Source organism: Spinacia oleracea, chromosome 1, assembly GCF_020520425.1.
Source record: "Spinacia oleracea cultivar Varoflay chromosome 1, BTI_SOV_V1, whole genome shotgun sequence".
Taxonomy (NCBI): domain Eukaryota; kingdom Viridiplantae; phylum Streptophyta; class Magnoliopsida; order Caryophyllales; family Amaranthaceae; genus Spinacia; species Spinacia oleracea.
In genome coordinates this window covers 113,702,546-113,842,245 of record NC_079487.1, presented here as the reverse complement: position 1 = coordinate 113,842,245, position 139,700 = coordinate 113,702,546, and the positions used below count along the sequence as shown (strand labels likewise).

The following is a 139,700-nucleotide window of genomic DNA, read 5'->3' as shown; positions in this document are numbered from 1 at the left end:
GTCCTACAATGTTTTTTAGGCTCCATTTGGTAGGACACAAAATATTTTTTGAGAAAATAATTTTCCTCTATTTTCAAATTTACATTGTTTGGTTTGCGAAGGAGTGTAAAATCATTTCTCCTAGGAGTAAAATTATTCTCCCAATGATGGAAAACCATTGCACACTCTTTCCACTACTTGCTTACTTTCCATTTTATTTTCCTTTTGTTTTTTCATTTTTCTTACATGGAACCAAACAACGGAAAAACTAATTGAAATTGTGTTTTCCATGAAAATCATTTTACACCCAAACAAACAGAGTCTTAGTGTTTCGCGCATTTCGAATATCCGTCCTTGGGTTGCTTTTCATAATTTGAGTTTTTGACAGCATAATTTTGGGAACTGCAGAAAAGTTTCACAGGAAAGAAAGCAAATAATCGGCAATTGGGGCCTATTGGTATATTATTGCTGCAAAAAGGCAAGTATTATCTTGAGCCATGTCAGGGATAAACCAATAACTCCAATCAATATCTTCATTTATAACCTTCGTGGTCATATTTCAATCACAAAGTTCTTTCCTTTTTTCCTAAAAAATGTTTCTCCCACGTTCAATGTATGATTATGTTTGGCCAATGTACCCAGCTGATAAATATAAACATCAAATGGCCAACTTAGTTTAGATGGGAAAGCTAAATTTGCCATAAACTTAGGGCATTATTTGGTTCAATTGGCACTTTGCCAGCCCCGCCAACCGCGTTTTACACATAATCTATACCACAACTTCCAAATGTTCTACAACAATTCACTACTAGAATAATCGGAGTAATTCCGTTGTATGGTGAAAAATCAAAAAAAAAAAAAAAAGGAAATGGTTTTGTTCCTGTAGAAAACTTCAATTCAGAATGCCAAAACATCAGATGATATAATAATATATGAAGAAGGATAAGCATTTGTAACTCGTTCAACATTTTCTGATATAGGACTAGACCTGGTTATTGGGCGGGGCGGGTCAGGGTCGGTGCGGGTCAAAAGAGGGTCGGGTATTGAAAGGGTCATTTTTAGCGGGTCGGTAATGGGTGGGTCTAAAGCGGGTCGCGGGTCAATAGCGAGTCATTAGTAGGCGGGTCAATAAACGAGCAATGAAAAATGAAAAATGAAAAACAAAAGAGCCATGTGCAAGTACAAGTAAATACGAAGCTATACACGTAATTTTTTGTATAATTACGATTTTAATTTTCAAAATAATTGTAGTATAAGTTTGACCCTATAATGACCCTGTCCAATAAAGGTCTTGTCCAATAAGAGCCCTACCCAATAAAAGCCCTATTAACTTGACCCTAATCCTATATCCATTGGACTACCCTGTCCAATAACCAGGTCTATATAGGACCCAACTATCTGGGCACTAGACACGGAGATTGTCTATGATTTGCATGTTAATAAATAAAAACTAACAACCGAGAAAACAATTGTTCATGATAATGATCATCCTTTCACGACAACCCATGATCAAATAACAAACAACGTTAAAAGGGGACTAAAGAAAGGAGGTTTGTTCAATGACTTACATAGTTTATGTGCAAGTTACAACATCAGTTAGCCTAAATAAATTTGTTTAAATCCATGTGCTTGTTGAGCAGGAACCACAAAGGTAACAACCTGCCAGGAACAAAAGAATTTTCAGTTTTCAACCTTTCAGGATCATATAACCTCAAAAATACATTTTAAAATGACAAACTAAACGCATACATCTGCTCTCAAGGAAGTATTACAAACATGTAGATGACATTCATCGAATACAAAAATCAAGTTGTTTTATACAATTCAATTAAGAGAACCAGCACACCGCAACTTTGTTTTAAATAACAATACCATACGAGGAATACTACCATACTAAGTAAAAGCACAAAGTGGCAACTCATATCAGGTGGATAAAGCCGCTAACAGCCAGTTAGTCCATGATCATCTCTCCAAAAGATAAACCACCATAAAAGTTGGTGTGCAACACACAACAATCAAAAATAATTTGAAGTCCTGTATCTTAGCTGATCTTCAATTTCTACCGACTTTGACAAACGTTTCCTGGTTTATTCAATGGCCACTGATCTGAAAGTCAATGCTAATGTTAAAATAATAGGAAGTATAATTATTGAAACTCCATTATTGACATAGCTGGTGTCCTATATTCCAAGACCGTCCAACAAATTACACCAGCGATGTCAAAAAATAAAAAACATTACTCACACATTACTCTAGATGCCTAATTATCTAACGACTTGTATGACAGAAGCACCTTCTCACAAGTTTAAGCTTAAAATTAGACTACCGCTATAATTTAATATCATGATATCCTGCTAAGATGATCACAAGCAAAGGCATGTTAAACTTCAGACTTATTAGTATTAGCTATAAACTAGAATTGTATCAAATTTTCATACATTTGATCAATTGGAAGCTTACCAGCAAAAAGGATCAACTAATCTCTTCACGGGGCTTTATTTTCCTACCGCCGACGCAAATCCCTCTGTAAAGGTAGAAAAGTACAGAACATTAGAAAACTACAGTTTTTCACTCAAGGAGAATACCAAGTTCCATTCCAATCTAACTTTAAAAACATCAGCACTTAGGAAACAAGCCTACTATTACATAGTAATTCATAAGTAGACTGTGTCCATAGAGGCATAGACATTTTCATTTATTAATCGATGTATGATATAACTTAGATACAATGAGTACATGTAGAAATGCCACCCAACAATGGTGGTAATAATTCACAAGTAGAAGAACGAAGTGCAAGATTATGAAATGTCATATTTCTAGAACATGTCTAGTGAGTGGTGGATGTGTTTAGAACATCCGAAAGAGTCTAAGCTCAACAGTTTAAACACCTGCATGCTGCGGAGTATTCCAACTACTCGACATATTGTTAAATCTTAGCCTCTCAGGTAAAATCCAATGCTAGAAAAGGCAGATATGCAGGCAAGACATTAATAAAACTGGTTTCACACATCACCACGGGGAGGAAGGAATAGGCAAAATTTTCAGCAAGGAAATCAATAAAACCCGATGACAGATTAACAGCTATTCATCAACAGTCACTTTTATATTAGATGCTGAAGCCTAAAACAAATTCCAGGACGAGCTTGAAAGCATATTCTCAAGAGCCTCCGACTCATTTGGCAATAACTATTCTACACTTGTAGCGTGATACTTACTCTCGGCCCACGATCAGTGGCTTGTGGTCGGCTAGTGGACATCTGAACTGGTTGTTGAATCATCTCTGGACTGTCGTGCTTATAGAATGACTGGAGTGTTCTCACAACAAATGGGCGCACTATATTCACCTCCATTGCAGAAAGATTTTTGAGCTGGCACCAGGGATCACAGGCAAAATACATAAATTAGATTAGAATAAGAAATAGATATCCCTTGTGCTTTCAATTCATCAAAGATTACAATTCTATCAAGCAGATCCACAAATCCATGAGGGCACAATGAAATTTCATAACCAATCTATCAAACATGATATCATAAGAGTCCCTACTTAAAAGTAGCATCCCGGGTATATCCTGAGAAAAGGGCAGCATAACAAACAAACATTGGTGTTGCCTGATTTTGTTACCAAGTACTTCTCAATATATAACAGCAACCAGAAGATTGAGAAGTAACAAGATTACACAACCATATTTCCTGTTAGTCGAGTAGTAAAGCAAGGAGTTCAAAAGAATTTTACACCGACAAGCGGACACCAACATTTGGACCTAAAATCACCACCAATATCGATAAAATCCTAAACTTTTTTATAGATCTAAGTATACCCAGAGAAATACTGAAAACACACCTTTAAAGTTTAAACACAATAACTCATATTGTTTGACTAGCAACATCTTAGAATATAACTAAAAGAGATAGTATTTTTTACTAACACAGTCAAAGTAAACAAAAAATGCTACATAATTGTGGAGGAGCAGATTTACGTGCGATTTGATCTTATAGTTACCACTCAGATCCAAAGTACAAATATCCAACATGTTTGCCCATCAGTTAAAACGATAAGCCATTTATTAAGATTCTACCAAAAAATTCAAAGTCCATCAAATAAGCTTTCGTAGGTTGAAAATAAAGAGCATACTTATTTGCTAAGGATCTGAAAGTAACTTAAAGCAATCAAACCATATGTAACTGGAAGATGTCATTAAACTAATTACTCAATAGTCATGCAACAATGTGCCTCAAATTTTGATATTACATTTTTGTGTTTTAACTATATGGAAGTAATCTAATTAAGCTACAGAAAATACTTAACAAGAACAGCAGAACATAATGATCTCTATATCATCATGTTCTGTTGCCAAGCACAAATATACACGAAGTACTATGTGAAAATGACTTTGTTCCTTGTTCTGGAGACAACTATATTGGCATACACCACAACCATGTCATTTTCCCTTTCCGGCAAGATAGATTATCCCTTCTTTACTCCCACTTTCTGGTAAATAAATAAATGTTTCAAGCTCATAGGTGCCTACTTCTGTCAAGTGAAGTGAAGTCAAGTCATAAAAGGTTTCAACGTTATTCACATAGAATGATCTCTGAAATTATCATAATGGTGTTTTAAAGTCCCTAGCTATAACAAACATCTAATCCTCAGAACTGCCTCACGCCATTTCACCCCCTTCCCCGCACACACCTAGTCCAAATTGGGAAGAATTCTTTTCAGCTAATCACTATCACTAACATGCTAGGACACAGCTAAGAAACTAAAGAAATAAGGCATTTGCTTGGTCTGAAATTTAAGCAATAAGGGGAAAATATTAGGCATCTGCTTGGTCTAAAATTAAAGCAAACTAAGAGCATCTCCAATGGTTGTAGCTAGGGACTAGCTTGAAATTTATAAAAGTTTCAAGCTAATAGCTAGACCATTGGAGTGAAACTAATAAATTAGCTTGGCCAAGCAAATTAGCTTGTTAGCTTAAACAAGCTAATTTGCTTGACAACTAGCTCTCAAAATTGTCAAATAATTAATTGACAAATGGACAAGTGGGACAAATTTAATTAACAAGCTAGTTGCTAGCCATTGGAGCACAAATTAGCTAAACAATAAAATAGCTTGAAATCTTATGTGGCATAACAAGCTAATTATCAAATTAGCTTACTATTGGAGATGCTCTAAGGGAGGGAAAACAACCAACAGATTCAAATATTCATGGACGGCACAGATAAGAAAAGCACTCATGAGGTACAGAGTATTTGTTATAAAAAAAAGCTTAGTCGGAAGGAATAAACAATACCTTCACCGCATGTGTTCGTGCCGATATGGTTTCTAAGCCAGACTCGACTTTATGGAATCTCACATCCCTAATGTCTTCAATGAGAGACCTCACCTACACAACACGAGTGGACTAAAGTCTCAGCAAGTGTTCAATCTTTATATTCATCAAAAAAATATGGTCTTGAAAAACTTCAGAACTGACCATGTATATATCTGGTATGTCATCCCTGGCACTGGCATAAAACAAATATGATTTTCAGTTTAACCGCTAGAAAGCCAGCACAAGTAGAACTCTGTTGATAAGAACTTACTGGTCAAAAAGAAGCCGGGAAATTTCCACATAATGGAAAGGTAATGGCTGAAATTCCTTTGGAGAATCTCGCTCAGATTCCAAAACTTGTGTTAAACTTTCTGGTACTCACAAAAGCATAAGATTGTCAACTCAATTTCACACCCATTGAAATCATGTCAAGACATCAATGCACTAAAATTAAAAAACACAAATAGATATTGGCTATTTCCCATAACTTCAAATTCTTAATCCATTATAACTTAATCTTTACTCCATTTGGAAAGTAAGATCAACGGCAAAAACTTATACTGGTGCATTGTCTAAAACAAGTCAACTTCGCGAATGGTGACTTTTATGTGATTTGAGGTATCCAAGTCCGCCACATACCATAAACCCATTGTACGCTACACGGGCTGATGTTCAATACACAACAAAACTCAAAGAAAAAGAACTCACCAATGGACATCCACTCCGGTGGTCGAATCGTGCACTTCCCTCTTTTCTTCAATGCCACAGCAAGCCACAAGGGTACTTGTGCTGCTATTTGAGGGCGAAAGGGGCCATAATCACCCTAACAAAAAAGACAAAACACCAAATTCAACCTTCTAATAAAACGAATTTGCAGTTAAATTAGATTTTTGACAAAAATAAAATAAAATAAAAACCAACAGCTTAAATTACCGAAATCAAATTGAGAGGCTCCATTCTCATATTGGGTACAACTTCAATTATTTCATCTTCAGCCAAGAATTCCATCTACAAAATCCCCAAAAAAATGGCAAATATTGCAGAATATAACATAAATCGATGAAGATGATATGAGGGTTACCTCGGCTGCTGAGAAAACTGACGACTGAGGATCTGATTGACCCGCCATTTTCTATAATTTGAAAGAATTATTAGTTTCACTGCTTGAATTTAAAGTTCGCCGGCTGAAATTTGCGTATTTAGGCTGATATTGGGGATAATTTGGTTCAGTCAAATTGCAAACCCTAATCCATGATGGCGGGAAATGGCTGAGCTAACTAGTGTCAGTGAGAAATCAACCTTTTGAATTCTTTATCTTAAGACCATTGTCTTTTCCTTTTTTGGTTGCAAAAGAGCCAAGGTGTCCGTACGGAGTATCACTACGAATAAATGCAAGGAGGGATTTTTTTTTTTTTTATTTTTTTTTTTGGTGTGAATGAGTCATAAGCTCACAACTTACAAAGTATACTCTAAGATGGAAATTGAATCTATGAACAAAGGAATATAAGGCTCAATTATGTTTAACTTATTTCAAACAAGATATGTTCAGAAAAATAGGTTTTTTTTATATATTTTCACACATAAATAAGTTTATTTCAGATAAAATAAGGCACCGTGCAATTTAATTATTTTAGTTTAACTTATGCAAAGTATTATCTAGCGAAAAATGGGTGGGTTTTTCTGTATTCACCCATGATTTCCTTTAAACAATATTTTTTTCAAAGAATTACTCATCCACTCTTCAAAAGTTTATCTTCTCTCTGTGGATACTATGGAAAGAAATAAATAATACGGAATATTATTTTTAATAATGCTTCTTTCAAAACCCATAGAGTTAGTCTTCTTCAAAGCTAATTCAACTTTCTATGAATGGCTGTGTCGTCTTCGTATTGACTCTCATCAGCTTAATATATTAAGGCTCCTCTATCACTTCATACACCCCAACCACTCCACACCCTCCTTCTTCGTCGGTCATGGGTGCACTGGTACGGTGGTACCGACCTCCGACGTGTTTTAATAAGCTCAATTTTGATGGCTCTTGCAAGATCTCCTCGGCAACAACATGAATTATATATCACCCGTGACGACAATGGAAAAGTAATTTCAGTCTACACTTGTAACTTTGGTACTACTCAAGCATTCATGGCAGAAGTTTATGCTCTCTTTAAAGGTCTCCATGAAGCCCGACCCACAAGCTCAACATTAAAAGCTTCTGAGTGAAGGAGACAATTAATTTGCTCATCATCAACACTATTACAGGAAGGTGGGCTAGACCGTGGAAGCTTCACAACAAAGTCAATGACAACAAATGTCTTCTTCAACCTTTTGATGATGGATATCAAGCATATTTACGGAGAGGCAAATAGAACAACTGATTGGACCGTGAACATAGGACATTTAATCAATTCTAATATGTGAAAGGGATACAAATAATAGTCCATAGTTAATTTTTATTCTTGACGGTGATTTTTTTGGAGAAACTCTCATGCGAATGGCCTCCTAATAATTTTCACATTGTAAATTAGGTATTGAAATTGTCATAATAAACAAAAAGGGATAAAAATCAAAGTTTAGTTGTTACTTAACAAGTGATGTGTGAATTTTTAAATAGAGACTAGTTACTTTTGTCTGACATTCCTCGCATCATTAACATCGAAAATGACATTGGCAAATATGATACAATTGTCCATGGGTTGAATTAAACTTTTGGCCATAATCAAGTCATTTAGACTATAGACTTAAGGGCTTGGGCCAAAAGACTTTTGGGACATGCAACTCTATCACTATTACTTCGTATTAGCTAGCTTCATTGCGAGGGGGACAAAGTTTTACGTGGATAATATGGCAGACTTCACATGCTGGTCGAATCAAAAGTACGTGATCAACTCTACGCCAATAATTTTACGGATTTTTCATGAAATGCCCCCGAGGTTTGCCTTAATGCACCAAATACCCCTAAACTTTCCAGAATGCACCAAATACCCCCGAGGTTTAAAACAATAACACAAAATGCCCTTAATGAGCATTTTCCGTCCATTCTGTTAAGTCTCCGTTAGCATAAAATTACTTTTTTGCCCTTACTCAACTAATTTCTCTACTAATTCTAATATTAACACTTAATTATATTAATTAAACCCAAAAATTTAATTAACTACTGTTATTTAAAAAAAAAATGTTATCAAAAAAAAAAAAAAAACCCAATTTTTTTTCTGGGCTCTTCTTCTTCACGCAATTTCTGGGCATTCTTCTTCCTTCACGCCATCAATCATCATTGTCATCATCTTCTTCTTTTTCTTCTTATTCCACCATCATCATCCCTAACTAAAACCCTATCTCATTAACTTGCCCTTGGTCGGTCTTTTCTCTCTCCTCACCATCACTTTCCTTCATCCCTCCTAAAAAGATCCACCATTTTCTCTCTCCTCAAGCTACAACAATGGTGAATTTACAACCCATTTTATTGCCGAATAACAGCAACATCAGCAACAACACTTCATTAATCTGTGTTTTCAGTGCCACCACCACCAAACCACCACCCCCCCCCCGCACTTCCCCCACCGAATTCCTCAGTTCTCTCCACTGCCGCCACCACCAAACCCCCAAACCCCCACCACCAAACCCCCACCTTCCCCCGCACTTCCCCCACGTTACTCACCCCACCGCCGCCGCCACAAACCCCGCTCCACCTTCCTCATCGTCGGGGTTTCCCTCATTGCTGATATGAGGATCAATTTTGCGACGTTTTCCTCGATTTGCGGCGTTTCCCCTCGATTATTGCAACGAGGATTGCTGATTATTTGAATCCACCATTGCTGATTTGGGGATCAATTTTTTTGTAAGGGTTTGTGTTGTAGATCTGAATTTTAGGAGAGAGGAAAATGGAATTTGTTTGTTTGAGTTTGAGTTGAATCTTTGAAGGGGGGATAGCAGAAAACTTGTCTGTTCAGGTGAAATAATGGGGTTTGGTGGTGGTTGTTGGTGAAGTTCATGAAAAAGGAAAGAGAAAGAGACAGAGAAAAGATAAAAGATAAAAGATAAAAGGAATAAAAAGAGGGAAAAAAATAATTAATGTTAACGGGGAACTTAACGGAGTTAACGGAAAATAGTCATTTTGGACATTTTGTGTATTTATACTAAACCTCAGGGGTATTTGGTGCATTCTGGAAAGTTTAAGGGTATTTGGTGCATTAAGACAAACCTCAGGGGCATTTCATGAAAAATCCGATAATTTTATGTGAAGAAACCAAGGGGCCGTTTGGTTGGGGGTTTTCAAGAAAGGGAAAGGGAATGAACAGGATTCATTCCCTTTGTTGTTGTTTGTAACACCATTTCAATCATTCCTTTTAGTCTTTTACCCTCTTCATTCCCCCAAAGTCCTCTACATTGATTTCCCATCCCCCCCAAGGGTTTTGTATTCCCTTTCCCAGTTTACCTAATACACCACCTTGTCTAACCCAACCAACCAACCAGCCCGTGGTTGCCGCCTTTAAATACATTAATTTAAGTCGAAGATTAATATAATCACTTTGTTAGTGTACAAGTATCCTAGATATCACCGTCAAAAAAAAAAGTGTCCTAGATATTAACCTAAAGTGGAAATGATGCATACTCTCTCCGTTTTTTTACTTGTATTACTTGAACTAACACACTTGCTAATGTATCATTTGACCATTAAGTATCTTTAATTTTATATTCGTAAACATTATAAGAAGTTATGAAAATATGTATTATGACTAATCCAACAACATTTTACATAATAATATTTGATTATTATATATTGGTAAAAAAAGTTAAAGTCAAATTTAATACAAAGTACTACCTCCGTTCCTGAAAGTACGTTCTTTACGCTTTCCGTTTTAGTCCATTCCTGAAAGTTCTTTATACTCTACTTTATTCTATTTGTAACAATTTTACATTTATACCCTCATTTGACCCACTACCGCATGTAGTTTGTAATACTTTAGTATATTCATTCACGTTGTTGGACAATTTATAGCCACACATTTTCCCATTTGTTACTCCACCATCATATGTTTACCAAAGTTTAGTATATGAATAGTGCGAAAGTCCCAAGTGATGCAAATAAAAAAACGAAGAGAGTACCCCTTTACAAAATTTAAACAATTGGTATTCCCCCTCCTTTCTATAAAAATCAATCAAGCAAATTTCTTGTCATCTTTCATCGTTAATCAACAATCATGGTTAGTTCATCTTTGGCTTTTTTACATGAATTATATTAAGAAAGTCCTTTGTTAGGGTATTTGCCACCTCTCTTAGGTTTGCGGTCATGGTTGTTCGTGGTAAAGACTCCTTGCCGTTGGTGGGTCCGTTGTCTCACCCGGTCCTCTTGTTTTAACGATCTTCTCTTCATTGGTGTTATTGACCCCTTATCGGTGTGAAGTGTAGATCTGGACCCAAGTCGATGGTCCATTGTCGCCGTCTCCAATGCCGCTGCATGTGTTCTTGTCCTTAGTGTTCTCCTCTTTTTTTCGCTTGGTTGGTGGTTTGCATTGGTGTCGGTTTTGTTTGCCGACATCGACTGTGAGTTGGCTTCTTTTAGAAGCTTTTGGTTTCCTTGAGAAGCGTGTAATTTTTTTAAGATGGTTTGGACATGTAAGCAGAAAATCAAATGATGCCCCGGTTAAAAGGATAGAATGGTGGCAAAGGGATAGAATTGCAAGGGGTAAGGGAAGACCTAAGAAAACTTGGAGGAAGGTGATTGAGCACGATATGAGCTTTCTTGGGATTGAGGGAAATATGGCGTTGGATAGGACAGAGTGGAGGGAGAGAATGTACATTGATGACTTCATTTGACTTATACAACTTCAATGTTTCTGATTCTATTTATTTTTATTTTTACTTTTATTTTATTTTTAAAATTCTTTCAAATTTTTTTTTTTTTTTATAATTTCACATGCTATTTTGAAATGTACTTATTTTACTTATTCATTTATTTTAAATTTACTTATTTTTTATTATCTCTTACAATATTTCTTCTATAATATATATATATATACGTTTTTTCTCTTATCCTACTTTCATTAATTTCACTTTCTATTCCTTGTTTTTTTTCTTTTTACTTCCTGCTCCTTTCTGGTTTGATCGGTGACAATGACGATCTCCTATGACGATTCATGTTAGCCGACCCCAAATCATTTTGGGACTAAGGCTTTGTTGTTGTTGTTGTTGTTGTTGTTGTTGTTGTTGTTGTATACGTTCCCTTATCTATCGGTTAACCCATGAGAAAGTAAAACCATAGATTACGTGTACCTTTCCCTTATAAAAAAATAAAAAATTGTAAATGCCAACTTGTTTCAGTCCAAAAGAACATAGTCTCGATGATACATTGAAGAGTTATCGACTTCACTATATTTATTTGTATTGATAGTACACCCAGTTCATTGGAGCATAGCTCTAACTATATCTGAATTCAACCCGAATTACACACCTTGCTTATAATGTGTGGATCTCCCAACTAAAATTTTTGAGGACGGTGAAACTAGAACCTGTAACCTTACTTAAGCAACATCAAGCCGTTTATGAGGAAACCAATAAGTTTGGCTTTGGCATGCTACGGCGCTGTAAACAAAGTCAAGTCAACAACCGGGATGCCAATGGAGAAGAATTTACTACTTTTTTATGTTAAGTAGTTTATTTGTAATTTGTTATGTAAGTTAGTTATTGTAATTTGTAAACTTGTTTCTTTTATGCAAAATTAAGCTTATGTCAAAAAAAATAAAAAAAAATAAATTCTAGCCGATTTTGTTTTAGATCATCAAAATGGTATCGTTACCACCGAGGCATAGTAAGTCAACCATGTGCTTGCGACAAGGCGCACACCGTTTCGCTAATCACTCGTCATTAGTCAGGCCAAACTCAAAATTCACAGTCATCCACACACCTCGCTTGTGAAAAATCGAACTTACCCCCGACAAAACGCAAGAACAGCGACTCCCCTGTTCAAAAGCATCAAGGATGTAAACGTAATTCCGCGTTTAAGAAGGTACTAGAATACGGAGTATCCAAATATTCGCCCCCGCCTAAAGCCACACATAAATAAACTAACTATCCACTCACACTTATTTACATCTTGTTCGCACTCACAAAAATCTCAAAACCTAACCACAGAAAGAAAATCCAAATCTCAGAACTTTTCCGTCGATCTTCTTCGAAAATGGGCCGTAAATTCTTCGTCGGTGGCAACTGGAAATGCGTCAGTTTCTATCCTCGTCTTAATTTTTGTATTGATCTGTTGCTTTTGTGGTCGATCTATTGAAATGGAACATTTGATCTAAACTTTTGCATATTCTTATTGTTTATTTGTTGATTTTGATTAGAATTTGTTGATTTTGATTAGAATTTGTTGATAGAGAGTAAATCTGGTATTGAATTTGTGAAATCATCGTTAAATGTGAGTTCTAATTTGTTAATCGGAACTGTTGATGTTGATCAAATATAGACGATGATGCCATACTGAGATTGATGCCGTCCGTAAAACTATGATTGAAGCATTTCAAGAATTTTTACGCGCATTTAGGATTAATTGATGCTTTAGTTGTTCGATATATTGATTCAAAATGCGGTAGTTGTATGTTGATCATTTAGATGAACAGTCCAATCAGCAAGTAAAATATCGTACTTGTAAGATATAATGATCTTATTTTACGAGCATTTGATAAATTTGTAGTTAAAAGTTAGGTTTGATTTGATTTTAATTAATGCTTTCACCTCGATAGAGTATTTTTCCTTATACATCTGGATGTGTTGTACATCCAAGGTTACCGCTTATTTGATCATTAGGGATGGTTGCAAATAAGCAAGTGACCAAAAGCTCTGTGCAGATGTACATCTGGATGTATAATGGATTTCATGCCTGGATATTGGATCATCATGTGTATCCATTATCGTTCCTGTATAATGGATTTCATGCCTGGATAGAGGCTGAATGGCGTAGTTTTTAGTTTTTTGGCATTGCATTTTCAAAAAAGACCTTAATATCGAATGTAAGATGTTGACCTTAGTATTATTTGATTTATGTGGGTCAAAAAGAAGCTGCGTATATAAATGCTGAATTGAGTATTGATATTTGGATGACATTTTTCATTGTTATAGAATGGAACTACCGGTGAGGTGAAGAAGATAGTAGATACTCTCAATGCAGGGGCGATTCCATCAACCGATGTTGTGGGTGAGTGAATGCGAATCATACAAGTAATTGATGAATTTCTTATTAGCGTTATGGTAGATAAAGGGATTTAAGTTGTGTTGTTTGGTTATTATCAGAGGTTGTGGTCAGTCCTCCATATGTTTTCCTCCCTGTGGCAAAAAGCTCATTGAGGCCTGAAATCCAAGTCGCTGCACAGAACTGTTGGGTTAAGAAAGGTGGCGCATTCACCGGCGAGGTTAGGTATGTTGAAATTTTCTCTTGTTATTATCGGTTGCTTTTGTTTCTTTTTCTTCCAGGTTTTTTTTGCGCTTTTCCTGATGAAGAGATTCATAGTTTTATATCTCTTTATGAGATTTGGCAATTTTTTTGTTTTTTTTTGTGGATTTTGTTAAATTATCTGACCTTTCCAACCAAAGAATCTCAGTTTGCTTCTTCATTTTTTATCATTTTCAAGACAAAGTATGGATATATGTTTTTTTTTAATATGTGGATCTATTTGTTGGGTTACTTGTATTGAGATTCATTCTCCATGACATTGTTTTTTCTGTAAGCATAGTTAATGCCTTTTTAGCAGTAGGAGATGGCTTTGAGAATTGAGACTCATATGTTCATTATTCTGCCCGTTGGTTCTATCCATTCTGGGTCATCTGTGCATATTTCAGCACACATCACTTTGGATATTTTGTTTATGAAGAGTAGGAAGTCTATGAACCATGCAGACTTTAGGCTTCTTTCTTGCACGCACGATGTACGTGCTTGCTCTAAATTTATTTTCATATGTTGGATTAGGTTCCTTTCTTTATTTGTGCGCTTTGATTGGGTATGATACATTAGGTTGCATGATATCTGTGTTGAGCTTAGTGGAGCTTGCTAAATAGCAGTAGTCTAATAATGACTATTTTTTTGGTCATTGATGAATGATGATTGTGCTTGTTTATATGAAACAGTCATCTGAGAGAGGTTCCGTGTATGGTGTACTAATTAGGAATTCTGTTGAACGATGCTGTTATTTTGATTACTAGTCTAGTTTATGTTTCTAGCGAACTGTTAAGGTTTTAAAAACTGTTACTTCGGGTTATCAGATATGCAGATGTATGTTTGAACAGTATTCTGTTTATTTTACTTTATTGATAATTCTTTTACTTGTAGCGCTGAGATGCTTGCTGATCTGGATATCCCATGGGTCATCCTCGGTCACTCTGAAAGGAGGGCTTTGCTAAATGAGTCCAATGAGGTACGGATTTGCATTCTCGGTTGAGCTATACTTATTATGGCTGTATTGCACTGTATCTTCTTGCCTTAATACTCTATAATGTTTTGAAATTTCTTGAATTCCGAATCTAATCTCTGCCATTTCTTTATCTCTGTGCATTTTTCTTCTTGAAGTTTGTTGGGGACAAAGTTGCATACGCTCTCTCAAAAGGTTTGAAGGTCATAGCTTGTGTTGGAGAAACCCTTGAACAACGGGAAGCTGGCACCACTATGGATGTTGTTGCTGCACAAACCAAAGCAATTGCAGGTACAAGTTGTTAATTGATATAATTGAAGATGGCGTGCACTTATCATATAGACATTACACTGAGCTTGAATATGACTACCCCAGTTTAAGACTAGATGGGAGGTTTAATTACTTTTATTACTATTACTATTTTAGTACTTCAGATGTATAAACTAATAAATTCTGTCCATAAAGTATCTATATGTTAAATTAGTGAACTGGTCTCGGTAAAAGAAGAATAGTTATGTCACTTAAGTGTGTAGGTTCTTTTAGCAGAATTTAGTGTTTAGTTTCTGACATCTTATATTCTCATGTTTTTCCCTGAGATAAAGTGTGTGATTGCTTCTTAGTATTAGGAAGTCCTATGTCACTATATGGAATTTATCTTCAGTAGTAAATATGTCACTATATGGAATTTATCCTCAGTAGTATATTCTCATTTTTGCATAGTTTTACTTTTTGAGCATGATGCATGGTAACTATAAAGTTTACTTCCTGTACTTTCTGATAGTTGATCCATTATGTCTGCTTTTCCAACAGACCGAGTAACTGATTGGACAAACGTAGTTGTTGCTTACGAGCCAGTCTGGGCTATTGGAACCGGAAAGGTTGCATCTCCAGAGCAGGCTCAGGAGGTATATATAAACTATATATTTGTCAATATTGGGTTGAAGTTGATCTTGTATCTGAAATGTGAAGCTGAAATATCTATATGCCAGATTGCCAGTATCCTAAAGCTACTCTTGCACAACCAGACATGAAATAAGATTAGTTTGGATTCTGGTTCTCAACGCTAATGATGATAAATGTTGTGTGCTTAAGTACTGGTCAGGTTTTGGTTTCACCACAAAAACATGGCATATCATTGTATTTCTCTTACCAACTACGAAGTATGTAGCATAACTACATATGTAGCTGGTTTTACCATTGTTTTCTAGTCTTCTAGAAGCTCATGTTGCTGCGAAAGGGTCGTCTGCCTTGGGGTTTTGTTGTTCCTTTTACAATGAGTGCCTGATCTTGTGCACAATTTATTTACTACAACAGGTACATTGTGAATTGAGGAAATGGCTTGCAGCCAATGTCAGTTCTGAAGTTGCTTCCAGCACCAGAATTATCTATGGAGGTACTTTCCCCCTTTTTCTAGCTTCATTTTTGTCTATTGACCTTTTCTCCCGTCATATTGTTGTAAAGCCCATTTAATATTGAATGCCTGACATACTGCCAACTTATGTTTCCTACTCCTATTCTGTTGTTGATTCTTGATCCCGGAGTTGAGTTTTTAAACTTGGAAGTATTAATACATTCCATCCTCCCTGTTTCTCAGTCGGACTGCTTATTTCCCTTTTTTTTACTTGCTCCAAATTCCATTTCTGTTGATGATTCTTGATCTTGACTTGAGTTTGTCGAGGCCTTGAGAGTTTAGGGGTATTGCAATTTTCCAGCTTAAACTTTTAAAATAGTATAATATAATACATTCCGTTTCTATTTCCTCCCTCTGGACTCAGCTCATCTGCTTTGTTCCCTTCTGTTTCTTGGTCCTAAACTGATAGTCTCTGAGTTTTGCTGCATCAGTTCTTGGCTACTTTGTTCAGAGTTTGGTCTGATTCTTTAAGATTCTCCTTCAGCTATTCCTTCCTCATGTTGCCCATGTGAGGAACATTCTATCGAACTTAGCTGGCCTCTTCAAGTCAGCTTAAAAGTAATCTAAATGTGTTCTGAAACCTTAGGGTGTCATTTTCATCACTTTCTCATCTTTGTTCCATGTGCACACATGAAAGAAGGTAACCAATTAACTTGCTGTTAGTCTGAGTTCTGAAGCTCTGGGTGTCATTTTGATCAGCATCTTTCATAGGTGTTGTGTGCATAAATGCAACTATGCAAGAAACCTTAACACCCCCCCCCCCCCTCCCTCTCTCTCTGATACTTGTAAACCTACCATCTCCACTTTTAAGAAATCTTTGTTTTTAAAAGACGGTGGTTCGTCCATTTACGTCAACTTATGTTACATTTTGCTCTTTCTGAATTGACCACTCAACTGATTATGATGGTTGTTTCTGCAGGCTCAGTTAGTGGTGCAAATTGCAAGGAGCTGGCTGCTAAGCCTGATGTTGATGGCTTCTTGGTGGGGGGAGCCTCTCTAAAGGTATGTTTTATCTGTCTTCTTCTTTGCTATTCGCTTCCATAATTTTTTAAAATTTCTTTTTATTGTTCCTAGTCCTAACCTTCAAGTTTTCCCTTTTTGTTGTCCAGCCGGAATTCATTGACATTATCAATTCCGCAACTGTGAAGAGTGCTTAAATCTGGAAGTGGTGTATGAAAAAGCTGCTGCCAGGAGCTACATACAACCGCGAATGTTTTTTTTGAAGCTGCTTTAGAGAAAATAAATTAGAATCTGAAATCTCTGTATTTTGGCTTGCCAGTAGCTTTTGGCTTTCAGCTTTCAGCTTATCATGTAGTGGAAATAATGATTTGTTGTTGAACTATTTCACTGGATGAGATTTACCCAGTTTCATTATTTGAAAATATGATTTCCGTCACTTTGAAGAGTTGACTTAGCTTCTTACATGCTGCAGAATCATTGATGTTAGAATCAGTTAGAGAAGTTCGATCTGGATTACTTACATAAATAACAGGTATTCAATGTGTCTGGAAATAATTGTGCAAGCGTAATTTGAATCCAGTAATGTGAGGTACTCTGTATGTGATAACAAAACCTGGTTGAAGGTAGTTGCAGCGAATTTAAAGAAGAGAGTAGTCTTTGTCAATTGTCATGGCCTAGGCACAGAAATGGTCATGGAGCCTGGTTTCTCTTATGGTTCAATGGTGTTAAACGAGGACCTGTTAAATAAACGCGCATTGCACAGCACAGGTGAAGATGCTTACATTTTTGTCAAACATGTGGGGTCAATTAGAATTGAAACCTACTTGTAATGTTTCAGATAGGGCTGTGCAAAAAATCTGGAAAATCGAAACCGAATCCGAAAATCGAAAAAACTGAACCGAAAAAGCGGGTAACCGAACCCAATAATAGGCTTAGGGTCGGATTTTTTGCTTTTAAAAAATACCCTAACCGAACATGCGGATAACTGACCCGAAAAGCGGGTAACCGTACCGACCGAAATTATAAAATTTTATTTAAAAAAAGTAAATAAAATTTCTTTTATCCATTTTTTCCAACCAGTTTTTGTTTACTGTATTGAAAAAAATAAGTTACTCAAACTGATGTATGCATTCTGCTGACTCTTGCAGTCTTGCTAACCTGGTGATGATGTTAAATGTTGGGTATTCTTGTTCTTTCAAAAACTGTTGGGTATTCTTATGTTATTGAATTTGTGAAAATAGAAATTGCTACTCTGCTAAGATTTGCTAAGCTGATGTATGGCAAGTTGTATGCAAATGATTTGCTAAGCTAATGATGATGTTTAACGTTGAATTTTCTTATGTGATTGAATTAGTTATTGTATGCCACGTAAGTCAGATATTTTGAACTATTACCCGACGAAACTAACGGTTACCCGAACTAAATTCATAACGGGTAACAGAACCTGCATTTGCACACCCCTAGTTTCAGATCGTGCTACTTTTCTCTATCCTAATTGAAGTCCAGGAAAATATCTCGTCCAATACAGTGGCGGACCTTGAACGGTTTTACGAGGGGGACCGGTAGAAAAAAATTAAGCAATATACTATGTAATTATGCAATTATACACAAATTTTAGGGGGGGCCGTAACTAAAAATACACTACAAAATTTTGCGGCCGGGGGGCCAGACCCACCCCAGCCACAACAAAGATCCGCCATTGGTCCAATATATATGCTTTCTCTGTTCTGTAAATAATACCATTTGGATTTTAAACTATTCTCACTATGAGTTTGACCATTTTTTTGATTCATATGTAAGAAAAATTGTAGTAATGTGAGATCATTTAGATTTGTATCGATATATATTTTCTAACTATCAAAATTTTGAGATTTTTACTTATATATAATTTGAGATATTAAAAGTCACAATATGTGTTGAATGAGTAAAAGTCAAGAAAAAGATCGATAATAATGGGATGTGCGTCTGTGTGGTGGTGGTGATCAACATCAATAATTTCATTTGGGTTATCCATCTTGTATTGTTCTATTTAACTGAGAATTATTCAGGTTCAATAATTCATGCAAGTTGTATAAGAAAAACAAAATAAAGTCTCTTTGGATTTATGGTCTGATGTTAGATGTCAACGTTTCCTTTTAGACCATTTCATACGAAAATGTCAATTCGAAATTGGTATTATTAGTAACTAAGATCATCATGGATAAGAGAGATTTGATTTTTGTCCTGTCCTCGATCAAGAATTTTTCCGTATGAAATTAAGCTTACGTAAAAACTTCAAGATATCTCTTAATTTTTAATTAAATTAAGAATAATAATAAAACTTAAGAATAAAAAAAATTGTTTACAAAAGAGCTCTAAAAGATAAATAATGATCCTGGTAAGGTGATTCCACATTGGCAAGGTGATTCCGGTAATAAAGGATCAACAAGCAAAGTCTTCTATTTTAATTGTTTTGTAATATCTAGTGTAGCTCGTTTTAGTGACTACGGCCATGTAAGGGTTGTAACTTGTAAGTGCATGTCGTAGTTTATATTATGTTAGTAGGATCTTGTACCTTTAGTTTGTAATTTGTACGTATGTCAAAATGTAAATAAAAAATCATCCTTGTATAACACTAGTATTTGATTCGCAAGAATACGTTTGCCTAACTTTTTCCCTTTTAGAAAAAAAAAAGAAGAAAATCTACATAATGGAGCAATTACATATTTACATTACATGGGTTTTAGTCTATTTTCATGGTTACTTGTAGAGTGATAAGTGAGGTTTTCTTGTTCCTCTTATTGAACTTGTTGAAGTTGAAAGAAAAATGTCTTGCTAGAAATCTGATCCCTACGTTTTTCTTTTTTTAAATACTCCCTCCGAACCTAAATGTTATTCCCGTTTGTAATTTTACGCGGTTATTAAGGAAAAAAAAACATTATAAGATTAGCTATTATTAATGTAGTTTTATGGGGAATTGTTGCTTTTTTATTCCATTTTCACAAGAAAACAAAATAGTTGAACAAATAGAATTTAAGGAATAAAAATGCTAACTCATTAATCCATCCAAACTTAAACCAACCAATGAGATTACAAGGTTTTTTATTGATAAACCAATAGAATTACAAAGTTAAAATTACAAGGAAGAGATTAAAAAGGAAATAAAAGAAATGAAAAGATTATTTTGGGACACTAAAAAAAGAAACGGGAATAACATTTAGATTCGGAGGGAGTATATCACTTTGGCATTTTATCTTATAATAAGGGTGTACTTAAAGTAGTTTTATGAGTCTATCTCGAAGTAATAAAAAAAAGTTTGTTAATTTGCTTAAATTAACCGTTACCCATGAGCCCATGACATCACTACATTTCATCTAGCTTTTGATTAATCTTCATTCAAACATAAAAATTAGTTGGTTAAGAATAGAATTATTCAGTAATATTTTAGGGGGGGAGGTTAGGAATTGGAATTTGACTAAAATCATTCTATGAGTATTAATTTGTCAGGCCTTCTAGGTTTCTATCATAAACAATAATATTCACTAATAGACCTCGTCCACCACTTTGAATTTCCTAATACTATGAACTTACTCATCTTTCTAAATGATTCTTTTAACTTTTTAAGTTTGAATATTATTGTTCACTAGCTTACTTTTTCTTCAAGATATTAGGATTTAGGAACGAACAATCACATAAATTATTACGTCGTATGAAAGTTACTTCGTATATATAGTACTTCCTCCGTCTTTTAATACTCGCAACGTTTGGACTTTTGCCACTATTCATATAATCTACTTTGACTATTCGTAGTGTTTTTTATATAAGATAAAACATAGTCATGTGGGATCTTGTTAGATTCGTCTCAATGTGTATTTTCAAAATATCAACTTTTTATAATTTTTGCATAAAGAGAATTTAAGATATAAATGATCAAAGTTGTGCATCGGCATGCGTGAAACTAGCAAACGTTGCGAGTATTAAAAGACGGAGGAAGTATCATATACGTAGTAGTTTAGTACGTATTTGTATCTTAAGTCGTCATGTTTTTAACATGCATGCATTTTAAAATGACGAGAGCTGCATGTGACTATACTTAAATTTACATGTTTGGTTAAAAAAATGATCGATATACATATGGATCTAAGGGTGTGCAAGAATTGATCCGGATCGAAAAAATGGACCGGACCGAAGGCACGCAATCGGTCCGGTCTCTGGGTCGAGAAATATCAAATTTCTGTCTTTGGTCCGGTTTGGTCTGGTCCGGTCCATTCCAAAATCCGGTTTTGGACTGGACCGATTTTTCCTTAATAAAATGTAACTATTTAAAAATTTATTCTCTTCTTTAGTACTCCGTATGTTGTAAATATTACCATATTGTGATATGATTTATTTTAATTTTCAAAAAAGGCCACAAACAATTGGGTTTTATTCGGAGTATATATATATATATATATATTTTCCTTTTTACCATAATTTTTTAGAAAAAAAATATATATAGAAATAGGCATACAACCGATTTTCATACAGGTCCATACAGGTCCGGTCCTGGTTTGGACCGATTTTTCCGATCCGGTCCGGGCCCGGTCCAAGCAAAATGGCCGGTCTTCGGGTCTTGAATTATCAAAATTTCGGTTTTCGGTCCGATCCGGGTTTGGACCGATGAACACCCCTATACGCATCCATTCGACTTATTTTGACTGAACTTAAATTATCCGAGTTTATCTAAACTTATTTGATCTAAAATAAACTTATTTTGTGTGAAATAAACTTACTCCGTATTTGTGCGTGAATATGTCTGAAAAAAAACGTTATTTTTTCTAAACTTATATTATTTGAACTTATCTGAATTTATTTTGTCTGAAATAAGTCAAAACAAGGCGAACAGAACAGAGCCGTAATACATACTCCGTATAAAATCCGTTAAACGTATCCATAACCTATACATCAACTTTACCCCCCTTTACACCTAATACATACATTTAAGGTGCACCCTTTTACATTATCCCCTTACCACTTAATTACATGTGCATATCAAATTATCAATAATTACTCTATGTCTCTATATATATATTCGCGGCAACGGGGGTTGCATGAACTGATCTAAGTTATCCAAATGCAAGTACGTACTCCTGGACTTGGTTACGTTATTGATTGTTGCCAACTTGCCATGCAGTCCTTTTTCCTTTTTAGAATGCTTACTTATTCATCATGCTCTTAATTTAGTGGGGGTAAAAACAAAAATAATGAAGGCCATCATGTTTGATTAATTGCTGACTTTATTATTTATATTGGAAATCATTATTGGAGTTGCTTTGACTTGATGCCATACTCGGTCTGGAAATGTGTTTCCCAAATTGTGGAAAGAAAAACCCTAATAGTTATTACTAGACGTGAGGCCATGCTTTGATGTTTTTAAAGAAAGAAATATATTGACCTTCATTGGTCTTTGTCTTTGCCTCTTACTACCTCCGTTTCAACATAATCTTTACGGTTACGTACGATTGTACAAATATTAAGACAAAGTAGGAAAAATATGTAAAAAAGTGAGTGGTTATAATAAAATGCGGATAAAGTATGGTAGATCGGTAAAAAGGTGGACGAGTGTAAGAAAAAAATGAATAAAGTAAGAGAAAGTGAGTGGAAAGTTGTAAATGTTGTTGGTTAAGATGGTAAAATCTCATGTCCAAAAATAGAATAACACAAAATGTAAAGAACATTATGAAACGGACTAAAACAAAAAGTGTAAAATCATTTTTGAAACGGATGTAGTAATTGCTAGATACGTAGTACTATGAATTTGGATAATCAATTACTTTTAGATTAAACAATATTTTCTTCAATTCGTAGTTTCTCAATCTTGAATCAATAAGCTAAGGTGTTTATTCAACGTGTATATATCCCTTTTTGATAGTATACTTGAAACATACTACTCATAAACGAAGATTTTTCAATGAAAATGTTTGTTGGGATGAATCTATCTTTTTGGGTAGGTTATTGGTCGAGATAACTAAATATATTATGAATGTTCATAACACATTCTCGATCAATATAGAAATAAGAAGTTGATATTCAACAAGTTATTAATTTCCAAATTAAAGGGCTGAATCATGCCATCATGGTTGTGTATATATGGTTTATATGATGCATTACTTAGCTTGCAAGTCCACCTCTCATCAATTCCTCATCAATATAACCAACCTCAAAATCATGGTCGTCTCAATCAATATAGAGACCCTGTTCAAAATTTTAATCTGGTCCCATAAACAACAAACAAAAAATAATATAAAAGTGGAAAGGGGGAAGCCAAAAGTTTATGTATGAATTTTGTTTATTCTAGGAGTCGAACCCTGAACCTTAAAAGTGAGTCTGCTTATTTCAATGGTCAAACAACGAATATTCTAACTTTAAACACAGAATGGGCCCCTAACATTTGAAGGCCATGTTCTCCAGCTCCGCTTAGACCTGATAAATTAAATCCGGGCCTGCTCAAAATGAAACAACTGATCACCAACCTAGCAATTAAAATGGATAATATTACTTACGAGTTACAAGGACATGTATGAACAAATGACGAATATGAACCCAAATTCATACGTTTAATCCTACCTGAAGTACTTGGTATTGACATTCAACATAGACAACACTAAACATACCACATTACCATATAAAGTACGGAGTAATTCTTTCCAAATTACTATGGTTAGCGGAAAACACTCCTTATGTAATGATGGACAATGACACAATTTGCAAGTCTTTGTCAATGTGAATAATAAAACACAAATTCCATTTCCAGGAGTATAATTAAAATTAAAACCAAATCTACCTCCCATAACTCCAATTTGGCCATAATTATGAGTTAAATTAGCACAACATGTAACAATAAACTATTCAGTCAACTCAAAAAGTCTACTTCTGCTTTTATTTTAGATTTATAAATCTCCTTTTTTTCTACTGCGTGCCAGGCTGCTGACACAAAACGTTGAAAATTCTTTTGTTTTCATATCCAAATTGTGCTCCCACTTCCCACCTTCCCCTGTCATTTCAATTATACTATTAAAATCTCTACTACTTTTACAAATTATTGCTTCAATTTCTTGGTATTTTCCTTCTTCAGTTCCTATTTTTTTCATTCAAATAAATATTATTCATCCCATTTTACCAGAATTCTGTTCATTTTTGCAGTGATTCCACCACACCCCTCAAAAAGGAGCTTCAAGCTCAAGCTCAAACTCAAACTAAAAGGGGAAGTTTCTAGAGTTTTTGAGGTTTAGTTTTGATGGGGTGTTGTTTTAGTATTAAGATTAAGGCTGACGAGAGTCCTCTTCATCATGCTAGTAGTAAGTACTTTCACCAATTTAGTGTTTGATTTATGATTATTATTAATGTTATCATAGTAATTGATGTTGTTGGATACTTGGATTATGTTGGTTGGTCACTGAATTTCATGTTAGATATATTGAGGATAGAATATGTGATAGAATTTATGTGATACTAGATGTGTAGTAGAAGTGTAAACAAGGATAATTGACTTATTGATATGGGAAATGGGTAATTAGCTAAAATTAGAAATACCCAAATGAAACTTTTCCTTTGTTTTGTTGTTTTGGTGGGTTATTGATTTCTATGATTGTTCTTCACTTGAATGAATCATGATGTTGCATAATCTACATGGTAGCAGACTAGCAGGAATTGATTTTGTTTATCTTTAAAAGGGTAGATATACAGAGGAAAAAAGATTGGAACTTGGAACATTCAACTTTGGATTTTTATTACATATCTATTGTATTCCAGAATTTGGTTAAGAAACAATGTAATTAGGAATCTAGGATGGATTTTGTTGAACTTCTGATCATCCATGATGTGCTAACTAAGTTTGACTAGTTAAGTGTAGAACATATTATGTACTGTGTCTATTTCTATTTGTATTTGTATTTCTAAGTTATTGTTGTGTTGTTTTGAAGGTAGTGACAGTGACCTTGTTAAATCTGAAAGACTGAACCTAAGATCAGATGGGGAGATATTACAATCATCTAATTTGAAGAACTTTTCGTACAATGATCTTAGTACAGCAACTCGGAATTTCCGGCCTGATAGTGTCCTTGGAGAAGGTGGATTTGGTTGTGTGTATAAGGGGTGGATTGATGAACACACCTTTGCACCTGCTAAACCGCGTTCTGGAATGGTCATTGCCGTAAAAAGGCTTAATCATGAAGGATTTCAGGGTCACAAAGAATGGGTGGTAAGCATTTTCTGTTTACACATTTTAATCATATTGCTTCATTTTCATTCATCATACTAATTTGCAGTAACATACTTTAGGCTAGTTTTGATTCCTGTGCTCTTTTCTGCACTAATTACAGACTGAAATCAATTACTTGGGGCAATTACGACATCCTAATCTTGTAAACCTGATTGGATACTGCTTAGAGGATGAACACCGCCTCTTGGTGTATGAGTTCATGCCGCGTGGTAGCTTGGAGAATCATTTGTTTAGGAGTGAGTTCTATAATCTTTCATCTTCTGTGAAGTGAAGATCTAATAGTTTGTTTGCTTCTGTGTTCTAAAATGTGGAAATCTGTTGTTGTTTTTTGAATAGGATCATCATCTTATGTTGAACCTCTATCATGGAAACTCCGAATGAAGATTGTTCTAGGCGCAGCAAAAGGGCTTGCTTTCCTCCACAGCCCGAAGATTAAAGTCATTTATCGAGATTATAAGCCTTCCAACATACTCCTTGATTCAGTATGTCAATCCCCTGTGCATTACTTTAGCAAATTAAACACTTTTAAATCCTTTCTTGCATTGCTTAACAGTCTTAATATATATGTAATACAGGATTTTGATGCAAAGCTTTCTGATTTCGGTTTGGCTAAAGATGGACCATGTGATGATCAAGGTTATGTATCCACAAGAGTCATGGGTACTCAGGGGTATGCAGCTCCTGAATATGTTGCTACTGGTAAGAGAAGACTTCCTCAGCTCCTCTCACTAGTTTCTCTTGTTGATTACTTGTGGTTTCTGACTTTCTGGTTGAGTATAAAAGTAATCTTGGGATTTTAACCATCAGCTTAAGCTTTTGGTTGAGTTGGTCTTCTGACACGGTATTAGAGTCCGCGTGACACAAAGGTCGCGGATTAAAATCTCATCCACCCCTCATTTTAAAGTGGAATATTTAGCGCTGGGTATGGGTAGACCCATGCTGCAACCACACTTTTAGGCAGGACTTTCATGTGAGGGGGCGTGATAGAGTATAAAACAAATCTTTGGGTTTCAGCCATCAGCTTAAGCTTTTGGTTGGGTTGGTTCTTTGACAGTTTCAAAGTGCATAATAGTTAAATGTCTCGATAGCAAATGTATATGTAGAGGTTGGATGTGTAATCTATATACTGACATTGTGTTTCTTTGGAATTTCTGTAGGTCACCTGACTCCAAAGAACGACATCTACAGTTTTGGGGTCGTTCTGCTAGAAGTATTGACAGGAAGACGAGTGTTAGATGAGAATGAAAGTGTCAAGGAAAGGGACTTAGTTAAATGGGCGATGCCTTATCTTAGGAAAGAAAAAGTTAGCAGAATCATGGACACTAAAATTCAAGGGCAGTACTCTTCAAGGTCAGCAAAGATCATAGGCAACCTTGTGATCCAGTGCCTGTCAATAGACCCAAGGTTTAGGCCGAATATGGATGAGGTCGTCTCAACACTAGAGGACCTCCAAGATTGTAAACCAACTGGTGGTGATTTATACCCTGTCAACCGTGATTTATACCCCATCAAAGCCGAAGTGAAACAGAATTCTAATCGTCAAAACCAAGGACCTAAAACCCGGAGGAGAAGCACCATTGCTAACGAAATTTGCAATGGTGGTATTACTATTTCACCTGATACTACATCATCTATTACACCTGTTTCTAGCTGACAAGATCATCTTTCGGTTAAATAGTATGATTTCGGGGCATCTGTTATGTAATGGGAGGAGATATATAGGTAGGTAGGTTGTATTAGCATATGGTTTATTTGTTTCAATGTAAATTGAAGAAATAAGGAAATGGGTGTGTAATGAAGCCCTTGCTTTGGGTGATGATTGTACAGTTTGTTTTTATTGTTGTAACTAATTACTTTCAAGTAATTATTTTACCTAGCTTTCGAACTTTGCCTTTGTTTGGTTTATAATATTTTCCAGAGGTATTGTAGTATCAGAGTAGCCTGCCCCTCTAAGCTCAGTATTCTGTATTCTGTATGATATCCCTCAGTTTTAAGGGGATGTCCCAAAGCATCAAAGAGCGGTGATGCTAACGAGGTTTGATCCGGGGTTATGTCACACTTATATGTACTAGTGTACCATCCTTTACCAAAATTTCACCAACTTAGCTTCTTATATTTGAAACCTTAACCATTTGTCATGAATATCGTGATAAAGTTAACTAATATCTTTTGAAACCTTAACCTAACGTAGAATGTAACTAGTATCTTTATCATAATTGACTAGAGTCCAATTCGAATTTTGCACTCTAATTTGTCAATTACTTTAGTATTTATGTATTTCCAATAAAATTTAAGTAGGAAATTGAATGTGCAAAACAATGGCAACAATATACGGAGTAAGTAAAAAAAGAAACTATGAGTACCATTATGTTTTAGTTTTGTTTGGTCTCCCCGACTTCTGTTTTTAGCAAGGAAAAGTCATTTTATGATACGAACAAATCCGATCCAATTTAGACTGATTAACACGCATTTCGACCCTTTAAAAGTCATCCTTAGAAAAAAAAAAAAGTTTCACTACATTTCTCCCAAGCTATAACCTATCCGATCCTGTCTTGCACTATTGAACACCCCTCTGGAGTCTCGACTACGACTACGACTACCCCTAGTTGGGAAGGGGTCTTGGATTAAACAGAAAAGAGAAAGAAATCGTTATCATCTCTCACAAGTCACAAACATACAGTGGGGAAATACTTCTTCTGAGGTTTTGGGGTTTTCTTTTGCTGAATCTTCTTCTCTTCTCCATCTTCCCAACAATGGCGCTACTACATCAAGTGTGCTTTTTCCCACTTGCCCGCGCCTCAATCCGCACACGCGCTTTAGCCCTCACAATTTCCTCTCGTTCATTTACGGTTGCTGCTACTGCTACTGCTACTGCTACTGCTACTCCTACTCGTACTACGACTACTGGTGTCAAAACGTCGCCGTCTAAACTCTCACAACCACGGCCAGCTCGTGCACCACTTTCTGACCCCCTTGTTCTTCTCGGCATGTCTGAGCCAGAGCTTCAACAACTCGTTATTGATTTTGGCCAGGTAAAGATTTTTTTTATAAAATCTTGTTTAAACCCATAATTTTTTTTCCATTTATATTTCTGAAATTTTGTATGTATTAATCGTATTTGTTCTGGAAATTTGTGGGAATTAGCAAAGTTATAGAGGGAAGCAGCTTTATCATCTAATTTACAAGAGGAAGGTCAAGGAAATTGATGAACTCATTCAATGTATGCCCCCTTAATTTTGCTTTCATTTATTTGAATGTTAAAATTATTTGAATGGGTTTTTTAAAATGTTAGAAAGTTATCTGATAAAGTAAAAGGATTGAGGATACAGGATTAACATATTGCATTTTTGTTTTGGGTAAATTAGTTGTATTTATTAGTTACTGATTTGGGGGTGTGATTATTTGTGGGGATAGTACCACAGGCATTCAGGAATCAGCTGCAAGAAGCAGGATGGAAAATGGGCCGTTCACCGATTCATCATATGGTTACTTCTACTGATGGGACAATTAAGGTTTAACCCCCTTTATATATAATACCCATTTGGGATATTTGCTGAAATTGTTGGTCTATTGGTGTTATATTGTTTTGTAAGAGTGCTGTGCTGAACCCTCTTGGATTGCTCTATGTTGTTGGATTAATTATGATTTGATTTGTTGTGGTGTATTGCGAATTTTACTACAAAAGGCTAGGTTTGATAGGATTTGAGACGTCATTACAGTTTCTAGGTTGATGAGGATGGTAATTATCATCGAGAGGGTATATTCTGTAAGACATTGCTTTTTCATTGTAAACTCAATGTTGCTATAGATATTGGGAAAACCTGATTAAGTGCAGAAAAATGAAAATTGTTTTAGATGTTGCGATATATTGATGTCCTGTTCTGTTTGTTGGTTTTGATCCATGAGTGTGAGTAATGCAGTTCTTCAACAAGTTGCAATGAGACTGATGAGCAAATCATTAATAAACAAACTTACATCTTTTGTGGTCATCTTCAATTGCCAGGGCACTTGTTGTGATGTGTTTCTAATTGCCTACTGCTGGCCTATGCTTTTGTAAAATACATGGCTATGCATAATTATTCTTTTATTTGGTCTGATTTGGCCTGAAAGCATCTTTATATTATTCCTGCAGTTATTGTTAAAGCTGGAGGATGGCAGATTGGTTGAAACAGTTGGAATACCAGTGACAGACGAGAGTGGTTCAGTAAGGCTTACTGCGTGTGTTTCATCACAGGTCAGTTTCTGAGACAGGCCTTTTATTACGGAAGGATCCTCTGCTTTACTTCAAATCTCTTTTTCGTATTTTGTTCAATGTTAAAATTATGTTTTGTTTGTCCATCTTATCTTTCTGATTATTGATACTATCAAACTAAGGTTTTGCACCTTTCTTGATGGTGGAGTAGGTTGGTTGCCCACTACGCTGCACGTTTTGTGCTACTGGAAAGGGAGGTTTCTCGAGAAACCTTCAGAAGCATGAAATTGTTGAACAGGTTTGTTTATTCTCTATCCTGTCTATTGAAAGGCCTTACTTGTCAGTAGTGTAAAAGCATGGAGTGTATTATGTAGATTCAAATTTCAACTGATTGAGCTAAGTTCAGGTATGAGTGAGTGAATCTATATCACGAAGTAATTACATAATGCATGTAGAGGATTTTAGTCACGAGGTTATGCTTATGAAATAAAGGCAGCAAGAGGCAAGTGCTTCGCGTAAAATCCTCTTTATCATGTTATTTTTTCTTTTTTCTTCCTAGTCGTTTATTCCTCTTTGCACAGAGTATTACCTGAAAACAGGAAAATCTGAAGATGAATTTAAATATTTGAAGATGCAATGAGCTTACCTTTCTTTTCAAATTTTATGACAATTTTTTTTATAAATATCTTTCAGGTCTTGGCTATAGAAGACGTGTTTAAGCATCGCGTCACGAACGTTGTTTTCATGGGAATGGGGGAGCCAATGATGAACTTGAAATCAGTTGTTGGAGCGCACCGATGTCTAAACAAGGTAATGCACGCCATTTCTCCATTAAAAGTCTGTAAGCACCTTTTTCCTTTCTATTTACATTAGCAACGGACCTTCCCCAGACCCTGCGCTAAATAATAGGTACAGCCTTTATTTACATTAGCAAGGGGCCTCAACTAGCCAGCTCTGTAGGTTATAGAACTACAAAACAGTTTTTGTATCTCCAGGGACTGAACCTGGGGTCAGTAGATGACCTGCACAGCTGCATTTAGCCAGCTATGTCTTACTGATCGTGGTTAGTGTTTTGTTTTTGTGTGACATCACTGGTGAGGCTAATCAATTTACTTCAACTAGTTGCTTTTTAAGCTTTGAGAAGCCAAGAGCATCAAGATTTCAGTCTCAAATTCTCAATTGACATTCTGATATCTCTGCGCATTAATCTTGGACAGGAGGAATTGGTGATGAAACATCCCAAGTTTTTAGTCTGTTGGCTGTTGCCATGTGCAATGAACCGAGTGTAAGGGAAGGGCATAATAGGTAGTAAGTAACATTAGGGAGAAGACAAATTAGAGGTAGGCACATTAGGTTATGAGAGGGATGTTGAGAAATTAGTAAGCTTAGAGCAACAATAAGGGGGAGCTCTTAGGTGACTCTTAAGGAGAGAGAAAAAATAAGAGCTAGCTCTTAAGTGTGTAATGGGAGTCTCTTATTTGGAGATTGTAAGAGAAATTTCTGAAATAAGAGCTAGCTCTTACATATAAGAGCTAGTGCCATGTCATTGTTTTTGTATAAAAATATAATAAAAAAAGAGGGTAAGAGAGAATAAGAGTTGGTATTAAGAGTTAGTCCATTTCCACAAATTTTAGGAGGGGACTCTTATTTGAAGTTGGAGCTTATGTGGCATAGGAGAGAGACTAAGAGACACCAAAATAAGAGTCCCTCCCTTATTGTTGCTCTTAGGCTTTGGACGACCTCAAGTCACTAACCCTTGGAGATTGGTAGCCTCAAGTCACTACCCTTGTATCCCATTTTGTGTTTTCATCTATCAATCAAATTATTATATTTCTGCCATTAATATCAGTTCTTTACACCATGGTCCTCTTAAGATGCAAGTTCAATGGGAGAAGTTGCCTTCTTTAGGAACAGATCATAGAAATGTGTTTTTCCCCCTTGCATGCCTTTTTTTTGTCATGTTATTATGTCCTGTATGACTTGGTTGTCTCAGTATGCTAGTTTTGGATTTTACACTCATTTAAAGTGGCCATGTCTTGAATTTTCAGGACATACAAATTGGGCAAAGAATGATCACGATATCAACTGTGGGGGTTCCTAACACAATCAAGAAACTGGCTTCCTACAAGCTTCAATCCACATTAGCTGTCAGGTGCATCACCCTGACAATGTCTACTACTCTGTAGAAATTATCTCTGTGAATCATTATTTTTGTGTGATATTAAGTGGCACAAATCTCATGGCTTACATGACTGTGTAACCCCCCCCCCCCCCCCCCCCCCTTTTTTTAATGTGTACTAGAAGTCGAAGCAGTCCCATTTTCTTCATGCATTGCCCTTTTCCTGACAGAGCTGTTTTATGATGCTAATATCAAGTCATCAACAACAATAACCACTTATTATAGATCTCGTTATGGTGATTCATGATGCTAACTAAGTATATTCACAGGTATATATAGTTTGATGTACTCCCAATTTGGGGTTTTGGGTGGAAATTAAGAAATTGCGCAATTTAGAAGGTGGACTATGGTGCACATAGAACATGGTGCACCTTAAAAACATTAGGATATAATTAAAAGAACATCTGGTTACGTAAAAGGAACATGGACATATATTTTTTTATATTTTTAATAATTTGTGATTTTTTATAACAAAAAAGGAAAACATTATATTGCATGTTCTTTTGTCGTAGTGTCATGTTCTTTTGTTTATGCACATGTGTTCTTTTGGTACACATGGTGCACCATGCTCTATGTGCACCATGGTCCATAGTCCACGGATTGAAGAAATTGGAATCTTGTAATGATCGAGTGTAAGAGTAATGACTGGGTGTAAGAGAAAGTAATAAAGAAATGAAGTAAAGAGAAGATATTTTTATTAAAGTAATAAAAAATCATAAAAGTGGGGTTGGGTGGGTGAATGGGGAAATGTGAATGAATTAAATAAGAGATGGTGGGGAAATTTATGGTAGAATATGTAAAGATTCTTAGGTACTTTTGGTAACTATAATGATAAAGAAGGGTATTTGGGTAAAAAATTATGTCCAAAAATAAAAACAAGAAGATCAAATAAGAACGTTATTTATGGAAACAGGAAGATCATTTAGGAGCGGAGGGAGTAGTACGTGTGGTGACCTCAATTTGGGCTTTCTTCCTGTCTTGGGTGCTTGTTCAATTTTTGTTAGAACGTGGAGATCTTTCAAGGTGCTATTGATATGGACCCCAACCAGCCTCGAGAGACTCCTTAGGAGGCCCAAAGACTCCACTCTGCTTCATTTTATGATGTATGGTGATATATTCTAACGTCAATCTGTCAATTATGCAATTGTGCGTTCCGTGAGACTTCATGAAAGTTGTTGTTGACATTTTCTGCCGTGCCTTAGGAAGGTCTCGCAATTGTGATTTATAGCATTAGGCCCTTTATGTCGGATTTGCTAGGTCATTTTTATATACGGAGTAGATGTCATATTTGCTTCATATGGCTAATTTAGACTCCTATTCATCTTGAGAAGCTTTTTTGGAGCCTGAAAAATGTCACCAGCATCTGAAGCAAATCCTGGATATGTAATTGAGTACCTCGTCTTTTTTATATGCATCACTGTATAATAGTTCCATTTAATGCTTGGAGACATACAGAAAAACCTATTCTGTTTTGTAAAAGATATGGGGCGACATGACTAGTGACTACTTTTTTAGAAAGCGGGAGTAAAAAAAATCTCAATCTTTTCCTCCCACCATTATTATTTGTAGTTTTTTGTCACTGCTTTGGAAGTAGTTCTATTACTGCTCTTACTTGTATGTTGTACTTCTTGACTCTATCCCAGAATCCTAGAATGTGTTTGTTATGGGTTTTTTCGGGTAGTTCTGATTGATTAGGATTTAGGAGTAAGGTTTGACATATTTAGATATCCTAACATCCATCAGTAGAAGAAGTATCCACTGGTGATGGTGTTTAACGGTTAACTAAATTCATCTGCTTTGATTCTCGTGCTTCAGCTTACATGCACCAAATCAGAAGCTTAGAGAACAGATCGTCCCAAGTGCAAAAGCTTACCCCCTGGAAGCACTGATGAAAGATTGCAGGGATTACTTACTTGAAACTAACCGACGAGTGTCTTTTGAGTACACTCTTTTAGGTACTACGGTTCAACTGAATTTTCCATTAGCGTTTGGGTAGAGGGCAAAATTTTAACTAGCCATTGTCTATCTTTCAGCTGGAGTAAATGATTCAGTAGAGCATGCAAAAGAACTTGCTGAGCTACTACAGCAATGGGGACGAGGTCATCATGTGAACCTGATACCGTTCAATCCAATCGAGGGCTCTGAGTATCGACGGCCCTACAGGAAGGCGGTATATTTTTACTTTCTCTAGTAAATTTGAAATGCTAGGTTCTCCACACCTTTCTTTTCTTCCTCTTAAAAAGTTCAACAAAGCACCAAGTCTGGAATTCAGAGCTGATTATTAGCTCATTCAAATACCGATATTGACTAGAATGTATTAGTACAGGTGATTGCCTTTGCTTCTGTTCTAGAGTCCCGCAAGATAACGACAAGTGTACGCCAGACAAGGGGTCTCGATGCAAGTGCAGCTTGCGGACAACTGCGAAATGAGTTCCAGAAGACACCGTTGGTTAAAGATGCCGTGTCTGAGATTAAAGACGCTGAGACTAAGATTAAAGACGCTGAGCCTGAGATTATGGATGCTGATACTGAGATTATAGATGGTGCCTCTGAGATTAAAAAAGATGCTGACACTGAAATTCAACAATCTCAAGATGTTGCTCTTGCTTGTTGAATTATTGATGGCACCACTGGATTCCATATTTGATATTTCACTTTTGCTAATTAGGATATGGAGGAAACTTGCATAAGCTAATGCTGGTGAAATGAGAATGGGGCTGAGGCAAGGATCTGTAACTGATATTGACAAGAAGAAACTATTCCTCGTCGCTGCCTGGTTACAAGTTACAACTGCCTACTGCCTACTGCCTACTGCTTATGGATATGGCTCTGATGCTCGACAAAGATGAGATTTTTGAACATGTGTACAGTTGTGTAATATCAACCAAAATTATACTTCTTTAGCATAAAAGGAACCTTGTTACATTTACAATGGTAGATGATTTTGATAAACCTATGTTTTTTTTTTTTTTTTAATCACATAGCATACTGAAATTTCATACGGAGTAGTATAATTTGTCTAAAAAGTTTGCTGTGATTTGCTGTATGATACAAAATGTACACCTATACTACCCGCTTAGTCGCTTACTTAAGGTGAGTAGCTATTTCAAGAAAAATAAATAAATAAATAAATAAATAAATGTACTCATATGCGAGAAGATGAGGCTCCTGAGCAAAAACATCAACAAAGTTCTTGGTAGAGCGATATTACACCAAGGATCACTTCCATCTTATTCCCGATACACTAGAGACACAAACTTTTCAGAAAGGCCGATCTACGATAATTTATTGTGTGGCGGCTATAAGAGAAAGGTTATCCACATTTATTCCGTTCGTAAAGTTACCCTTATTGATTTTATTAGTTTCCTTTATTGTAGTTATAAGTTCCCTTAGCTCAAATGGTAGAGCAACATACAATATTGTACAGATGTGATTCAAGCCCCACAAGCCTACTACCTATATTACACTTGTGTATTGGTGTATTACCATTGTTGGTGTTGTATTGGTCATAGCTATAACTTGTAACAAGCATATCACTCTTGATTATGGTTACTTCATTATTTATTGTTAGGGTCACTTTTAATTGGTTAGGGTCACATTTATCATTGAGTAAGGTAACTTTAGTCCTTGAATAAGGTCACTTATATTTTCGATCGGGATCACTTTTATGTTTGGTCTAGGTCACTTTTTACCTTGAACGAGTTATATTTTTCATTTTTTATGCGCTAAGTTGGATGTACAATAAAATACTGTAGATCGGGGGCACACAATTTTTTTTTTACTAGAGATAGATGTATTAGAAGGCTTTTTTTGCTCATTTGGAGCAAAATTGATACGATAAGGAAAAAAAACAAGATATATTTTGCAGATGAGACATTATAACCACTCTTTTTAAATGAACAAAAACAAAAGACATTAGAGCTTGGGTTGAGGTGGAAACTTAGATAAAGTGCTCTTCCACATCTAACCCAACATCAAAGTTCGATTCCAACTAACCCCTCTGCAAGGCAACCTAAGATTCTAATAAAAATGACAAGAAAGAAGAAAGTAGTCGAACGCACAATAGATAAACCTATTAAGTTAACGATTAATTGTTAGGTAAACATCCAAACATTTTCCTAATAGTTTCAACCCTTAATTTTCACAGAGAATTTGACTGCGACTAAGATTATTGTTGTTATGTGTGCCTCGAATCTTCCTTGAAGGATGTTAGGGTTTTATAGTGGAAGGTTTGGCTTCAAATGGACATATCTCATGATCTACTCATTAGACTGAGTTGATTCAAGTTGGAGATGAAAGCTTGGCTCAATAGCTTTCCAACGCCTGGTCATAAGCTCATTTTGGATGAGAAATGAGGGAGTTATGACTGTTTTACGAGAAGCTGCCATGAAGCAGAGAAGTTCGGCCGAACCTGCTGGAGGTTCGGCCGAACCTGCTGGAGGTTCGGCCGAACCTGTTGGAAGTTCAGCCTAACTCTTAGATGGTTCGACCGAACCTGAAGAGAGTCAGGAACTTTGGGGTTTTGGAGGTTCGCCCGAACTTTGGGTAAGTTCGGCCGAACCTTCTGGATGTTCGGCCGAACTCTCAGATGGTTCGACCGAACATGAAGAGAATCAAGAACTTTGAGATTTTGGAGGTTCGGCCGGACTTTGGGTAAGTTCGGCCGAACCTGACCTTGGTCCGGCCGAACCCTGCGGGTAAACTGTTTTCTTCTCCGCAAGCTAGGTTCAATCGACGTGGTCTTTTCTTATCCCTTAGATTGGTTTGATGTCTAACACTATAAATACCAAATGTAATGAAATTTTCAGAATGAAGAGAGAGAAACACAAGTGAGGTTGAAACCCTAGATCCAAGCATACATAGAATTCTCTCTTCTTCACCTTTGAGAATTCCTCTTTGTAATCCTTTCTCCATTGAAGTTTAATACAAGCTCCAAACCCTCTCTCATGGTGGATGTAGCTCATTGAAGAGTGAACCACCTTAAATTTTTGTGTGTTTTTAATTTGTTCATTTATTTCTTCTCATTATTCCAACATTAAATTTGTCATACAAATCAACATTCAAACCCAAAAGGGTCCTTAATTCATAACAATTGTCCATGGTGTAATTGACACAAAAGAACTCTCGGGTACACCATATTGTTAATGGGATCATTATCTGCTTTAATGGACACAAAAGAACTCTCTAGCACAACATGTTGTTATTCGGATCATTTATCTCTTTTAGATTACACCATTGCTTGTAAAGATGGTCGTGGGTCGGGTCGGGTCGGGACGAGGGCCTAAACGGGATGGGCCCACGCCAGACCCACTTTTCAATCGTGCCAGACTGGACTAAAAGTTCAAAATAGGGACCAGGCCCACGAGCTGTCGTGCGGTGCCGGGCCGTCGTGCCTAAGCATATTTTTACTAAATTTAGCGTGCTTAGCTGTGCCTTGTCGTGTTTTTTTACGGCCTACGGCTTCGTGCTTATGTCATATCGTGCTTTTTTGGTGCCCGTGCCGGACTGAATTTTTTCATGTTGGGTCGGGCCTTTGGCCAGCCCGGCCCAACGGCCATCTACTGAGTACATGAATTTCTATCGCTCTTCTCATTAGACTAGTTTTCTTACAAAAAAGAGTGAAGGGAGTTTGGGCGGTCCGGTCCTCATAAAAAAGGACAGAAACCGAACCGGCCCTCGTCGGTTCACCCTGGTTTACCGCAAAGGCGCAAATAAGTTTCCGAGTCGTCATTTAAAAGAAAGTTCCAGGCTTTGGGGTTCGCTGTGTTCTCTCTCTCCTTCGGCAGCTCGTGTTTCGATTTTCTCTCTCCTTCCTCACATCAGGTTTCACTGTTGAATCGGGTTTCTGGTACGTTTCGAATCCTCAATTGTTTTTTTTCTTAAAAATTTTCAATTATATGACATAATTCGTTCTTTAATTTCGATTTGATTCGTCGCCGACAAAACCCTAATTTGCAATTTTTGTTTGTTATTGTTATAATTTCATTAATTCAATTGTTGTGAAAATGTATGTTTTTCTTTGCCCTAGGTGAAAATCTTTACTCGAGAAAAAATATTTCTTTGTTGATTTTGTTAATTTTTGAAGAATTTCATCTGCTAGAAATTAGGGTTGATAGCTTGCTATACATAAATGGAATGATTTCATTACTGTCAAATGTTAGAGGTGGTTTAAGATATTCCTTACTTTCTAGTTATATATCAAATTGCTGATGCCTTTGATTTATACAGAAAAGATTAGAACTTCACTTTCAAATTACTCGTTCAGTTTACCTGCTTCTTTATAAATTGCATGTCGCCGCTGCAAAAGATTGCTTTGTTTGTTTAATGTACCAATCTACTGTTAAAGGATTACCTGTCGTGTTAGGGCGGAAAATTTGGCTCAGTGATATGTTTTCTCTGAGGCGTAATGACCACTTTGCTCTTGTTTACATGTTGAAGTAATATCATTAAAGACTTTGTTTCTTTGTATTGGTATTCATAGCTCATTGTTTACAGTCTGTTATTGACGTGTTATCCTGTATTTGAAATTAACTGATTGATTTATTATAGATTAGCCCACATCATGAGGAGGTACAGCCCTGGTTATTACAGTCCCCCAAGAAGGGGGTATAGTAGCCGAGGAAGAAGCCCTCCTCCGAGAGGTGGATATAGCCCTCCAAGACGGGGCTATAGTCCTCCAAGAAGAGGACATGGTGGTGGTGGTGGTGGCGGTGGTGGTTTTGGAAGACGCAAGGAGCCCAATCACGGAAGCTTGTTAGTTCGGAACATTCCTCTAGACTGCAGGTAACCTTGAATATATATATTTACTGGTTATCAGACTTATCACTGTTGTATCATTGCTATTTATTTTATTGGAATAAGTTCCTTCAGTGCTGCAATTACTGACTAAAGTTGTGTTTCTGTTGTAGACCTGATGAACTTCGAGTTCCTTTTGAAAGGTTTGGGCTTGTCCGTGATGTCTATATCCCAAAGGATTATTATACAGGGTGAGATATTGTTTGCTTTCTTACTTCCTATTTCTCATACTTGTGGTTAAGGTCCTAACATGTATGTCATATTCTCACTCTTCTTCAACCAACATCATGTGCCCTTTTATGGTGATTAATTAATTTAGTTGGATTGTAATTTTGTGATGCATCCCACCCTTCTCTGGCCCTATAGTCCCTGCCTGTTATGTGGGTAGCATAGCCTCCGTTTGCAGTACAACTGATGATAGGTGTTACTTGTAGCGTTACTATTCTTAGCATTGTGTTGTCAACAAACAACATTATCTGGGATTAGGGTAGCAGCAGTATGTGTTCTATCATGGTCAAGTTTGTTTGATTGATGCTTGCGAAATTACGTTGGATAGTGGTGTATGTAAAGTGATATTCTTCAAAATTTGCGAAGCATTTTTTCTTTGATTGTCAATAAGATGTTTTCTGAACTGGTTTGTCAGGGGGTATATTGGTTTGAAGTTAAACAAGCCCAAGCCCCACTTTTGATGAAGATCTACTGTATATGATTGATTAACATATTGCCTGCCAAGATTTTAGAAGTAGTGTTATAAAGAAGAATCTACCTATATGAAGAAAAAGTATGTGATGATTCTATCAATAGAAGCTTGAGATGAGGAAGATGATTGATTCTTGATGAAATGAAGACAAGATGGCAAGATTTTTAGTTTCACCCAGGGTTGAAGAATTTCATTAATATACAAGTTCTTCATTTAAATACGAGCATATGAAGAATTTCAAGTTCCATCCTTTTGAAGTTGCCATTCACATTTTTTGAGTGCAAATGGAAAGGTCAGTTCCTTAGTTGTGGACTATTGCATTCTGTGTGAGGCTGGTCTGGGATTTTTTGTTAAGGAGCATCCTTTTTAGATCGAAAAAGAGGTATATGTATTGACATTATGGTGGTGCATCATTCACTGTATGTTTGCACAGCTTTGATCTTTAAGCATTTGCAGTGGATGTTTTTCTTGACTCCGTTTATGAAATCTTACACAGGGAGCCTCGTGGATTCGCCTTTGTGCAATTTGTGGACTCTTATGATGCTTCAGAGGCCCAATATCACATGAATGGGCAGATTTTCGCTGGACGAGAAATCAGCGTAGTTGTTGCGTCAGAGTCACGAAAAAGGCCCGAGGACATGCGCCGGAAGACCAGGCAAAGGTAGGCTGTGTGACCGGAATTTCTTGTGATGGATGCTTAATAGGACACTTGATGATGGTTCTTCTCTTTATTGTCTTCTGCAGTAGTGGTGGTCCGAGATATGGTGGACGGAGATCAGCCGGTTACAGTAGTAAGTATTGATCTGTGCCTATGTTTTGTCCTTGATGTCGTCAATGGTGTTAAAATCTCCTTTCTGTTCATTTCTATACTTTTGATTGCATTTTTTTCTTCAATTGTCTGTTTAGTTTAAGTTCCTGGAGAATTGTTGTAGTTGTTTATTTGAATTCTCTGCCTCACTTGAAACTTTTTTGAGAGCTTCAATTTGAGTTCTCTGCTACTTGCAGTCAATATATTGTTGCGTGGAGGTTCAGTATTTTTTCGGCATTGTGCATATTAAGTGTTATACTACGATATCGACATATAAACCGTGCATGTTCATCTGTTTCTGGACTGTTAGGGAATGAGCTGCTCAAATTAGGTGTTGAGTATGTGACCCAATTGGCCGACTTGGCCTTCTCACTTGACTGGTCCATTCTTTTAGACCTCGGCTTATCTTTTAAGGCTTATTTGGTCAACCTTTTATTAGGGAGGTTTTTGGGCTACTGGTGCCCTTGTCCATTCAAGAGCTGGTTTGCTTGACGAATTACTTTTGTCAATTAGTGTACCTAACTTCTTTCAAGTAGTAGCTTGTCATGACAAAGGCTTTTAAATATTTTTGTGGAATCTATGGTCATTGATATGTTACACATAATGCGGATGAGAATGCTTCTTTCTGCATATTTTGATAGACGTGAACCTTCGAGGCACCTGACAAGTATTGTTCCGACTTTCTGCTTGATAGATGTGATATTTGATGAGTTGATTTTGTTGGACCCTCGACACAGTTTTATATACACCTGAAAGGCTAATATATCGTGTTGTAATAATTGTTGACTAAGGTGTTTATGTTTTGTTGTCAGGACGCTCTCGCTCGCGTTCAGTTTCCCGTTCACGCTCACCTCGCTATCGTTCTGGTTCTAAAGGGGGTCATCGCTCAAGGTACATTTTTTATGTTTTTCACATCTGTACAAATTGTGTACAGTAATGTAATAAAGAGGGTTCATTAAAAAGTCAATGTCATTTTCAGGTCCTATTCTGCTTCTCCTAAAAGACGCGATGAGCTTTCAGCTTCTCCCAGTAGAAGGCCTGTTGATCGCTCGAGATCACCAAGGGAGGATTCTCCGCCACGTGGTGGAGATGGCCGTAGATCATATTCCCCTGATCATGAAGTTCGAAAAGAAACTGCAGTTGGGTATGACAATAAATCGTTTCTGTTTCCATTTTTTTTTTTTTGATTGCTTGTATTGGACTGAAAATTTGTGTTGAATATGGTAATTGATTACTCAAGGTGCCTTGAATCTTTTACAGGAAAGCCAAATATGAAGGTGAGGAAGAACGAGGTCGCAGAGATTCTCCGAGGCGTGTTTCAAGATCACCATCTGGCTCTAGATCCCGATCTGTAGATGCATCACCAGCCCCTAGTAGATGATTGGCGAGATTCATGCTTTGCTTAGTTTTGAATCAGCTTGGTGATTGATCTGCAGAAACTCTGTTCTATTAGTTTGAATGTCTTATGTAACCTGTTTCTTCTATGACTATGCAGACTCATTCTGATTCTCTGATCTGAATCTAGTACTTTTGTCCTTGTAAGATAGTTAAGTCTTTTATTATGGATACTTTTTCCATTCGTATGGACAATACATCATATTATTGTCGTATGCTTGTCATTTGGTGGTTCAAAAATCAGTTTTATGTAACCATCTAAATGAGGATCTTCTTGTGTAATGGGACTAGTTTATTGATCAAGGGTTATGATGTGTGTTTTGTACTTTATGTATTCATTAGAGAAGTTTTAGTTATGTAGTATCTGGGTTTTGTTTTTGTTCTCCAAGTTGAGATTTCCTTTTGGTAATATGAGAACAACAAAGAAATTTTAAGGTTGTTAATATGATTGTTTACTTCATTTAATTTTATCTTTGATGCCAGGTGCACTTTACAATTTTACAAATCAAAACAAGTACGAGCATTGCTTAGTAAAGTGAAAAGCAGGTGAATAGAGTGCATACTTATTGGTGTCAATTAGCTTACACGTGCTTAATCATTTTTCATACATTTGAATAATTCAACAACAACAAATTTGCTCCAAAACAAAGAATGTTCAATACTTCTATTTTGTTTATTCCATAATTGTATGAACAATACAGATTTGACAAGAGTTGTTAGTGACTTAATGGTCAAAGTATTGCTAGTTTGACATTTTTCCTAAAGCCGCCATAGAATCAATTCAATTAATTTCATCTGAAATTTTTGGTTAAATGGTCTTTAATATTATCGTACTATGAAGGACGCGGCGTGTTCCTTTGAATTCTGCTCCATCAACAAAGTCCAAAGGGCTAGAATTCATCCCCCGCACCTTTTGGCTACAGAGGCTTCGAGGTCTTTGACTTCCTTTTCTAATTAAAAATAAAAAAAATAAAAATTAAATTATTGTATAGTTTTCGAAGGTACCTTGAACTTTGACTTTATAGGCTTCTAGAGTTCTAGCCTTCAACTCTTTCAAGGGACCTTGAACTTTAGCATATCCTCAATTTAGAAATAACCAATGTCAAGATTTACAGACCTATCTAGTTATAGACTATCATTATTATCCATTAAGAAACAATAACAAAAACACAGTATTTAAATATGAATATTCCCCCTTGTTGGAGAACTGAGATAATATTGTTACGTAGTACTCCGTACATAGTAACATTTTTCTTACATCTTAATAAACCCAACATTTACCAATTGAGGTTGGTATGAGTGGTTAAGGGCGTCTTGCTCCTTTACCAAGGTCTCGGGTTCGAGCTTTGGGAATGGAAAAAACCCCAACTGTGAGGGATGTTGCTCATCGAGGTACCAATGCAAACTCCCACGGGAAATTAGTCCATTCGCCGAAAGCAGTGGAAACTCCTCGTAGTAGAACCAAAAAAAAAAACCAACCTTTAACAATAATGAGCTTTTAGCCCTTGCAATCGGATTATATAAATATAATGATGTATGTTGATATAGAAGTCGAAGGGAAAATTGTTCTATCACGGAGTTAGGAAACAAAATTATAAGTAAAATAAGGATTTTAAGTAGCTCATGAGTTGAAATTAATTGGGAGAGAATGACATACGTTTTAATAGAAGTAAGATGATTATGTTCTACTCCGTATTGTCTCCGTATGTAATTTTAGGAAAGCAATTTAAATAACAAAAGGGAAAAAAATGAAAACCAAGGAGATAACACATGTCACGTGAAACATCTTGTGTTAAAATATTACTCCTTCATTTCTTGAATGTTAGTTCATTTTAAAATTTTAGACAATTTAATAAAAAATATTGGTCACATAAATCTCAATAGAATCTAATATGAGAGATAATAACTAAGGAGTTTAACGGAGATAAAAAATTTACTTGAGATTAAACATGTAGGCCATCATGATATTCATAAGGGCATAAGAGGATAAATGTTGGACATATAAAGAAAGATTCTAAAAGAGACTAATTAAAAAAAACAACTCAATAAGGAAAAAGACTAACATTCAATAACAGAGGGAGTAATATATAGATTGTGTGACTTCATTAAATAATATGAGTAGTTCAATTGTTTCAAATATAGTGGCATCCATTGACTTTCACTTCAGCCAACACATAACTTTGACCATCGAAACTTATAATTATGTATTAATAACATTGTAAAAAGTTGATATATTTAAAATATACATAAGACAAACCCAATAATATTACTTTTATTTATTAGTAAAATTACAATCAAAGTATAAATAAATATTACCAAGAGTCCAAGTGGTGCAACTATTTAAAAACGGGTAGTATAATTAATTATGAACTATTATGTAAAGAACGGTTAGTTTTGAATATGGAGAGTGTGTATCAACCGTCATGCACGAGACAAGTACGGAGTACTTCATTAATTAAGTAGTAGGATTAATAAGGTAGAGAGTAGTTTTATATACATACAGTCATACAGGGTACTTGTTTATGACGATCTTTAGATCGGTTTATAAATAATTCAAATGACCATGAGATTTAGATATGGCTTTATAGTTATAGAAAAATAACCTATCGTATAAAAATACTGTACAATGTGAACTAAAATTATAACAAGTTGTAGCCCTTATCAGTAAAACATACACCCTAGAGTAAAATGAAATTATCCCCTAAAAAATAGACTTATCTTGTTATCGCAATAAATTATCATTAACAATAAAGCCGCCATAACCTTCAATCATGACCTATTCATCATTACATGTTAGCACATTTAGTAAAGATTTAAGAGTAATTAGAAGTTGACATATGTTAAATAATACAATTTGTCTTTAAATTATTGTGAAATTGCCAATTAGATCCAAGTTTGACCAATTCTTCTCAGTCAAACTTATAACCAAACGTACGTGTAACGACTCTTCCTCAATCCTCATTCATTCCACCATATATATATACAAGAATCCTTCAAAAAAAACTATCAAAACTCAAACTCAAAACTTGCAGAAAAAACTATAAATCCTTCAAAAACAAATTTTCGAAAAATTAAAGTAGAAATTAGTGGAGAGAAAATATGAGTAGAGGATTATTGGAGGTTGTTGTGGTAGCAGCTAGTGGTCTTCCCAACGTTGATTTTCTTAGTATGTCGTCTAATTTTTCTTTAAATTTTCCCTTAATTACTCTGTTTTCCCTCTAATTACATTTTACGCCCGCTTTAATCTCATTGATTAAGCAACATTTCATGTGTATCTGACTTGTTTTTCATGCATGCTTAATGTGATTTGATTAAACTCTTGTGAATTGAGCTTTAATTTCTTTCTGGTTGAAACGATAGTCTTACTAGAAATTTGACTTTGAAAAGTAGATAGATCGAGTTTAAAGAACAAAAAAGAACAGATGGAACGAGTTTTACTAAATTAATTAAATAGCAGATTCAGTAGCGGATCCAGAAATTTGAGATAGTGGGGTCACTATTTAAAAATTGATGAAACTTTCACTAAAATTATTTTTTTTAAAAAAAAAAATTGAAATTTTAACTATAAAAAAAAAAAATCAAGTGGGGTCAAGGACCCCACTGAGGGCACCGTGGCTCCGCCACTGAGCAGATTAGACATTTTCAATCAAGAAATCAGATTGATCAAGCATTGACAGAATTTGTCTAGAGAAGAATATTTTCTAATAATGTTTCAATGTTCGAAAATGACAAACGTCGCAACATGCGACCTTTAAGCCGTGTCACAATGATGACATGACATGCTTATGTGTTATGATTTAAATTGGAAACTAAAATATTTAACTTATATAATCTATTATACATGTTTCAAAAAAGGTAGAAAAATCTTAATATTCTAATTTGTTGCCTTCTTTATATCGACTAACTTATTTATATATTTTCATAGTAAAAATATTGAATTTATAGTAAAAATATTCTTATGACACATAGCCTACGTGCGCCTATATGTACCACTTAAATTGTGACACGTAAAATTGTGACAACTAAATGTTGTCGCAACTTGCGACCTTTATCATCACCCATGTCATCAATGTTTCATATGCTAGTATTTGGTTTTTCTTAGATTAATTCGTTGATACTCTTTTCGACTGGTTTTTTGTGTCAATTTACGTTAAAAATCAATATTCAAAATTCTATGAACGCTCGTGAGCTTGCTGCTGATATGCCCAGAAAAAATAATATTCGTTTCCAATTTCAAATTCAAAAAAGTGTACGTTAGACAGTTAGAGTTGATTGTCGTTTTATGGTTTAATAATCCTGGATACTCGTCTGTTGCTAGCTTCTTACGTGCAGTACATTGTACAGTTTGCAGTACTTGAGAATTGAGATGATTCAAATTGTATGTGGTGATAAAAAATTGAGTCGAGTCGAGTCGAGTTTGAGTTTATATGTACTGCGCTAAGCTAATTTAAAACAAAGTAGAATTTAAACAACTTAATTTCGAGTTTTGTTCTTGTTTTATTTCCTATAATAATTGCGAAGTGGTTGTATTAAACATTTATTTCCATCTGTTAGCAGATAAAATAGATCCCTATGTCGTGGTTCAATACAAAGGCCAAGAGCGAAAGACCAGTATTGCAAGAGGTACGTTTGTACATTTGTTAGAATATTTCCATTTTTAGAAACAGGTCAAGTATTAAGGGACGGCCCAATAAGGAAAACAAGTCAAGTATTCCGGGACGGAGGGAGTACTTAAATTTATTATACATACCATATACGAAGTATTTATCTGAACTTATTTTGTCTGAAGCAAGTCAAAATAAGTCGAATAGAACCTTACTCCCATCGCTAGTTCAAAAGTTCACTGGATATTAAATTGTCGATCATCAAACAGTGTCGGGGCTACAATGGCTTTATGATTACGGGCCCTGTGCAGGTTCTCTAAATGAAGCCCTCATTTAATTAAAAACAAAAAGAAAGAGAATAAAAAAAAAAAATTGTTAATAATTGAACCCATGACCTTGGGTATTACACTATAAAGCCTTAACCACTACTCCAACTTTTTTATATTTACATTTATCAAACTAATTATATTTATTCTGAACATTTGGGGCTCTATACCGTCGCTCATCTTGCACACCCTCAAAACCCCCTTTGTCATCAAATCCCCTTTTTGTTATGAGATCGGTTATTTTTTGAATATGAATAAAACATAATCATAGTATTAATTGTGGAATGCAGGACAAGGTGGTAATCCAGAATGGCACCAGAAATTGACATTCAGGGCAGAGTACCCAGGTTCAGGCAGTGACTACCACATCAATCTCAAGCTAATGGACCATGATACCTTCTCTTCTGATGATTTCATTGGTCAAACTATGTAAGTTTTTGTTTTTTTTAAAAAAATAAAATAAAATAAATATATTATGATTAGTAATACTATAATACCCCTTAATTTCAATAAATAGTGCAACAATAACGTACCACTGGCTTTGGTGTTTGTCATTGTTTGTACATTGTTTTGGAAAAAAAATCATTCGGTCGGATCTGAACTAGTAACGTGACAACTAAATTTGAACCAAGATATTATGCTAAAAGAAATGTATACTTAATAGCGTATTAAAAAAAAATAAACACCCCTTTGATTTCACTAATCACATTACAATTTGGCTGTAAAATAGCATAAAGTTTGGTGATTAATTAAGTTTGTTTGGTTGGCTAACAAAAAATGATGGTTTTCTTAATCAGGATTAATGTGGAGGATCTACTGGGTTTAGGAGTGGAGAATGGTTCATATGAGATGAATCCTACAAAGTTCAGAGTGATTGGAAATGATAAAAGTTATCATGGTGAGATCAAAGTTGGTGTCAAATTCACCAAGGTACTATTTCTGTCTCACTTTTCTATTTCTAGTTTCGAGAAAACTATTCTTTTAATTAGTTTCCATTGTTTTGCATGAATATGTTGTTGAATGTGCAATGCATTATACCTTCCAATAATGTGTTTATTTAACTTAATTAAGTACGGCCCTCTCACTAACTGTAAACCACATGTTATGTCACTACCTTCTAATTGACACGAGAATTTCCATCTCAATACCATTTTAGGACATAATGAACAACTAACTCTTGAAATAACTTATCGAATTAGAATGTTATATTTATATATCCTGGTGAAATTAAGCATTTTCTTCCATAGCTAGATTAAAATTAAAACTAAATTGGATTTTCAATATTGTTGGATTTTGCAGACATCGGATTACAATGGTGACGAAGAGGAGTTTGGAGGATGGAAGAATAGCTATGGTGACGAATCTGATGATTAGCTTCCTTAATCATCAGTCATTAATGATCAATCAATTGTAAATATTTTTAGTTTGAGTGCATTAGAATAATCTAATTGTAATTTAGTTCCAAAATTAAGAATCTATTCAATTTATGTCTTAATTAAGCTTGAATTCTTCATTTTTTAACATAATGTATCATGTATGGTTTAACATTCAAAAAAAAAAAAAAAAATCTTGTATGTAGGGAACTAGGGATCCAGTTGTATAAGCTACTTCTTCCACATTGCTTTTATTTAATTTATTTATTTTAATATTTTTTAAAAAGTTTAAGCATTCTTCTTTATTAATGAGATTTTTTTGTTTCGTGATCAAATCACACAACAAAGATAACTTTGTCGTCAACTTTAACATTTTCTCCACAACTTTATCCGTTTTTTTTTTTGGTTTTTTTTTTTGTGTGTGTAATTTTGTGAATTGGGGGAGGTTTTTGGTCACAACATACTTTGTTTGATTTTGATAGAATACATAATATTGTAATTAATGTAATTTAATTATTTTGTAATTACTAGAATAGCCTTAGATCACTACAAGAAAAAAATATTGGGCCACAAAACAGTTCGTCGTCCATACGTCAAAAAAGTGTTGCCTAAACTAAGGGCGACAATTAAAAAAGTGACACAAGAAGTGTCGCCCTCCAGCCGTCGCCCATAGTCTGGGCGGCACTTTTTATTTTTTTACCGCACAAAGTTTTGACTTTTGGCGTCAATCTTAAATTTCGTAGCCCATATCTTGTGCAACACTTTTACACATGTGACGTCTATGTGAATAATTTGTGCAACACTTCTTCTATTTTGTCGCCAATTTTGAGCGTCAACTTAGTATCTTGGTCGGCCAAACGACAACCTACATTATCCAAATCTAGCGTCGAGGCCGAGTGTAGGGGCGTGGCTAACGTTGTTTCTGAGTCTTGTTGGACCGGAAATTTATTACTTGAGTTACATTGTCCAATTACTAAAGCCACGTTGGTTTATTGTGATAATGTGAGTGCAATTTATCTCTCTGGAAATCTTGTTTAACACCAATGCACTAAACATATTGAGATGGATATTCACTTTGTTCGTGAAAAAGTGAAACGTGGTAAAGTACGTGTTTTACATGTTTTGTCCCGCTACCAGATTGCAGAAACTTTCACAAAAAGGCTTCCACGTATACTCTTTGGTGAGTTTTTGGAGAGTCTAGAATACACAATGATGTGTTTAATGTAATTTAATTATTTTATAATTACTAGAATAGCCTTAGATAAACCCTAATCTAGCTATATATATATATTCTGTGAAAATGAATGAGAAATCACGGCAAATATTCCTCACGGATTTCATCACAATACACTATTCCGTACTACAGTACTAGTCTACTACATTCAATTTTTAGCAACAACCGATTAAAAAATGTCATGGTAACTAGTACCAAATTGAAACATCAAAGTAGAGGGTTTATTTTCTTGGTCATTTTAGGCCGAAAATAGTATAATTTCTGAATTCCGACCTTTTTTCGTCTTTCCATTCAGTTATTGTCTCAAAAATTCAATTATTTTTCACTACATGGCCGTAGTTCGTCCTTGTTTGTTATTATCCCTATGGTGGAGTTAGTTCTAGTATGTTTTGTTTGTCGTTCACTCGAGGTGGATTTATGTAGAATTAGTTTGTTGATAAAGTTTTATGCGGAATCGTAACAAATATCAATTATTCGATTACATCCAGATGAATCAAATGGAAATCATCCTCGCGGCTACAACAAATTGTTAGACCCTCTCTCTGAAAAGGCTGCATGTTCCAGCGTTATATACGAGAGACGTTCTACAATGCAAGATCTATTCAACGACCGTAGTTTTGATGAAGGAAACCTTTATTTGATTCAATTTGTCATGTATTTGTTAGATCTATAGTTCTCTTATAGATGTCGTATGACTCTTTATTAATACTCCTTCCGTCCCAGAATACTTGCAACGGTTTGACTGAACACGCTTGTAAATGCATAACTTTGACCATCTTCAATTATATATTATAAAAACTTATAAAATATTTATATTTTGAAAATATATATTAAGATGAAACCAAAAATATATTATATGCTAACATTTATTTTCATATACTATAAATAAAGTAGGGTCAAAGTGAATTATGTGAATAGTGCAAAAAGTCAAACCGTTGCGAGTATTCCGGGACGAAGGGAGTTATTAAGTTTCCTTTAAAAAAAACATCAAAGTACCGACCATGAACACATGTCAAACGGATACTCTTATATCTAAAAAAAATACAACTTCTCTCTAGGAAATATCTAGAGTTCTCTCACGAAAAGTGAGTTTCCCTTAGGGTTTCATATCAGCACTGTTCATCAATATTTTCAACAAATATCTTCATCGGATCATCTCTCGAAGATCGGCGCCGCTAGTTTCCTCCAATCAGGATTAGATACCTGTTAATTTTATCTATCGCTCAAAGCTACAACTAATCGTTTCTGGCGCCACATGTTCATCAGGGATTGTTGCAATTTCAATACTCATCTATCCTAGTCTACTCCCAAGATTCTAAAATCCTTTCTAATTAAGGATTCGTTTCACTATATAAATTATAAACTCCTAACTCTGCTGGTATTTACCAGGAAATCAAACAAAATTCTATATTGTCTGTAGCTGTCTTCTATACAATAAATATGCAAAACTATCAAGAAGGTGAGTGGAGAAATTATAGGATGGGAGTTCTAGTGGATCCCCCGGTAGCGCAACGATTAGGGACACCTATTAACTGGGAATCTTCAGTGATAGGTGCTTTCTATGGTCCTAACCCACCTCCTCTTCATGTCATCCAGATGTTAGTCGATTCTCGTTGGACAAAAAGAGGGCCAATTGTGGTTAAAAAAATAGGTCACTTCTTTGCCTTCCTATGCTCTAATCAAGGTGATGTTTCTGCGTTGCTGGAACAGAACACTACAGTCATGGATGGAAGAATTATTGTGTTTAGAAGGGGATACGATGAATTAATCCTAAAGGATCTCAACTTTAGGATGGCAAAAATCTGGGTTCGTATCTCGGGTCTTCCCCTCAGCCATCTCCATGTTGAGTGGGCAATTCAAGCTTTTCGTCACATCGGTTACATTGAGCACATTGAGGATAACAACGACGAGATTCCACCGGAACCGGAAATCAGAGCACTGATGATGATAGACCTGTCTAGACCCCTGATTCCAGGATGCTATCTACCCATTTCTTCAGAACAATCGGTATGGGTTTTTTTCCGTTATGAAGGAGTCTTTAAATTCTGCAAAAAATGTGGTTGTGTAGGTCACTATACAAGTCACTGTCGCATTACTAATTACTCTGCTAGTAGGATGATTGGTGTTTGTTTTGATCGGTTTGAAGCACTGGGTTTGAAAATCAATTATGGCCATAATACCCAACCCTTTTATACAAATTCTATAGAAGGCTCCCCTGATCTTTATTGCTGCCGTAATCATCGAGTTAATTTGTTAGCTTTTAATGTTAATGATGATTATGATCCAAGTGATGTTCACATGTATGATGGGGGGGAGGGGGTAATGACGATGGTAATGGGGGTAATGGGGGGGAAGTTTTCAATGGGGGTGTTAATGAAGGTGGGGTAAATATCAATCAGGGGGAAGGGAATGGGTCTCAGGGTAATAATAGTGAGGGTAACAGTTCTGGAAGTGTAAGAGGGGGCACCGAAGGAGTGGAAATTAATGGGGTGGACTCGAGTTCAGATAGTGAGTACCATCCTGCTTCAGATTTTCTAGAGGAGGAGGAGGTTCAACAGATAGCAGGTGTTAGTATGGGGATGAGTTCATATCAACAAGCAACAGGGCAGAACTACATTTCTTTATCAACAGGTACAAGGTTCGGTCTCTTTGATGATCCATATGCGCCTTACCACCGAAGAAATTTCCAAGAAAATTTTCAGCAAAATCAGGGATACAACAGGGGTTCCTTTCGAATGCATGTCTGGGAAGATCATGTTCCAGGAACAATCACTCAGCATGGTCTGGCGTACAATCCAAGGAAAACTAATTCCACCTTTGAAGTTGGTGAAGCATCTTCAAACCCTAACCCTAATTCTAGGGTTTTGAACGTGATTAGTAACAACGACAACCATATAGAGACTGAATTTGCCCGTCAACAGCCTTTTAGCTACTCTCCGCCGCTGCGACATGAACCTTGTAATCAAGGGTGGGTGGAAGGTCGTCCACAAATTTTCTTCGATGGGGTTTTTACTTCTATACCGAGAAGGGATCCATATGCCATAAGAAGGGGAAGTTCTGATGTTTCTCATGCTGTTCAGGCACCGCCAATTCAGGCGCCTTTATTGGCTTCTCCAACCCATAATGTCGATCAAAGGCTGCCAATCTCGCCTGAATACTCGCCTGAAAGTGATGATTTAGAGTCCAAGGAAACAGACCCAATCTCGCCGGAAATGGATTCCTTCTCACAAAGCCCATCTCAGAACCATAGTAATCAACATGGGCAATCACCCGAATCGGATTCTCCACCGTGGTTGAGGAAGAGACAGCGGCCAACAGGGATTGGCACAGAACGCGCGTGTTCTGATAATGATACTGTGAATGTTCGATTTTGTTCGACTGATTGGAAACAGAAGCGTCGATGTTTGAAGGTGGCTCGCTGGGAATCTAAAGGAGGGTTTAATTTGTGGAAAGATAAAAAAGGAGAGGCAGAGATGAGGCCTAAGTGTATTACTGATGTCCCTCTAGCTAGGGATTTTGGAGTTGAAGTAGGAGATGAGATTAAATCTCATCTTGGGCCGGTTTTAGGGGAGCCGAGTGCAGCAAAAGCCGGAACCAACAACAAGAAAAACAAGAAAATACAGTTGGGGTCTACCAGTTGCAAGAAAATGAAATCTCTTTCTATGGAAAATGGAAGTTCTAATAGTTCAGATGAGTCTGGGAGCAGTGTCATGGACCTGCAATTTTCTTCATTCCTCTCACTGGGCGGTACCAATGCGAGGGAAGGTCCCTCTTCTCGTCAATGAAGCTAATTTCATGGAATTGTAGGGGTTTGAATGATGCTAATTCGCCTAAGCTAGCTTATATTTTTTGGCTTTTGAAAATGCATTCCCCTATGTTTTTGTTTTTGATGGAAACTAAATCTCTAGTTAGTGATGTAATTAAAATGTTTAGTTGGTGTAACCCCTCTTTTTGTTGTGGAGTTGATGCAGAAGGCTTAAGTGGGGGGCTAGTAGTTCTTAGTTGGGGTCATTTTGATGTTTCCTGTAAGTTTAAATCCCCAAACTTTGTTCTTTGTAATGTTCTAGATAAGAGTGATGAATGGAACCTTTTATTTTGCTACGGTGCTCCCCAGTTAGAAAATAGATTAGAAGTATGGAATCAAAGTCTAAATTTAATCAAATCACACCCAAAATGCCTTATTTTAGGTGACTTTAATCAAGTCGAAAATAATATAGACAAATTGGGGGGATCTCCGATTATTAGAGGTTGGGAAAATTTCAGTCAATGGCGTTTATTGTCGAACATGATGGATATAAGTTTCACCGGGCCTAGGTTTACGTGGACTAATAAGCGAGATGGAAATGCGCTCCTATTAGAGAGGCTAGATCGAGGGTATATGTCAAGTGAATGGTTTTCTTCTTTCCCAGATAGCAGAATTATTAACCAACCTATTTTAGCTTCTGATCACGCGGCTATCATTTTCGATAATAATCCTTCTGAGTCTAGGAAAAATAGACCTTACCAAATCGAGGAATGGTGTTTGAAATTTGATGAAATTAGGGTGTTAGTAGAAGAGGTTTGGTTTGATAATCATCTTGGTTCTTCGATGTTTTCTCGCAAATTGGTTACTTTGCGAGGCAAAATTCGCAAATGGTGTCTAAAAAATAAGAAGCTTTGGGGGATTAACTGGAAAGTTATGTCCGATACCTTATCAGAAGAAGGGTTGAGAGTGATCAATTTAGAACATGGGAGGGCATACATGGGGAAAGTAGAGGAAGCTTTTTCATTTGCTTCGATGAAGACGGTCTACTGGAGACAGAGGGCGAAAGAAAGATGGGTTTCGATGGGTGATGTTCCAACACCTTTGCTATATTCTAGGGTTAAGGTGAGGCAGAAAAGAAATCAACTCCTTTCTTTAAAAAACCATGAAGGAATTTGGAAGGAAGGGCAACAGCAGGTGCAGTCGTTGGTGGTAGATTCGTGGAAAAAGGTCTTTAAATTTGATATCGATCCTCATCAAAACATCGATGTAGATTATGTATTAAGGGAAATGGACCTTCCTCAACTTTCTGATGAAAATGTTAACATGCTTAGCCGACCTTTCACGGACGATGAGATTAAATTGAGCATGTTTTCAATGGCTAGTGCTAAATCTCCGGGCCCAGACGGGTACTCAGTTGCCTTCTTCAAAGAACATTGGTCAACTGTGGGTTCGTCGGTTTGTAAGGCAGTTTTGAGCTTTCTTTCTACGGGATATCTTCTAAAAGAATGGAATCATTCTCTCTTGGTCATGATCCCAAAGCGGGATGTGCCAGAGGAAGTTGGTCACTTAAGGCCAATTAGTCTCTGCAATTCTTGTTAGGTTATGATTCATATGACAGTTCATAAATCATGCGGAAAAAACCATAAAGCCAGGAAACATATTATTTACACATAATCATTTAGCATAGTTTAGATGCATACTCTTTGTTGCGTGCCTTCCCTAGCTGCGCCCGAACCGAACAAGAACAAGTCTTTAGGACTCCAAGTGTCGTCCCTCCGTAGATAGTCCACAGCACGTCCGGATCCGCCTTAAGATTGACCAACTAGAATCGCCCTTAAGGTTCTAATATTTTCGGTTAGGTAGGCAAGAATATTGGCTGATTTTTCTGCTTAAAAATCTTAGTTTTGAATACTTAAAACTTGTTGTATAAATAATGACCCCTAGGCCTTTATTTATAGAGTTATGGAAAAGGAATCGTAATCCTAGTAGGATACGAATTAATTGAAATTAGAATCCTACATGAATTCTATTTAATTAATTTATCCAATTAGGAATAGAAATTTAATCATACACTGACTCTTGTAGATTTAGGAATCACGCATGAGCACAAACTCACACACACACGGCAGCCACAAGGGCTGCCCATGCGCGTGCGAGCAGCAGCCCACGCAGCGCGGCCCACGCATCCGTGGCCTTGGCGCGCGCTGGGCCTGCCTTGCGGTAGGCCTGGGCGCTGCTTTGGCTGCGCGCGTGCTTGCTGGGCGATGGCCCGGCTTCGTGCTGGGCCTTCGTCCGGCAGGCCTCGTCCGATGCTAATTCGTACGATATGCTTCCGATTAAATTTCCAGTTCCGGAATTTATTTCCGATACGAACAATATTTAATATTTCCGATTCCGGAATTAATTTCCGTTTCGAACAAATATTTAATATTTCCGTTTCCGGAATTATTTTCCGATTCCGGTAATATTTCCGATTCTGACAATATTTCCGTTTCCGGCAATATTTCCGATTCTGGTAATATTTCCATTTCCAATAATATTTTCCGATACGTACCATGTTTCCGTTTCCGGCAACATCTACGACTTGGATAATATTCATATTTCCGATACGATCCATATTTCCGTTTCCGGCAATATCATCGTTTCCGGAGTATTCATTTCTTGCCCGTGACGATCTTAGCTCCCACTGAAACCAAGATCCGTCGGTTCCGAATATTCATAGATGGAGTATTTAATGTCATTAAATACTTGATCCGTTTACGTACTATTTGTGTGACCCTACGGGTTCAGTCAAGAGTAAGCTGTGGATTAATATCATTAATTCCACTTGAACTGAAGCGGCCTCTAGCTAGGCATTCAGCTCACTTGATCTCACTGAATTATTAACTTGTTAATTAATACTGAACCGCATTTATTAGACTTAACACAGAATGCATACTTGGACCAAGGGCATTATTTCCTTCAATTCTATCTACAAATGTGCTTCGAAGTGTATTGCTCAAAGGTTGAAGCAGGTGCTGCCGTCCATTATTCATCCGTCTCAACATGCTTTCATTTCTGGTAGATACATGACTGACAACATTCTGTTGAGCCATGAACTGATCGACAAAGTTAACAAAAGATCGACGGGCAAAGGGTATTTGGGAGCTATCAAGATTGACATGAGCAAAGCCTATGATAGAGTCCACTGGGATTTTCTCATTAGGGTTCTTAGAGCTTATGGATTTCCAGCTCATTGGTTACAACTTATTTTTCAATGCATCTCAACAGTCTCGTATAAGGTCCTCATCAATGGTGAAACGACAGAGCAATTTCGGCCAAAATGTGGAATCAGACAAGGAGATCCTTTATCCCCATATCTTTTCCTTTTCTGTATGGATATTCTTTCTAGAATGCTGCAATTAGGAACAGAGTTACGTCAGTTTCAGGGGATCTCTATAGCAAGGAGGAGTCCAAAGATTTCTCATTTGTTTTTTGCGGATGATGCTCTTCTCTTTTTCAAAGCTTCAGAAACGGGGTGCACTAATATCAAAGCTATCATCTCGAGGTTCTGTGAGATTTCAGGGCAACAAATCAATCTAGCTAAATCACATTTCAAGGTTAGCCCGAACACACCTGATTCTGATCGGCAATCTATTCGTAATATTCTCAACATGCCTCAGGTGGACACCCTTGGTATGCACCTTGGAGTTCCGATAGATTTACAGGGAAAGAAGCAAACCCATTTCCAATTCCTGCTCGATAAGATTGCAGGGAAAATCAATGCTTGGAATGCTATCAACCTATCGCAAGCGCAAAAGTTGATTCTCATCAACACGGTCTTAATTGCCACTACATCTCATGTTCTTAGCTGTATGGAAATTCCGCTGGCAATATGCTCAAAAATTGACTCCCTAGTCACTCGGTTTTTCTGGGCAAGGAAGGAGAATAACGGGATGCATTGGGTTAAGAGGGATTCAGTGCAACTTCCTAAAGGAATGGGGGGGTTAGGAATAAGAAACATGGCAAATTTGAATAGAGCTCTCCTCATGAAACAGGCCTGGCGACTAGTGAATAACCCTCAACTGGTCCTCTCAAAAATTTGTGACAACAAATTACCCTTTGCGCTTCTCAACGGAAATCCTACTACAATTTTAGGGAGGGGCCTTTCATGGGGGATGAGAGGACTGGCCAGAGCCGGTAACCTCATTTTAGATGGGTGTGATTGGAAGATTGGCAGTGGTGACAAAGTCTTCGCAGGAAAAGCCAGATGGGTACACGGCAGGATTCCAGAATTCAAGTCCCACATTACTCAACAGCAGGCAGAAGAGTGGAAGGTTAAGGACTTTATACTGCCCTTTGGAGCAACTTGGAATCATCACAAGATAAATTCCTGTTTCAGATTCTATGATGCTCAGAGTATTGTTTCTTTGGAGCTACCGGAGGAGGAAAATCAAGATTTCCTTTATTGGAGGCATCACAAGTCAGGGAAACTAACAGTCAAAACAGCATATGCTATGCTCTCCTCCAACGAGGTTCCCTCAAATCAGAGAACTCGGATGCCAGATGTGTTTAAACTCTTGTGGTCCCTTAAGATTCTTCCTAAATGGAAGCTCTTCATGTGGAAAATTTTCAGAGGGGGTCTGGCTACGAAGGTAGGTCTTAATAGGAGAGGTATACATGTTTCTCTGCTTTGTGACTTCTGCAAATACAGGGATGAAGATACCCAACACATTTTTAGGTTTTGTGACATAGCAAAGGAAACTTGGAGGGGTGGGAACTTAGGTATCCACTCAGAAATCAATGGGGATCTTCCTTTTTTGGATTGGCTCCTCTATTATATCCGGCAGTTTATCGGCCAGGATGGTAGGGAAAGTGAAAGGTGTACGTACTTCATAGGGACGTTGTGGGGTTTATGGGTATCCAGGAACAACCATGTCTTTAGAGGAAGTGCGTGGAATATGGTAACGGTGAAGGCGGTCATTTCCGAAGCTTGTAGTCAACAAGGTTTGTTGCAAAGTAGTGTTTCAACAAACATGCGTCAGCTGCATCCTCCAGATGGAGATCCTTTGTACCCCCCTGGGTTCTTTCATGCAACTCTAGCAAAAGAGGGGCAAGGGGGAGATCAGAGGGTTCTCTTAATCGATGGTGGATGGAACAAGAACACGATGAGAGCAGGAATGGGGTGGTACCTTGAAACGATCAACGATCTAGAAGTAATAGGGGGTGCGACCTTTGGGGTGGCTAGTTCAGCTCTGCACGCAGAAGCTCTGGCTTGTCTTCTTGGCTTGAGATGGGCTGCTCACTCTGCTATCGACTCCGTAGCTGTTTTTACTGACTCTCATAATCTGGTTGCTATGTTACAGGATAAGTCACAGGTGGATATTCAGATTAGTTGGACTATCAAGGAAATCCAGCGGATTGGAAGAGTGTTCAAATGGTGCACAATTCACAAAGTGGACCGGCAGATGATACAACAGGCACATCTGCTAGCTACCAAATCAGCTGCTACCCTTTTAAGTTTTTCTAATGGTTTGTAACCTTCTTTACGCATATGTCAAAAAAAAAAAAAAAAAAAAAAAAGAACACATGTCAAACATATATACGATTTTCATTATTGTGCACCAAAGAACACAATTCATGTCCTTTAAAAAACATGTGAAATGTTATGAGGAAGTCTTAATCTATACTGGGTATACCATTGAAATGGTACACTAATATTCTGCATTTTTATTTAGTACCAAAACACATAGTTTAGTATAAAAAAAGTAATTGTATTTTCTCATGTAATACCAGACAACATAGTTTGGTAACATGGTTTCATTTTTATTTGGTTCCAAACAACATAGTTTGGTACTCACAAGTCAAATATAAATATTATTTATCGTGGGGCCAGACTCAATTTATTACATGAACTTACCATTTAGCCCTTAATATACCAACTGAAGTTACTATTTTACCCTTAGTATACCATTTTAATGGTATACCTAGTATAGATTCAGAAAACCTCGAAATGTTATTGTTATTTATAACTATTGCTCATTTAAAGAACATACGGAGTATTCAAGTTCATTAATTAATATAATTGTCGGGTTCTATTTTATGTATACTTCGTACGATGTACTTCCTCCATCCTTTATTGTTTGCCATATATCCTAAAAATGCTTCATTAAGAATTTAGTTGGGTGAAATTGAGAAAAAACAAAAATAATGGGACAATTTTTTGGAGACGTATCAAAATAGCAAATTAAGCAAACAAAAAGAGACGGAGGGAGTATTCTGTAAGTATTATGTATAATAAATCAGTATCTTAGTGAGTGCGGCAACTTTTGTGTAAGATCGCCTTACCGGAAAGACCACTTTGATTGCTTAACTAATTAGTTATAGTGCTTTACTAATTAGTTTTATTGTTTAACTAATTGGTTCCAGTGCTTAACTAATTAATTTATGTCTTTAACTAATTGATTTAATTGCTTAATTTATATGACACCAAAGTGGTCTTTCGTGTAAGACCGCCTTATGTAAAAGTTTGTATAGTGAGTGTGGTGTATATACATTTCAGGTCTGAGGCTATTCAAATGAATAAAGTTTCCCTTCACGTGGTTCATCCGTGCTTTACAAGACACCCAAAATGAGATACTCCGTACTAATGGAAAAAAATGAGAATCGAAGTTCCACAAATATTCATAAAATATATTGGAGGTGTAAGTTAACACGTAGCCTTCTTAGCTCAGTGGTAGAGCGCGTGGCTTTTAACCACGTGGTCGTGGGTTCGATCCCCACAGACGGCGGTTTTAAACATTTTTTTTTTAGCATATTAAGAATTTAAATCTTTTAAACATCATTTCCTGGTGAAATATTTTCCCGCCAAACACTATTTCCTAAAAAGACATATCTATTTTTTTTCTCTCTCCTTTTGTATAAATGTTTATATGTGGAAGGAAAATATGATTATGGAATATACCATTATTAGAAAATTTTGGTAATATTTTAGTCAAACTGTCATATCAATAATAGAAAATATTCTTACTCAATATTTTGGTCAAATTAGCATATTGAATATATCAAATATTTTAGTCAGATCTTCATGTTAAACATATAAAATATATAATACGTAGTAGGTTAAAATTGTATATTACATGATAAAATGAGTACATTCAAGATTATTGATTACGCAATAGATTTAAGGGACAAATAATTCAATTAAAAATTTTATTAAAAAAAATGGTCAAATAATAATTTTCAATTATCCGTACATGCACGGGACCTAATCTAGTATTCTACTATACTAGTGTATATGCGTTGGCAAGGAAATATACGTGATACTCGATACCACCAACAAATGCATGATGTAAAATCATACCACCTTAGTTCCCGTTCGGTATCGTTTTTTGTTTCTAGTTTTCTGTTATTTATAAAATTAAAAACCAAAATAAAAAAAAAAACCACAAAAAATAGTTTCTAATTTTTTGTTGTCAGTTTTCAAAATTAACATGATTACTATAAGTATGTCTATCTTTTAGTACATGATTCATATAAATCATATGACTTTTAACCAAAAACTAAAAACTGGAAACTGACAATGATACCGAACGAGCCCTTAGCTATCTTTTAATTGTGTTTTCAAACCCAACTCAAATAAATGTAACTTAGCTTGGAAGATAATACTTCTTCTATTTCAAAAAAACATGCAACAAAGAGTGGGAGATAGCTCAGTTGGTTAGAGCTTCTCTCACAATTTCAGGTGATCCTGAGATTGATTCTCATCCTTGCCATTGTGACCCATTTACACCCAAAAAAAGAAAAAATATTTACAACACTTTACTATTCATATATCAACTTTGACCATATAATTTTACCAATTATTAAAAGCAAATGTTATCAAATAACATGTCAATGAATTGATTTCATCATATAAGAAGTACTTTCATAATATTACATTTTAAGAGTTTTTAGAAAGAAATAATTAGAAATAATTATGGTCAAAGTTGAATTTTGATAAACATGTTAGTCAAAGTGTTGCAATTTTTTTTGAAACAGAAAATATATTTATTTTGTGCTTTTGACTAAGTTATTTTATTGTTTGCTTTTTTTTTTTTTTTTTTTTTTGCATAATGTCGTGTAAATTCTGGAACTCAAATAATAAGCAAATGTGATATTAATTAAGAGTAACAATTAAAAAAAAAAATCAAAGTAAAAACTCAAGGCGTCCGGACCACATATTTGTCAAAAGTAAGGATGGTTGTGGGTCGGGGAGACCCGATACAAAAAAGCCCTATCCGGCTCAGGCAAGAAAAAAGCACAGCCCGACACGAGCACGAAGTCATGGACCGTGAGCCACATGTTTTTGGAAAAAGAACGACAAGACACGACACGACAAGTTGTCATAAATCTTGCTTTTATCATCACTTCTTCCCTAGACATGTCAAACGGGTTGGTCTGGTCGGGTTGTAAAATTTATTTTTGGGTTAATTCGGGTTCTTCACTTTCGGGTTCGTGTTTACAAATGTTTGTTCAAGACCCAGAACTTTCTGTTTGGGGTTCGGGTCGACCCAACATGTTGAGAGATTTTAAAATGCGTATTTTATTTTCATTAATTTAGGTAATAAATATACTCCGTACAAAATATGAACACAAATTAACAAATTTTCTTAACAAGTTTATACTTAATCAAATTCAACCATAAAATAGCGTATAATTCAAATTAGAAAATTTGGTATTTAATACCTTAAAAATACACCACCTTTGTATTCGTTACCTTATAATTTTTTTATTTTAGTTTACTATCTAAATTATGTTTTTGTTTGGAATCATTACCACTTTACAGTTTTTTTATTTTAAAATTAATATACTCCTTTAAACGGAGTATGTCTTTTGTTTCTTAATCTTTTAAAGTGATTCAAAGATCATTATTTTTCTTTTTTCTATAGGGATTTAATTGCGATCGACATTGTAAAACAATTCGTTTTCACAAATATTTTAAAATTATTTTTATTTGATTCGTTTTACCTTTTAGAAATTCTAAATCTTTATGAAATCTTTACACATAAATGAGAAAAAATAAAAATTTCATGAGGTAGTAAATACAAAAGTGGTGTATTTTTAAATACCAAAAATCTTTCAAATCAAAATCATATTACACCCAACAATATTGACAACAACGTGTTTACTATGCTTAAAATTTCTCATAATCTCATTTATTACAATAAATACAATTTGTAATCTATCGGGTAAAAAACGAATTCGGTCGGATTTTGACCCATTACGTTTCGGGTTGCTCGAGTTCAGATAAAATCGGGTTAAGGGTCATAAAATCTTGTTAAAGACTTATTATTTTCTGGTAGGATTCGCATCGGTTTTCGGCTTCGATCAATTTTTGGCAGGTCTACTTCTTCATCTCTTTCAAGCTAGGTCCACTTCCTCATGCCAGGCGCTTTAAAAAACTAAAATAAATATAGTATGATTACAATCAACAAAGCCTTCTTAGCTCAGTGGTAGAGCGCGTGGCTTTTAACCACGTGGTCGTGGGTTCGATCCCCACAGACGGCGTTTTGAAGATTTTTACTTGGGCCGTGAAGCAATGTTTGAAAAAAATTAAAACCTTATTAAGATTCAACAAAGCCTTCTTAGCTCAGTGGTAGAGCGCGTGGCTTTTAACCACGTGGTCGTGGGTTCGATCCCCACAGACGGCGATGAGTTTTATGGATAATATTTTATCGCTTCCTCTGTTTTTTGGGCAAAGAGAAGACCCATTTATACGAGGGGGGGTATTAAGGGAAAATCCTTCCTATAATATATTTGGTGATATTCGACTCCTGAAAGTTAGAGAGCTAATCAACTACTCTATCATTCTATCTCATCTCGTTTGCTCGTTATACGATTAAAGAAAAGTCATACCGATTATTTATCAATACTCCATAAAAATAGTCACTTCCAAATGGGGCTAGTGGAACTAAACAATATAAGAGAAGTAGGTTCAACTCCTACAAGTGATTGACCTTATAATTTCACTTTTAATTTTTCCCCACTTAATTTCTTAAGATATTCGTTGACTAAAATATGCAAGAGTTTTTTTTTTTATATAAAATATTTACAACAAATCAACAATAGCGGCATGCCAAGATGCCACACTAATAATAATCGAAGATGAGAATTCTAGTTTAATGGGGGAAAATGGTTAATCCCATCAACTATTATATCATGGTAGTTGAAGCATCACTACCCAAGATGAATAAGTTACCGTGTTTTCACCCCACAAACAACGCTTTGGCATTTAAGATGTTAATTAGTCAGTTTTTTTTTTTTTCAAACGGTTTTTTTATAACACATGAAACACAGTAATTATACACTGTATTTTGTTGACACTTAGGTCTCTTAAAAAAACATTGTGCTGAATTAAGTAGTCATACTTTTAATTAGGAAAATTTCGTATTTACTACCTTTTAAATACCCGGCTTTTGTAATTACTACCTTATGAAATTTTTATTTTATTTTACTACCTTAAACTTCCTATAATTTTTTGTTTACTACCTCTTAACAGTTTCCATCCAAAATTCCGTCACGTAGGGCCCCCTAACGTCTTTAATTCTAATTTCCCTCTTTGTTTTGAACTTCCTTTCACGATTTCTCTCTCTTCTCCTTCAATGTTTAATGTATCTTCAACCTCTCAATTTTCTCTCTTCTTCACTTCCTCTCAACCACCTGTTGGTACTTCATCATTAATATTTTCGTTCAAATCAACTCATCAAATTTCCCCCAAATTTTTTGCTTCGAATTTTTTTTCTCGAATTGAGTCAAAATTTGACGAAATAGGATTTTAATTCACCCTAATATCTCATAATTTCGCTCACAAATCTTCTTTCCAACCTTGAATCTTTCCAATTTTGATTCTTGAGTTTTCCCCCAATTTCTAGGGTTCATACCTTTTATTCGCAAAATTGAGCGATTTGCCCCAATTCAATTTTGCTAGGTTTTTCGATTGTTTTGGTAATTCTTTTGCAATTTCAGTGTTCCTCAAATATGGATTTCTTGAATTTTTTTGGGCAATTTCATATTTGCAAGAATCTGAAAATTGGTGATAGATTCTCGAAGGTTTTGGGCAATCTGAAAATTGGTGATAATTATTTTTGGGCAATTTCACATTTCTTGAAGGTTTTGGCGGAAAAGCCAAGGTTTAATTCCCAATTTCATCTGTTCAATTGAATTTCTTGCTGTTGGTGGTCTTGTGTAAGAATTGAAGTGAGTTTTGGTTGAGATCGTTTCGATTTTTTGATGGATTCGCAAAATTTGATCTCATCTTCTTCGACGAATGTCTACGAGCAGTGGTATAGCTCCTTCTTCAATACATTTGTGCCCTGGTCTGCTGGTCTGTACAATGGTCATGTGATGATCTTTCCTCTGGGCCTCTTATTTGGTGCTGAACTATTTCTCCGCAATATCTGGCTTTGTCCAATTGCTCTGCTTGTGTAGCTTTGTCGCCCTCAATCACAAAACACACATTGAATCAGCTGGTTGAACAGATTTCTCGCCCATTTGTTGTTCATGAGAACAGTACTACAAGCAACTGCAAGCAAGTATTGAAGTTCAACCTTGCCAGACCTCTCTGTTGCTGCTCCTTTTCTTGCTTAATGGAAATCCAACAATCCAGCATCATCAACTGAGGCGACAGTCTGCTATTATTAATTGGGCTTAGCACCTGTTACTAGGTGTTAGACTCCAATTATTCCAGCCTCAAGTCGTCCCAGCTGCATACACAAGAATGGGGTGTGATGTGTTTTTTTGGTTTATCTCTCACGTTTGCAGACTGTAGTGAACTGTGGACGCTCGACGATGCTGTGAAATGGGCCTTCCTACTCTTGCGGCGGGATATCAATAACATAATCATGTTTTTGATAACATGATTATGTTATCAATTCGAAAAATTGTAAGCTAAATTTGACAATTCATTTGAAGAAGAAAAAACCCCCAAATTGGATTTAAACCCTAAATTGAAGAACAAAAACATAAAATTATTACCTTTAACGAGAAGATTTATCCTTGGTATGAGCACAAAACGGATGATTGACAAAATGAAATAAAACCCCTAACCTAATTGCAGAATTGGAAGTGATTTGAAAAGTTGAGAAAAAATTGGGAGAAATTTGAGCAAACTCGTGGTTGAATGAAAGAATATAAGGAGGGAAATCCTAAACTAGCCGTTAGTGGGCCCCACGTGACGGAATTTTGGATGGAAACTGTTAAGAGGTAGTAAACAAAAAATTATAGGAAGTTTAAGGTAGTAAAATAAAATAAAAATTTCATAAGGTAGTAATTACAAAACTTGGGTATTTAAAAGGTAGTAAATACGAAATTTTCCTTTTAATTAACGTACTAGTACTGAAATGCTTAGAGAATGTACATTTTAATCATGATAAGTTGATTGAGACCCCTTAGATAATATACTCCGTTAATCCTTAGCAATTAGTCTTTTTGCACATTAGAGACAATAGTTATGGGGCTAATTTGCTACATTTGCCAATTCTTTACTCCCTCCATTCCTAAATAATCTTCCTATTTGGAGTTTGGGGTGGAAAATAAGAAAATTGAATCTTGTAATGATTGGGTGTAAAAGTAATGATTAGGTGTAAGAGAAAGTAATAAAAAAATGAAGGAAAGTAATAAAGAAATAAAGAAATGAAGGAGAGAGAAGATATTTTGTTTAAAGTAATAAAAAATCATAAAAATGGGATTGGGTGGGTGAATGGGGAAATGTGAATGAATTAAATAAGAAATAATGAAAAAAATTATGGTAAAAAGTCATGTCCAAAAATAGAAACAGGAAAATCATTAAGGAACGACATTTATAAAAACAGGAAGATCAAAAAGGAATGGAGGGAGTAGTAATGAGTCTTTGATAATCCCTTTTTGTTTTGACAAGTAATTGATATGGCGTAATATATTAACACCTATACATTAAAATAATAATCAGAGGTGTTGACATATCATTGCTGATGTTGAAGTCTTAACACATTTTCACATCTTAATTAAATTAAATACTCGATTAAGCCAAGATCAAAGACTAGTTAAATTTAATAAAAACATTTTATTTATTTACAAATAAATTTTTGTTAAGAAATTCAGAGCCCCAGAATCCTGACAATTTCTTAATCTGTTGTGCCACCTGTTTCAAAGATTAGTAGCATAGAACATGTACTCTTTTTTTGGAAAGCATAAAACAATGTCATGCGCTTCACGTCCTTCACCTCCCCCATAGGCATAAATATAAATGAACACAGATAACTTCATGTGATTCTACTCTTTTTATCTTATGAACCCTTACTTTGACCAGTTTTACAACTTTCCCCACCATCACCTCACTAACCTCTCCACCGCAACTCAACCTGCTCGTTATTCATTCCTTTCCTAACCTCTTTGTCTTCAAAACATCCAAGCTTTATAAACTCGGCTAACATCATGGTCAGTTATCAGTAAACTTGTATAGTCGTATACTCATACGTGTGATATTCCTTGCAAGAAGAATGAAGTTCGAAGACTTCTTGATGCCATCAAACGAAAAGCAACGCAGAAGGATTGCTCTTGAGGAGGAGGTAACATCTTCTGAACATGATTAGTCAGTCAATGGTGATGATAGAAGAAACTCCCAACTTACAGATGTTAAAAACTTTGATGACCTGAATTTATGTCCCAACAGGTTGAGGAGCTGCAAGAGAGACTAACTGGGGAGCTGCAGATGAACGGTGTGCTGCGAAATGCATTAAAAGGACCTCTTCTTTCTTGTTCTTGCGTTTCTTCACTGGTTCCCCTTGAGGTAGGTTTCGCTTTCTGATACTACTGGTTGCCAAGATGTTATAACTTATAAACCTCAAAAACAGACAATTTAGCTGGTAAATATAAGGTCGCATAAAATAGAACAGTAATAGAATATCTGCATAAACCAATTTTACAAGAAACATCCACCATACAACAATGCATAATTGCTCTCATTATCACTCCCTCCATCAGAAATTAAGCCATACTACGTATATACTATGAACGCCAGCACAAAGTGGTTTTTTATTGGCTTTCTAAATATGCTCTTAAATTAAGTGATGGACATTTAAAAAGTGATTTTGTAAATTTGTATCATATTCTTCATTTTTAAAGGTTGGGATTATGTAACAAAAAAGTCCAAACAGGGAGCATTTATTGTTACCTAAAAGACTAGTATATAAGAGTAGTACTGACAAATATACTCCTGCGAAAAATAAATGTTCTGCTGCAGATGCAGGTGCTTCTAGCAGAATTAGCAACGGTAGAAAAAGAAATTATTTGGCTAGAAACAAAGGTTGAGAAGCTGAAAAAGAACCTGTACAAAGAGAAGAAGCTCAAAAAAGATAGACAGATGGAGCCGCCAAGAAAGTATCTTGAGAGACGATTACCCTACAAACAGCAAAATGAAGGAGAGCTTAAAGATTTAAAATGGATTACAATAACACGAAGCCATAACAGGCAAAGAAGTATAGAAGAGGGAAGGTTTTCTTTGAGCTCTATTTCAGACATGCAAAGCGCTTCCGCAAAAGGTTGGTAAAATTTTCTTTAAAAAAATCTGAATTCTACTATATATATTTCGGAAACTCCTTTCCAAAGAATAGATCCAGCAGATAAAGATAGCAAATGTAAAATGATGATAATCAAAGAAATAATTCTTGGTCACTTACATTCTCATTATACCATGGATGAAAGCAGAAGAAACTGCCAAGAGATACCTGAGAATTATCAGAAATAAACCAAACAGCATCATAGATGCCGAAGCCAGCAGTGAGGAACCAAATAGACTCTCTGAAGAGCTGCTCCAATGCTTAATAAGCATATTTGTAAAGCTAAACCAGACATTGTCAGAAAAAGAATCAACCTCTGCTACTTCCAAGCATAACCTAAACTGCATCAATTCAAAAAACTTTTCACCCAAAAGTACATTCAGCTGTAAAGCAAGATCATCTATCACCAATGATGATGGAGTATCACAAGGTTCTGATAGCACAGAAATCGGTTTTGGGCCTTACAAGAACTTCAACCAAATCACAAGAAATTCACTCAAGACAGCTCGGCTTTCGGATTCTTGTCCTGCAACCAAAAAACTGAGGTACCTAACAAATTCCCCAGTCAGAAACAAATTGCTATATGTAGAAAAACTGACATGTTATTGGACTCCCTGTCAGGGTTTTGCTGCAGAAGTTATGCTATGTGGACCTGTCATTCTTGAGCAACAAACAAAAGCTAGCTTTCTGGATCAACATCTACAATGCCTCTATAATGCATGTACTGTAAGACATCTTCAACCACGCCAAATCCTATAAACTACCAAAACCAAGGCACTGACACTCTTTTTTATGTTCTGGAACCAGGCTTACTTACAATATGGGCTGCCAAATACACAGGAGGGAATGTTAACACTACTAAACAAGGTGGGTAACCACGTTACCTATATTCATCCTTTGCAGGATTAAGCAACAGCACGGTTACGGTACTTTGGTAACATAGATAAAGTTAAACAAGAAGGCAAATTTAGAAAATTAAATCCATATGATGAGGAAGAACTAAATGTGCACTTTTGTACCAGGCTGCGCTAAATGTTGGCGGGATAGTGCTGAATGCTCTGGCAATTGAGCATTACCTTCTTCGGCATCCAAGTGATCCAAAACTTGTAAGTAGTCACAGAATCTTCCTATCTTCTATCTCTTGGAGCCATAAATATTCTCAGTGAAACTAGACAATGCATAAGAACATTTATCCATGCAGCAATCCCTAAGCAGACCACTTCCCTAATCCTATGTCTGATTCTTCTCCAACTGCTCAGCCAACTCCAATAGAAACTACTTCTTAGCAAGTTTGGAAAAAGAAAGAAGAAAATAAAAAGCTCATGAAAAGCCTCAGAATATAAGGTCAATCTTTTCATACTGCATGTAGACATGTCAAAGCTGCATTCATCTGGTCATCCGGGGAATCAGTCTATCAACAATATTCAAAATATATGCATCTTACCAACAAAATGGAGTTTTTCATTCATTAATCCAGCACAATAATCTATCTTCACCTTACTCATCAATTTCACTGCATAGGATCTCATAAACGAGAAGGAAATGCTACTGCGTCGGGCTTATGGACTACGGTATCCAGAACCCAACATAACTTTTGCACTATGCCGAGGCAATTGGTCTTCACCAGCCGTGAGTATAATTTCCTTGATTATGTACACTAATCACTATTATCATGTGGTGTTACTGTAAAACTTAAGGTAACAAGTAATTCCTATGTGCAGTTGTGGATTTTTACTCCAGAAGAAGTGGTGAATCAATTAGGTAGAGCAAAAGTGGAATACTTGGAAGCTTCCATACGAGTGACGAGCAAGAGGAAGGTCCTGGTTCCCAAACTCCTTCAATGGCACATGCATGATTTTGCAGATGACATGGAATCATTAATAGAGTGGATATATAGCCAATTACCACCAAACGGGATACTAAAAAAAGCAATAATGGAGTGCCTATATGAAGACAGAAAATTTCCAACAGGAAAAATGATAGAAATTGTGCCCTACCAATACGAGTTCCAGTACTTGCTGCCACATTAGAGGAACAATAAGGAAGAAGAAGCGACTAACAGATCTGTTTCAACAGGCATACGAATGACAACTGCAATTGAAACAATGGAAAACATCCATCACAAACCTGTAAATAGCTGTATAACATCATTCATAAAGGGGTCGATTTATCATCTGTTCCTATCTCGATCCTCAAAACAGTATAAATTGGAAGAAAAAAAGAAGAAGAAGTGCACCTTACTAACATATGATGCTAGAAGGTCTATGTAGGCCTGTAAGGGTGCAATCCATAATCAATTGACCAATTACAACCAACACTTAATCTGTGGATTATTCAATTTAAGATGCAAACTTACAGTTACCACTTACCAGCATTATGATATGTCCACATCCAAGAACATAAAACAAGAAGGTGCATGAGTAGTCTTAAAAGAATTTGTAACTTGCAAAGCACAAACCAAGAAAAAAAATAGGGTACTTAAACAGATGAATACTAATTTTGAAATAGATGGCTTATATCAAGATCAATCAGTCTTCCAACTAATAAACATCACAAGTTACAAGACTTACAAGTTACAACCACCGATGTAGAACGCTTCTCTCTTCCTTTTATTCCCCCTCTTTTTTGCTTCACGAAGAGAGAGCCCTCGTCTTTGGTACAATACCTGGATACTTACCAGCTAATCTAACCGACTTCAATTTTTACTTTTCTTCTTCACACAACAATACCGGCAAAAGAGTGACCGACTGAGTTGGTTTTACCAATACATGAAGACCATAAATTTACATTGTTCTTTCGAAGCTGCAACAAGAACTCTACCTAGTGTACATCTAGCCACTAGAAGTGTCATGGGTGGTAAACATGTACATAACTTCACCATGGTAAGCAATTGACAGCAATGTCATGTTTAGAAAGAACAATTCACACCTTGATTTCACTGATAAAATTTTGCTTCTCAAGCAGTTTTACATATGTCACCAGATACACAGCCTACAGGCATGTCTAGAACTTCTCTTGATAATAAATAGACAGAAAATGGAAGTAGATGGGGGAGAGGGGGGTATGCAGAAAATTTTGTTTGTAGTATAAAGATATAAGAAAACTCGGTAGCACAAGAAAAAAACCTCCTCAGTTTTTCACTGAGAACAACTAGGCGAGGGTTCAGTTAAAAAATTTACAACCCTGTTCAACAGATTCAAGCCAAAAACAGTTTCTTCACAGTTGATCTTCACGGATATATTCAGTGGTTCTGAGCAAGTACCTTCAACGGTAATGGTAATCAAGCAAGGAACAGAACTGCTTAGTATCTCAGCACTGAACCTTAAGCACAAACCTGATGCATCATCAAGTTTAGAGGCCAGTGGCAAATCCACAGATACGAGAAAGAGGTTTGCATTACTTAGCATTTTTATTGCTATATTTTCACAGATTATAAGATATGCATCTTTTGTCAAACAAGTGTTACTTTTGTCCATGCTCAGCTCTACGAGGTGGTCAGCAAAGGTGCACCTGAGACACAAGTGGAAACAATTAGGTAACAAATTAAAGATAGATAGCACTATATCCTAGTTAAAAATTGATAAAGACTTGCAACACGTACTACTGAGTGATCCATCCAATCAATGATATTACAGCGCTTAATTGCCAATGACGTGGATTTTTTTTTTTATGATATTCCCGTCCATACATTCACTTTGATTGACTTTGCTACTTACCAACGACGGAAAGAAGTTGCTCCACCAGTCCATTACTGACTAAACCTAGGAAGTTATTAACTTTATTACAACATCATACAAAACCTTCATCTTAATAATTTCTTTCTTTCTTCTTATTGAGAGAGAATACCTTTTTTCTACTTCTATTGCATAATAATGGCATGATGACTAGAGATCCTTGAACTTCAAAATATGACATGATTGGAACTTGTTTCTCAGTCAATTAGTTGCTACGACTTATCATGGTTCTAAATAGTCTCATACTTAATGCAAATCAATCTAAATATAAAGTGAATGAAAGCTCCAATCAGTGAGACTGATCATGACAGTGACGTATTCCATCTGTACTCTGATTAAACAAGCTTTTAGTATACTAAATGATTAAGGGCGAGAAAGACCGGAGTTATTCCATGAAAAATAGTTCAAATGATAACACGCAGTTCTATGTAATCAGGTGGCAATTGGGTAACCTTCACAGTATTACAAAAAACAAGAGTCAGAACAAAATCAATCAAGTACCATACCTTCTCACATACTCAAACATCCCGGGAAGCTGCAATTCCTTATTTCTAAAAGCTAGAACATCCATTTTTAGGGGCTTTATAAAGTATCCAATATCAGGCCGCAACTTGACAGGGTACTTCTGGCCATTGCACTGTAACGACAACTTTAAGGGTAGCAGATGATGATGAAACCGGACCTGCAGAACTCGTTTTATCATTTGACTAGGTCCAAGAGAATTGATTCCTTCCATCGGCACCAAAGTTGGAATGTCCTCATGAGCTGTAGATGATCTGAGACATCAAATCCTCCAATAAATTTCTGCTTTTAAAAAACTATTATGGAAGCTCTGTAGAAATCACAATGGCAACAAAACAAAGACGGAGTAAAAGATTACACAAAATGAAAAATTTCACATGGAAACAAATGACTTCATGATAATATCACAACATGAAAATGTGACAGCTCGTGTGTCTGGAAACTTCTTTCATTATTTCATGATGTAAATAAAGTTCACACAAATGCTATCTCAAAAGAGTCCACCAAAACAGCAGTGTGAGACATGCATATCAAAAACATTACTCCCTCTGTCACAATTTACTTGCTCCATGAGCAAATGGCACAGTTTTTAATAAGGATGATAAACTAGAGAGGGGAAATCAGAATGGTGAGTTTGGGACCAAATTTTTCAAAGAAAAAATAGAGAGGATAAATTTACCATAAAGGAATTGAGCAAGTAAATTGAGACATCCAAACTAGGAAAATGGGACAATCAATCTGAGATGGAGGGAGTAATCATCATGGTATAGAGTAATAAAAAAGAAACATTGCACGGCTTAATGCCCCTAGAAACAAAACAAGACCTAGGTTGGCCACTAATCAGAAAGAAAAGAAGTAAAGGATAGTCAGTCAGTGATACTTTTACAGTTTTACTCCATCTAGAACTGAACCCCTTCCTCTATATCACCACATCAAGAAAACACCAGTACATCTCATCATAAGCTTTCCCGAAATCACCTAAAGTTACACTTTTCACAGTGTTCCTCCAAGGATACAATCATTATTCACAATTCATTGACAACATGACCTTAGGCGCAGGTCCAGCAGAGATGTTCACTTTAACTCCTTAAATGGAAAGGCATAGGCCAGTAAATTACATCACAAGTAAGAAGCAAGGCACCGCATACAGATATATTTGATGTAACCTAATATTCCGAAGCTGAAATATTGGCAGTAGAAACTCTTTCAGTGCATGTTAAATGGACACAGAGGAAATTCATTGATTGTTGTCACTAAACTAAGAGTAAGCATACCAGATAGGACTCAAAAATTCTCAGGGAACATGATAGCAGCAGTTCTGGGCACAATGTTAGAGGATTTACGCAGCGAAGAAAGCGAAAAATAATTAGATTACAGTATGGCTTTAAATTAGACATGCTTGATAGCTTTAAACTTGACTGCTAATGTAATGTTAGCAACAGATTAAATTCCCAGGTTACAATGACTAAAATACTTTACAAGAAAAGGGTAAAAAAAATACAGTATGTCTCCTGCGGTAGCATAGAAAAAAAAATTAGTAAATTAAAGAATTAAAAAAAAGAAAAAAAAACAAGCAAACACTTGTATAAATTTTTTATCAGTTACCATAAAAAATTAACTGAAAAAGGATGTTCTAGTAAATCAAAGTATAGTCAAAGTATTTTCAGTTAATAATACCTCTCTGCTGTCACCAATCCTTGTTCTGTCACATCTGGACCTTTGTTGGGGCCCTCATCAACCAACACCACTTCTAAGAAAGGCTCATTTGAGAAATTATGAAAAGTAACCTCCACACAGACAAGCAAAGGTGAGATATCTGATATCTGAGAGGAAAACGAATAATCCACCTTCAACCCCTGGCCACTAACAGTATCTAGTAGTGTATATGATTTAGGCTTGACCCGACTGCCAAGATCATCAATGGAAATTCTGGCAGATCTCTGAATGGCATCACCTCCAGATGATTTCAGGTCTGACAGAACAGGCTGCTCGCCCAACCATGATTCTAAAGCCCTCTTAGATAAAATTTCCTCCACTCCACCAGATCCATATGGATCAAGACTAGTCTCAGCACTATTCTTCCCCTTAAAAGCATTGTCCACGTCTGAAATCTGGATGAGTGAACCTACGTTTTTATCAGCTTCATTTACAAGTTGACTTTCCTCACTGCCATCACTATAACTCGAGCCACTATCTGAATGCTGAGAACTATAGCCAGATGCACTTTCTTCTTCAAAAGAACCAGATATTGTCTCAGAATCATCTGTTATATAGAAGTCCTGAGATTTCTCCGTTCCTTGGACTACATCTGAGTCTTGGCCAACATCAGCAAGAAGCAAACTACAAGGTTTAGGGAGAGGCTCATAACCTGGAGCAGCATGAAGAACTATCTGTGAAAGCGATCCAGGAAGATAGAAACGGGAAATTATGGGTTCAGACAACGGTAATCCTTTAGGGGGGGCAAACAATTTTTTTGCAATGAGATGGGCTGCACCCTTTTTTGGCGAAGCATAGGCTACATCATTATCATGAGTATTCAGAAAAGTAGACAATATCTTTGATAAAACACGAGCTCTGTCACGGACATCATATTTCATGTCGCTCTTTGCCAGTTCAAGCACATAACTAACAAGTTTTTTAATTGTCAACTGATCTTCCCCTTTGCCACCCAACAAGATCTGAGTCCAAGTGAAGAGAACAATTAGCTATGTATTAGTGCATTACACAATTATTAACAACACCAAGAATTTAGATACCAAGCTTATCAGCCACCAAGAACATACAACAGCAATCCTGAATTAAAAATGTCAGTATTTACATCTCTTAAAGTCTTAAAGTGCCAGAACACTTTTTTGACGTACTCCCAGGTACGCCATTCACAAGTCATATAATCTGCAAAACAGATTCACAACTACTTGCTCTGAAGGAACTCCGACACCATGCTCCTGCTTCAAGGAACCGTATTTTCCATTGATCTAATCAACCTTCAAACTTGAAAGTGATCAGACACGTGAAGCATGATGCAAGGCATGAGCCTATGACACTTTGTCGCATGTCTGCCAAGAAATTATGACCAACCACAAATTCACGAGCTATAGGAAGAAATTTGAGATCCAGGGTTTAAATTGAAGAATTCTAGGCTTACTAATTGAAAAGTCAGCAGATGATGTTTCATGATATTACATCCGGGATTTTGTTCTCCGTAGAAATACAACCCAAATGGTGAACTATCTGCTCCATGTTGGTTCATTTTACTTTTCACTTACAAAATAGGTCATCACTTTGTGCCACTAAATTTCTCCCTTCTTTCCCCAAGGTATTGTTGGATATTTCTGATCTATAAACAAAAATTAAAGAAGCCTAAGCAGGAGCCATGCATGCAGTCATGCAAAGTGTGTCAAATAACTTTCCCATGATCTTCCTACTATACCAATACAAAGTTGTTTATCACAAAGAGATATAAATAGGGGGATAGACACAGCAAACACAGGGTTACATATCCAGGCTCTGTTTGTTTCAACTTATTTTAACTGAAATTTATTTTCTCTGAAATAAGTCAAAGTAAAGTAAAAAAAGTTGAACCAAAGAGACACAAAACCCTAAAAGTTTTTTTTTGTTTTGGTAAGTCAAAAGAAAGTTAAAATAAGTTGAAACAAACAGACCCCGAGGGGAAACAAACTATTGTCAATCATGAAATATTTCCCTGTACGAAGTTGGAATCCGTATTTGAGGGAGTATTCTAGGTTACAAAAATAAGATGAACACAATACCAATTTCAGGAAAAAAATAAAATAGAAAAGGAACAAATTGATTAAATATCTCGCACCATAGTCCCTGTGTCCTTCAAACAAAGTACCCATCTCCTGTTACTTTTTTCATAGTCATGAACTCATGATCTGAAAGCCGGTGTATGCACCCCTATCCAATGCATATCACTAGGAAGGTGCATCATTTAGCGATCACTAAAGGATCGATCACAGAAACCCGGGGTCTGCACCCATATTCAATCCATATCCCCAGGAAGGTATGAACATTTAGTGATCGCAAAAGATATTTAATTTGGAAAACATTAATAACAGACAAAAGCAATAAACGGTGACAAAACCATGGAATAGTAGACTTTGACTTACCTTAGTAGCAGTATTAAGTATCTGAAGCTTTGTTTCAGAGGCTTCTGTAGCGAAGCAATGAGCAAGATACTTGAGTACTGAAATTAACATCAAAGGAATTTTGTCTCCTAAAGAATTGTATTCTCCAACCATCCATACAATTATTGCTCGTGCTGCAGACACCTTAATCGAATCCAAGCTTCGAACCAATTGTATGATTACCTTAAAATTGAGATATGAGAACATCAAACATGAGCAAAAATGGGGCAATAGCTAAATGACTCCAAAAGACCTATAAGGAACAATCACTCTCTGACTGAAGTAGTCTTGAAACAGGGTGATAGAGATTTATCATTTCAAAGTGTTCCCTGCCCTACAAATAAAAAAGAGCCAAAAGTAGAAATATTAAGGGGGCGTTTGGTTCGCAGAGGGTAAAGGGAATGGAATCAACAAAGGGAAAGAAAGAGAATGGGAATGAACCCCTTTGATTTAGAATGTTGTTTGGGTTATCATTTTCAATGTTTCCCATACTTCTTTCTCTCACAGCTTCCCTGCTGCAAAACCAGCCACCGACAAGACGAAGATGCTATAGATATACCCATAAATGAAGGATACACCATCTAATTAGCAGACTCTGCTCATACACCATCTATGGTGTATACCCACTGATATACACCATCTAATTAATACACACAATTTTGTCGATCAACAAGGATACATCACCCAAATTAGATTTATTTTTATGTATAACCACACTGAAAGTGGAGTGAAAGTATTTGTAATGGCTGCCAAATCAGAGACATCCTTCAAACACGCGCTATCAACTGCACACTAAATTCAACCTTTCACGCCGTCTCTTCTCCCTCGCCGCCGCCGCCTTCCCCTTCCTTTTCTCACATTTTCATGGGCAAATTTGAGGTATTAATGGTCTAATTCGACCATGAATACACCAGATCTGGAGTTTTCATGGTCGAATTTGCCTATTTAAAGCCATGATTTAAGAGGTTGCGTGGATGAAGCTCGAAGCCGCCAGTAATGGTGAAGCTCGAATATACTCCGGCATCGCCATTAATGAATGAAGCTCGAGCAGCGATGGACGGAGGTGGTGGAGCTTCCGGAGCAGGAAGTCGTAGCAGTGGTGGAAGGTTTTGCTGCGGTAGACGGTCCGGCGGCAGCGGCGGCGTTGTGGGTTGAAGATCTAGGGTTAGAGGAGGGAGAGAGGGGGTGGGGAAGTGAAGGGGGAATGGAATGGGAAAGTGTTGGGGGGAAGGGGGGGATGAGTGTAGAAGGTTTTGGGGTAAACTCAATAATAAAAAGGGGTAAAGGAAATGAAGAAATAGGCATAACAAACCATAACAAAGGGAATGATATCCTCCCATTCCCATTCCCATTGATTATTAACCCCAACCAAACGCCCCCTAAGCATAATCAACCACTAGTAACACCAATCGGCTACCGACACGCGATTTTGTCATGCATTCCTAAATTAATACCAACCTAGGAAATAATACGTCCTCCGTTATTGAATAATTGCACCACTTGGAGTTTCAATCATGTCAATGTACATCTTAAACATTAACATCTTTAATTGTTTTTTTGTAAAAGTTCTAAGAAGTAGATATTTCGAGTACAATCGAGACGAATCTAACAAGATCCTTTAGAACTATATTTTCCCTTACAATATAAATCATAAAAAAATGGCTAAAGGAAATATGTAAATAGTGTAAAATCCAATTTGTGCAATAAAAAGACGGAGGAAATCTAAAAGAAAGGAAATGACAATTAAACTGGAAATGAAATGCCAAAACAAAGCTACCTTATCATGAGTTGACGGATCTTGACTTATGATGGACTTAATGGACATCACTGCTTGGATCAGAATTCCAGCTTCTTCATCCAGAGCGTTTTTCTCACTTGTTAAACAATCTGTTATGTGTTATTATATTAATGATTCTACGTTCTTGTTCCGGAGAAGAAAAAATAAATAAAGAGAAAGCCTCAAAATGTTTACCCTTTTTGGCAAGTGACAAGAGGCCTTCCAAACATATATTAGAAAGTTTCGGAAGACGTTGGGCACATAGACCAATGGCAGCAACTGTACTAGCAGCCAATCTTCTGTCTGGATCTTTAATGTAATCCTATCAACAAGAAAATGACGGTAAGAGAAGATTTTTTGATGAGATATGCCCCTTCTATGGAGCCTTGTGACCTTGAACTAAGAGATTTACTAGATTAGATCCCGTGCTCGCACGGATATCTAAAATTTTATTTGATCATTTTTTGTATAAAACGTTAACTGGTATATTTCCCTTCATAAAACAAATGCATAATAAGTAAATCCGTTACATAGTCATGTAATCATTTACTCCCTCCGTCTTTTTTTGTTCTTTACGTTTTCCTTTTTTGTTGTCCTATAATGTTCTTTACACTTCCTTTTATATTATCACATAAATGTTTTAATATTCTATCAAAATTTGTGTCCAATGATTATTTTAACCAATTAAATTCATTGGGTCATTTAATCTCTCACACTTTTCCATTTGGGACATTAAAATTTTCTCATTTTCCCAATATCAGAATTTTGATAAAAATAAAAACATTATAAATAAACGTAATTTTCCTAGTTTATATAAAAAAAAATAGAGGAATCTCAATGCACATTAATTAATCGATAAACGTGTGCAAATACCAAACGTAAAGAACAAAAAGAGACGGAGGAAGTAATATGCAATTTCTTTCCTACTACGTATTACATATTTTATATGCTTAATATGCTAATTTGACCAAAATATTAAGTAAATAAATATTGCATTTGATATACCTATTTGACTAAAATATTATCTAACTCATTTTAAGAAAATTATTATTATATGGTACTCCGTATCTATTAGTTCTCATATTTTATATTCTAATAATTTTTTCCATGTGTAAACAGTTTATAAAAAAGGATAGAAAATAAAAAAAATAAAGTAAATATATTTTTAGAAAAACGTTTTTAGCGGGAAAATTTTGCACCATAAAGTGACATGTGTCACTCTTGGTGTCTGTTTTAGTAATTTTGTATAATATAATAGATTTAGGAAAGAAATGTTAACACTTCAAGCTAAAAAAGTAAAAAGAAGCTGATACTCACACTATATGCAGTCTACTCACTACTGTACACGGCACACCACTTGGGTCGAGGTTTCATGATCACTACAGCATCAAATGTCAAACAGGGACAAATTCTCCAAATTTAGCTTTTGAATCAAATGCAAACCAATAAGATTAATCTCCTCTCTGGACTCTGGTTGATTGCATATTTGAATTTTATTGGCTCCATAACTCTGTATCATCTTACCTAAATCAGCCTATTATAAGGCTCATATTGGGAGTTTTCAGTTTTCTCACAGTTGGCCTCCTTTGTCTACATTAAATTAATTTCAGCATCCCAATATAGAGACTGTTTCAGCGACAAGTTGTAAGCAACATAGGCAGTGAGGGTACACTACATACTAGAACTAGATCATGCTCCTGCGTGTAATTCATTTCCAAATTCTACTTGCTATCTTATGACAACTTATAGTTAAGATGCTAAACCAAGCCTATAATCAGCTCAATAACAGTTGAGTAAACACAAACCACTAACATGTATCACAAGACATAGCACAATTCTATTGTGGTCTTGTGCCATCAAGTCATCAACAGGTAACGATTCTTGTCTTCATAAAAAATATTAAACAAGAAGCCTTTAGCTAATTAGCTATGCATCCACTTGAGACCCTAAATACAGAACTTGGTAAACTATTTTTGAATTTAAACTCATGGATCAAAAAGTGGAGCCTAAAGTGGAGCCTAAAGCGCAAATTGCAACTGCCACTTCTTATGAAATAACTGTGACAGTGAATCAAACTCATGACTATTTTTAGCTCAAACTCATGACTTTTTGTCCAGCTTCTTAAGCCATAACTGCGACAGCGAATCAAAACTTAGGAGTAAGGAGACCTGATAAATCTCTAGAATTTTAGGATCCTTGTTAGTGACTGGAGAAACTACTGCGAATTCCCCAAATTCAATCTCCTATTAACACGGGAATAGTCAGTAAGATATAGAAAATATGATTTAGAATCATTGTAATCCTATTTCAAGAGTCAATGTTAACCATACAAAATATTAGTAATGTCATAAAAAAATAAAAACTGAAGTTGAGTCACTTTTTATTAAAAAGTATATAATTAATGTCAAAAATTAGAACACAGGAACAGATTTATGCAACTCAATCGATTATTGTATTACAGATGCTTCCTCTTCATTATTTGAGTATCTTCATGGATACTAGTTAGAGGCTGTTACAAAGTGCACCACCAAAAAATATAAACATTGAGAAAATAAGCATTAAAAAGAGTAAAAATAAGGTCAACCTTCTTTCACCTTTAAGTCTTTAACTAAGACTATGTCTCAGGCAACTGCAGTGTTATTATTTCCACAAGTATGAAATATCAATTTGGGAATACTGGGGAGTGGGGAACAAGACTTGAAATAAATTAAAAATAGGGAAACAATGTCTACACATCCACATCATTATAACTACCCTTAATGGTGAAAATGAAAAATGTCCATAAAAGGAGGGGCAGAGAAAGAGTTGAATACCTGAAATTCCTGAAAAATGCTAGGAATTGAAGAATCTGTGGCAATCAAAGAGAGAATGTCAAGCTTCAGAGCTTTTATCTGGTATGTTTCTGAAGTTGATATGAAAAAATCTTCATAGTAGTCGGCAAACAGTGAAGGCATGACTTTAGCAAAAACTTGAATGTTACAGAGAACCTAAACAAACATATGAAAATATAAGTTTCGACAATCGTCATCTTAATGCACCATATAAGTAAAGAAAATGTACAAATTAATTTCATGACCACATTTAGCCTGAGAGAAAAACAAACAAAAAGTAAATCATACTCCTCAATCCTCATACCCTTCTCTAATCTGACATGCTGCAAAGACTCTAAAGAAGATGCAAGTTTGACTGAGACTAAAACCACCACCAGAGAAACACTACGGCAGGCGGGCAGGGAAAGAAAGTGTAAATGCAATTATAGTACAATAAGGATGAGGTAACATGATTGCAGAAGATAGAAACAACGGCTTTGCAAAAGTTTTTTTCCTAAAAATACAGTCCATTTGGGAAAGCAAGTGTAGATGCAACTAGGCAACATCAGCATATTGGACAAATTTTACAGAACACAGAAAATAATGATAATAGTGACTCTAGGATATACTGCAGGTCTGCAGCTACAATGGAGAAGTAAAAGATAAGAATAGAGAAACCAACCACATATTTTGAGGCTCGTGATGATCTCAATACAAACAACAATGGTTTCACGATTCTGTTTACATTATCCTTCGGTGCCATGATCCAGTGCACTCCAGTTGCTGCAAGTACTACAGCACTGTTCTGACTCCATAGAAGGGGTGATGTACACTTCAGAAGCATCTTCATGTCATCATTTGCATCAGTAGAAGTAAGGAATGCTTCATCTAAGTCAAAAAAAATCCTTCTCTCAGAACTTGATCGTGATAAGTATTCATCAGAACCTTCAGTGTAGGACCTGGCAACCAAATCCACTAAGTCTGGCTCAAAGCTTCCATGGCCCAAGCCACTGCTGTCCTGTAAGTGATTGCCTGTACTTGAACTAACTCTCTCACAGCTGTTAGTTCCAGAAACACGGGGGTAAAACAACACAGATTCTTTTGCAAGGCCATGACTAGCAATCACATAGCGCAACAGAATTCCAATCAAGATTATTTGACCCCATTCTTCTACATCGGGGAGAATTTCACAGAGTCTTTTATAATGCCTTGCAATCAGAGGCAAGTTATTTGGACATATTGAATTAAAAGAAGCAGCAGCAGCTCCAACAACTCCAGGTGAATGATCATTTAGCAATATACCAATAATCTGCAGAAGAGGCTCTCATTACACATGTATAGATATACAATCAAATAAGTTAACAGAACTGCTTTACAAAGACAGCTAAAGAGTAAACGGGCAGGCAATAATTTGTTTGACACATTGAATGGAACCTCTACATGGAAAAGAAACACACACACACACACACACAAACATTGATCGGTAGAAACTGAAGAGCAGGTGTCCATTCTAAGGGTATGAATTCAGACTGTAAGAAAGCATTCAAAAAAGAAATTGTGAAGAAGTTGGACCCGGATCTTACTAGCATGTCAGACATGTATTGCAGCAAATAATCCAGATTACCTTATATGAGTATCCTGTATCCACACATCATATTACGGCACAAAAATAATATACCTCTTCAATTGCAGATGCATTTTCCTCTAGCCGCAAATCATTCAATTTTGGAACAGCGTTGGCTGCACATCTCCTAACATAGACAGATGGATCTCTGGCACATTTATTTATAGCAGCTAGAACAAGAGGTGCAGTTACATGTAAACGGATGCCCGCCATAGTACGGAGAGCCCATGCACGCACTAAAGGGTTGGTGTCCCCTAGGTCCTTCTGGAAACAATTAATTGATAATAATGCTTCATTGGGTCGCCTGGAAAACAACTCCAGGATATATCAATAAGTATAAGATGAAGAGTACAAGTTTAAGACAACAGCTAACCCAGTAACTTATATGATATCTATACTTACATTTACATTGCTACAGAAGATATCCTAAACAAAATATAAAATACTGTGTTTCAACTGCTGGGAAATGGAAGTGTAAGCCAATAAAGATATGCACAAGAAGTACAAAAAAGCACACCACACTTCTGGGAAATGGAAGTGGAACTCCTTAGTCCCAACTATAATAAGGAGGAAAACCACGAGAACAAAATCTGCCAATCATCCAGCAATCCAGCATATAGAAAATGTTACGATATAACTGTAGTGAACTAGAAGCTCAAATCAAGAAAAATAACAAAAACATACCCTATCACTAGCTAATCTAGAAAGTTTCAGGTGCACACAACCTTACATCTAACATTTTGAAAGATTATTTCCAAGAGACTTGAGGGTACCGAAATTGAAGAAGACTCTTATTACTTAGTCAATGCAAGTGCAAATTAAAACCAGAGAAACTTTTAATTTGTTCTGATTGGTTTTCAGGTCATAGACAGTTAGTCATAGTGCATTAACCATCAAATAGGTAACAGTCCAAATAATTAAAAGAGGGAATTTTAGTTTTGCACACTTCTCCTTGTTACTAAATCATTAACAAGAAGTTGTTGGGAATCTATAGTTACCATGTTTGCTGAAAAGAAAACATCCCCTCTTGTTTCCTAACTGGTGATTTAAGCAATTCAATGTTGAATACACATCATTAAGATTTTTGTCTTCAAGGACGAGAGCCTGACTGATGGAATGACTACATAAGCTCTTAAAATTAAGGGTTAAGTTGTCCATCAATATACCTAGAAAACTGCAGAAGAAACAAAATGCTGAGATATGAACAAAGGGAGAAATGAAAAACCCTAGTTCTCCCCCAACATATCAGTTTTTGCATCAAAATTTGAGAACTTTATCAGGTTTTTTTTCAGCTAGCAGGATAGTGTTTTACACTCGTCAACTTCCTTTTCACCTTCGTAAAAAAAAAAACATTTGCATAGTTCATTTAGAAGAATGCTAAAAATGTCCATCGATAGTGAACGACATGTAAAAGTGTTAAATTAGTGCTTTTATTACATAAGCATTATCTCACTAGTAAAGTAAGACTGTTACTCTATTAGTTGCAGTCCCTTGCAAAAGGCAATGGGAGTATGTATTCCGCAGATATGAATGCAAAAATCAAGATAGGAGGGGGGGGGGGGGGGGGGGGGGGGGGGGAGAGGTGTAGGACAATTAGTTATTACTTAATGAAGCATACTTTTCGGCGTAATGCAGTAGGTATACATAAACCAGCTTCTTCACTTCCAAAGAATGTGATGCAACATTTTTTACAACCTGTACACAAGACAAATATAAACATGCCCAAAGTAAGTATCACTGATTGAAGAGCCAAATGAAATCTTTTTGGCAAAATGTGATACCTGAAGAAAACAAAGGGAGAATGGAAAAACATGACTTATAGAGTTCCAATATGAACCCGGCTCCCCTTTCCGATGATTCAGAGTCTCAGAAATGATGAATTCATCACCAAACCAAGTTGATGAAAGCCATATCAATTCGTCACCAAACCAAGTTGATGAAAGCCATATCATGGAACCGGGCACTAGATGAAGTTTAACTGACATAGATGAAGAGGCTAAATCCACCATGGCAGTACTAACAACTCAAGTAACACTAATTTCTTTTAACATGTTAAAATCTTTTAAACGGTCTTACATTGAGTGAGCAATGGAAAGAATGCTTAAAATTCAATCCAAATTCAATTACAAAACAAATCCACTAGGCTCTACGTATGCTTTCAACATAACAACAGCTTCAATTTCATTATTCCAACAATGTAGGAAAATTTGAGGTTACAATACAACAGGCGACGCGTGTGGACACAGAATGTGGAGCGTGATCTGCATTTAAGCTAATTCTTCTAGTATTCAGTGAAGGATTCATCCAAAACAATTAAACATGAGAAAAACAATCTGCATTTATGCTAATTCTTCTTCTAGCGTCAAATTGCGCTTACTATGATGAACACTAATCACTCTGAATTAAATCTGAACTAAAATTCAAGCTCATAAACACAAATTTATTTTATTTTTGTAATAACATCAACTTAAACTAGAAATTCAAATGAATTTAGTGAAATTGTCACCTGAGGGAAGAAATTGGAGACATCGAAGCCTTGAGCAATGAGAGCAAGGAGACGTTTGAGAGCTTCGCACTTCTCGGAGTCGAATTTGCTGTCGAGAAGAGGAGCGATGTTGACATCTTCGGGATCGTCATAGAGGTGTGCGTCAGTTCCGATCCGAAACACCATCGTAGAAGCTTTGCTGAACGAATCCGCAGTTGCTCCGAATTGCGTGAACATCCCTCCTAAATGATGAAGTCGTAAGTGAGTAATTTAGGGTTCTTGAAATTTGGAAGTGATTTTTTCCAATGTCTGGAGAAAAAAATTGGCGGGGGAGGAGAGACCAGATAAATTGAAGAATGACCGGCTTTTTAGAACGTGATGATATTGATAACCCAGGCCATCCGACCAACAACGGTTAGTATTATTTGACCATTTAACTCCGACTTGAACATCGAAGAGGGACGTGCAAAAATAGTTTTTGATTTTTGGTGGGTGTTCGGTCCATGTTCGGGGATGTGATAGAGATTTTCCGAGTTAATCTATGAAATTAACTCGTGAAATAAATAAGTGATAGTTAAGGTAAATAAAAGAAATAAATGTCATAAATTCAGAATTTCTCCAACAATGACGATTTACCCTCACATACTACTTATTTTCTCCCTTCGTCAACCATTTCATTCTAATTTCAATTATATTTCCTCAATTTATCGTCCCTATTCACCTTCTCTTCATTTTCGATCATCTTCGTTCTCTTCAACCTCGGCTCTTAGGAAGTTTTTGTCATCTTGCAATTTGTCTCCATCGAAATATATCTTTAGAGGATGCTTCAATGGCAGTGTCTGGAGCTTCAGAGGAGGCTTTAATGGCGGCGTTTGAAGCTTCGCGACTTGATTATCATATTCATTTTCTATATCTAATTAACTCGCCACCCCCTTTGCCTTCCTCCGTGGTCGTCCAGATTTGATTGCGTCCAGCACCACTTTCGAACTAAATACAGGCACCATAAAAAAAATATAGTGGAAAAGGAATTAATATAATGTTCATTAAATGTTTTACCCTATTCTACTCTCCCTGTTTTATCAACAAAAATGAATTAAAATGGATTTACCTTACTAAGTCTTCGGCTCACCATTTCACTTAAGTAAATTCACCTAGTTAAATATTTAAGTTGTAATAGTTCAAATAAAGACTTTTAATGAGTTATGTAAGTTACTTTATTTAAGGAATTAAAAAGACAATTATATTATTGTGGTGATTTAAAGTTGAAATTACGATGTTTGCCTTGTAATTTCCAAGAGGGAGTTACGATAGTAATGTCCCGACCAAATTAGGTTAATTGCGCTGATTAATTACTTGAATTAGAGATTGGGGCGCTACACATGCGCTTAACACGAGCAATTAGAACATCAGAAAGACTTGGTTTCTTTTCAAACGCACGTCAATTAGGCTCCTATTATACAACCCACGACCCCACGCCGATAGTGTTGAAACTTTTGTGAATCTCATATAGAATAGTTGGTTATAATTTTTAATTAGGGTGGTACCCAAATCTGAAATCAAAAGCGCACATCATTTTTCATTGGTAATTCTCTTTAGTCAACTCTTTACACACACAAATACTAGACCTGATCAAGACGAGCCCGGCCGGCCCGGCCGAAATTTTGCGGGTTTGGGCAGAATTTTCCGACCCGACCCGAAAATTTTATTTTTTGGGCGGAATTGGGAAACACAAAAATACACTTTTTAGTTATAAATTTGGCCCGGTCCGAAAATGGCCCGAATAGCCCGGTAGTTTAGGCACGAAAATAGCGGGTTTGGGCACAAAAACTTGGCCCCGCCCGACATAGCGGCCTGATTTTTATGCCCAAGCCCGGCCCGAACCCGGCCCGACCCGCCATTTGATCAGGTCTAACAAATACATGTTAAAACTTCTACAAGATACAAGGCATATAGACATGGGCGGAACCAGAAATTATACATAGAGGGGGGCAAATTTTAACATATAATTTTTATAACATTAAAAATCAAAAATAAAATAAGAAAACCAAGTATAAAATTGAGGAAGCTAAGAATCGAACCTTGTACCTCCAAGGGAGCTCTAATTTTTAAGGAAAATAACCACTTGAGCTACACTAGACATGTGTTTTTATAGTGCATATTTAATAATTAAACCTATCATGGTGGGGCCATGGCCCCCGCCAACCCCCCTAATTCCGCCCCTGCATGTAGAACTTCTAATAACAATAATTTAAGAATTAAGAGAAATTTTAAATAGGTACACTTATTGATAAGTTTAAGGGAAGATAATTAAATTCTATAGTTAGTTTATCTCTCACACTCAACCACAAACTCCACACTCTATCACATCATATTTTCACTAACTTTTACCTACTTTTTCATTATTCATACTCACACAAGACTCTCTCTATTTTTACACATTATCCATACACTCATCTCATACTCACCTAAACTCCTAAAAAATATAATTAAGTATGATAAAGTGTGATGGTGTGCATGAGTTAATATGATTGGAGAAAAAGTAGAGATTTAATTGAGTGTTGAATTTTTAAATCCACCTTCAAACTAGTTGTAGTATTTTACCGTATTATCCCAAGAGTCTGACACCAAACTCCATTTCAAACTCCCATCCATACTAGGATCAATTCACTCGTATTGGCTCGTTTGGTATGCGAGAGGGATAGGGATAAGGACAAAGGTAAGAATAGGGATTAGGAATAGGATAGGGATATAGAATTTGACATAAGTAATTTATTAAATTTATCCTTATCTCTTGTGTGGCATGATGTAGGAACTGTATTGGGAATTATTGGATAGAATAGAAAACAAAACACGGAGTATTAAACTTACTATAATAGCCTTGTAAATTTGTGGATTTGATTTCTTTTTTCACTCATTTTCCGCCGCCTAGCTGCTTCTCCACTTTCTAGTTCTATTTCTTTATACGAAATCCTCCATTTTCATTACTCAAACCTCCATACCTAAAAGGAAACAAACGCTCCATTATTTCTCTCTAAAATCTTTATCTCTTCCCCATTTTTAGAATCTTATATATTTCGCACACTTTTCTACTTTTGAACACTCACGAAATATAATTAAATTAATAAAAAAAAGTAAGAACACACTCTTACCTTGAAGCAGATATGTTATGATGATATGATTTGGCGTATTCAAAGAGGAGGAAATAGTTGACAGAGATACAATAAGAAAGGAGAAGACCAATTGCATCATTTATGGAGGGTGCAATTGTCTTTTCACAATAACATGAGAAATCCCCATTCTTATACCTGCCCCTCGGGTATAAAATTAGTGGAATAAGGAGTCATTTAATCCTTATACTTATCCGTCGCAAAATGACAATTCCTTGTAAAGAAACAAGAGATAATAGTGAAAAGGGATAAGAATTCATTATCCCCCACCCCCCGTTTATTCAAGGGATCAATCAAATCGACCTCCCTTCCCAAAAGCTTGTAATAAGCTTAAGTATCTAGATGCATCATCCACTTTCCTCAACAACTTTCTAATATAAAGAGTTGTTGCGCAATGAGGGTGATTTTTTGACTACCTTATCCCTCTAAACAAACAAGTCTTTTGGAGAAAAAAATAGCACTCCAAAAATTAATTTCGTATATAGTGACATGGAAAAGTAGTTGAGCACTTGAGCCTAGAAATACCAACATTTGACCAAAAAGACTAGAATAGAAAATGTGGTATGAGTCAAATATGACATGTGAATGTCCACATGTCCAAGATCATTAAATGCAAGCAAAGTTTTCTACCACCCTACTCTATCTACCTAGTGGTAGGATTGGCAAATTTGACAATCAATAGTGTTTTTCACCACTATATATGCATGTATTATGATCATTCTACACAACGCAATACTAGTAATATATATGTGTTTTGCAAACTTCCTATCTGTTAGTACACGTTATCAGCACCAATTTTTCACAGGTATATTTTTACTTGTTACTCAAAATTTAGAAAACATATTCTTTTAACAAAATGTTTTTGAGGAGTATTCTCTATACTTTCTCATATTTTTAATCCTCTATATCAGAAACTCTAAACACTTGTTTTACCATAGAGAGTTCACATTGATATAGGTAGGAATGGAAATGGATCGGACTCGGGTCGGACTTAGTAAAATCCATAACTGACCCGATTGATTTTCGAACCCGATATCCAACTCCGACTCCGAGTCCGAATTCGAAAGTTACAGATCCGACTCCGCATCCGTCGGACTATGCCAAGTCCGACTCCGAATCCGATCCGACCGTTTATCCGGAAATTTCATCCATTTTTCTACTTTTCACATATTCATACCAGAATCATTGCAAAGAATAATTATCCACCACATCAATGAAAATTATGTTGACTGGTACGAATTTAAGTTTATTGACACAAATTTCGCATAGACTTACAAGAACTCAAGAACTATAAACGTTAACCCAAGAAAAATTAATACTTACAAATAAAAATATATGCTACTTTTTCTTAAAAAAAACAACCAACTTTAATCTCCATTTGAAAGACAAATAAAAGATACTTACATTAGTTCAGATCTAATAAAATCTAACATAAACCACTAAGTATTGAAGTCATGGACAACAAATCTTTGAAGGTCGACGGTGAGTGGTTGCAATATTTAAATCTTGGTGCTTTTATGCGATCATCTCACAAACAAATTACTCCAAATGTAGTTGTCCGTAGATGTAAATCATAATTTGTGATTCCAGAACCGACGAAGAGAAAAACAAAGGGAATGGCGATCTCATGGAATTGAAATTTGGAAAAGAAGAACTTCATATTGTAAACTGTATATCTAGGAAAGAGATGGATAAAGAGGAGAAGAGTTAGCAGCAGAGTAAAAGAAGAGAGATGAGAAAATAGTAGTTGGTACTCTAGAGTTGAGCGGCGGAGGAGGGGTTAGGGAAATAGGGTTTGACTTTTATATAATATAAGAAAAATATGGAATTATTACTCTACTAAAGACTAACGGGTCGGATTCGGGTATTCTGGTCGGAGGCCACACAGGGTCCGAATCCGACCCGACTCTTATTCGGACTCGGAGTTATTTTTTCGGATTCGGACTCGGATTATTTTATTTCGGACTTGGATCGGAGTTTTTCCTTCGGATCATTTCGGACTCGGATCGAATTCGGATTGAATTGCCATCCCTAGATATAGGTCTTATGAGCAACCCGATAAAAGGAGAAAATGGTTGTGTACTTATGACACTTGGTTGTTTTCTTATTCATGCATAGTTGTATATATGCACTCTTACGTACTACTTGCATGCATAGTAATATTAGACATGCATTATCATTACATATATTAGACAATCTGAAAGGATGTGGTATAATCTTCTTAGTGAATACCTTGTGAAAGAAGGATTAAAAAACAACCAAATCCGTCCTTGTGTTTTTATTAAGCGATCCCAGTCAGGATCGCTATCATTGCCATATATGTGGATGATTTAAACATCATTAGAACTCCAGGAGAACTTGAACAAACTACAAAATACTTGATGAAAGAATTTGAGATGAAAGATCTTGGAAAATCCAGATTTTGTCTTGGACTACAAATTGAACACTTGAAAGAGGGAATTTTTGTCCATCAATCAAATTACACATAAAGGGTTCTAAAATGCTTTTACATGGACAAAGCACATCCAATGAATTAACCTATGGTCATTCGATCTTTGAATATGGTAGATGACCCATTCAGACCTCGAGATGAAAATGAATAAATTCTTGGTCCTGAAGTACGACATCTAAGCGCAATTGGTGCTTTAATGTATTTAGCTAACAATACTAGACCCGATATTGCTTTTACAGTGAACTTGTTAGCCAGAGAAATCGGAATGGCATAAGACTTTTATTTAGTTATCTACTAGGAAAACTAGATCTTGGTCTACTCTATCAGCCAAGAAAATATACCACCCTCATTGGATATGCAAATGCTGGATACTTATCGGATCCACAGAAGGCCAAGTCACAAGCTGGATATTTGTTCACTTATGGAGGTACTGGCCGTACTGCAATATCATGGAAATCATATAAACAAACATTGACCGTTGCATCATCAAACCATGCAGAATTGATTTCTCTTTATGAAGATGGACGAGAATGTGGATGACTCAGGTCAATGATTAGTAATATCCAAGAAGGGTGTCAATATCAAAAAATCCTACCATCATATACGAAAAGAATACTGCACGCATCGCACAAGTAACTGAAGGGTACATCAAAGGAGATCGAACAAAACACATATCCCCAAAGTTGTTCTTCACACACGACCTCTAGAAAGAAGGAACACTAAACGTCCAACAGATTCAATCGTGTGACAATCTTGCAGATTTGTTTACCAAATCTCTTCCTTCAAAGAGGTTTGAGCAGTTGTACATAAAATTGGAACGCGTCGTCTTTGTGAGCTATATTAAATTAAGGGGGAGTATTACATGCACTGCACTCTTTTTCTCTTCTATCAGGTTTTTATCCCACTTGGATTTTTCTGACAAGGTTTTAATGAGGCAGTATGCCAAAGCATATAATAAAAAAAGTTGTACTCTTTTCCCCAGCTATTTTGTCCCACTGGATTTTACCTAGCAAAGTTTTAATGAGACAACTAATAATCGTCTCGAGATGGACATTCAAGGGGGAGTGTTATGAGTCAAACATGACATGTGAATGTCCAAGATCATTAAATGCAAGTAAGATTTTCTACCACCTTACTCTATGTACCTAGTAGTAGGATTGTCAAATTGACAATCCATAGTATTTTTACCACTATATATATTCATGTATTCTGATCATTCTACACAACTCAATACGAGTAATATATACTCCGTACCAAGTATGAGTTTTACAAACTTCCTATTACTTCGTAGTAAAACTCTCGATTTCTTTCTATTACCTCACACCAAAATGGTAAATATGTGAATCACATTATTTGTACTATTGTTTTCGGTAAATGGCTTAATAACAGGGCCCGATCCGTACTTTACATTTATACAGTTGTAGGGTCCGAATTGTAGTCCACCTTATTCAAAACCTTGAAATTTGAGTAGTTTACTCAAATGACCAGATCTGACTTTGGAGGTTGGACGCATACTCGCTCAAAGCAGCGCGTTATCCGCTTATCCCAAAAATAATTGAAAAAACAGCATCCCAGAAAAAACAAAGAAAAATCAGCTTTATTTCTAACGTTTTCTCATTTTTATCAGTGTCACCTTTCACTAACCCAGTAACCCCTCTTCCCCAAAACCTGAAATCGTCTTCTATTTTCCCCAGAATTTTATCTGATCACTAATAATCTCGCTTTTATCAATTAATTAATTTCGCGAATCTCAACTTCCTCGAATTTCTCTCTCCTCCCTTTCCCCCAGTTTATCAATTTTCAGCTTCATTTTGGGCTGTTGGCGGATACCCAACAGTCTAAAACTGTGCATGGTTGAAGAATTTCTTCAATTTTGACGCAAATCCGAGGTTTGAGCTGTTTTTCTTGTAATTTAAATTTATGGGTATAGTTTTGTAGGTTGTTAATTTGTTCTATTAGTTGGATTTTATGCATGAAAGCTTTGAACTTGACTATATTTTGGTGTTTTTCGGTATGGATGCTTATAATTAGGGTTTTAATTTTGATTGAAATGTAGCTTAGATTGTGGTGTCCTAGAACCCTAAAAGATGGATTTATTTGGTTTAAACGGTTTTCCTTTTATTATTTGTTGATGTGGCTATGAATGGTCTTTGTTTATTGGATGAATTATTTAAATCTATAGTTTACTTTGCTGGTTGTCCATTATCCAGTGACTATACATAGGTAATTTGCTAGATAGGATTCGATACAGTGTTTGACGTTAAATGCTGAGATTTTGGTTCTGGGTTTTATGATTTATAGCAAAATTTACTTGTTCTCCCACAACTGTTTTTATGTGAACTATGGTTAATGATGACAGAAAGAAAAATAGGGGCTTTAGTCTGTTTTACAAAAATAGAAAAAGAGAAATATTTCAGTTTTGCTTCACTGGGAACGTTTTGGTTGAGGCTGATAATATAATAGGTACTATGCTGTGTTTGGCGATTCTTAGTTCTGTAATATTCCCCGTATCCTATCTTATTTTCAGATTTATTGAGTCAGTGCTGTGACCGCGAGTAGCTGAGAATATAATGGGTCACAGTTCTGAAGAGGAGGACACTGACATTAGTGAATCTGAGATAGAAGAGTATGGAGATAAAACTTTTGACGAGCTTAAGAAGGAAAGTTCGAAGCTGAAAGTCTCAGAGGAGAAGTATACGTGTCCATATTGCCCAGGGAAAAGGAAGCGGGATTATCACTACAAAGAATTACTTCAGCATGCATCTGGGATTGGAAATGCTAACTCGAAGAAAAGGAGGGCAAGGGAGAAGGCAAATCACATGGGCTTAGCTAGGTTTTTGGAAGTTGAGGTGCAAAATCAAGCTAGTTCGTCGAAACAGGTTAATGGTGGTGCTCCTGTTGTTGTCTGTGACCATGATGATAGGTTTGTTTGGCCTTGGGTAGGAATAGTGGTGAACATTCCTACTCGGTTCATGAATGGTAAGAATGTAGGGGAAAGTGGTTCAAAGTTGAGGGATGAGTTAAGAGGTATGGGGTACAATCCCAAGAGAGTACATCCCTTGTGGAACTTCAGAGGCCATTCTGGTACTGCTATAGTGGAATTTAACAAAGATTGGCTGGGTTGGAACAATGCCTTGGAATTTGAAAGATATTACGAATTAAACCAGCATGGAAAAAAGCACTGGCTGGCAAAGGATATTGAAAAGTCCGGTCTTTATGGGTGGGTTGCGCGTGAAGATGATTATGAATCACCAGGGATTATTGGGGAGCATTTGCGGAAGACTGGAGATGTGAAAACAGTATCTGAGCTTGAGGCAGAACATGCTCGAAAGGTTGACAAACTTGTTTCAAACCTGACAAAAAATCTTGAAGATAAGAAGAAGACTTTGCAGGAAATAGAGACAAGGTTTAATGAGACTTCCCATTCTTTCAACAAGCTAGCGGAAGAGAAAGACAAGCTTCATCAGGCATATAATGAAGGTACTGATATTCTTATAATCTTATGTACAAAAATTTAGGGAAAAGTGATAGTTGATTGTTTGGATACTCCAAACTCCAAAATTGAGCAAACTAACATAAACTCAACTAATATCCTCTCATTTCCTCCCTAACTGACCACTTCTGTATGTAGCCTTCCCTCACTTCCTTTCCCTTTACCCTCTAACTAACCGCCTTCCTCTCCAACCTAATCCTAACCAAGTAGTCTCATCATACCAATAGTACCCATCTTATAGGATAGTCTGTTGCAGAGTACCACAAAAATATTGGAAGATCAAAGAGGGCACATTCTCTCTCAAGTGGGTGTAAAGAGCATCATAAACTTCTTTTAAACTTTATATAGTCTTTGATGTCTTCTTTATGCGATAGTTTTACTTAATTATTTAGGTTTTTATCTTAATCAGAGATTAAAAAGATTCAGCTGAGTGCTCGAGATCATTTTCAGAAGATCTTTAATGACCATACCAAGCTTAAGCAACAACTTGAATCTGAGAAAACAGAGCTTGATGTCCGTGTGCATGAGTTAGAGAAGCGTGAAGCAAATAATGAAACTGAAAGGAAAAAGCTTCAAGAGGAGATTGACAAGGTATACAATATTCTGAGCACTTCTTACACATTCATTAGATTTTATTAAATTTCTGATGGTGCTTTAATTTGTTTGATGATTTTTTCATTAGCTATTTGTATTTATTATTTTCAAAGAAATTAGATTTCTATTTAATGTGATAAAGTGCTTTATAGGGTCTGTTAGCAATTCTTAAAGCTTTAACTTGGGAGTTTTGCATGCTCTTTGCATAAGACCTTGACATAATTCTTTTTTCTCTCTCTTTAGAATGCTGTGAAAAACAACTCGCTTCAGCATGCATCATTTGTGCAACAGAAGGCTGATGAGAATGTGCTGAAGTTGGCTGAAGAGCAGAAGGTTGGTGACTGTTTCAAGTGCTGTATGACAGTATTGCCTTGCAAATTTATGACTAGTGACATGACATTGTGTTAAACGTTGACACAAAATTCTTTATATGTTTTGATGACAGAAACAAAAAGAAGATCTGCACAAGAGAATATTGCAACTTCAGAATCAGCTGGAAGCAAAACAAGCACTTGAGCTGGAAATTGAGCAACTGAGAGGGAAACTAAATGTGATGAAGCACGTGGGAGATGAAGGGGACATGGAGGTAATAGAAAAAGTAGATTCAATGCTCAAAGATCTGCGTGAAAAAGAAGAAAACCTAGAAGAGGTAGAATCTTTGAATCAAACTCTCGTTGTGACGGAGCGCATGAGCAACGAGGAGCTCCAGGATGCTCGTAAGGAATTGATAAATGTACGTACTAAGAGCTACAATTTCGATTCTGCACTTGTCACATTGTCCTTTGTTTTGCTTATTCTCACACTCCCAAGTCCTAACACACACATTTCAAATGCTTATCTGAATTCAAGGGTTTGAAAGAAATGACAATTCGCGGATTCATTGGTGTCAAAAGAATGGGAGAACTAGATAGCTCCGTTTTCCAGGAAGCTTGCAAGAGAAGATTTCCAGAAGACATAGCTGAAGATAAAGCTGCAGAGGTCTGTTCATTGTGGGATGAGTATCTCCGGGATCCAGAATGGCATCCCTTTAAGGTGGTTCAGGTTCATGGAGATCATAAGGTATGTGGTTTACCGTCGTCGCTTCATGATGCACTACTGTTGAACCATTTATGCATACATATGGGTGACATTTTATATGAATAATGTAGTGGTATAATAGGGGAAAAAATCATTTAAACAAATTGAACACGTTAGTAAGGTTATAATAGGAATTTCTAAAGTGGACGTCAAGTCCTCAACTCCTCAAAAGTTCCTTTAGAATAGAGATAGAGATACTAGAGCTATAACATAAGGTATGTGATTTGTGGTGATCTCTTCATGAAATATACTAGAGCTATGTGTCATTGCTTGTATAAGGAGTTGAAGGTATGACTTCTGCATCTTTAGTTGTGTTGCGTTTGTATTCTATATAAGCAGTTATTGTCTTGCTGAGGTTATTATCTGCTGTTGAGTGGTGACACTGGTCATTCTGCTTCTCAAAAGTGGGACCTTCTGTTTTTGTGAGAATATCATGTATTGAATGGTGGACACATTTTTCAATTGTTTTTTGAAGAAACAGGGGAGTTTTAATTCATCCTTTCAGGGAAAAAAATAAACAAAGGCAGGGGATGGTCTGACCTACACACAGAGCAGGGCTCATCCTGAAAGAATCTAAAGCATATACTTGTATTTATTTAATTAAGTTTCTTACTTTCTTTCTTATACATTGGAAAAAGATTGTGTTTAACTGGTGACCAGGTTGCCTGCTTGTTACTTGTCCATATATCACATGAATGTCAGATAGCTTGCACTTCCATTAAGTAGGTAAATGGATAAAGTTGCTTGGTTCGCAATTTGCATTCAGTGAACCTGAGAGAGTTGCTTGGTTCGCAATGCCATTCACGGTACTGAGGCCTATTTAATCTTTATTTTGCTTGGTATAGGAAGTAATAGATGTTGCAGATGAGAAACTGAGAGAGTTGAAGAAAGAATGGGGTGATGACGTTTATGATGCTGTAACAACTGCCTTGAAGGAAATTAATGAGTACAACCCAAGTGGACGATACATTATTACCGAACTATGGAACAGCAAAGAGGGCAGGAAAGCTACATTGCAGGAAGGAGTATCATATATATTGAACAAATGGAAGGATTACAAGCGGTTTAGGGGTTGAAGTAGAGGTTTGTATATGCAACTCTTACACTTGTTTAAGTATTTTAAGTAAAATGGATTGATTTTTTCATGAAATATTCCCTCCATCTGGAATTGTTCGCCCCCTTTGGAAATTGCGATTGACATGGTACACAGGTGACAAATATTTTTGGACAGGGGAAGTAGTATTTTTTGCATGTTGGAATTTGCTTTTTCTGTGACCTCAACCCGTAAGTACTCTGGTAGCCATTAATTATTTGTTAGATGCCTGTGTATCTCATATCAATCGGATACAACATAGGGTACTGCCTCACAAATAGGTAGAGACGGGTTGGAGCTGCATGACATTCTGAGTTCGGCTCATGATTCATGACAATCACGTGCCAAATAGGAAGAAACTTGAGATCAATGAGATGTAAGGTTCAAATGAAACTCTAGATCTTCAAAGTGGAAAAATAATTGACAGCATTTAGAGATTTCACCTTAGGATGTGTCATATAGGATATGTTGACAAAATTGTGTCACCTGTATGATCCTTGATGCATTACTTCCAGTCTAAGCATGACCGGGTAAGAATTGATGCTCCTGGAAAATGACTTTGAATGGTAAAATTTGACCACAAAGTTCATGCATTATTTCGCATTCAGTAATGAATTTGCTGCTGCCGTGGAAGCACCATTGTAAATGTAGTAAAATGAAAGAATTGAGACCTGATCTTCATGTTTGAGGAACTGAGTAAAGTGAGTAGTGAAAAGTGAAAACTGTAGGTGAATGTAGTTCTCCCTCCTTTCCTCAATTAAGGTAACATCTTCTTTTGGGATGTCCTACAATTCAGTGAACATTTTTTTTTCATGTAAGATTTCCCTCTCTAAAGTTGGGCCTAACCCACCCACCCACTCTCTTTTCTCTCTATACTTTTTCACTATTTGATTCTGTACAAAATGTAGATGTTACTTGGGGGATATATTTTTGTTTTTATTGTCATCCCAGTGTTCTAGTCAAGGTATGCCTTTTTCATGGGTTCTTGGGTGTTGGGGATTGTAATTTTGTTGTTTTCTGAAAAGCAAATAACACCGCAAGTGTTCTGTCTTGATCTCATTGCTTCAGCTGTCAAATTTGATGCAGATTTCATGGTGCATATATCTTGTTGGACTGATGCGAGCAAATGTGACATTGGTATGAAATACTATACATTAATATATGAAATATCTCTATCAAATTAGTTTTGTTAACGCTGTGGTATGATATACTGACCTTAAAAAAATTATGTTGATTCGATGCAGGGTGAACTGGAGACACAATCAAAGCGCTGGGTGTATCAGGTTCACACGCAGAAGGCATTTCAGCAACATAAAATGTTTTCCTTAACTTAACTATAATAATAATAATAATAATAATAATGTATTGAAACTCCAATTTTTCATCTCCCTCACCCCCGTAAATCAGGCCCCAGTTTCAGCCTATGTTGGTGTCCTGGAATTAGGACATTTATGATGGGGAGGTTAGCCCAGAAAATTGCTATATGGTGTGGAACTTTAGACCGTAGCGTTTGCTGTTTGGACTGTAATGATTTATCAGTACCAGAAAACAGACTAATTGTCTGTTCAATGATAAAATGTGCTTTATAATGCTATCTTATTTTGTTCAAATGCAGGGGAAGTCAGAAAGTAGTGCCTTGGCTAAAAAGGCCAAATTGTGTTTAGCCTCTATGCTTTGAATTCAATCTCGAGACAAGTTAAAGCACGCACGACTTTGTGGCTGATAGGGTGTAACCCGTTCTTCGCGTCTCTATTGATCTGCTTTGACAAGGCGCCATCTTTGCCAACATAAATATCTTGATGCACCTCCAACGCCACCACGAAATTCAATTACAAGATTAGAGTTGTGGCCTAAATGTCTAAAATTCCTAGTTGCCAAGTCTCCTGAGGTACATATGGCTGGCTCTTCGGGTCACATTCCCCCTTAGCCCTCACTCAGGACGACCAAAATATGCAACAATAATGGAGGAGTCCAATTATAAAATCTGAAGTTAATACTTTTTGCTATGACCAGCCATACAGTTTCTTAATACTTTTTTTATACAAATTGGTTTGCACTTTTGCTACGAGCTTTCTCTTTCTTCTACCCTTGGAATTGAGAAATTGACTAACAAATCCCTTTCCACAATAAAAAAAAAGGTAATTGATTGAGAAGATAAATGGGAGGAGGTTTAAGTGGCAGCCTTGGTGGTGGTGTAGGGGCCAAGGGGGCATTTCGGGTGATTGTGGAGGGTTGGACACCAGTAGAGAAAAAACTGTGGTGTTGCGGAATCAGTAAAATGGTGTGGTGGTGTTGCGGAATCAAAGTAAAATGGTGGTGGTGGTGTTGCGGAATCAAAGTAAAATGGTGGTGGTGGTGTTGCGGAATCAAAGTAAAATGGTGGTGGTGGTGGACGTGTTGGTAATAAGAGCAGAAGATTTATATTCGCAGGTCATTTTAACAACAATGGACAACATAATGTTTCTGTTTATTTTGGTTGCAAATGAGGGGTAAGAAGTCTAAGAACCCAACAAGAATTGAAAGGACTAAGTAACAAAAATTACACGTGGTCTAGCCACACCCATACGGTCTTCATTTCATGTATAATCTTCCCAGGCTCTAGAGACTAGAGGCGGTATTTGGTTCATCTCCATCTTCGAGGTTTGCGTTACTCCTATATTCGCCAATCAATCCGCGGCTATATTTCCTTCCTAACTGTTGTTTTTAATTTTGCGGCAGTGATGTACGATGTGTGCACACTCTCCTCCATAAGTGTCTGTACCTTGCAATGTTAGAATTGCTACTTGATTATCCATTTGTATCATCAGTTTGCTTATCTCCATACGACATGCGAGCTAGAGTCCCATCTCTACTGTTGAGCCGGTTATCTCATCTTCAAGAATATGCCATGTTTCTTCCAAGCGCACACGAATAAAATTGCCAATATTAATTGGAATATCACTACTCCTCCAACATACTGTAGTTTCTCCAATCCCACCATAAAGGGATATAGAAGTAAGTAGGACATACCTCACTATGTTGGTCACAATGGGGATAGTAGTTCAGGTTGGTGTATTCTTAATACCACCTGATCGAAAACTTGGTGCATAATATGTTGATACATAGTTTTACCAATTAAAAATTTCAAGGTAACAATATTATACATTCTAGTTATTGGACAGTGCGCGAGGTATATAAATTTGTCTTGAAAAAATATTCAGTAAAAGATACACACTTACAATTTTATGGTAAGTTTAAGGAAGATGGTAAATGCTAGAATTGTTATGCTAAAGTTACATTTACATGAAAGTAGACCGACATATACACTTATAATTTAGGTGCATTGTTAGGTCGAAAAGTACAATAACAAGCTTTTTCAATTTTCATTAGCATACTAGAAAATGGGATAGAACAAAGTCAACCGAAAAGAAAATCGGGGCGTAGAACAAATATCAGCGTAACCGAGACTAAAGAGCGCCAATTTCACAAATGGCAGCTTTAGAGTGTGGTCAAAACTCACAAGTTCCGTCCCTGTGTTCTTCATCTTCTACATTCTTCTCTTCCATTTCCTTTCACCTCCATTTCGTCTCTTTTTCTTTCTATCCCTCTCCAACAGAAAGAGAGGAACCTCGTTTTTGCGAGGAACGATTAGCCCATGTAGCATATTTTCTTATAATTTAGGTCAGTGTGCCAATTTTTTTCTTTGTTTTGCAATTTTTTATGCTAAGAATGATCAATGTAAGCTTGTTGCAAGTAATGAAATTGATTTTTCTTTACATTATTATCATATCAATATTAACACAAATTTGCAGTTTGTTATGTTCAAATATTGAATTAGTTGGCTAATTGATTGAAGTTATTTGTTCATTGAATTAAATAATGATTTTCAGTGTGAAACTTTTAGAGCCAGTTCTGGAGAAATGTTATGTATTCCTTATCTGATTAGACAGAAATATGTGACTTTTCATTTTTTCATACCATGAAATTATTGAAGGAATTGGTACTTTCTTGGTGGGATAGGGAGTTGTGCTGTTTTTGACATAAACTCGAAACTTGCAAGTCCTTATGTGAGTTTAATTGAATGTGTGCTTTTTCTGTAGAAATTTGATTACATATTGTACTTCCTCCATCTTTTAATACTCGCAACGTTTGGACTTTTGTCACTATTCATGTGATCTACTTTGACTATTCTTAGTGCTTTTTATATAAGATAAAACATAGTCATGTGGGATCTTGTTAGATTAGTCTCAATGTGTATTTTCAAAATATCAACTTTTTATAATTTTTGCATAAAGAGAATTTAAGATATAAATGATCAAAGTTGTGCATTGGCATGCGTGAAACTAACAAACGTTGCGAGTATTAAAAGACGGAGGAAGTAGTTTTTAGTGCAATTATAGCAACTTGTTGAAGGATTTTCAGCAAATTCTTTGTTTCCCGCTCACATTGGCATCCGATGATTATGCAATTAATCAGATAAACCTTCCTGGCTCAAGGACTCGTCTTCTCTTTTTTGATGTGCTAGAGCAGTTCCTTGTGTATTTTAATAGACAGTTTTCTTAGGTAGTTTATATTGGGATAATGCCTTTTCTCTGTTGAGTTGTTTGAGCTTCTGTCACCGAATAAAAGGAGCATTTGGTTCCTTGGATCCACACGTTTCAAATAAGGCCTGAATGGATGATTGAAAAAGCACTTTACCAACTATCTAAAATGGTGAATTGTGTGGTGTAGTTTCTGACTTTCTGTGGCATAGCAGCACTACCTTTAAGCTCTTCTTTTTTTCGGATTCATAATTTTGACTCTGAAGAAAAGGTTTCCTATTGGTTACAAATTGCAAGTTCATTCATAATTTTGACCCTGATTTTAATGTGTGCCCAATTTTTTTTAAAAGGTAAGGGGTTTTCGCTTGTTCTTGTGAAGTTGTGATGTTGTTTCTATGTCTCCTTCCTACATTATTGAGGAATATATTATTTTCTCATTTGTTATTTAAAACAGCATCAGAACATCATAGTGTAGCTGTGACCAATTTGCTGAATATATAAAATTGTTCATGATTTGTTGTTGTTCTGTTTCTATATTTGCTGAATATATAAAATTGTTCATGCTTTTTTGTTGTTCTGTTTCTATATTTGCTGTGTGTTTGATCTGTATCTTAACAGTGATTATTCAATCTTTTTTACGTTAACACAACACTGTACATTATGCTGCTGAGTAATTTGTCATTTTGTCAAATAGTCGTTTAAGCTCTCAATTCTGATATAACTCCCAAACCATGTTACCCTTTGCTGCCTAGCTAGCATAGAAGTATAATATTCAATCTGGCTGTTCCGTTAATTAGATTTATTTGGTATCTCTGGCAGAAATCGCAATGGCAGATGACAACCATCGAGAGATAATCAGTCTGCATCAACTTGTGGTGAAACTTGCCAAAGAATTAGATTACAAGAACCATCTCTTGATGGAGAAGGAAGGTCTGAGTCTGGAAAGATTTGCTACTATGAGCTCTTTGATTGAAGAGAAAGATAGGCTTCTTGGTGAGAGATCTGCTGTAATTGGTTCATTGATGGCACAAAAACATAGGCTACATGAAGGTTTTGTCGAAGGTGATCATATTTAGCAATTAACATAACTAAGAAGTCCTCTATACTGTTTATACAATCACAATGAACCTCAGCTAGATGCCTAAATAGTCAAGTTTGTATCATTTTCTAATACCACCATTGCATATATTTCTTCCTTGAAATATAGTATGAATGCTGTCAAAAAAATAAAAAAATATAGTATGAAGTATCTTCCCCACCAAATTTTACTAATATCAAAGTTTTCTGCCTTCATGTTACTAAATGATTTTATTGTCAGTATGATGAAACCACTTTTAAGATCATATCCTCTCTTTCGTTTCCTCTTCTTTTTTTTTTTCTTTTTTTTGTAAAGGGAAGTTTCTAATATGAAGATTATTTCTTTCATTTTCCTTCCAACGTCGAAATTCCAGAGATGCGAAAATCTGAACAATTGAAACAAGAGATAAAGAACATCAGGCATCGATTAGAAGTTCAGCGGCAGAAACTGGATGCTAGAACCATGGAACAGGAGGAACTTCTTACTAAATCTACAAATGCTAATGGGTATTCAGAATCTCCAGAGATCAATCTGATTGTCCCAGCAAACCAATTGAGTCAGTCCTTTGACAAGCATAACAAGCTGCAAAACACTTTGGAGATGGTAAAACCTGTACAAATTTACGAGTATATTATTATTATTATGGTGCCAAAAGTTGCACTGCAGAATATTAATTATCCCTATGATGGGGAAGAGAATTCCTCGTGTTGCCTCTTTGTTATAATTGCTAGTACTACTCCTGGTTTTTCTCATATGTTTCAGTTCATATTAATTTCACATTTTTACCGTTTTATTTACATGATTTTATTGCTTCTCTCCATCTTTAACTGTGTTAATTATCGTCTTGCCTCATATTTTTCTAGTTCTATGTAGAAATCTACTTGTCTCTTGTATTATGATGACATGGAAGTTTAGCCAAATTGAATGTGTGTACTTCTCAGTTGCAACACTTGAGGTCACGGAATGAAGATCTGAATGATCAGCTTGAAATTCTGAGGAGAGAACTTGTTGAGAAAGGAGAAGCATTTCATCAGCTTGAAAGCCTTAATCAAACTCTTATATCGAATGAGTCTTCATGCAACGAAGAGCTGAAATCTGCAAGAATGGAAGCCATAAATGTATGGTTATTTTCTCGTTCTTCTACTTCTACCAACTCTTTCCTTATATCTTAGTATTTCATCTATTTTCTTTGCAAAAGCAAACTTAGTTCACTAATCCATGTCAAGATATCATATTTGAGAACTGAGAAGGGTGGTCAATAAATACAATTCCTGTTTCTTAGATGTTATCGTTTAACTTTTATTTGTTTTGTTTTTCTCTTTGTTTAACTTTTTTGTTATCCCAAACAGTTCTTCCTAAATATCGGAGGCGATGGAACAAAAGTTGGGATCAAGAGAATAGGGGAGATTGACCCACAACCTTTCCGGGATGTATGTTTTATGAAATATTGCAGTTTAAGCTGGGAGGAAAAATTCAACGAATTATATTCGTTGTGGCAAGCAAATGTCAATGATCCAAGCTGGAAACCCTTCAAGAAAGATATCAACAGTGGAGAATTGAGTGTATGTCTTTATAACTGTTTTAGTTGCTAACTGTCATGTGTTAGCTTCTGCTTGCTCAGAAGACAGAAGTTTATGTCATGGTTATAAGCTAACTCCCCCTATTCTTACTTTTTATTTACTACTACTAGCAATTGGTTTTGATTTTCTCCTGCCCTTAGTCAAGGGAAAAGTAATCAAATAAAGTACCAGCATGTCTTAGATTTTTTTAAAACGGTCTTTTACAATGATATGTACGGGGAAATTGCATTATGTGATGCCATAGTGCAGCTTTTTTGGCGTTCAAATCTCATTCTCATATTTACTCCTTATTGCTTTAAGAATGAGACTCCTTATTGTTTGATGGTATGTATTCTTCAAACGGCTTATAACTAGCATATTTAGCAAGTAATATAGATTATAGAGGCATAATAACATTATGACCAATAATAAAGCACTTCAAACAAGTACTGATTCAAAATTACTGATTTTTTTGAAAATGACAAAGGATATATCAGCCCAAACGAGTTTTGTTTTCTCTTCATGGGAAACTATACCCTTAGCATCAGTCACCCCTGTTATTTAAAGGCAATAGTAGGAAATCAGTGTCAGACTGTCAGTAGATGACTTTTTGCTTAAAAGTTTACCATCCATGTGATACTTACTTTAAATATGCAGGAGGTTGCTGATGAAAATGACAAGAAGCTCGCAGAGTTGAGAAAAGAATGGGGTGAAGAAGCATACAAAGCCGTTGTTAATGCACTGCTGGATTTCAGGAAGTACAACCTCAAAATGAAGTCTTCAATTCCTGAACTTTGGAACTTTGAAGAGGGAAGAAGGGCTTATATGAAAGAAGTAATTCAGTACATCATCAAGCGCTGTGAATTCTATAGAAACAGAGACAATGAACAGTCTGGAACTATCTTCGGGCTGATGGCAGAGAAAGAGAGATTACTTAGGAAATTGGCAGGTATCAATATTCTAATGGAGGAGAAGGACAAGCTTCTGAAAGAGAAGTGTGCAGAAATTGGAAAATCGATAGAGCAGGATATGGAGAAGGATAAAACACTTAACAAAATGTCTGCAACTATTAGTACATTAACGGCAGAGAAACATATGTTACTTGAAAGTTGTAATGCAGGTTTGTTTCTCTGAGAATATGTTAACTCTTAGATAATTCATGAAGTTCAATTCACACTGACGACTAAAGGAAATCAAGTTTCTGGACGTCAGACCCTTTGACCTCTGGGAGTTGTCACCTCATCGCTTTTGTGTGTGTGTGAATGGATGGGGGTGGTGGTGGTGGTGGGGGTGTTTTGCTAGACCATAAGGATTCGGTGTTAGTTTTACTGTTAAGTTTTTGAGTGCTACTTTGGTACCACGTTACGCATCCATCTGCATTTTTTCCTTGTTTTTGGGACGGGGTGGATAGGGGTGGGGATGATGAGAGGGATGGCTTTCCTTTTTCTTGTTTTTCTCGTCTCATATTCAATTATTTTTTGTAGAACAGAGAAATGCATGGAGAAGCAGAGTGTGATGTTAAAGCATGAATCGCAATTTGAAGAGAAGCTGGCAAAGCAATCAGAGGAGCATAAGGAAACAAAGCGTCCCAATTGTGAGAGTAATGAAAGCTTAAAAATCAAGGAGGAAAGTATGGACTGGTTTCTGGAGTATTTAATGGATCAAGGTGGGCCTGCAAAGAAGTTAAAGAACTCCAAAGCTCAAAGTTCAAAAAGGCAAATTTGTTCAACATCAGAAAATAAAATGGTAATCATTCTAAGTTCTAACCTTGTATTATGCAAGCAGGGGAGATCTTTATGCCGACCTATGAGAAACCTAAGTTACTCTTTACGAAGTGGAAACATTAAAGTCTGATGTTTACGGCTTATGTTGTAGTATACTAATATGTGTGACTGTTTGTAAACTAGTTCTTTGACTCTTTCGAAACAATCTTTCTACTTGCCAGAAATAGGTTGCATACATCATAAACTTCATATGTCTTTCCTGTTGCCTAGTGAAGTCCTCATTGGGTGATGTTGTTTATGCCTATAAACCCTGCTCAGTCATTATGACCTTTGGTAAAAAACTGTTCAGATTTTTAGGTTCTAATTGCTTGTTCAATTTAACTTTGTAGAGTAATATATTTCTAGTTTAGGAACTGCATATTATTGTCTCGAGTTCAACCCCTTTCCACCACAATTTAGATGGTGGACAAGGGTGCAAGTGAGCATGGTGCACCTAAAGAACAATAACGTGTGTATGAAAGAACGTGAGTTATGTGGTCTCAAATAATAAATAATAAAAAAGAACATGAGTTGTGTTTTTTATTTATAGTTTCAGTGAAAAAATAAAAGAATATATTTCATGTTCTTTTACCTATGAACTATGAACATGAGTTGGGCACACCCTTGTCCACAGTCCAGAATTGTCCACCCATCTATGTAGGTCCACCACGAGTTACAAAATGTACGTCCTTGAATGTTCATGCTAAGTCATTATCTTCTCGTTCTGTTACACTTCAAAGATTTTGACCAATTATAAATCTCACTGGTTTTCATGTTTGCTTCCAAGATCATTTCGTTTTCCATTACTATGCTGGTTTTAATTACCACTCCGATGCTGAAAACCTGTTAATTTTCCAGTGATCTCCCTTGCGTTTATTTTCACAACCTAAAATTTTCTGTTCATGGTTATGTTTGAGGCTGTTATGTTTAGACTGTGAATCTTGTCAAAATTTTCTGCTTCTTATTTGATTATCAAAAACAACTCAATTTTTTTGTATTTAATGAAGTTACTAGGTCAAAACACGGGTGAACTATCAAAGCTTCCTAAAGCTGAGCCTGACATGTATGGGGAAGCACTGGATGGGAGGTGGGATGTATTAGAAGTTTTACGACCAAGCACAAATCTTCTGCCCTCAAAAGCTGTCGTTACCTCTCCATCATACTCAATGGCCCTGGAAAGAAGTAAGTAAGCTTTTACTGCTTACCTACTGCAAGAGCTTGAACAATGTAGTAAGCTCTTGCTATGTTGGATATTGCTGTTTTAAGAAGTAGGATATGGATGCAGGTTTTCAGGTGGTTTGCGTGGAAAAAAATGGTGATGAATGTTTTCGGAGAGATGGGCATGCGACTAGTAGTACTACCAATGTTCAAGTGCCATGAGTAAATCTCAAAGTTAAAGCTAGTTCAAGAAAGCCACCAGTGGAAGTTGTGAGTCTTGCGACAAAGATCAATATCATGCAACAAACTATCCTCGGACGTTTCATATATTTACCAAAATCCGTGTAAGATTTAAGAATTTACAGTGACTACTGTGCTTTCAGAAGTCTAAACCTGAAATACCTTTTCTGCAGAACTTTGAAACTCAAGTTGTTTTATGATATTTTCTTGAGTAATAGGTGGTAAAACCTATGGTCAGTTTCTTAACTGTGTTTTTATATCTTCTTTATGTCTTGTTGCAATCTGCTAACTAGTGCAAATCTGCTCAAATTGCTCTGTTTTTACCCCTTTTCCTGTTTGTCATCCAATCTAATCTTCAAACTCACTGGAACTTGTGCTTTTTAGATTCGTGTACCAGTTATCATGTCCACGGTAAACACTGGGTAGCCAACTGTGGCCAGAATGTTCAAAAGTCAAGACATATATGATTTTGTCCATAGTTTCCAAATATTTGGTTCTCAATTACTCAGATGTTCACGTCTGTAGTTTTACTGTTGTTTCTCATCATCTTTGCTTTACTTTTTTAGGGAAATTTTCAATCCATATACTTCAATACCCATTTAGTTTCTTACAGAAAACTCTGAATAATCTAAAATGTATAAAGATTAAATAAAGCTCATGGTTTTACCATAAAACTTAAGATAAATAAATTTTCATCATCACCCTCGAAATTATATGCTGTACTTCCTCAGTTCCTCCTGTGAATATTACAATTCAGCTGTCAAGACTTTTGATCAATCTCTTTCTATTTTGGGATGTTTTGAAATAAGCACTTACTCATTTTTACAATAAATTTGTTCACTTAAAAATAACTACAAGTATTTCATTCTTCATAGAACTAATAGAAATGATATTGTACGATTCAGAAACACAGGAGGGAAGGGGGTAATTAATAATATCTCAAAAGCCGCCTTCAATTTTGAAACATTAATATAATATATAAAATTAACAACACTTAAAACATGTTCATGTATTTCTAGTAAAATCATTTTCCTATAAGCCACAAATGTAGCATCAAGGTAGTTCAGTCCAGTAGCATTGGAAAGGACATATCAGTCCCACCATTTAGACATTTACCTTTTACTTGTACTAGTAGTACAACAAGCCTTTCTTGTGTATGGTTTTCTCCTTACCATTGTACTTGTCCTTTTTTTTTCTTTAGCATATGACTGCTTGAATTTTTTGAATAACTCGTATCCATAAAACTTGTTTCTCTGTTTCATTTGAACAGTTTGACTGAATTATCCAGAGTTTGAAGTTGATGGGTTTTTTGCTATTAATTTTATGTAACCAATGATATATGTATTCAGTAACTTTGCTTTCCCATCCACCATGTTGATTCAAAGATTGTCGGCAGTTGATCACGTATGTATTTTGGCATAAACAATAGCTTGAGCACTTCCATCACCATATAACTTCGATTTTAACATGTCTTAACTCCCTCAACGAGAGAAATAGTTTTCAGGAAGGGGATATTTAATCAGGATGAAGCTGTGACTTCTTTTCATAATAATCTGTTGATGTAAAAACTGTTTTGTGTCCTTGAACAATCTTTTTTTGTGATGTTTTGTGGAGTTGATAGCTTACATACTTCTGTTTTTTCATTTGATTTGCAGCAGCCAGCAGCTGCTCTTTCTTTACACGAGGTGTACAAATGGAGAACTGCAACCAAGAGGATGAGCTCAAAACTTTGCGGAATCTTGTGGTGAAACTTGCCAGAGAGCTAGATTACAAAAACTTCACGTTGATGGAATTGGAAGAAAAGAACGCTAAAGACTTAGAAAACTGGATGAAAGAGAAGGAAAAGTTGCTTATTGAAAGATCTGCAGCAATTAGTGTATTATTGTCTGAGAATGTAGATAAAGATTTATTGCTTGATGAGAAGTCTGCACGCGTCATTGCTTTAACAGAAGAGAAAGAACAGATGCTTAGGGAGACTACCAAAAGTATGAACACATTGAAGGAGGAGAGTGAGAGGCAAATCAACGAGAAATCTGCAGTAATCAACACTCTGAAAGCACAAAATGCTGACAAAGAGCGGCTACTTGAAGAGAAAGAATGGCTGCTTGATGAGAGGTTAACATGTATGAACACATTAGTGGTGGAAAAAGAACGACTTGTTAATGAGAAATCTGCAGTGATCAGAACTTTGATGATACAGAACGCAGAAAAGGAGATGCTTAATGAGGAGAAATCTGCTGCCATTAGCAAATTGATGGCAGAGAAGGAACAAGGGCTTGAAGCTTTACAAAAAGGTACTAAGGTTACTTACTGACTCCGTTCCATGGCGCAAAAATAAATCATTTAACTGTTCTTTTATACGAAGTATGTAATTGCATGTTTCTTATAAGTTACAAGACTTAGAACTGAGCTTTCTCATATCAAGCTTCAACCTATATATGATTGAATGAATGTCTTGTACATACTTTTATCGAGTTTTCTTCTTAAATCTCACATTTATTCTATCAGTTTCCTCCTAAAGTCCACATTAGTCATGAAATTATTTTTCCAGCATTCCTTTTTCTCTTCTCAACTTCCACCCTGATGCTGCTTTCTTCATGTACCTACTGTTTTATCAACACTGCTTTATAATGTTTTGAATTTCATATTTATTCCTATGTACTACTTAGCAGAATTGAAAAAGACAGAGAACATGAAACTCAAAAATGAGAAGCTCCAGTGTGATTTGGAATCTCAAAAGGGGGAACTAGAAAGGTTGATCAAGGAGAAGAATAAATTGATGCAAGAAACTAATAACACTGAATTAGAGGTGGTTGAATACTGCAGTAAGCCTTGTAAGGGTGAACTGAATGTTCAACCACGCGAGCCTGAGGATTCGAGAGTCCAAACAGTTGAAGAGATTAACTGTTCTATGGTAGGAAAGACGGAAAGATGTTTCATTATGCTCTATAGTGGTTGTAATATTAAGATGATATATTTTTTGGTTTTCTATTTTAGCCGCTGCAAATGCAAAACCCAGAAGATTTGAGAACTGAAATTGTCATTTTAAGAAAAGATTTGGAGGGAAAAGCGGAGCTATTAGAGAGCATGGAAATGGAAAATCGAATTCTGATGGTGAAAGAGTTAAAGAGTAACCATGAGCTACAAGTTGCTCGCAAAGCTGCTACTGAAGTACTATTGATTGTATTAATTTTTCATTGAATTGTCTTTATAACTAATGATGCATTTTGTCTATAATGTCCCATGAACTTCCACCTTTAATTTGCAGGGTTTGCTAGCCATGCATAGACCTAGGATGAATATTGGGATCAAAAAAATGGGAGAGGTCAATCTCAAACCTTTTCGAGATGCATGTTCTAAAAGGTTTCGTAGTGGGAATTGGGACGAGAAATTTGGAAACTGGGAAGAAAAGTCTGTGATGCTGTGCTCGTCGTGGCAAAGGGAAATAAGTGATCCTGGGTGGCAACCTTTCAAGCAGGAGACTGTTAATGGAAAACTAACTGTAGGTTATTTTGTTTTCTATATTATTACAAGAAACAGGAACACTGAATTCCTGCACCTAAAATCATAAGAAACTATCAGAAGTTTTTTCATCTTCTGACTGGTTTCTCAAATTCTGCAGGAGGTGATTGATGAAAATGACGAAAAGTTGAGAGAGTTGAAGGAAGAATGGGGAGAGGAGGCGTACAAAGCGGTAAAGGAGGCATTAGTTGAAGTGAATGAATACAATGCAAGCGGGCGTTATCCAGTTTCCGAGCTTTGGAACCACAAACAGAACAGGAAGGCTACTCTAGAAGAGGTGATACAGTATGTTATTAAGCAATGGCGAACTAACAAGAACAAGAAAATGGCAGTGTGACTTCTATTGTAATTTTTGAAGTATGATTGTATGAAGTTAGTAACATAAGTGTGATTTATGTTGTAATTTGACCTATATGAAGTTAGCAAGTGTAACATAAAGATGTTTTCTTGTGCATTTCAGCTGATGTAGACAGTTTCTTGACTTTTGCCACATTATGGTATTATAATCACTCAAAAAGTGCTTTCTTTTTATTTATTTTATAACATGTAATTTTTTGGATATTTGATCAGTTTCTAAAAGGTATGATCTAGAGTAGGGCTGCAAACAAGTCGAGCCGATTCGAGTTTACTTTGTTATAACTAAGCTTGATAAGGATTTTAATTGTTCAAGCTGTGCAATTTGTTGTTCGAGCTTTGTTCATTAAGCATTCATCTTTCTTGAGCTCAACAAGCTTTCAAAAATTAACTTGATATTTTTTTTTATGGAGTATGCTTTTGATTGAAATCCTTGGTTCTGTAGGGGTGTTTATAGTAGTTATTGAGACTTGAAGAGAAGCAATAATAAAGGAATGAACTCGGAAACAATAGATTTGAATACACAACTTATTGGTTAAGAGACAAAGTGAGTAATCACTATGTCAAGACCAACTTGGTTAACATGCCCAACTAAGAGTCATTTTTTTTTTTTAAAAAGCATTATATTTTATTCCACAATAAAATTATTTTTCCAAGCTTGAACGAGTTATAAATGGGTTTAAGTATAAACGAATGCTCGTGAACTTTAACAGGCCAAACGTTATGTTGTTCAAGTTTGGCTCGTTTATATATCGAGCCTATAATTTTTGTTCAACCTCATTCGTTACTAAACGAGGTTTAACCGAGTTTGTTTACGAGTTATTCGCGTACATATACAGGCTCCTTTACAGCTCAAATCTGGAATCAACCACGAGCTCAATTAGAGCTTATTCTAAACTTAACTCAATATCATCCGTTTTTAGCCCTAAATAGAAAATCCAATTATCCAACAACACCGCTCCCACGGACCCAACCGGCGCGAGGAATGAAAGTTGTTCACACATGGCGGAGCTTTCCTTGCAATCGGCACTTAGAAGTTAGAACGAACAATACAAGTCATTACTCATTCAGTCATTTGCCGTGCAACTGTGCAAGTGAATCATTCAATTAGGTATGTAGCCCAGCAATCACTTAGTTCAACCTTTAGTATGTTTTCATTTTCATTGTCTTTGTTTCTCCATTGATGAATGCTCTTCATTGTTCTACTTCAACAGTTCAACTATGTGATCAAACTTGAAAAAAGTCACAACTTTTTTAATTTCTCCAAGTCGCATGCTTTCCCAGATGTTAATTTTTGAGACTTGCATGCATTATGCACTCCAGCTGTTTGTGTTTTTGTCTCTGTGTAAGTAATGCATAATCATGAACAACAGTTACAGTGTCAATTTTCCCAGAAATCGATTATTTTTAAGGGTTTTAGAATTATTTTTGTTGCCCCCTTTTCCAAAAGTTTCATGTTTTTCTTATTTCCCTCTTTTGGGAATCTAATTCACCAAAACCCCAATTCCCCCTTTCAAATGTTCAAATTTCCAATTTCCCTAGGTTTCTTTGAGGTTATCCAATTATTTTGACAAATTGGGAAAAGCTTCGTCCTGTATGGCTGTATAACATTACAGGGTTTACAGTCAGATGTGAACATGTGATGCATAAGAACACGGAACATGCTTAGAAGTTGGAATTTCGTACTCTTATTGATTTTTTTTGGTTTGCTATACTATGAAATGAAATATAGAATCAAATGAGGCATCTTAGATTAGGAGGTAGCAGTATATAACTGAGACTAGGAGCTGTTTCTATATAAAGAGTGTGTGACTTGTGTTTGTTTGAATTTATAGATTTAGCTTTTAGTGGGCGTAATGGAGGATAAGGGTCGCAATTATCAAGAGTTACTGCAGCTGCGAAAGCTTGTAACGAAGCTTGCGATGGAAATCGATGTTAAAAACATGAGATTGTTTCACATGGAGGAGAGGTATGATCAGTTGTCGACAACCCTTGACAGTATGGTTATGGAGAAACGGAAGCTGCAACAAGATCATGCCAGAGGTATTTCTTGCTCTACCTCTATGGAGATCTTTCAATAATGAATGATTATGAACCTATCTTCCAATCTTTACATCCGAATTTATTTCAAAACAAACCGAACTTTAGAGTGTTCAATTTTGCTAGTGTCCTTAATCATGTATGTTAGCTTGTATGATTTATGTAGAATCATTGGAGTTATAATTTTGATGTTTTGTTTTCTCAAATTCAACTAGTCGAAACCAAGAAAGAGATCCATTATTAATCTTTCTTTTAAAAGTACATTTATGGCAACCTTTCTCGAAGTATTTGATGGATAGATTGAAACTAAGGATTTTGAAGTAAGCTGTGCATTCTAGGCTGAGGATCCATGTGCTGTCCCTTTCAAGAATTTTGTTAGGAATCAAGAGACTACCTTTAATCAAGTTACTATATACTTATGTAGTACGAGTAATTGTATCATGGCAGAATTCCTAGGTAGTTATGTGGAACTTTCTCTGTCAAACAGCCGTACAACTATCAGCTCCCTCCTTTTGTAGGTTCTTGACCTCAAGCTGATGTCTGAAATAAGCAAGAATTACTTGCTCTATTAAATGTTGTTAGTTGGATTGTTATAGTCCAAGGGCTTTATACATTGTCGGTGCCAAGATTTTTTTAAGGATTCAGAATTTTCAAGCACATGTAATAAATTCAAATATGATAATCCAAAATTCAAACTACAACTAATAACACGGTGTGCACACGTGCTATTACAATAACATTAAAATAACATTACAGTTGAACTCGATGAAATGGTGTTTTAATCTAAACCATTCATCTCTTATCAACTTATTCAAAATCATAAATTTCAGTTTCAATCTAACTATACTTTTACAGCAAAAAAATTCAAACCCTAAACTCTTCACTTAAATTGTAAAGCAACAAATAAACCATAAGTCTTTGTTAAAATCTAACATTATATTGTGCAAACAATTAATTTAGCAACTTTTGTTTCAATTAAATAAATTTGCAAAAAGGTAATTACAAATTACAAAACAAGAAAATCAGAGAATTTATATGTTTTGGTTTTCCAAATGTAAAGAAAAAAGAAAAAAAAGCAAAGGGAAATGAACAGCCAACTGGAATCGAACTCGGACTCTATTACACTGTAGAGTAACAACCACTGAGCGCCCAGTTCTTTTGTGGTAATATGTCGCTTTTAATTGATTTCAACCGTTCTATTTTTTTTAACTTACCATATCAAAAAAAAAATTCCGGTTCTAGTAAACCCTTACTAGTACCGCCACTGGCTTCGTATCTTACAAACTGAAGGCTGATGACTCTTTGAATAGAAGTCAAATGAACTTGGAGATGCTTATTGAAGATTTTTCCTATAACCATTTCGGCTTTATGTGCTCAGAATTGATAGCTTGTTAATTTGAACTTCAAGTCAGGAGCAAACAAGAGGGAAAACATAAAGCTTGACTTTTGAACTTAAACAGCTTTAGAATGTTTGTATGCGTTCTCATCCCACCTTTCTGTCTCATCTGTGCGTATCCCCTGAAATTATGTGCCATTGATAATCCTTACTCTGTGAAGTTCACATGACTTTTACTTGTCTATTTGAATGTCATCCTCCTTGAATCATTCTTGCTTTCCTGGGTTACAATTTTTTTAGCTGTCTCTTAAGTTGGATGGTTCTGTTTCAAGCTTTTGCATTCAAATTGATGATTTAGTTTCAGCTATCTCTTTCAGAAATTGAAAGATTGCAATCTGTAATATTGAATAGTGAGAAAGAAAAACGTGAGTTGGAATATCAAAGACAGCAAATTGAGCTCAGAGCCGAGGAAGTTGATAAACGTGAGATACAAATCAAATCTAAACATGAAAAGGTAAATATTCTATACGGTCTGTTTGTTAAAAGATGATGTGCATCACTTAATGTATGTGAAAGTACCTTCAAGTCTTCAAAAGTATCATGTATAAAATTAGTCCCAACTCCCATCATATACAACTGGGACTCTGGGAGTCATGTCAGGATTAATAAATACAGATCTAAAAAAAGAGGGGGGGGGGGGGGGGGGGGTGTCCTGTCAGAATTACAACAAAATAGGTCAAATATTTTAAAGACGCATATCAAATTAGTCATAGAGGTTGACAAAAACAGGACAAAAAAATAACTTGCAAATGAAGTGTAAATCACCTACCTCAAAACCCTTTTTATTAAAGGGGGGAATTTTCAAAGCATTATGTCTTGGCATGTCTGCAAAACTGTTCTAATTATATATTGATACAATTTCTAACATACGCCAGGGTGTACCTAGAAATAGATATTCGTACACCCAAATTTTAGGTTTTAGAAGGTGGGAATAAAGCTATGTTCTAGGTACACGAGACATCTAAAACTTGTGTGTGAGTTTACCTAGATGGTACACCTGGGTGTATAATGGACATATTGAGTTATTGTCACTTATTATTCAATCTGCACTGTATTCTGTTCTGATGGTACTTAGTTTTGGATTGATGTATACCCAATTACCCAACTAAATTCTCTTCATTTTGGATCATAGATTGTTTATTTATAGATTTAGTAGAAATCTTTTTCATTGTAGTTGAAAATCCTTCTATGGTGTAAATGATATAAAGCTAGTTTTTTTTCTAAAAGATCTAAACTTCTTTCACTGCTAGCTTGACTCTTTAATGCGAGAGCTGGAAGAAGGTGGTGACGAAATGCAATGCTTAGAAACCCTTAATCAAACACTTATTAGCAAAGAGCGTATAACTAATGAAGAGTTGCAAGATGCCCGCAAATATTTGATACGTGTAAGATTCCTTCAGGCCTTGCTGCATCATCATTTGGGATGTTTGCTTACTTATAATTTCAGCATCTTGTCCCTAAGATCCTGCTATTGCATGTTCGTCTGTGGTGCAGACATTACAAGGAATTACTGATGTCGAGGCTAGCATTAGAATCAAACGAATGGGGGAGGTTCAAATTACGCCTTTTCGAGATGCCTGTTTGAAAAGGATGCCATCCGGAGATTGGGATATGAAAGCATCTGAGTTATGCTCATCATGGCAACAAATCCTTGGTGATCCTAGTTGGCATCCTTTCAAAAATAAAATTGTGAATGGAAAGTTGAAGGTAACTTGTATACTTATCGGCAATTTCTTTACATATTGAGAAGACAGTAGATATCAAATGTGTGAAAGAAAGGGTTTGATTTGAAGGTGATGCATTTCTGATTTTAAAATTATTTGAAGATATCGGAGAGACCATACCTTGTGGCAGATGTGGCGCAAAGTTATATTGGTAACAATGCTAAAGCCATGTTCTTGTCATAATTTGCGCTGGGTAAAAAGATATCAGCTTGCTCAACAACAAAAAAATTCTTTCAGTTTACCTTCATCCTTTGTGTTTGGTCTTTATCTTCCTTGAATGCAAATGTTAATCAGTCAAAAATATTTCATCTGCTATTTCTATTGAACGGCCAAGAAATTGTTGTTCATATCCAATGCCTTTGCAACATTTTCATCAATGTTGATGTTAAATTGTTTATTCTGTCAACCCAGGAAGTTGTAGATGAAGATGACAATAAGTTGAAAGGATTGAAAAGTAAATGGGGCGAGGAAGCATACAAAGAGGTGGTTAGTGCATTGTTGGAGCTGAATGACTACAATCCCAGTGGTAGGTTTGTTGTTCCTGAAATCTGGAACTATGACGAGGGGAGAAAAGCTAGCCTGAAAGAGGGCATAGAGTATCTAGTACAGAGATTGACAGCCAAGTTCTTGAAGCGCAAAAGATAATAGGTACAAATTTCACCTTGTACTACCATTTTAAGCCTTTTTTTTCGTTTTTAAAACATCATATGGTAGAAACGCCATGCTTTACTTTGTTATTTACAATCGTAATTCGAGGAGAGTGACACTTCTAGCTATTGGTTACAATTGTATTAGCTCTCAATGAAATGATAACTTACGGAAAGACTGTCACTACCAAGGCTCCGTTTGGTAGGGTGTAAAACGTTTTCATGAAAAACGATTTCCCCCCTTTCAATCATTTTACGTTGTTTGGTTTGGCACGAGATGGAAAATAATTCTCTTTAACTCCCTGAAAGATGGAAAAACTTTTTCCATTTGAAAGGAAGGGAAACCATTTTTCCACCTTTCCTCACCATTTTTCATGATCATGGAAAATGTTTTTCATGGAAAATCATTTTACACCGAAAACATTTTACACCATGCCAAACGGAGCCCAAGTGTTGTACATCTCCAGGACCGGCCAAAGGATCCATTGCTAGGGAACAAAATTGACTACATTATGCTTTATTACATGCGCGGTATCCTGTTTTTTTGGATGGTAAGCAAAGGATCCAACTAGACTAGACCTCAGAAGTGAGGGAGAGAATAAGGGAAACCTCACACCAAGAAGTAGAAACCTAGCTTGTTGGATTCAAACTAAGTGATCTTAGTAAGATCTGAATGTCTGATCAATTCCTCCAAGCAACCTTGATGTATGCATTAACTAACTTAGGTACTCTGCTTTCAGTTACTACAAAATTACCCTTGACAATGGCCAACCAAGCCCACTCCCGGGAGATAAATTCATCTTTATTAGGAACTTTCCATTAGTCTTATTAATATTCCTTGTTGTTGACACTTATCACCTATGACCTGATTGAGTAGGAACATGTTGCTTGAAAGCTTTATGGTATCACATGCACAAGGGATACTGGATAATTAGAGATTTGTAAATAATAACTGGGAATATGTTTCTGTTGTGACTGCAAAAGTCATGACTCACCTCACTTTGCTATTCATTAATCATTACTCAATTCGTTTGACCTGAAACTTGGTGAGAAGATTGATCAATTCACCAATTATGCAAATTGTACAGTACCAAGCGTTAAGTTTTTCTCTATTCTGTGTAATGCAGACAAGAGTGCTCCAACAGCCGGATCAGGCAGAAACGTAAATCCTGTAACATAATCGAGCAAATGTTGGTGGTAGCAGCTTTGATGTGGATGTACCATGAGTTATTAGTATATTGGTATCCTTGGTTCGTATCACCTTTCTAAGTAGTTCATCTACCAATATTTTTAATGGAAACTTTGTTGCTGCTGGTGTCTGTAAACTCTTGTGCCCTTAAGAATCATTATGTAAATACTAAATAGCCTGGGATTCGCTTGATCTATAAGCATAAGTTGTATGTATATTAGGAATTTAGGATGTGGGAGATCACCATACAGTTCATGTAGTGGGACTGGGACATTACCGTATAACTGCATTTTTTTTCCCGTTTCGACAACGACGTATAACTGCATATTAGTGTGCAGCGGAGGACACTAAACACTTGGTATGTCTCTCATGGACCATGTGAAAATGTACCGTAAAATATTATAAGAAACTTTGAATACGTATGGTTGTTACTCGTACATCCTTGATTATGAATTATTTGCACTCAATAATTAAATATCAAAGATAATTTAAAAACATTATTAGACAAAATTAATTACTAGATTAGGCTAATGTTAACTAAAAGATGTTCTTTAACCATTAATGTTAACGAGTTTTTCCGTAAACAAAAAATAATAGCTGTGTATGTAAGAGTCTAGGGTATATATCGAATGGACCAACAAAATATGACCTATTAGGCTATTACCACCAGTGTCACAGTGTGCACTGTGCACCCCACGTACCAAGAGTCCAAGACTAAAGCGCATAGCAAATTAGCAGTATAGCATGGGCTCCTAAAACACAAATGTGCTGCACATAATAAAGTTCATCTAGTCTTCCCACAAATTCTAACCCCACAAAGTGATCAATGCTGATAAAAACGTCACCTTCATAGTAATATTTTCTGGGTTTTGTATCAAAATTTCGTGAAAATGGAGGAATTATCTGCAGAAGTAATAAGCTCAAACACAACACATCTTCATCAAACTAACTGCAATTCCCTTTCAGGTTTTCTCTCAATCTTCTCCTTCCCACTATCTGCAGAAATTGTCATGATCTGTTTTCCAATTTTTGTGGGTTTTTAATTTTTACAATTCCTGTTTTTAGTATTCTATCAGTTTTCTGCATCATTTCCTAGTGTTGTTTCAAAAGTTTTGGTAAAATTGAAAAATGTGGGTGTATTTATGTGTTATGGTGTGGGTCTGTAATGGCGGACCCAATTTTCCTCTACTGAAATGAAAGTAAAATTGTCCTCGAAAATGCTTTTGTAACATTTCTTACTGTAATGTCGGAAATCTGATGTTTAACATTGTTAGCATTGTCCAAAACTCGAAATTTTGGGAACATCACTTCGAATTTCTTCAACTATTGAAAAACCTTAAAGCAAGACATGTTTTGCCTGTTTGCAAGGCAAAGGAATTGAGGGTGGAAATACTGAGTTACTACTTGCTAGTTGTTGCAAGTCCATAAGTCTTACTTGGAATTATAGGAGTGACAGGCTGGTTTGGTAGATGGTATTAAATAAATGCTAGTAATGGGAACGGATTTGTGTTGTAAATTTGGAAGAAAGTCATTACAAAAACCCATGGTAATGCCAATTCTGTGGTTCAACCAATCATTAACACTTTGTAGTTAACACTTAACACTACTTCTTTTGTGATTCTTTTTTTGGGTGCAAATGAGCAAGGCCGGAAGGGCAATACAAATTACAAATTAATTACTACTTGTTTTGTGGTTCTTGAATATGTGATTATTAATTCCAGATAGAGGGAGTACAAAACTTCAACTGAACTTCCAGCATCATATATAACTGTTCTTTTGTTATGATTCTGATCGCAAGTTGAGTTAGTTCTAACATATACGAGTACCAATGGTGCAGAGACCTTTGTTACATCCACAAGTCTGTCGATAGAGAGCCAAACACGATATCCACGCAAGATCAAAAAATCGCAAGCTTGTGTAAGGAGATAGAAGACAAAAATTCAAGAATAGAGGAATTAGAACAAAAGAACGGTCAGGATTGTGTTTCTCTTACCAAACTTGTCACGAGCCTTGTTCAAGAGATTGAGCACCAAAATAAAAGGATCAAAGAATTGGAGCAGGATCACGAAAAGAAAAACGCAGCTTGTACAAAATCTTCAAGACTAGTTATTAGCCTCATGGAGGAGGTTGATTGCAAACATCAGCAAATTGTTGACCTGAAGCACACTTGTAGTGAGATGTATACTGATATTAGAAAGCTGGTGGAGGAGAGAGATTACTGGCATGAATTAAACATCCAAGGTTTGTTCTTGTTTTGGAAAAAAAAAATGGAACTTTTGCAAGTAAGAGCATTAGAGCAGATTTTCTGACATGTTTGACATGATGGTTTTTAGTTTGATGCTAACTTCGTTGAATCTTTTAGGAGAAGTAAATTTGCGGAGCCTAGGTCTAAGAAACAGAAGGCTGCAATCTGACCTGAATTCTGTCAAAAAGGAGCTTAGTCATGTTCTGTTGGCAAAACGCGTGGATGGACCTCAAAGTAACGAGGGACAGAGTTGTTCAATGGTTAGTTCAACATTAGTACATTATTTGAAATTTTAGACTTCAGAAGGAAAACGTATGAGTATTATCGTGCAATTGTTGTGAGTAATATGTACATGTGAAATGCTAATACCAAGTATACAATACATAGTTTTTCATGCCATATTCATCTCCAGATTTCGCCTTCTAGGTTGTACATGCTAATACTTATTCCTGAAACCTTTTTTCCATCACAGGAAACCTGAAACTTTTGCATTGTTACCCTTAAGGCCAAAACCAGTATGTAATTTGTTGTCGTATGCTATTTGGCCATGCGGAGTTGTTCCTAATTTTACCCCAGAATTCTTCTGTAAATATGGAGTTGCAATATTTGAATTAGAGGTGGTGAATGGGTTGTTAAGCCCGGTAAATCTGGGGTTTGGGTCTGGTAAGAGACAACTTTGCTAGGTCTATTGTATGTTACATAGATCTGAATTTTGCAAATTGTACTGCAGTGCAGTTATTTGGATGTATTATTGGTTTATCGAATCAAACGTAACATGAGAATAATTGGTTGAATAGCAAGTGACAGGTAGTACAAACATTGATATTGATGCTCTGAAGAGAGAAGTGGAGGATAAAACAGAAGAAGTGCTTTACTTACAAAACCTCAACCAAACTCTTATACTCAAGGAGCGAGCAAGCAACAATGAACTTCTAGATGCTCAGCAAGAATTGTTAAGTGTATGTTCCTCCCTCCCTCTTGATGTTATCTTGTGGAAAAGCTAACTGCAGAAATCCTTGAAAATCTGCATTATCCCCTTTCAGGGTCTGCAATCAGTACTGAATGACAGAACAATGCTTGGGATAAAAAGAATGGGAGAACTTGACTCAAAAGTTTTCCTTGATGCATGTTCTGAGAAGTTCCCTAAAGAAGAACAAGGGATTAAATGTGCTGAAGTATGTTCACTTTGGGAAGATCATCTGAAAGATTCACAATGGCATCCTTTCAAGCACACTACAATAAATGGGAACCTGCAGGTTAGTAGTTTCTTTAGATTACCATTATGATCATTAATTAAGTTTTAATGTTTCTGACATGCACAGAAAATCAAAAACTAAGTTGTGATTCTAAGTGATCATGACAGGCCATTATTGATGAGAGCGATGAGAAGCTTGAAGAGTTGAGAAAAGAATGGGGTGAGAAAGTATACAACGCAGTGACAAGTGCATTGGTGGAGCTGAATGAGTATAATCCCAGTGGGAGGTATCCAGTTCCTAAAATTTGGAATATCAGGGAGGAAAGGGAAGTCAGTCTGAAGGAGGTTATTGGGTATATTATCCAGCAGCTCAAAACTCACAAACGCAAAAGGCGGTAACTTGTAGCTAGACTTTTATGTTATGTTATGCAAGGCAAGGATCGCGTTATTAACTTGTTAGGACTTTCTTAATACACCCTATACAGGAAGGGTACTAGGGTAGCCTTACTAACCTTGAAGTAGAAGCAGTACGTAGTTGTTGATGTTACTTAGCTGCTTAGCGGCTACATTGATTAAAGGAGTAGGAAGGAAGAAAATTGTAGTTAAAAAAGAAGTGTTGTCAAGTATGCTTTCAGTATTTGCAATGATAATGGATCCGACTAGCTATGTGTATATATTGGTCTCACATTCAGATCAAAGAATGTACTCGATAGCTTACTCAAAACTCAAAAGCTCCTTTTTCCTGCACCAAAAACAACTGCAATAATAGTCGTGGTAATTTTGTTCAATTCCTAGCCAAAACTGTTATGGCATCACTTTGCCATAACACAAAACACTGAACTACAAAATTATATCCAAGCAATGAAATCACTTTGCTAAAATTACACTTTTCCGACCTCTAATCATTATTACAACGAAATGGCCAAAAGTTATTGATATCCAAGTAAAACTTTGACTATTTAGTTAATTCTAGTATAACCATTGAGTATTTTAGCTCAGCTAGCAAGGAGTTTTCCAACTATAGTTGGCGATGGGCCGGGCCAACATACGGTTTACTTGAGCCAAGCAAGAAATTTGCTTGAGACGGCACAAGCCCATTGTAAGCCCGGATGGCACGAAAGGTACGCTGATGGGCCATTGGCCATTCATGGATACTATTTTAAAAACTTAGCACGAGCACGGTACGACCATAACTACACAATTTGTATGTTGGCACACTTACTTTTATCCTATTAACAAAATAGTCTTAAAATTAATATGGGCCTACTGACAGGGTTCGGCACGTGGGATGACTTTTTCTTGTCATGTTGAGACACGAGGCACGTGGGCTCACACGTGCGCAACTCTAGTTTCAACTTTACCAATATCTCACGTTCAAAGTCGATGCCAGATTGATAGTTTGGTACCCTATCCTTAATTGAAAAGAAAATACTCCTATACTCGAGATCGAATCCCATTTATGCCACCCCTTTTCGACATCCCTGCATCAAAACAAGTAACAACTCTGGAACAACTGGTGTAGTAATTAGAGATCACTTAGGAAATAACATTATTAGTCGAACCTATAATCTTGGAACATCCTCTCCGATTCTTGCTGAAGCTACAGCTCTTCGTAATAGTCTTCTATTAGCCATCGAAAAAAATATACGACATGTTTTCATTGGGGGTGATAATTTATTAATCATAAATATTTTGCACGGAAAAACTCAATGCCCGTGAAAGATACAAGTATTGATGAATGATGTCAAACAGCTTTTGAATAATTTTAATAGTATTTCTTCTCGTCACATTTATAGGGATGTTGCCGCCTTAGGTCATCGCATACAAACACACCAAGAAATTGATCCATACATAGATAGTAAATTTTCTTATTTTTTATCTTTAGATAAGTTAGGATGCAGTCTTGAGATAAGACTATCCTAACTTTTATTGTATCTTTCTGATTTAAAAAAAAAAGTATAAGCACTCATCGACCTACAACAAAATCGCAAAAGCCCATTGAAAAGCCCCCGTGGCGGCACAAATCCATTCCATAAAATCCATAATCCTTGGTAAAACCCTAGCACACTATTCCGCTCAACTCAAACCCTCATCTTCTCCGCCGCCGTCTTTCCTCCATTTTTCTCCGCAAATAGCAAGGTAATCTCTCTTTATTTTCCTTTTTGAAAAATAAATAATCAGTATTTAGTTTTTATCAATCCAATAAATTTAAATAAGGGCGATGATTATACTCTTTTTCAACACCTTCTCTCTCTTCACCGCCATAACCACCATCTCCTTCGTCTTGCTCTTTCTCTTTCCTCAATTTTCTGTATGTCTGTGTGTGTATGTGTATGTGTTTATAATGTGTATTATATTCCGGAATCGAACCCGCGACCTTCTGGTTAAATTTGATGGGGCTGTGATTATAAAGAGAGAGGGTGGAGTAGGGGCGAACTAATTCTTTCAATCTAATGTATATTTGATGAATTTCAAGGAGAGTTTTAAGGATTTGATTTTGCTAAAAATGCCGCTCCCTTTTTTTCATAGGTTGAGCTTTCTGTAATTTTTATGGCATTTTTGCAGATCTTTCTTTTTATCTTTCCGTGGGGTTTTCGGATTTTAGATTGATGGGTTTGTTCATCTTCCCTACTATGATTGATTTCTCCAAATACACTTGATATGAGCCCTTTTTATCTAATTTGATTTACTGATTTTTAAATTTGTTTGTTTTAATTTAATTCTTCTTTAATTTATTACTCCGTAATTTTTTGTGTTGTAAACAGGAGCAGAGTTCGTGTTTTTGTTGGGATACTGTGATTTTGGACTAAAAGATGAATGCAATTAAATAATTGGATGATAATTTCTTTAAAAATGATTTGTTAAGTGTAATCGATATGAATACAATTTTCTGAAATTGGGTTCAATTTGATGGTTTGTAATCGTAGATTTCGATATTGAAATTCATAAACATGTGTTCTTTGATGATGATAGCAATATTGCAACGTTCAAGGAAAAACAAAGTCACAAACTTATTTGCAATGTTCATAAACATGTGTTCTTTGATGATGATAACAATAATATTGCAATGTTTCAAGGAAAACCAAAGTCACAAACTTATTTGCAATTTTCTTGGACTACTAGATTGGTTATTTCAACTATCGGACTAACCTGCTTGAGTTACATGGACTTCTCCTGTTGCATATGTAAGCTTTTGCACATTATTATGATGTTTATCTACCCAACTGGTTAATAATAACTGTTACGGAGTAATATAAAGTAATACCATAAATCCACAACCCACATAAAGGACTAATGTTAAGGACTCTATTAGCAAGTTCAATGCGCTTAGATGCTCTCCGGACTAAGTGATGTTAAGCACCATTCTTGCTTTCTGGATGCTGCTCTCCTTGGTTTACAACCATATTGCAGCAAATTTGCCGAAAAAGACCTCTTATAGTCTAAATTTTGCGAGAAAAGTACCTTATATATACTTGTAATTATTTTATTTTATTTGCGAAAGACACCCAAAGGGAAGTTTCGGCATTGGGTGAGCTTATCCGACAATTGACTTGCACGTGAGAAACACGTGTGGCTTCATTTTACACGTTAACTTGTGAAAACGAGCATGTTTAGTGGAAATAAAACAACTTTCCTTGAACACGGCATAATATATCAAAATCGAGCACTATCACAAATTCACAATAAACTTCACTTTAACCATGCGTTTTATTGAAAATGTAGCAATATGAAAGTCACACGTGCTGCTTGACGCAAGTCAATCATGTTGGAAACTTTTCTTAGGTTGCCTTTTGCAAAAAAGATTTACATAAAGGTGTGGTTCACAATAGAAATTATATAAGGTCATTTCTTACAAAATTGGGGTTCCCTGAAGCAAAACCCTTCGAGCACAGTTTATAACGCACACGAAAGTTGCCTATTTTATGTTGATTGGATGAATTACCAAGTTGCGGAATTAAGTGAAGTTGTTATTTTGAGCTTGGAGGGATAGTTTTCGTGCACTTCCCCTGCCTTCTTGTCGCTTATACAATAGAAGCACCTTCACAGAATAGAGACTTTCCGATGTAAAAGTTGATGGAGTAAATAAAAAAAAAGGTCTTAATTAGGTATTGTATTGGATCATTGGTCCACTCTATTTTTCCATTATCCACTAACCCTACTAGAGTACTAGACCACCATATTGTTACCTTTTTGACCTAGAACGCAAATCAAGCATATGATCAAGGAAGGCAACCACTCCAATTACCTAAAATGAAATTTTTGTATTCATATATATGGGTCAAATATTACACAACCTAGTATAATCAAAGCCGCGGGCTAGAAGAACATTTTTCTAAGCCGCTTCGACTTTCTACCATTTTTTCAAATTTTCGAATTCTTTCTTTTCAAACACACTATAATAATCCTATGGAGTCAAAACACTTGACTATAAAAAGATTAAAAAAAAAAAAAAAAAAACACCCCCAAGTTTTCCTCCCATTTCCCTCAAACCATGGGAAGAAAAATAAGCACCAAAGTAACAAAACAAAAGACAGCAAAAGGGGTACATTTAAGCAATTTTCTAGACCCTGAAGTTCTTGCCAATGAAAGTTTGACCAAATTGCCAATTAGAGGGAGCAATATTCCAAGAGGTGGTAGTTCTACGGTCACTAGCTGTGACACGAAAAGAAAGTGCTTGACCAACAAGAACGGAGTTGGATTGCCAATTTTGACCCCAGTTACGGCTCATACTCATCCATCCAGTACGTGATCCTTTGACACTAGCCCTCACTAGATCACCAGCACCGGCAACGTTGGAGATCAACACCAAGTTGAAGTAACGGAAGCCGTTCACTGTGAATCTAATACCACCCCTCTTTCTGCATGGCACCCTGCAGTAAAATAAACAGAATAATATTAATTTAACTAAACTACAAATTTACTTACCATTGAATACACCAAAATCATAATAAAGTAAACAAAAATACGTGGGACAATATTTTAGGGACGGATATAATATTTAAGTTGGGTAATCACTTAAATGAATAATATTGATATATAGGGCTCATTTCCTAGGTGCCTATGAACTCTCTTTCTATTTAATTCACTAATCATTTTCACCATACTAAATAAAACTAAAGCAATTAACTATTTTCATATCAATTAACTAAAATAACCCTATTATGCATAAAATACATATCTGAAAAGAATCATTTATCTCTTATCATTAGGCACCTGGAATATATACTTCAAATTATCCTTTATCATTAGAGCAAATGTCAAGCAAAGTCTTTCATTTTACTTCCAACCCAGGGACAAGAATAAACTTTTATTGTTGAATATATTTTTAAAACAAAAAGAATTTCATTCTTAACCATTTGTAAAAACAAAAAAGTTTGTAATGAAAATAGAGAAAAAGTAGCAACCACCATTATAATTTATAAGAGTATTAAAAATTACCAATCAAAATAACAAAAGGGTTGTTTATAACGGACGCAACTTTCCCAACTGTCACATAGACTGACAAAACGACAGTGTTTTTCAGTTTCAAAACAGAGCAAAAACAGAGAAGAGACAAAGGTATGTTACCTGCGGAATGCAACAGGGACAATGCCAGCACGATACTCAGCAATCTTAAGAAACATAGGCATAGCGAGGTCGAAATGCGGGCGAGGAGGGTTACACCAACCGCCATTATCACTAGCCAAGGCGTAATTTGGCGGGCAGAAATTGGTGGCAGTGATAAGGATGGAAGGGCTTCCTGGGTGGCACCACCGCGGGTCATCAGCACACTTAAGCTCAAAGCAAGCCCCACAACTCTGACCACTGTTGAATAGGGCTGTACTCAGTGCGGCCGTGTTCACCCCGTACCCTTGGCTGTATAAGTTTCCGTACCCACAAGCACCCCCTACAATTCCAAAAATAAAAAATTAAATATTACAAAAGTACTCTCTGTTATATTAATCGCAGTAGTTTATGTTAAAGAAATCGAGAAATAACTCATCACAGTATTAAATTTAAGTTATGGTTAATTCTAGTAGTCAGTATGTTCGGTTTTGAAATGTCCCGACTTTCCAAAACCAAATGGTAAAAGAACATACAGACTACTAGAAGGCGGGACATAGAACATTTGTTTTTACCCATGGTTCCAGAGGCATCGGAGCCACCGTAGAAAGTAGCATGAGCGCTCTGCCAACCGCCACCGGAGTAAACACCAGGCCTCCTAGCATGGATGATAGAGAAAAACGAACAAAGAGAGAAAATGAGAGGGATGATAATGGAGGCCATTGGTATAGAAAGGAAGTTAGTTAGAGCCTTAGAGAGGGATCGAGTAGTGGGAAAGTAGTTTGTGTTGAGGTTGTGGGAACAGAGGAGTGGCAGAGTATTTATAAAGGGAAAAAAAAGGGAGTTGATTATCTTCCGTAATTAATGCGGGTTGGTCACTCAATTGTGTAATTAGTGTTAGAAGATTTTCTTTGCTTTTTGGTAATTATTTGACTTTTTATTTAATTTTAGGGATGGGAGGATGCGCAAATTATGGGTGGTTTTATCAATCACACAGCTCCCTCGTACTCAGTTGTGATTGTCTGTTTCCCAATTGAGTTGGTTTTTAAAAGCATTTATTAAAATTGACTTGCAAGTTATGGTTGTTTTATGGGGCCTCAGTCGTTAGGGTTTTACTTATTACAGATTTACTCTACACTACTAATCCTTATAACTCAAGGGAGTGTACCACTTTATCAGGGTGATCGATTTAAACGGGATTTGATTTCATATCTTGGGTATTGCTCCTTGAGATTTTAACCAATTACGGAGTACACTAATTGGTATTTATACTAGAATATCATTTGTAAATTTAGCTTGTAGAGACCTTTCTTTGAACAAAATTCATGTAATCTTATAGACAAGTACTCCAACGTCGTCTTTTATATGCTAATGGGTGTTCTAGTTATTTAAAATCTAATATGGTCCAAATCCATTATGCTTTGGTTTAATTTGAAATTTTAATCTTGTCTAAATGCATGCCTATGAGTTACACGGGCTAAATTACAAATGTGTTGGTTAACTTTGAATATTTTCATTCTAATGTATTATAAATCGTTACAACACTGATTAATTTTTTTTAAAAGAGAGACTAAACTTCTATAATAACTCTGTGAACGACTCTTAATGTTCTCCGTGGCCCCCCTCAGCCAATATCCCCTATCTTTCATTATAAGGTCCAGAGTGTCTTTCAATAAAATAAAATCTACAATTCTACATCATCAGTTACAATATTAGATGCTCAATCATTTATTTAAATTATACACTCGTATGCAATTGTTGTTAAACGCGCGTACGGTAACTTTTGGAAACATTAAGAGTACATCATACATGGTATAGTAAATTAGTAATAGTGGTATGGTGCAATTCTTACGCAACAAAGGAATCTATAGAGTTAGTAATATGGTTGATCTTGAACGTTCCATCTTAAGTTTGATGGCAAAATTTCTTTTAAGGATTCTGTTGGCCTTTTACAAAAAACAAAGGGTAGATATGAAATTGGAATAGATTGTACGAAGATAATTGGTTTGGAAGTTTAGTACCAAATAAAACGAAAAGGGGCCTTACCAAAAGAGAGGGTGATATGAATGTGAATAAGCTTTTCTTCACTTACAAGTTGTGCCATGAATGGCAATCGTTATTTGACTCTTAGTGTCCACTTCCCTAGCTACCTATTTGCCCTCATCTTAGAATCCCCTTTCAGTAAAAAGTTGCAATAACTAGGTCAAACTCAAGAAAGAACGCAATATGTTAGTTTTCCAATCACGTGTTAGGACACTCTTTCCACCTGAAAAAAAAAATATAAAAAAAAAATTCCCAAAAAATTCTAATCAGATCCAATTAAGTTGGTAAAGTCTAATAAGTTTCAACCACATTCAACAAGTTTTCTCTCTTGCGACCAGGTCTGGCAAGTTTCAATTATGCCCAATAAGTTTCTATAAGAGTATCATATTTAATTAGATCCAATGAATTCAAATAAGTCCGAGTCTCATCCAGTGAAGAGAAAATACAGTACAACAAGAGCAATGGTCGGTCATGATTGGCCACAAATTCAAATTTTCCCTTCTCCGATTTATAATGTGTATCAGTGTATGTAATATCCTTATGGCTCATTCAAATTAAAAAGTTGGTTAATTAATTCTCTCTTAATTTGCAAAAGTGATCGTGATACTGAAATTTGGCAGTGATATCTACGTTCAATTTGATTTTTGGCCTCTTGGTTATTAACACGTCATTTTATAAAGCGTCACAACTACATACACATAGATATATACTCTTACATTCGTACTACGTAGCTAATGCTCCATATTGTTATTATGATCCCCATACACTAGTCTCTATCACATTTCTAAAAGAACAGGAAATGTTGTGGAGACTTAAGGACCATCAATGAATGCCGATCGATAACAACTAAGGAATATTGACAGTTAGTTTAAGGCTATGTTCTTTTCACTTTATTCCCACTTATATCAGGAAAAGTAAGTTTAGTTACGTTTAATTAAGTTCATATAAGATAAGTTCAGGAAAAAATAAGGATTTTTCCAAATATAATTTATAACTAAAATAAGTTTTGATAAGTTCTAATAAGTTCAGTTAAGTTCAAATAAGTTTAGTTCAGGTAAGTTCAGGAAAAATAAGTGAAAATCATGTGAATAGAATGCACAAGCTTGCGAGTGCCTAAAATACGTCTGTTAGCCCGTTTAGCAAATGAGACATCCTTACGAAGTCAAAGTCTGTCTTATAAATTACTATATTAGATCTCGTGCACGCACGGATTATGATCATTTTTTCTTTTATAAAATACTTAACTAAATATCTCCAAACTGTTGCATGTCTGCATATGATTAAATTTTTTAAAACATACACATTTAAATTTATTGATCTAATATGCATATTATATATGTGTAATATGCTAATTTGACAGACATATCGAGTGAATATATTTTCCATTATTAATGTACAAATATTATAAAAAAGTATTTTGCAAAATTATTATTACGTGGTATCTACTATTGCCATAATTTATAAACTAATATTTTTTCCCATACATAGATAGTTTATCAAAAGGAAGAAAATAAAAATAAATAAAATAAGATATATATTTTAGGAAAATATTTTAGGCGGGAAAATTTTACACTAGGAAATGACATGTGTCATTTCTGGTGTATGTTTTAGTATAAAGCTTTTTTTTAGTGCGTATGAGCCATAAGGGCAATATAAATTACAAATGAGGGTGAGGGGATTTGAACCTGAGACCTAATATACACAGACCCTCAGTATTAACCACTAGACCAAGATATCATCACATGATTGTAAACTTTCTCTTGATCCCTACCTATTTGGACTATAGGTAGCTTGTTTAGCAAAAGAGTTAAGTTGGTGATTTAGGGATGGATCGATCAATTAATGACACGCTAACACATCTCGGCATCTCCAATAACGTTTTCATAATATAGACAAATTTCTAATCCTTTTCAAAACATTCTAAAAAGTGAATATGTACTTCACTTCGTCCATATAAAGCTATGTTCTGAAATTGCATTTCCACATCACAAATCTAGAACATAGACATATAGTGTGACAAATAAGAAACATTCTAACCCTAATCAATGAAAATAAAAGATTCGACCCGACATAGTAGTTATTTTTCTTCCGATAATTATATAGTGGGGTTAGTGTCATATTGCCGTGTATGGTAAAAAATAATGCTTTAATTAGTCAATATTAACTAGTTGTCGTACAATTCTAAAAATTCCGGTAAAAACATAGACCTTTACAACCTATTTTTTTGGATAATGATAGTTTGTAACTGTGTATTGTTGAAATTTTTTCCATTTACGTCACTTCACCTTGGCTTTCGTAATTCCGTATATAATCCTTAAGAGTTAGACTTAGGTTTTTTTTTCTTTTTTTTTTTTTTGCAAGTAAGCCAAACGTATAAGGCTGTAAAAGTACAAATGTCGATAAGGAATTTAAACATGCCATATGTTGTTCACAAACAATCAATCAGTCTGACTACTAGGTTGGCCAAGACATCATTGATAATAAAAAAAATTATAACAAACACAACAACTTCATATTTTATGGAATACAAAATACTTAATAGTCCACGTGTTAAAATGAATTCAATATGCTATGATATCAAAGAACCTTATCTAATCTTAGAATATATGGTCAACTTTATGTTGATTTTTTCAAATTTTATGCAACTTCAAGGTAATATTTAGTTATTTGCATGAAATATCTTCAAACGCTGTCGTTGGAAAAAAGAATAATAAGCAAAAGTTGCAAATATTTCCAAAGGATAAAAAAATAAAATTCTTATCGTTGCTTTATTCGTGAGTAAAGTTAGAGGTTTAGTTGAGTGCCACTTAACTACAAATTTACCCGCCAAAAATGAGGAAAAAAGAATAAAAATAAAGGGATGGTTAATGGTTATTTGCCTGCGATTCTTGATAAAAAGTCGGCTGGGCTTGAGATAGTCCAACATGACTACAGGGCCCACCCGATTTCTCCGCATTCATCGGTCCACGTATTATGCCGTGCATTTACCGTACGCTTGCTACACTTTTTTCCATCGCTCACTTCCTCACGTTTTAACATGTCAAAGACTCGAACAATGGTATGGTTGGTTTCAGGTCGAGTCATTTCGGAATTTTTACTCATTAATTCTACTTTTTTGAAATTAATAAATTTAGAAAAGAATTACTAAGTTCTATAAAATCATCAAATCATGATGATTCTTTGATGTGAATAACGAACTGAAGAACAGTTCTGGGTAAGGAGAGAGAGAGGGGTTTAGAGAGGGATAAACTTGAAATCTATTTCTGTTAGAATGTTTTTGTTTGTTACGAAGACTCCCTTGTAATCAGTTACAAAATATTAAATATAAATACATATGGATATTCTCGATGATCACTCTAGAACTACTTGGACTCATTTGGTTCATAATAAGACTCAGGTTCCCCAAATTATTTCTGCTTTTCTTGCCTATGTTGAGACTCAATTTCAGTGTAAGATTAAGGTCATTAGGAGTGACAATGGTACGGAGATAGTTCAAGAGTTTTGCGGGGCTCTATTTTCTTCCAATGGTATTATTCACCAGAGGAGTTTAGTTGGTGTTCCTCAACAAAATGGAAGGGTTGAAAGGAAACACCGTCACCTTCTTGAAACCGCCAGGGCTCTTCGTTTATATGCTAATCTTCCTGTGAGATTTTGGGGTGACTGCCTCCTTACATCTACTTATCTGATTAATTTAATGCCAAGTTCTGTTTTGTCTTGGAAAACTCCCTACGAGATTTTGATGAAGAAGTCTCCGAATTATGAGAATTTGAGGGTTGTTGGTTGTCTTTGCTATGCAGCTGTTAAATCTCATGACAAACTAGCACCTAGGGCTAGAAAGTGCATTTTCCTCGGTTATCCTTATGCTCAAAAGGGATATAAGCTCTACGATCTAGTTTCTCACCAAATCATATTGAGTAGGGATGTTGTGTTCAAGGAACATATTTTTCCTTTTCAACAGACTCAAGATGTTTCTGAACCGGAGCATTCTTTCCCTTTGGTCAATCCCGCTCTTTCTCCTGAAAATGAGCACTCTGATGATTCTCTTATCCATATTCCTCCTTTCCCTATTCAACACCCTTCTTCTCCAAACACAGAACATCCGCCTAGTTCAGGTTCTCCACTACAATCTGGTTCATCCTCTACTTCTTCCTCTCCTTCTTCTACTACTCCTCATATCTCTTTTCCTCATGTTTCTTCCATTCCTATTTCTGATTCCTCTGTGCCAGTACAAAGAAAATCTACTAGAACTACGCAACTTCCCAAAAGGTTTGATGATTATATCCTTTCGAAAACACATCAACCTCCTAAGAGTTCTACATCTTTTACTTCTTTCTCTGCTTTGGCTTTGAGCGTTCTTATGGAGACAGATCTTTCCTATCTTGATGACGAATACAAAGCCAGTTTGGCAAATGTTCTTTCTGTTCATGAACCTAGCTCTTATAATCAAGCTAGCCAAGATACTCAATGGGTTGATGCTATGGAAAATGAATTAGAAGCTTTAGTGAAGAATGGAACATGGGAATTAACCAATCTACCAGAAGGCAAAACTGCAATTGGTAGTAAATGGGTTTATAAGGCAAAGTTTCACTCTAGTGGTGATCTTGAAAGGTGTAAGGCAAGAGTTGTTGCAAGAGGGGACAAACAAATCAAGGGCAAGGACTTTAAACATACTTTCAGTCCCGTAGCAAAGTTCACCACAGTGAAAGTTCTTATTGCTCTCGCTGCTGCAAAAGGTTGGGATCTTCATCAACTTGATATCAACAATGCCTTCTTGCATGGTTATCTTGACGAAGAAATTTACATGCATCCTCCTCAAGGCTATACAAAGGCCAAACCAGGGCAGGTATGCAAGCTAATTCGCTCTCTTTATGGTTTGAGACAGGCTGCTAGACAGTGGAACTTGGAATTAAGCAAGCATCTTATTTCTACTGGTTATATTCAGTCTACGCAAGATTATTCTCTTTTTATTAAAACTGATGCAGAAGGCAGTTTCACAGCCGTGGTTGCCTATGTGGATGACTTACTAGTGACCGGTAATAACAAGGCTGAAATTCAAGCTTTAAAGGATTCTTTGCACACTACTTTTACCATCAAAGACCTTGGTTCCTTGAAATATTTTCTTGGAATTGAAGTTTCGCGAAATGAATCTGATATTCTTCTTAATCAGCGAAAATACATTTTGGACCTTCTTCGAGACACCGGGATGGAGGATTGTAAACCTGCTCCTTTCCCATTGCCTCGAAACTTGAAACTCAGCACTGGTGATGGTCCACTTTTGGCTGATCCTGAGGTTTACAGGAGGTTGATTGGAAAACTTCTTTATCTTAATATGACTAGACCTGATATTTCTTTTGCCGTACAACAATTGAGTCAATTTTTGCAAGCCCCTGCTCAGACACATTTATCTGCTGCTCTTCATGTTCTGAAGTACTTGAGAGGCACAATCAACTTAGGTATTTTCTATTCGGCCTCTACTGATCTTGTTTTGAAAGCATATTGTGATGCCGACTGGGGATCTTGCCCTTTTTCTGCAAAATCCTTAACTGGATATGCAGTTTTCCTTGGTGATTCCTTGATTTCTTGGAAGACTAAGAAACAAAAGACCACATCCAAGAGTACCTGTGAGGCAGAGTACAGGAGCATGAGTTACACTACTAGTGAACTCATTTGGTTAGAGGGTTTGCTTGCAGATTTACATGTTCAGATCCCTCAACCTATTGATTTATTTTGTGACAATATTGCTGCAAAATATATTGCTGAAAATCAGGTTTTTCAGGAACGTACAAAGCACTTGAAGATCGACTGCCACTTTGTAAGGGATTACGTGGTTTCAGGTTTTATCAATATCCTTCATGTTCGATCTGCCTTGCAGATAGCAGATATCTTCACCAAGCCTCTTGGTGCTGATCACCATAATTTCTTTTGTTCCAAGCTTGGCCTTGTGTGTCAACCCCCATGTCCAGCTTGAGGGGGGGGGGGGGATATTGGGAGATATCCATATGTATTTATATTTAATATTTTGTAACTGATTACAAGGGAGTCTTCGTAACAAACAAAAACATTCTAACAGAAATAGATTTCAAGTTTATCCCTCTCTAAACCTATCTCTCTCTCTCTCCTTACCCAGAACTGTTCTTCAGTTCGTTATTCACATCAAAGAATCATCATGATTTGATGATTTTATATGGTATCAGAGCAATCAGCGTTCTAATTCATCTATAATTTCCGCAATTTAATTCATCTGATCTTGCAATTTCGCAAGAAAAAAAATCCCCAAATTTCCGTTTTATTCCCAATCGAATTTTAGGTTTTAAAATGCCTGAAATCTCTACTGAAACTCCTTCTTCTTCTTCTACTCAACAATTCAATTCTGCGATCAATTACAATGATCCGTATTTCTTATCTTCTTCTGATAATTCTAACTCTCAGCTTGGTCAAATTATCTTCAATGGGGATAATTACCTCAATTGGAGTCGGGGTGTTTGTCTCGCACTTGGAGCGAAGAATAAACTTGGCTTCGTTGATGGATCTTTGCTGCGTCCTTCTGCTGATTCTTCGGATCTTCAAAAATGGGTCAGGAACGACTATATGGTCACTGGTTGGATCCTCTGTTCTATGGAGAAGAGCATTGCTGAGAGCTTCATCTTCAATCATTCGGCTCGAGATCTTTGGCTTGAGATGCAGGAGAGGTATGGCCACTCTAATGCTCCACAGTTATATGAAATTCATAAGAAGTTAATGTCAATTGAACAAAATGATGATTCGATTGCTGTGTACTATGGAAAACTCAAGCAAGTCTGGGATAAATTGCAAATTCTAGAGCCATTTGCAGATTGTACTTGTGGTGCTATGTTAAGCTGTAGTTGTGGATTGTTGAAAAAAAATCTAGAGGCAGATCAACTGAAAAAATTAATTCAATTGATTACTGGTCTTAATAAGGACTATGATCAAGCTAAAATCAATTTGCTGAGTATGGACCCCTTACCATCTGTTAATAGAGCCTATCATTTACTTCAACAAATTGAGAAGCAAGGTGCTCTAAATCTGGTTTCTCATTCTTCAGAAATGAGTGCACTATTGTCTGTTCACAATCATCAGCCTAATAGAGTTTTATCTAGTTCTCCTGGTCAACGGAGAGACTATAGAGATTCTTTTAAGAAGCTGAAAATTGATAGGTTTTGTGATCACTGCAAGATGAAAGGTCATACTAAGGGTGTCTGCTTCAAAATTGTTGGCTATCCGGAGTGGTATAAAGGAAGCAAGAGTCAAGGTTCTCAAGGAAATAAGTTCCATAATTCTCAGAGATTTGCGGGATCTGTTCAAGATAATACTTCTGCTGGAATTCTTGGTGACTCACCTCTAAATTTTGAAATTGGGTCTACTTCTGGTTCACAAAATGCTGATAAAGAATACGAGTTATAAATTTTGATAAATTTATATTAGTTTACTTAAGTGGAATCAGATAAAAAGACGCATCTTTTATTGGCCGTTTATACGCTTTTATTACAATGGGTTTAGACAATGAGAGTAATATATGTAGTACGTGAATATAGAATTACAAATGGCCTATTCGTGGCTTCTTGCTGAGTTATGGATTTTGCAAAACCTATTTTGGCTATTTAATTAGCCAAGCTTCACTTTACAATTTACATATTACTCCCTCCGTCTCTTTTTGTTTTTTACGTTTTTCTTTTTGGGTATTTTAAAATGTTCTTTACATTTTCTTTTATATTATCACATAAATGACTTAATATTCTATCAAAATTTGTGTTAAATTATTATTTTAACCAATTAAATTTATTAGGTTATTTAATATTTCACACTTTTTCATTGGGACATTAAATTTTTCTCATTTCCCAATATCAGATTTTTGATAAAAGTAAAAACAGTATAAATAAACGTAATTTATCTTATTTAAATAAAAAAATTGAGAATCTCGATAAAAATTAATTAATCATTAAAACGAGTGAAAAATACCAAACGTAAAAAAAAAACAAAAAAAAACGGAGGGAGTATGAGTAATCATAGTTTTCGTGTAGTAGTTAATTAGCTACTTGACAATTTGACCTATTAAAATACACGTACATCTTCCAAGGCGAGCATTTTGTTCCTAGTGGAGAATGTTATAGTTTGGCTCGAGAACATATGACATATCTAAGCTAGCTAGCTATATCTATCCTTCAATATAAATATAAATAGTCGATCCCGTGAACTATTTAATTTTCTATTCGTAGGAAGCGGTCGGAGTGATATGGTTAAATATGCGCCTGAGCCATATCCGTTATAAGGAGAGAGAGTCAACTTTACAAGACTGTAGGAGGTTCTACCTTATAATAATATGGAAATAAGAAGAGTATCCCCTTAACCTTATTAAGTAATTAAATCTTAAAGGTAATGAAGAGTCTCAACTTGTGGTGGATCATGTATGGATCAGCTATAAAACGAAAGATGTTAAAGTCAAACTGAAGGCTTTTCTATTTCTCATCCTTTAACAATGTGAGAAATTCACATGTGTTATTTGCGAAGGCTATGTTTTAACAACTTTGAAATTAAGGGGAGAATATAAACACAAAATTGTATCCCGTATTCGTCCTCCATGCATTACCGCAAATAAATTACCCATATTATTGTAACAACGTACCATCTTTATGGGGGTAGGAAGAGGGATCGGAGGAGGTGGCTAGTGAATTAAATTGGGAGATGATGAAAACAGTTGAATTGAAGATTATTTAGGTTGGTGTATCTCAAAAATTTCAAGTACATACTACATAGTGAGTACGTGGGAAGGCCTAATAAAAAGACAAGTGTCCAATTTTTATTATTATCTCATCAACAAAATCTAGAAAATATACTTGTAAGTATTATTTCAACTACAAATTGCCACCCTCTTTACTTGTTTCATCTTCAAACTCTTCCACCTTTGCTTCCGGGGATTCTAGGGCTCCCATGACTTAATTAACTCCATTTGGCATGTGAACTTTGGCCCAATATTGTTTTTTTTTTTTATAATAAAAGCCAACTATTTGACCATGTTCTTTATTGTAATGAGGAAAGAAGAAATTGTGGACCGGAAAGTAGGAAATTTGGTTTGGGTATAGGTTGGCTTTTTTAACTTTGTTTATTTTTGTTAGGTAAAATTGTCAAAAAGTATCTTGTTTTTGTCTCACTTTTGAATAAGTACCCTAACTTTATAATTTTGTCAAATAGTACCTTGAATTAAAAAAGTGTATTAAAAATGGGACTTTACTGCCACATTCCTACCAATTTTTCAATTTATCGGCCGTTCATTCCGTTTGTTGGCACACTTTGGGAGGGAAATAAACGCGTGTGCACACGCTTTAAACAACAAACTACATTCAAAGTCCAGCGCCCTTTCTTCTTCACAATTACTCTTCTGCATTCTCTGCTCCACATTGAATCCTCAACCATCATTTCCAGTCAACATTAAAACCTCAACCACACTATTTATCACTTTCATCTTCATTGCTGCTGCCATTGATTCTAATTGTTGAGTCATCATCGTCCTTGCATGTGGTCCAAAAACTAGCAAAGAGGGGTTGAAAAAGAAGGGTAAAGTGTTGTCCTTTGTACCTCCAAAAGGAGAGAATCAATCTGGTATTTCTTACAAATTGGGGGAATCTTTCATGTAATTCCAAATCTTTAAGCGTATATGTTGTCCCCTTTACATAGCATAAATACAGAATTTTTGGTGAACCCTAGAAATGCTCACACAGTCAACAAGAAATTTTTCCATTAAACTACTCCCTCTGTATTTATTTAAGGGATACACTTGCCTTTTCCGTCCGTATTTATTTAAGAGATACACTTGCCATTTTTAGTAACTTATCAACCCCACCATCTAATTAAATAATATATCTACACCCCACTCCCACCCTCCACTCCCTAAAATGACATGGTCCCCACTTGTTTTTCTTATTAAAATATCTACTGATCAACCCCACTTGTTTTATTACTTTATTTCATTCAATTCTTTTTCTTAATACCCGTGCCCAGCCAAGTGTATCTTTTAAATAAATACGGAGGGAGTAATACGCAAGCACAGTAAATAAAATTGATTAATTAAACTAATCAAAATGCTTATTTTTTGGTATTATTGTTCCAATGTCTGTTGAATTTGGTATTTTGCCCAATTAACTTTTCGAACGAATTTGCCTTAAATTAATATAATGTTGATGGTTAATTATGCTTAGGTTAATGCGAGTAGTTAATTAATTAGTGATTTATGTTAATTACACAGGATGAGGACCAAAAGAGCATGACTCAGTGTTCCTACATTGCAACTTGCTAAGACTGTGAATTTAAAAGTTTAGCATGGGGGAACTTTTATAACAAAGAAAAATAAGATGGTAGAATAGGATGGTGTGGGTATTTACATTAAAGAAGGGGTTAGTCTGATTAGCTATTACACTATTGTAGAGGTTGTGAAACATGATCTTGGGTACAATAGTGGGGGGAGGGGGGGAAATACTATTTAGGAGGAAAGGTCTTAGCTTAGCAAAGGGTAGGAAAGAATTGAAGAAGGATGATTTGTCTATCAATGAGTTATTTGATTTAATAAATTATAACAACTTCATAACTGTTTTCATTGAGCACATTGAAAATTCTGCAACTGTGTTGGACAAAAGGAGTTATGTTAGGGGTTATTATAGTCAGTCTGATATTGAAGATAGTTCAGAGGAGTTTATGGAGGATGATTATTTAACTCAAGGAGAGGATGAGGAAGAAGAAGAGGGAGATTCTGATGGAGATGGTGATGCACATAATGATGGAAATGGGCAGGATGATGGAGATAGTGATGGGACTGATGATGACGAAGCGGGAGGAGGAGGAGATCAGAGATCGAAGTGCTCAAAATCAAGGAGGGACAGGAGATCAGAGGGGTGAAGAAAAGGGAGAGGGTGAGAAAAGTGAGACAGGTGAGGGGAGGCAGGAAGTGAATAATAATCCAAAAGGTAATGAAGCTTTTATGGAATATTATGATGGTTTGGATGACTTGGATAATGATGTGTTTCTGAATGTGAGCCTAAACCAAGAGTTTTATTGGGATATTGGTGTGGAGAGCACATCAGGCTCAGATGCTTTAGGCCCAGGAGTTGGCCCAACTTACCTAACTGAAAATCCACACCAAAAAACATTAACTAGACCCTCAAAATTGGTTCCCTGTAGGAAAAAAAACACCAGCCTCTACCTTAAAAAATCAGTCAAACCCTAAACTCACAGTTTACAAAATGGGGGATTCTAATTAATGACATTTTGTACACTGAGAGGGCAGATGAGGATAGAC

General features: G+C 36.0%; 14 protein-coding genes, 1 long non-coding RNA gene and 3 other non-coding genes across 28 annotated transcripts; 15 read left to right on the top strand and 3 right to left on the bottom strand.

Moving 5' to 3' along the window:
• Positions 1–1,430: 1,430 nt before the first annotated feature.
• Positions 1,431–6,652, bottom strand: LOC110794852 (DNA replication complex GINS protein PSF2). 2 transcript variants are annotated; one of them, XM_021999817.2, is made up of 9 exons: positions 6,373–6,650; positions 6,225–6,299; positions 6,000–6,114; positions 5,563–5,662; positions 5,454–5,484; positions 5,271–5,363; positions 3,195–3,347; positions 2,440–2,503; positions 1,431–1,638 (listed from the first exon to the last, which is right to left on the bottom strand). In XM_021999817.2, the coding sequence occupies exons 1-8, from the start codon at positions 6,418–6,420 to the stop codon at positions 2,483–2,485; spliced, it is 636 nt and encodes a 211-aa protein (XP_021855509.1). In that variant the 5' UTR covers positions 6,421–6,650; the 3' UTR covers positions 1,431–1,638; positions 2,440–2,482. The 2 variants fall into 2 exon arrangements, with proteins under 2 accessions (XP_021855509.1, XP_021855510.1); XM_021999818.2 differs by lacking the exon at positions 1,431–1,638 and adding an exon at positions 1,775–2,085 and having other exon boundaries at positions 6,373–6,652.
• Positions 6,653–12,289: 5,637 nt separating this feature from the next.
• Positions 12,290–17,493, top strand: LOC110794829 (triosephosphate isomerase, cytosolic). Its single transcript, XM_021999797.2, has 9 exons — positions 12,290–12,504; positions 13,404–13,479; positions 13,575–13,698; positions 14,608–14,692; positions 14,845–14,977; positions 15,497–15,591; positions 16,001–16,079; positions 17,017–17,099; positions 17,207–17,493. The coding sequence occupies exons 1-9, from the start codon at positions 12,466–12,468 to the stop codon at positions 17,252–17,254; spliced, it is 762 nt and encodes a 253-aa protein (XP_021855489.1). The 5' UTR covers positions 12,290–12,465; the 3' UTR covers positions 17,255–17,493.
• Positions 17,494–23,990: 6,497 nt separating this feature from the next.
• LOC110794828 (receptor-like cytoplasmic kinase 176) lies at positions 23,991–27,181 on the top strand. The gene is made up of 7 exons (XM_021999795.2): positions 23,991–24,133; positions 24,219–24,373; positions 24,998–25,275; positions 25,397–25,532; positions 25,633–25,778; positions 25,872–25,995; positions 26,454–27,181. Exons 2-7 carry the CDS (start codon positions 24,313–24,315, stop codon positions 26,948–26,950), a joined length of 1,242 nt encoding a protein of 413 aa, XP_021855487.1. The 5' UTR covers positions 23,991–24,133; positions 24,219–24,312; the 3' UTR covers positions 26,951–27,181.
• A 561-nt stretch (positions 27,182–27,742) lies between these two features.
• Positions 27,743–34,641, top strand: LOC110794827 (uncharacterized). Its single transcript, XM_021999793.2, has 10 exons — positions 27,743–28,328; positions 28,441–28,516; positions 28,711–28,808; positions 29,429–29,530; positions 29,700–29,786; positions 30,182–30,298; positions 31,537–31,640; positions 33,483–33,622; positions 33,701–33,837; positions 33,994–34,641. The coding sequence occupies exons 1-10, from the start codon at positions 28,050–28,052 to the stop codon at positions 34,279–34,281; spliced, it is 1,428 nt and encodes a 475-aa protein (XP_021855485.2). The 5' UTR covers positions 27,743–28,049; the 3' UTR covers positions 34,282–34,641.
• A 2,716-nt stretch (positions 34,642–37,357) lies between these two features.
• Positions 37,358–41,690, top strand: LOC110794826 (serine/arginine-rich SC35-like splicing factor SCL30). 2 transcript variants are annotated; one of them, XM_021999792.2, is made up of 8 exons: positions 37,358–37,515; positions 38,217–38,450; positions 38,576–38,653; positions 39,659–39,823; positions 39,907–39,953; positions 40,783–40,861; positions 40,950–41,114; positions 41,231–41,690. In XM_021999792.2, the coding sequence occupies exons 2-8, from the start codon at positions 38,230–38,232 to the stop codon at positions 41,349–41,351; spliced, it is 876 nt and encodes a 291-aa protein (XP_021855484.1). In that variant the 5' UTR covers positions 37,358–37,515; positions 38,217–38,229; the 3' UTR covers positions 41,352–41,690. The 2 variants fall into 2 exon arrangements, with proteins under 2 accessions (XP_021855484.1, XP_056696423.1); XM_056840445.1 differs by having other exon boundaries at positions 37,404–37,515; positions 38,222–38,450.
• Positions 41,691–44,363: 2,673 nt separating this feature from the next.
• Positions 44,364–47,808, top strand: LOC110794851 (16 kDa phloem protein 1). Of its 2 annotated transcripts, none has more exons than XM_021999815.2 (5): positions 44,364–44,531; positions 45,920–45,988; positions 46,586–46,724; positions 47,093–47,225; positions 47,595–47,808. In XM_021999815.2, the coding sequence occupies exons 1-5, from the start codon at positions 44,465–44,467 to the stop codon at positions 47,667–47,669; spliced, it is 483 nt and encodes a 160-aa protein (XP_021855507.1). In that variant the 5' UTR covers positions 44,364–44,464; the 3' UTR covers positions 47,670–47,808. The 2 variants fall into 2 exon arrangements, with proteins under 2 accessions (XP_021855507.1, XP_021855508.1); XM_021999816.2 differs by having other exon boundaries at positions 44,365–44,531; positions 45,923–45,988.
• An 11,537-nt stretch (positions 47,809–59,345) lies between these two features.
• TRNAK-UUU (transfer RNA lysine (anticodon UUU)) lies at positions 59,346–59,417 on the top strand. Its single transcript has one exon. It is a non-coding gene; the product is annotated as a tRNA-Lys (tRNA).
• A 2,686-nt stretch (positions 59,418–62,103) lies between these two features.
• Positions 62,104–62,175, top strand: TRNAK-UUU (transfer RNA lysine (anticodon UUU)). Its single transcript has one exon. It is a non-coding gene; the product is annotated as a tRNA-Lys (tRNA).
• Positions 62,176–62,246: 71 nt separating this feature from the next.
• TRNAK-UUU (transfer RNA lysine (anticodon UUU)) lies at positions 62,247–62,318 on the top strand. Its single transcript has one exon. It is a non-coding gene; the product is annotated as a tRNA-Lys (tRNA).
• A 3,596-nt stretch (positions 62,319–65,914) lies between these two features.
• Positions 65,915–69,517, top strand: LOC110794824 (uncharacterized). The gene is made up of 9 exons (XM_021999791.2): positions 65,915–66,212; positions 66,317–66,433; positions 66,887–67,184; positions 67,351–67,747; positions 67,824–67,923; positions 68,010–68,069; positions 68,225–68,308; positions 68,724–68,831; positions 68,924–69,517. Exons 1-9 carry the CDS (start codon positions 66,144–66,146, stop codon positions 69,230–69,232), a joined length of 1,542 nt encoding a protein of 513 aa, XP_021855483.1. The 5' UTR covers positions 65,915–66,143; the 3' UTR covers positions 69,233–69,517.
• Positions 69,518–70,109: 592 nt separating this feature from the next.
• LOC110794823 (AP3-complex subunit beta-A) lies at positions 70,110–87,893 on the bottom strand. 5 transcript variants are annotated; one of them, XM_021999789.2, is made up of 13 exons: positions 87,452–87,882; positions 87,171–87,301; positions 84,324–84,544; positions 83,436–83,512; positions 81,872–82,121; positions 80,876–81,502; positions 80,197–80,370; positions 77,579–77,705; positions 77,384–77,493; positions 75,589–75,789; positions 73,136–74,136; positions 71,443–71,712; positions 70,110–70,712 (listed from the first exon to the last, which is right to left on the bottom strand). In XM_021999789.2, exons 3-13 carry the CDS (start codon positions 84,537–84,539, stop codon positions 70,340–70,342), a joined length of 3,426 nt encoding a protein of 1,141 aa, XP_021855481.2. In that variant the 5' UTR covers positions 84,540–84,544; positions 87,171–87,301; positions 87,452–87,882; the 3' UTR covers positions 70,110–70,339. The 5 variants fall into 5 exon arrangements, with proteins under 5 accessions (XP_021855481.2, XP_021855479.2, XP_056696390.1 ...); XM_021999787.2 differs by lacking the exon at positions 87,171–87,301; XM_056840412.1 differs by lacking the exons at positions 75,589–75,789; positions 87,171–87,301 and having other exon boundaries at positions 87,452–87,883.
• A 3,639-nt stretch (positions 87,894–91,532) lies between these two features.
• Positions 91,533–97,772, top strand: LOC110794820 (protein INVOLVED IN DE NOVO 2). Its single transcript, XM_021999782.2, has 9 exons — positions 91,533–91,810; positions 92,449–93,401; positions 93,824–94,005; positions 94,252–94,341; positions 94,454–94,741; positions 94,858–95,067; positions 95,931–96,168; positions 97,265–97,315; positions 97,423–97,772. Exons 2-7 carry the CDS (start codon positions 92,492–92,494, stop codon positions 96,159–96,161), a joined length of 1,911 nt encoding a protein of 636 aa, XP_021855474.1. The 5' UTR covers positions 91,533–91,810; positions 92,449–92,491; the 3' UTR covers positions 96,162–96,168; positions 97,265–97,315; positions 97,423–97,772.
• Positions 97,773–99,527: 1,755 nt separating this feature from the next.
• On the top strand, positions 99,528–108,294 carry LOC110794821 (factor of DNA methylation 5). 2 transcript variants are annotated; one of them, XM_056840399.1, is made up of 10 exons: positions 99,528–99,838; positions 101,518–101,760; positions 102,150–102,379; positions 102,718–102,894; positions 103,126–103,338; positions 103,993–104,455; positions 104,825–105,081; positions 106,106–106,280; positions 106,384–106,600; positions 108,155–108,294. In XM_056840399.1, the coding sequence occupies exons 2-9, from the start codon at positions 101,526–101,528 to the stop codon at positions 106,476–106,478; spliced, it is 1,845 nt and encodes a 614-aa protein (XP_056696377.1). In that variant the 5' UTR covers positions 99,528–99,838; positions 101,518–101,525; the 3' UTR covers positions 106,479–106,600; positions 108,155–108,294. The 2 variants fall into 2 exon arrangements, with proteins under 2 accessions (XP_056696377.1, XP_021855476.2); XM_021999784.2 differs by having other exon boundaries at positions 108,152–108,292.
• A 1,062-nt stretch (positions 108,295–109,356) lies between these two features.
• Positions 109,357–110,472, top strand: LOC110794822 (factor of DNA methylation 2-like). The gene is made up of 3 exons (XM_056840403.1): positions 109,357–109,679; positions 109,765–109,998; positions 110,119–110,472. The coding sequence occupies exons 1-3, from the start codon at positions 109,503–109,505 to the stop codon at positions 110,353–110,355; spliced, it is 648 nt and encodes a 215-aa protein (XP_056696381.1). The 5' UTR covers positions 109,357–109,502; the 3' UTR covers positions 110,356–110,472.
• A 765-nt stretch (positions 110,473–111,237) lies between these two features.
• On the top strand, positions 111,238–117,805 carry LOC110794819 (factor of DNA methylation 1). 3 transcript variants are annotated; one of them, XM_021999781.2, is made up of 7 exons: positions 111,238–111,483; positions 112,208–112,415; positions 114,113–114,262; positions 115,059–115,193; positions 115,303–115,515; positions 115,944–116,180; positions 117,307–117,805. In XM_021999781.2, exons 2-6 carry the CDS (start codon positions 112,344–112,346, stop codon positions 116,175–116,177), a joined length of 804 nt encoding a protein of 267 aa, XP_021855473.2. In that variant the 5' UTR covers positions 111,238–111,483; positions 112,208–112,343; the 3' UTR covers positions 116,178–116,180; positions 117,307–117,805. The 3 variants fall into 3 exon arrangements, with proteins under 3 accessions (XP_021855473.2, XP_021855472.2, XP_056696361.1); XM_021999780.2 differs by having other exon boundaries at positions 111,254–111,483; positions 114,126–114,262; XM_056840383.1 differs by lacking the exon at positions 111,238–111,483 and adding an exon at positions 111,571–111,717 and having other exon boundaries at positions 114,126–114,262.
• Positions 117,806–117,951: 146 nt separating this feature from the next.
• On the top strand, positions 117,952–121,532 carry LOC110794817 (factor of DNA methylation 5). Its single transcript, XM_021999779.2, has 6 exons — positions 117,952–118,334; positions 119,206–119,609; positions 119,731–119,873; positions 120,411–120,572; positions 120,657–120,869; positions 120,977–121,532. The coding sequence occupies exons 2-6, from the start codon at positions 119,486–119,488 to the stop codon at positions 121,205–121,207; spliced, it is 873 nt and encodes a 290-aa protein (XP_021855471.2). The 5' UTR covers positions 117,952–118,334; positions 119,206–119,485; the 3' UTR covers positions 121,208–121,532.
• Positions 121,533–122,606: 1,074 nt separating this feature from the next.
• LOC110794850 (uncharacterized) lies at positions 122,607–123,772 on the top strand. Its single transcript, XR_002535141.2, has 2 exons — positions 122,607–122,947; positions 123,574–123,772. It is a non-coding gene; the product is annotated as an uncharacterized lncRNA (long non-coding RNA).
• Positions 123,773–125,050: 1,278 nt separating this feature from the next.
• LOC110794816 (expansin-A4) lies at positions 125,051–127,366 on the bottom strand. The gene is made up of 3 exons (XM_021999778.2): positions 126,928–127,366; positions 126,377–126,695; positions 125,051–125,679 (listed from the first exon to the last, which is right to left on the bottom strand). Exons 1-3 carry the CDS (start codon positions 127,073–127,075, stop codon positions 125,370–125,372), a joined length of 777 nt encoding a protein of 258 aa, XP_021855470.1. The 5' UTR covers positions 127,076–127,366; the 3' UTR covers positions 125,051–125,369.
• Positions 127,367–139,700: the final 12,334 nt, after the last annotated feature.

Bases quoted from the DNA above. Each gene is read 5' to 3' on its own strand.
- LOC110794852 (XM_021999818.2), bottom strand. From the start codon at position 6,420: ATGGCGGGTCAATCAGATCCTCAGTCGTCAGTTTTCTCAGCAGCCGAG. The intron at 5,663-5,999 runs GTGAGTTCTTTT...TGTGAGTACCAG, and splicing joins ACCGGAGTGGATGTCCATTG to AAAGTTTAACACAAGTTTTG. The intron at 2,504-3,194 runs GTAAGTATCACG...CTACCTTTACAG, and splicing joins CCACTGATCGTGGGCCGAGA to AGGGATTTGCGTCGGCGGTA.
- LOC110794829 (XM_021999797.2), top strand. From the start codon at position 12,466: ATGGGCCGTAAATTCTTCGTCGGTGGCAACTGGAAATGC. The intron at 13,699-14,607 runs GTATGTTGAAAT...TTTTACTTGTAG, and splicing joins GCATTCACCGGCGAGGTTAG to CGCTGAGATGCTTGCTGATC. The intron at 17,100-17,206 runs GTATGTTTTATC...TTTGTTGTCCAG, and splicing joins TGGGGGGAGCCTCTCTAAAG to CCGGAATTCATTGACATTAT.
- LOC110794828 (XM_021999795.2), top strand. From the start codon at position 24,313: ATGGGGTGTTGTTTTAGTATTAAGATTAAGGCTGACGAGAGTCCTCTT. The intron at 24,374-24,997 runs GTAAGTACTTTC...GTTGTTTTGAAG, and splicing joins TCCTCTTCATCATGCTAGTA to GTAGTGACAGTGACCTTGTT. The intron at 25,276-25,396 runs GTAAGCATTTTC...CACTAATTACAG, and splicing joins AGGGTCACAAAGAATGGGTG to ACTGAAATCAATTACTTGGG.
- LOC110794827 (XM_021999793.2), top strand. From the start codon at position 28,050: ATGGCGCTACTACATCAAGTGTGCTTTTTCCCACTTGCCCGCGCCTCA. The intron at 28,517-28,710 runs GTATGCCCCCTT...TTGTGGGGATAG, and splicing joins AATTGATGAACTCATTCAAT to TACCACAGGCATTCAGGAAT. The intron at 33,838-33,993 runs GTATATTTTTAC...GTATTAGTACAG, and splicing joins GACGGCCCTACAGGAAGGCG to GTGATTGCCTTTGCTTCTGT.
- LOC110794826 (XM_021999792.2), top strand. From the start codon at position 38,230: ATGAGGAGGTACAGCCCTGGTTATTACAGTCCCCCAAGAAGGGGGTAT. The intron at 38,451-38,575 runs GTAACCTTGAAT...TTTCTGTTGTAG, and splicing joins AACATTCCTCTAGACTGCAG to ACCTGATGAACTTCGAGTTC. The intron at 41,115-41,230 runs GTATGACAATAA...AATCTTTTACAG, and splicing joins CGAAAAGAAACTGCAGTTGG to GAAAGCCAAATATGAAGGTG.
- LOC110794851 (XM_021999815.2), top strand. From the start codon at position 44,465: ATGAGTAGAGGATTATTGGAGGTTGTTGTGGTAGCAGCTAGTGGTCTT. The intron at 45,989-46,585 runs GTACGTTTGTAC...TGTGGAATGCAG, and splicing joins AAAGACCAGTATTGCAAGAG to GACAAGGTGGTAATCCAGAA. The intron at 47,226-47,594 runs GTACTATTTCTG...TGGATTTTGCAG, and splicing joins TTGGTGTCAAATTCACCAAG to ACATCGGATTACAATGGTGA.
- LOC110794824 (XM_021999791.2), top strand. From the start codon at position 66,144: ATGAAGTTCGAAGACTTCTTGATGCCATCAAACGAAAAGCAACGCAGA. The intron at 66,213-66,316 runs GTAACATCTTCT...ATGTCCCAACAG, and splicing joins GGATTGCTCTTGAGGAGGAG to GTTGAGGAGCTGCAAGAGAG. The intron at 66,434-66,886 runs GTAGGTTTCGCT...GTTCTGCTGCAG, and splicing joins CTTCACTGGTTCCCCTTGAG to ATGCAGGTGCTTCTAGCAGA.
- LOC110794823 (XM_021999787.2), bottom strand. From the start codon at position 87,551: ATGATGCAATTGGTCTTCTCCTTTCTTATTGTATCTCTGTCAACTATT. The intron at 81,503-81,871 runs GTATATTATTTT...CCTCTTCTGCAG, and splicing joins ATGCATCTGCAATTGAAGAG to ATTATTGGTATATTGCTAAA. The intron at 80,371-80,875 runs GTTGGTTTCTCT...ATGTTTGTTTAG, and splicing joins CACGAGCCTCAAAATATGTG to GTTCTCTGTAACATTCAAGT.
- LOC110794820 (XM_021999782.2), top strand. From the start codon at position 92,492: ATGGGTCACAGTTCTGAAGAGGAGGACACTGACATTAGTGAATCTGAG. The intron at 94,006-94,251 runs GTATACAATATT...CTCTCTCTTTAG, and splicing joins TTCAAGAGGAGATTGACAAG to AATGCTGTGAAAAACAACTC. The intron at 94,342-94,453 runs GTTGGTGACTGT...TTTTGATGACAG, and splicing joins AGTTGGCTGAAGAGCAGAAG to AAACAAAAAGAAGATCTGCA.
- LOC110794821 (XM_056840399.1), top strand. From the start codon at position 101,526: ATGGCAGATGACAACCATCGAGAGATAATCAGTCTGCATCAACTTGTG. The intron at 103,339-103,992 runs GTATGTCTTTAT...TTAAATATGCAG, and splicing joins TCAACAGTGGAGAATTGAGT to GAGGTTGCTGATGAAAATGA. The intron at 105,082-106,105 runs GTAATCATTCTA...TATTTAATGAAG, and splicing joins CAACATCAGAAAATAAAATG to TTACTAGGTCAAAACACGGG.
- LOC110794822 (XM_056840403.1), top strand. From the start codon at position 109,503: ATGCAAAACCCAGAAGATTTGAGAACTGAAATTGTCATTTTAAGAAAA. The intron at 109,680-109,764 runs GTATTAATTTTT...TTTAATTTGCAG, and splicing joins CTACTGAAGTACTATTGATT to GGTTTGCTAGCCATGCATAG. The intron at 109,999-110,118 runs GTAGGTTATTTT...CAAATTCTGCAG, and splicing joins CTGTTAATGGAAAACTAACT to GAGGTGATTGATGAAAATGA.
- LOC110794819 (XM_021999780.2), top strand. From the start codon at position 112,229: ATGGAGGATAAGGGTCGCAATTATCAAGAGTTACTGCAGCTGCGAAAG. The intron at 114,263-115,058 runs GTAAATATTCTA...TTTCACTGCTAG, and splicing joins TCAAATCTAAACATGAAAAG to CTTGACTCTTTAATGCGAGA. The intron at 115,516-115,943 runs GTAACTTGTATA...CTGTCAACCCAG, and splicing joins TTGTGAATGGAAAGTTGAAG to GAAGTTGTAGATGAAGATGA.
- LOC110794817 (XM_021999779.2), top strand. From the start codon at position 119,486: ATGGAGGAGGTTGATTGCAAACATCAGCAAATTGTTGACCTGAAGCAC. The intron at 119,610-119,730 runs GTTTGTTCTTGT...TGAATCTTTTAG, and splicing joins GCATGAATTAAACATCCAAG to GAGAAGTAAATTTGCGGAGC. The intron at 119,874-120,410 runs GTTAGTTCAACA...TTGGTTGAATAG, and splicing joins AGGGACAGAGTTGTTCAATG to CAAGTGACAGGTAGTACAAA.
- LOC110794816 (XM_021999778.2), bottom strand. From the start codon at position 127,075: ATGGCCTCCATTATCATCCCTCTCATTTTCTCTCTTTGTTCGTTTTTC. The intron at 126,696-126,927 runs GTAAAAACAAAT...TTGGAATTGTAG, and splicing joins CGATGCCTCTGGAACCATGG to GGGGTGCTTGTGGGTACGGA. The intron at 125,680-126,376 runs GTAACATACCTT...ATTTTACTGCAG, and splicing joins GTCCCTGTTGCATTCCGCAG to GGTGCCATGCAGAAAGAGGG.